Source organism: Pinus tabuliformis, chromosome 1_2, assembly GCF_031772625.1.
Source record: "Pinus tabuliformis cultivar Carrire ecotype Pingquan chromosome 1_2, CPIR1, whole genome shotgun sequence".
Classification (NCBI taxonomy): Eukaryota; Viridiplantae; Streptophyta; class Pinopsida; order Pinales; family Pinaceae; genus Pinus; species Pinus tabuliformis.
In genome coordinates, this window is record NC_142298.1 from 453,168,616 (window position 1) to 453,312,794 (window position 144,179).

The window sequence follows — 144,179 nt, forward strand, 5'->3', positions numbered from 1 at the left end:
TGGGCAGGTGGGCTGACCTAATGAAACGACTGGGAGGTGGGGACATTCCACAGACTGCTTTCAACGATGACTTCTTCTCCTGGTGGGAGCAGCAGATCATTGCAGTGGATGATTACCCTTATGCCAGTTTCGACTTCTGATGAGATCTTGATCTAGCTTTACCACCAGAAGCGGCATGGGGCAATACAGGTAACAAATGTTTTTGATTTTATGATTTTTATGATTTTTCGAAATATAAAAATGAATTTGAAAAAATATTTTTGATAGGATTCAAATGACTAATATGATGATCATGTTCCAGATATTGGTCAGGTATGACCAGATGGGTTCCCACGGCATGGACGTTGTGGCCGAGGTGCCAAAGCGGTGGCTGCGGACACAGAGCGATTCCTACACACAGTTCAACAGCACTTGGTGAGACTAACTCACCGAGTAGCGATGGAGGTTGTAGAGGATCTCCCTATAGACATGCAGTGTCATGTGGTTGGCATGCCACAAGACTGGGTTCACACTCTTAGGTGTGTGGTCAAAGCAGTAGTTGCATACTTAGCCGCTCATCCTGAGCCGGGGCATTAGATGTACTAGACATGATTATGGGCATTTGAGTCCCAATTTTTGTATATTATTTTGGACACACTTATGTACACTTGAGATATTTTATGATATATATATATATATATATATATATATATATATATATATATATATATATATATATATATATATATATACAGTTTTGACTTTTTGATGCTTGATTTTATTGTGATGAATGAATGATATGCCAGTCTCAAGTTTGATTAGCAATAGAATCTGCTAGCCAATTATGAGATCTTGGAATGTGCAAATAACTAATGTAAATAAATGATCTTTGCAACAACCTCACCCTTAAATACTGGCGATATAAACATGGATCTCTTACTCGATAAATTCTATTCAATTGTGACACTATCAGTTGTGAATCAAGATAGACTACCAACGAATCGATTCCATAAGAAATAGCTTTGGATAGTAAATTAATGACGACAATATACTTAGCCATATTATTTGACGTAGGACCAATGCATACTCCCCTTGACACCATCAACTGACCAGTTGGATAGTAGATTACCCAAGCTACGGAAGCGAGGTTCTGAGTGTGCTGACTAGCACCATCGGCGAATCCAAAATAGACAAAGTCTCCATCAACACTTGCCATAGCAGACCAAAAAGTGTTGATACCAAAAACTCCTAATGAGATATGTACAAAAAATACAAAATGTACAAAGCAGTTGTTGCCTAGCTACTACTTAAGAAAAGTACTTCTTGAGGTAGAGCCTGCCAGGGGGCTCCGCTAGCTTGCTCCTAGAGATGTTTATAGGTACAGTCATCGAACCAATCAATATATTACCTTCTGCAGAAAATTGTGTTGGAGCCAAAGGAACCGTACAAACATCGCTAGTAGGCAAATTGGAGGACCTAGATTCGACTTCATGCAAAGGAGGACAGAAATATAGACGATGATGTAAATCTTCTAATGGTTGATCTATAGCCGACATGGCTTCGAATATATCTTCATCAGATGGGAAAAAAATATCCAAGCAATCCAAAGCAGAAGTGGAATCAAGGGTCTGAGATTAAGCCACATCACCATCTAACTCTTTTTATGAAGAAGGAGCGAGATGGTCGTCTGTAGATTTATTAATAAATTCATATCCAAGCTCTGCTACAGACATAGGATATTTCATTCCACCCACCTTCCCTTCATCTGATGTGGTCGTGGAAGAAGGTAAGGTCCCAGGATCCGAAAAATAGTGAGTTTAAACAAACTCTTTTTGTAAAGGCTCCTTAGATGATGAAATTGTATCTATTATAGCTATAGGAGGGGAAAGATCAAAAGTACCCATCAATGAAGAGTACATCCCCACTTCTAGATAAGTAGTAGGCAAACAGGGGTTATCCACTAAGGGAATAGTATAGTCTAAAATTGCTCGAGGATCAACTAGAGAATAGTCCAATTGATCAACCTTAACAATTTTCCCCTCATGAGGAAAGCAAATGACATGAAACAGAGTTGAAACAATGGCATCCATTTTGTATATCTAGTTCCTTCCTAAGAGGAGATTGTAATATAGGTTAGTATTAATGACTTCTACTTCGATATTAATGACCTTTCCTCCAACACATATAGGAAAGGTTGGGATAATCATGTATGGCCTATGAGAATGACCATCAAACATTGTCAAGAGGGTAGGTGAAGGAACAACGGAAGGTGATCCAATGGCCTTTCAACATGACATAGACATGACACACGTGGAAGCTCCCTAATCTATAACCATCCGAAAAATATTAGGTTTCCGGTAAGCAGACTTTATCTGGAAAGCCATATGATGAGGAAGTCTCTTTTTGACATTATACAAATCAAAAGTGAGATATAGAGAATTATTTGGATCCACTGCCCCCATTACCAAAAGCAAGGCACTTCTTTGAGTAAGACACGACTGGAGCACCTCTAAAGTAGACATATCACATGGACTCTGATCGAAATCCTCAACAATGGAGTAATTCTAGGTTGCCCTAACATTAGGGTTGATAGTCATGCGTTTAGCGAAACCTTTCGGTATCGAGGTATAGTATTGACAGAGGGTCGCTCAATATGAAGTGGGTTGGTAGTTTCAGGAACTAATTTATCCTTGGATGTTTCACCTTCACCATAATCATGCAGCCGAGTAGCCACGTTAACGTTAGAACCCATCATGAAAACATTTGATGATTTATCCCCTTCCTGGTTGCCCCCTACATATGTACTAGGATTTGAATTCGCGCCAGCAAGCATCTATTGCCCTTGGGGAAAAGCGTTGGTTAACATAGCTTAAGAGCTAGAAGTCCCTTGCTGCCCTAACAAGTGTTGAGCATCTAGAATTTTTGGGCAGAGATGAGTTAAATGGTCTCCATGGCATAACTTGCATGGAAACTTGACTTTCTTTCTAGACTCATTTCCACCACCACCAGCATTATTGCCAGGTTTATTTGCGTCAGTCTTCCCATCTTGACTCTTTTCTTACCTCGTCCTTTCTTTTTCCCATTGGAATTTTGATTTCCTTTGGGGTTGGAAGATTGGATGGCATTAACAAAAGAGGGTTGAGAAGACGAATGGTTAGACGACGAGACCTAATTGCTAGGAGCAGTTTGTAAAAACAGCTGCTGCAATTGGCTTAACAGGTTCACCGCATTAGTGTCTATGGATCCAATGATACCATCTGCATGGGGACTTGGCTTCGACTTGGCTATATCAACCTTAGTCCCAGGAGCATCAAGCAAGATTTTTTGTAGAATCCCAGACTGAGAGTAAATCAATTCTAATTGTTGGGCCCTAAAAATAGCTTGCTCCTTAGAATAGACTCCGGACATAGAGACATCCTTAGAGATCTCAGGTTGTAAAGATTTCAAAAACCATTCGAGACAGTATTCAGGAGGAATTTCGGCTTTAATGAGCCTCTTCCTCTGTCTCCATTCTTGAATATGATTAGAAATGTGAGTCGTCGTATCCTGAAGAAATTTGGCCAGAAGTTCAGTTTCGGCATCATAACAGATGGACAAATGGAAATGATTTAGCCAAATCAGTGAAAGATGTAAAGCTACCCCCTGGCAACTCTATATACCACTTGGCCGCATTGCCAGTTAAGGTGCGTTGAAAAAGTCGCAACCTAACCGAATCATCGATGAGGGAGTTTGATGAGCACCACAAATGGAATGTGGTTACATGGTCGCCTGCGTCTTCACCACTTTTCTCCTCGAACTTTGGAATGTCCGAAGGGAGTTTGGTTGGGATCGAAGGCCAAGCCCGATTGTATTTGATTGGATCTTTTGTTAATTTCGTGAGATCTGGTAAATTCAACGTTGCCAGAAAAGGAAGTCTAGGAGGATCTTGGGGATTCCACCCAGACTGGGCGGGGTTCCCAAAGTTCTGAAAAGATTGGCCTGGATTTTGAAAGGCACCAGGCTGCCCGAAGTAACCAGTAGAACCAGCTGAACCAAAAGGCAAACCTTGTGATCCAGCAAAACTTGGAGTTTGACCAACTCCGGCCGAAAAACCTCCATAACTAGCGAAGCTCCCTCCTAAAGGATTATAAAGAGTTGATAACCCTTGACAAGGATTCCAAGAAGAAGCTAAGGGAGGAATACATCAAAACGAACTAACTTTGGAGTACGGCCTATTCCCTTGTTGGCCGAAAAACGGATTCCCAGTTCCTATGCCACTGACTGCAGGGTTAGTCCAACCTTGAAAGGGATTTTTGCCCTGTCCTATAGAAGAAAAAGGAATAGATCCTATCGTCGGGTTGGAATGTGGTATATGACCACTTCCAAAAGGAAAACCTGAAATGAAACTAACCCACCCATCATGGATGTGGAGGCGTTAAATGGAACTAATGGAATACCCTGTGAATGGGTACCAAATGGGAAAAATCCAGAACTAGATGTATTGGCTTGGGAATTTCCACTTGTAGAAGGAATGGAGGTAGACCCAACTAAGGATGTGCTAGCAAAAGATCCAAATAGAGATGCAGAGGGGATGGAGATAGTTCCTCCCCCTTGTACTGATGTTGGAGTCTGCATGGTTATAACACTTGTGGTAAAAGCCATGCTTCCAGTGGTGTTCATCAAAGGTAAGAATGTAATATGACTTGGACTTAACAATCTATGTGTCGGAGTCCTAACCTATTGTAATACGTTTGGATGACTAGAAGGTAGAGGAGAATTCGAAGCCGCTAACGACTCTAGGAGTTCTTCTACCTCAATGTTATCTTCCAATTTAAAGAGAACTCGAGAAAGAACTGAGGTGTTTCTCTCTAATTCTGTGGAAGTACCAGGCCTATCCTGCACGTTAATTCTCCCGAGAGGAGGATCAATCCCCAATGCGTCGCCTGCCACGAGTTGAAACCCACAAGAAGTATTACCTCTGCGCCTTCTAGGAGAAGGCTCTAAACTTGGTGGTGAAAGACCATGAAGTCTTCGAGACCGTCTAGGTGATCAATCAGCCACTTTGAATTTTTTATTAAGATCTAATTAAAGAATCAAGAAAAAATGAAATGTAGGCCAACTAATAGCACAGAGAACACACTAAAAAGTCCCTAAAAGATGTCAGCTAGTCAAACAACTTTCAAGTATTTCGCTCCGGGTGATGAGGACCGGACACCAAAATACAAGAAAGTGAAGTAAGGGACCTTCTGAAGACAGTCTGGGATAATGACGGCCCAGCCCTACCAGCGAAGGTAACAGAAGAAGTTACGCTAACCTCCTAACAACAACCTGTGTTGGTGCAAGCCCCCAAGCTTCGCAAGGGTGCCCTCTAGAAGTACAATTAAGAGTGATACAATGTCAACCTCAGGTGCCATGGCATTCCCCTCCGTAGCCACCTATGTAGATCCCTAGGAGAAGCAACTAAGGTTAGAAACTCGTGTCAAAAGCCAGGCAGAAAAATCTTGAGGTAAGATCTGACAAGTAGGATAAGGGGTATCTCTCTTCCTTATCTTCAAAAACCCTCATGCTTAACTCCCATATCTGGAGCTTTCCTAGTCTTCCTAATGCTATTGGATTTGCACTCGCTATTCAGACTTCTATGTTTGACAATTTAAAATGGCCTTGGAGAGTTTTCTCTTCACACACCTAATCCAAGGCCCTAAAATATCCTAAAACTTGTTGGTGTGTCTAAATTGACAATATAAAAAAGTTCTAGTATATTTTAATTAGCGGTTGTTTCTAAATGGGTTGTTCTTAAGTCAAGGGATAAGCGGAAATGAAACTTGTGGTGTTTTCCAATGCAAAAGAAATTAATAAAAACCAAACTATATGCAAATTCACTCATTTTGTTCTTCGATGAAAGAAATTTCTACTAGGTTCTAAGGAACTTCTAAGAAAGCAATAAATTTTGTTTTCTTTTCTTTTACTCAAGCTTCACATTCACAAAAATTAACAAAACTATGGATGCCTTAAAAGATGCACAAGTTTATCCTAATGCAATGAGTATATGTTGATGCAAAACTTAAGACTACTCTAAATCAAAGAATGAAAGTAATTTACTTATCAATTCTAATTAGCCACTTAAGATGTTTAGATAGAATATAAGTTGTTAATGCTCATTTTCATCTAAACACTAAAAGCAAATCACAAGACAAACAAAAATGCACTTTCACTGGCAAAAAACTAAATAAATCAAAACAAGGCCAAAGAAAGCAAAAACCAAGTTTTCAAGAATTTTTCTTCAAAAGAAAAACAAAAATGACTTTTCAAAAGTGCTCCAAATACTATTGAAAACTTTGAGGCCAAAGAATAAGCAACCAAAACACTTTGCAAGTTATCAACTCAAAATGGGCGAAAACTCAACAAAATAGGTGTTTCAAGATGCTCTCAACAACCAAAAAGCAACAAAAAGAGCTTGGTGACAATGATCAAAAGATCAAGAAAGACAACTCTCAAAATCATCACTCAACAACTTTCAAAAAGCAAGAAAAGTAAATGGCCACAAGGTACAGTTTTGACACAAAGCAAGAAGATCACAAAGATAAAGTTTGTCACAAAGATTGAAAACAATCTTTCTGCCCTAGAAGACCAAAACAGCCAATATTCTCAGAGAGAAATCTCGTGTGCTCAAACACAGATGATGACACTTGCAACAAAACAAAACAAGACCAAAAATTTCCACAAATGGAGAGAATTTGAAACCGGAAACTTGCTATAAAAACAGAGATTGAAAACCAAACTTGACTGCTCAAGAAGTACTCAGACTAGTATTCAAATTTACTGAACAAGAAAGATTTACAAAATTTTTGGAAAACTAGGGTATACGTGACTGTGTCAATGCACAGTTGCGTGTATACATGATTCATCCCAAAGAAACCTACGTATACGTGGGCTCATATGGGGAAACTTGCATACATACGCTTTTGTATCCTGAACAAACTGCGTATATAACAGTTCACCAGAAAAAGCAAAAAAATGGGTCTGAAGAAACTGTTAAGACTTAGATTCTAAGTTCCTATAAGAACAAACAACTCAATTACAACATGAAAATCAAAGGCTGAGCCCTGATTGGCTTAAATTAACCCAAACTAGGAACAACAATACTGTTGTCCCCAGCGGAGTTGCAAATTCTGTTGAGGGACAAAGTCCCCTAGGGTCTTGAGTCAATACCCTAGTAGAGCGGGGGTTATCTATAATAAAAAATAAGCATTCCACACAACCATGATACTAATATATGCAAACTACGTGAAGATAGGTATACCTGGGGTTCCTTCATTCGAGTAGATCCAGCCAGGGTCCAAACCCTCTTGGAGTTCCTTTCAATCCTTCAACCTACAAAATAACCAACTCAAAGAAGCATAGCAGTATATGGACCAAGCATCATAAAGAAATCAACTTCATAGCATATTGAAAGGAAGTTAGTTATATAATTGAAACAGTTATTCATATGCAAATCATAACATTAACATCATAAGCATGAAGAAGATTAATCTCAGGAACAAGACAAGTGTTTCTTTATTGTAGATAGCTAAAGTAAAACAAGGAATGATATCACCTGAATCTTCCTCTCGCAGGCTCCAAGTGGAACTATCCTCCGAATTTGTCCAATCCCAAGTCTTCAAAAGGCTCCTTCCATAACTCACACAAGGATATCTCAACTAATGAAAAAACATCCTAACTCAAGGAAACAAGGGTTTCCTGTAATGGGGGAAGTGCTGGAAGCACAAGGATCTTTAGACCAGATCAAAGATAATCTCAACAGAGTGATTTTCCTCTCTATTCTCTCCTACCTTAAGCCTTCCCATTGAAGCCTTTTTATACTTCTCGCAAAGTAGTTTTTTAGCAGGGAATTCGTTGGGAATAGTTGGGCCACGGGCACTAATAGGTAATCAACAGGTAAAACCCGTGATCTCCACCCGAAATTAAGGAGATTTAATTTTTTAAGTGTTTTAAGACATATACGTGGGTTGGGTATATACAGACCCACGTACACACACATTTAGCTCAGGGCAATGTCGCGTATAGGGAGTAAAACACTATTTTTTAAGTATTTAGACCAGGTCTGGAAGAAGGGGTTGCCCTAGGCCATGAGTGTAGCATCACAAACATCAAGAGTGAGATTTGGAGCTATAACAAAGGGATAGTGTTCACAAAGGTCGAGATAAATCCTAGAAGAATAGAAACCCATCACATAGATCTCTAGATGTTGAAAATTGGTTCTGTCATCCCCCAATACTGCTTCAGGTGAGACTGCAGCATGCGCTACGCTGGTTGTTGCCAAAAGGGCCAGAATTTTAGGGTTTTGATGGTTGACACAGCTAACTCTAAACTTTGGTCCAGACCCCCTTAAGCCAACAGTGGACAAGGGAGGAGGGGGTGTTAAACATGTATAAAAGTTATCTTTGGTGGCCGTTCAAGTCGTCCAAATATTTTGACACTACATCTTACTTGGCAAATTACGGTTGTTTCGGACTTCAACCCTTTGGCATACATTTTGTAACATCAATTGTTCGGGGGGCAATAATCTAAGTGGATTGTTATTCTCCAAGAGTTCAACCTAGAATTCATCAAATCAAATTCGAAGGAATCCTTGGTTTTTTCAAGCTAATGTGTAGTCTCCCTTCCCTTGATGCGGCATCTACATCCGAAGATTCCATCTGAGACAGGTCATTGTTCCTGATCTCATCATCTGCCCCATGGTATGGAGATTTTGTCATTTATCTCCTGACCAATACTTTTCATCCTAACACCTCTCACTCAGAGCAATGACATATCATTTCGCGACACCCTTTACTATTGTGGTATTGATATGATCTTATGGAGTTCCTCGCTATTGAGGAGGTCACGAAAGTCTTGAATGAGTGCCACTTAGGGGAATGCGATGGAAATTTATCTAGTTACGCTACCACACAACAAATCTTACATGTCGGTTACTTCTGGCCCACCATTTTCCATGACTCTGTCCTCGCAGTACAAAAATTTCATGCATGCCATATCTATGATTGAAAATTCTAGGCTCCGCCCACTCTTGTGAATATCGTCGTCACCGTTGGTCCTTTTTCGAAATGGGGCATCAATTTTATGACATGTAACCCACACTTAGCCAGGGGGAATGACTACATTATTATCATTGTTGACTACTTTACTAAGTGGGCTGAAGCAATGCCTACATTCAATAATACCGGCAGAACAACTGTGTACTTTTTCTTCAACTACGTGATTGCTAAGTTTGGTGTTCCGCAAGCAATAATAATAGATCACGAGAAGCACTTTCAAAATCATATGTTGACTGAATTAGCTTCCAAATGGGGACTTTCACATGAAAATTGAACTCCCTATTATCCTCAGGCTAATGGACAAGTTGAGGTGATTAACAAAGTTCTTAAGAATATTCTTCAAAGTATGACAGCGGTCCACAAATTGGATTAGCACTTGCTTCTCTTTGCTACCTTGTGGGCATATCGAATCTCAGTTAGGACTGCTACTCGATTCACACCCTTCCAGTTGGTGTATGGTCTTGAAGTGATCCTCCCCATCGAATGCGAAATTTCATCGCTCAAACTAGTTATCGAACTTCTTCCCACTACTCCCATAGAGGAGGAGCTTCTTTTACATCTAACTCGTTTGGATGAAACCCAGTGCGATTTCATGTTAGTCAATGAAGCCCATAAAAGATGCATTAAAGTGCAATATGGAAAAAGTGAGAAGCCTAAAATCTTCTCGAAAGGAGATCTTGTTCTCTTATATCACTAATAGGCTGACACGTTAGGTTGAGGAAAGTTCCAGCATATGTGGTTGGGCCCATACTTTTTCAAGTGAGTCCTTGCAAAAGGGGCTAACGTGTTAGTGGATCTCGATGGAATTCCATTGATGTAGCCTAGAAATGGGTTGTACCTCAAAAAATGTTATGCTTGATCCCATGCATTGTACACTGTGCACATACTATCTATAAGTGTGTTGAGTGTGTTTGCAGTGTGTTTTTTCAAAGTTTCCCATGATTTTTGTTGATTTTTTTACTTTTGGATTGTAGATGTCAACCTCTCTTGATCCGTATATTGGTTATGTCGATGGTGCTAGTTGTAGTACTCAGAACCTATCCTCAACAGCATGGTCTATCTTTTCTCCAAATAGTGAGCTAGTGAGTATGCAAGGGATTTACATTGGTCGCTCTAATAACAACATTTTTGAGTATAGTGTAGTGGTTGAGATACTTTTCAATGCTATTTCACATGGTATCTGCTGTATAGTCATCAGGGTTGACTTGCAATTCGTAGTACTACAAAACTCTATTCAATGAGAAATACCACCATCCTTCGCATGGTTTTGAGAATGTGTATTCTAGAAAGAAGTTTTGATTTCATATGATATGAACATATTTCTAGAAATATGAAGACATTATCAGATGCTCTAGCTAATTTTGTTTTAGATCGACATTTGCAAAGAATGTAAATAACTTTCAATTCACATCACATCATATTGAAAGTATAATAGGAACTAGGAAACACTCAATATATATATATATATATATATATATATATATATATATATTAAGTTTGGTTTTACAAAATGTGTGCCCCGAGACACATATGGCTACATCGTCCATATAAATCTACATGCAAAACATTTAAGTAGACAAACCAGTGGTGCTCATGATAAAATGACATGGCATGAGCTATCTTGCACAGTAATCGACCAATACGATTAGGCACTTTAATTGCGTGTCACTGAAGTCGCAATGGAAGTCGATCGACTATGGTCTCATCAATTCCATGTGTCAGTCCTTCCATGTGGCGCTCTACTTCTGATAGGATCTCTGCTACATCTGGATCTCGTAGCGCATCCTGTCCTACTGCATCATCTTGTATTGGTCCCATTGCCTCAATCTGTGGTTATCTCTTTGTGCAACAGAGATATGTACCACCCACTAGTCGAACAGGTCCAATGTATGCATGAAAACGTCAAATTGTTTAGTCTCAAGAATACCAAAAACACAAAAAAAAAATAGTAAAACTTTCAAAAACTTAATGGTCGAAGTATCTTACCTGAATCATCCCATTTCTTACCCTCAGGCAACTTGAGCTCAGGGTCATCACAAAAATCCATCCCTGCATAAGGATAATAATCAATAATGATGAACTACTTGTGTAGCCATCCAAAGAAGGCTGGTGAAAACTTGATCTTTGATGGGCCTGTATGTCAGCTCATATGGTCTATCCACCTCCTCATCCATGGGGTCCTTGGATCAATGGGTTGAAATGCAATCTACTAAGGCTGCAATATTGGAACCCGCTCTAGAGAAAAAAAAGACTAAGATCATTCCATAACGGAAGCTTTTCAACTTCCTCTCCTTTTCTTCGGTAAGTTGTTCCTTCAAATTGACCAAGAAACCCTCACTCCAGTTTAATATTGTCGGCTTTAGAAATTATTTCCCATACTACATGTAAGATCTACTCACTACATGTAGTGTTGAGCTACCTTCCAATCCTGAAATAATGAATAAGACCATTCTCAGAGGTAATTGGGATATATCCTTTATGTTGATCTTCCCATCTCTAGTATGAAGGGTTTGAGGTATACAATAGGTATCAATATAGTATTTGATCATCTCACCACCAGGTCTTCCACCTAGAAGAGAGATGGGGGAACCTCACTTTGACAATCCAGTCAAAAAGTAAATACCCTCTACCTGTATCTCGAGAAGATTCTTCCCAAACCTGAATGCATGTGCCTGTATATCCCATGAACAGACAAGGTACCTCATCAAGTCCATCTATTGCCTCATATCCAAAACCCAGAAGAATTTCAATAACCCACAGTTTTAGAGTCCTTGAATGGTAGCCGATTCATTTGCTGCATTTTTTTATCAAATTTTGTTCTTCGTGTTCTCTTTCTCACCATATGAATGCCATTTTGTACTAATTGGTGCCTGAAACATCAACAAGGGATCCATTAGGATCTTTCCCATGCAAGAAACTTGACAAAATTTGAGGCAAAACTGAGAAACAACTTAGGAAAATGTGCCCAACACACCCCAACAATGTCTACCATAGCATTGCACCTCTACCTGCAATGTTTCCCTGCCTAGGGAAATGTAGTTTTCGACATGGTGGGGGTGCATTGGTCTCAGGGAATTTTTTATGAACCCCTAGGGAATTAAAACCCTAAAAATTTTGCATGAAATTACACCGTGGAAAGATAAAGAAAGGTTTAAGTTCCTACTTGGAAGCAACGACACTTGAAATGGTTCCCTAGATTCGCTGCAATTAGTTACGGAAGATCGAGGGAAAAAGGGCTCCAAATACTCACTGTTGAAGGTAAAATGTGAAATGGTAAAAATAACAACTCATTTTGAATATTTATGGTCATTTTCTCATTATTTTATTCATTGTTAATGTTTTTACCTAGATGTGCTCGATTTTTACTATGAAACGGGTATGTTTAATCCTTCTTATGGTGTTTTGAGCAAGGCAATAGTTGTTAGCAGGTTTTCATTATGTTTGAACAGGTTACTTTGACCACAAAGTATAATTTTATCTCTTTTTTGGACTCTTTAGACCCACGAAAAAGGAACCCCCCAAGAGTCCTCTTTCAACTCTCTTCAGACTCCCAAAATATGAAAAGATTGTCGAGCACTTGTCTTTTCAAACTCGTAAAAGTAAATGACAAGACATTTATTCAGCATAAGTTTAACCCTTTTCCGAATTGAGATAGACTAGCTATGAAAAAGGAATACCTTAGTCGAACATGGCTAAGAGGTTCTCTTGGGTATTGTTTTCTACCTTTCAGACCTAAGGGACTATCTATGAAAAGGGACATCTAGATTTTTCTTTTTTTCCTCTTTTCCAAACTCTCTAAACATGAAAAATATGTCGAGTTTTACCTTCACTGGACTCGTTAAAACATCAAACAATGATGGACTTGTCAAACATGATGAGGTTGAACCACTCCTCAAGGTTCGTTAAATATACTTGGAGGGATTCATCTAAAGGATGGACTTACAAATCAATCATATGTTATCCTCCTCAAGCTTTTTAGAAAATAAAGAGGTACTGACTAGTATGGTTGGGGAAATTGGGAAAACAAGGGATTCCATTTTGCTAATGGCAGTGAGTCACTCTTGTACATGACACTCTTCAACTTCATCTTTGTGGCTATTGGGTTGGGTAATCTACTTGTTTTTTAGTTATCATACCGTTATCAGAGCCTCCATCTCAGTTTTGGGTCAATGCTGCCAACTCCATTCAGTGTTGTTAGTGTGTGCAAGAGAAGTCATTCAGTTGATCTCTACTACAATGCTCTTAAGCCTTCATTTTATGTTTGACTTTCTTGATCCAGTTCCATATCAACATCATTCTTCTCATTATATCTCAATCATCATACATGTTTATGTCATTGATGGGGGGTACATCAAGGCCCTTCTGATACGAGTCACTTCATGTCGACATCAGCACATCATCCAGGAAGTTGACGTAGAAACACCCCTTGGTACCTTAGTGCTTGCATACATTAATGGCAAGTTTCTTCGCTCTTGGCATCAGGTTTACATCTATGGCCTTGGACTGAAATATTTTGTGTGGTGTTTGACATCAACCCATTTATTCACACCATACAGATTGTACTATGCTACCTTAAGATCCATTAACATCATTGGTGGTTTTTCTCGCGCACATAAATGGATTACATCATTGGACGGTAATCAGATGGTGTCTACCATGTTCCACTCCAGCTCATTGATTCACATGGTTAGACTCATACTTGTATTGGTCATGTCAATGAGATAGAAGACCCCAGATCTAGTTTCATCCATCCATGCTATGATTTTAGGATTATACATAGATCACAATGTATGGTGGTCATGATCATATTGATATTAATCTAATCATGGGTCCACTAGTTTCATCTGTGCATGTGTCATTTGATCATTGTACATGTTAGGCTAGCTTATGAGTTGAGTATGGGTATGCCTCCCTTAGCATACAAATATGTCACGTTGTAAATGTATTGTAACTATAACACCCTCCTCCCATATCTACTAAAGTAACCAGTCAGCCTAGGTAAACATGCTTCGAGAGGCCACTATGATATGATTCGACCTCCTAAGTTACCTTAAGGAAGTGGAACCGATAGAAATAGACCATACAAAAATTCAGCATCAGCTTCAAGACCCTTAGTGACCAATCCAACACTTCAGACAACTTGCCCTTGGGTCCCACTGAACTTTTGGAAAACTTAAGCCTCACTCGCTCTCATGTTATAGGCATCACAACATCCAGAAATCCAGAGTCGCTCTCACAGGCTTGCCTTCCAGCATCCTGGGAGTCATTTAGTCAGTGTTATGCCAGCATCCCTAGGATTTGAGCCACTTTTTCAAGCCCAGAGCCCAAGTCACTACCCAGAATTGAGCCATCTCTTTAGAACAGTAAAATAACATGGAAATGACAGTACTAAAGAAAATACTTATTTAAGACCTTGACTGGACCCCTACTAGCCATGGCAAGCATTTCGTTAATTCGCCATGAAGCATTGATGTCTCAACATATTAGCTTCCACCTCCATACATTAGACCACAGATACATTGTTCATTCATATACAAGTAAAAATATGATGAGACCCATACATAGTTGATGTCATAAAGCACATACATAACCAACATAATAGGGACACAAATAACCATGAAATCATAGCCATATAAACTACATATAATCCAATATAATACTCATAGAAATACAAGGAGAAATAACCTTTCATTAATTATGAAAAATCCAAACCTAGGATGGGACTTCCACGTTCCACCCGACTATAGAATGGCTGAGCCAAATATCTCTTCATCCGTTCACCCTCATGCCATATTCCAAGCATGAATGTGGGAGTCAAACCAAAGGAACCAACCAGGGCATACCAAGGCTAAACCACCTCACCCTCATCAAAATAAACCAGGCTTTATCGTGATCCATCCCAGATCACTAGGCCAACACAATAAACATATCATAACATGCTTTACCATGATCTCCACTCGATCACTAGACTAAACAAGCATCGATGCCACCGTATTTCTCCACCTACAACGTGAGGAATTTTCTCATCTTCTAGTCTCTCAAGCTTTACCTCAATCCAAACTCGAATCACTAGGCTCCAAACCGACACCCCTGTTTCTTAGGCTTTACTGTAATCCACACAGGATCACTAGGCCCTAAACCGAGATCCACTCTCCAGGCTTTACCACATAACCCAATCTGGGATTACTAGGCCCAACAGATAGAGAACCACCTCTTGGATTTACCACGTATCCTACCATTCACCGAGAAGGATTCTCAGGCCCACCAAGGCAACACAATCTTGCCTTAACACAACCCATAGTCTAGCTCAGGGTTCAATAGGCTAGTGGCTTCACCGTGATCCACAGTTTGGTTTAGGGACCACTAGGCCATGTGCTCTATCATTCGAAGATCCACCCCACTTAGCATTAAATCCATCCAGCTCAACCAAAACATGAGAACCCCATCACACCATGGTTATCCAGAAATGGCAAGGCTAAGCTGAAAACATTGTTACACTTGGAAAAACCCATGCCATAATAGCAAAAGAACCACATGAAATACCATGCATGCCAAATCTAGCAAGGAAATCACACATGCAAAGTGATGCCTGCAAAGAACCATGTTGTAGATGTTTGATCTTGCTCTTCCTTTCTTTCTCCTTCCTTCTTTTTTCCTTCTTTCCCTTTCTTGATCCCATGCATAATCATAGAAAAAGCTTGAGCCAAGAGCTTACACTGACTAAGATCTTTCTCATTGATTTTCATAAGCCTTTTTATCAATGAGGCCTCTATTTTCTTCATTTTCCATTATTTTCCTTCAATATCCTCCTCACATGCAACCTGTGACCTTTCACCTTCCTCTTCTCCTAATTTACATTATTTTTATAAATAAATATACCAAAATGCCATTTTGCCTTTGCAAAGCCTTATCCATTTCCTTTAACAATTTCCTTAGCCATAAACAACCAAATGAACACCCCCTGGGATGTCTTGCCTTGCCATTCAACTTGGAATATGTGTCCCATCACCGTGGCCTATATATATATATATATATATATATATATATATATATATATATATATATATATATATATATATATATATACATGGAATTTTCACTAGGAGTGTTACAGCACCCTCCCCCTTGTGGGAACATTGTCCTCTATTTTAAACCACACCAAGACCTCAGAAAATCTGTTGAAAAGCAAACATACTGCCCATGGAGCTTTACAACCTAGCTCGTTGCAGTATTTACAAAGAAAGACCTGCTCAAAAGAAGTACATCATGATAACCTAACCAAATAACAACCATACCGCATACTGGAGATTTATAGCACAACTCATTATGATATTTACAATAATCACATATACATATATACACATTCACTAAACTAGCAAGTAAAAGGATACAATGACCATATCAATCAACAAGGGAATTCAAAGGATCACACCTCCTACCTCAAAATAATACCAAGATTCACCTCCTTCCCAGGAAGTCCAGAATCCACTATCACAGTTAAAGCTGCATCCAAAGTCCAGCGTTATAATCTTGTGCCACTTGTCCCCTTAGTGAACAATTAACTACTCATTTTTCCATGGCGCACTCCCAATGTGTATCTAATTCAGTCTAGCAATGTTAATGACCAAAACCAATATATCCATGATCTTCCCTTCTTTGCTACACAGTCCCTTGGGAAATCTGGTCACCCCCTTTCGTGAAGTCACTCACCTTCCATGTTCCTCAACATCCCCTATCCTGGGCGGTCCATTCCTTCGCAAGGACTCCTCGCATCAGAAGATCAAACAACCAAGGCATATACCTTCCACAATCATCATACCAGTCATAGCATGCTCATGGAAATCAATGGACACTATTGGATACCAGTGCACCACAATGACCCTGCTCCTAAAGTGCTTTACTGACATGCTATTGAATCTTCCAATTCTTTTTGCTATTTTTGCTAATACTTGTAGTCAATTTCAACCACCCAACCAGGAATGTTCATGCACTCTTGTTTGAAGCACATAATTTCTATTAGTTTCAAAATAAATGGAAATAAATTCGCATCATACCTCATTGATAGCTTGTCAATAAGGTACACTTGCAATAATGTTTACCTCCTGTCACAACAAGTCAAAATAACATCTTTGATAAAATCAACAGGTATAAAAATATCACATCAGGTTATCTCAAACACAACCATCATAGATCAAAATCATAAGTCACATGTAATCATCATAAACCAAAATCATAGGTCACATGTAATCATCATAGCCCATAATCCTAAATCACATGCATAATAAAATTGAAATAAAATGTTGATACTTATCATTTCATCAATCCTTAGCTTATACCTTTGTCATTTTTCCATACACACTCTGGATCGGTTGCCACATACATAGTGCCAACTCCTCAACCATGTACACATACACATAGTGTGCTTCACACACATACAACCACACATGACATACAACACCATGCAATACATGCACCTAGTACCACGTGCCTTCAACACAGCATGCATGACATGCGAATGATATCACATGTACATCAGTGCCATATGTACAAGGCCCCATCTGCACAACGTGTGCACAACATCACATGTACACGACACCACCTGCATAATGTGTACATAACACCTCATGTACACTGCACCATTGTACAACGTGTACACAATACCACATGTAAACATTACCACACGCACAACACGTATGCGACACGATATGTACACAGTGCCACATACGTGTACACATCACCACCTACACAAAATTCCACTTGTACAACATGTACACAACACCTCATGCACACAACACCATATGTACATAGTTCCACATGTACAACATGAACATACCACCACCTATAGATAGCACTGCATATCCAACATGTACATAGAATCATTTGTACACAACACTGTATATGTAATATCCACACAACACTACATGCACATAACATCACATATGCAACATGTGCACAACAATAGTACCACACATCCAAAACCACATTGTCTTTACCAAGCAACCTTGCTTATAGTGTCTTATCCATGCTTGTCCCATCATGTCACAGAGCTCACTGCTTTCATTTCGCTATTGTATCCCTCAGTATAACCTGTCCATAACATAGACATAATATAAACTCATAACCATATGATATTGACCTTGTATATTTTTCATGACTGCTCTTCTCACTTGATTCCTCGTAAGACTAGGAACCTCTTCATGTCATTCGCCTGTGTAAGAAATCATTCCTCCACAAGAAAAATTTTTGATGACCCTCTCAGACAATGACATAGCTACATACATACATACATATATAATCATTAGCATAAAATTATCATCATTATGTGAGACAACAACATACATACATACATGTATACATATATAAACATTATCATAACATAATCATAACAAAATTACTAGATAACATAAGGTCTAGGTTAAGAGAACTTCCTTTATTCATGCACAACATTGAGAAAATTGTTCCCAACATAGCCAAGGCATCTAACACCTTAGATCAATTTACTTTACCTTTTCTTGTTACCTTTCACATGTTTGTATTATCACTGTCCATTTACCACTATGGACCAACCATTCCAATCAATTGTCATAGTCCTACCTTCTGTTGCACTTACTCATACACAAAGCTTCATCCATGTCTTATATTGCCTATTGTGTACCACATAGCTCTCCCCGAGCTCCAATAAATTTCCTCTTTTCCCAGCCAATTCTCAAGACTTAAAACATACAATACTAAGAAACAAACAAGAAGTAAAACCATGAAAACCAATAACAACACAACACTGCAACAAAGAGGCATAACTATGCACCAGACACACTCAATATCACACATCAAGCACAACAATCATAAAAAACCAAAAGCACAAGGCTAACAACAAACACCAGGACTCAATCCCCATGGTTCCCAAGGAAAGCTCAACCAGATCCTTCTTCAAGATTTCATGGTAACCTATTTTCCATGCAATCCCCTCCATCATACCACCATAAACACATAATTGTCAGTGCATAAATAAATATAACAATACACTAGATACATTATCTTGTTTTTCCAAGCATGTTTCCTTGTAGCTAAACACGTCCATGCCATCTCTCAAGGAACTCCAATTCCCTTGAAAAATCCACCTGTAACTAGAGACTAGCTAATATACTTGTTAATTATAGGTCCATGAATACAGCACATATCCACATAATTTTAGAGAAATCAATGTTAAGAAGACTTCATGTGTGCAAAGTACTCATTCGTTTGGAATTAGGGTTTCCAAACATAGCCAAAGGAATTATTGCCCAATTCCTTTCGTTTACCCTTTTACCTTGCTACAATTGAGGTTTACTATGTATTGTCATATCACCCAACTGTTAGTTATATAAACACATCAACTATTACCTTGTCACACTAATACCAAGCATGTTCCCTGCAACTGCTCACACCACATGTTCCAAATATCAAGACAATCGTATATATCAATTTGAAATCAACTTTTACAAACAATCATGTCATAACCCATAGTCAACTCATAGTCATTAGACATAATTTTACAACTATCAACTACATTCAAGTACATATCAACTGTCTCAACACATATGTGTTAATACAATCATCTTAAAACAAGATCATTGGAGTGCATACTTATATTATGAAATTCATCAAACATTCAACTAACTTGCAAACATAGCATGTTAAATAAATCAACTAGACACCAAACACTCAAATACCAAATAGATGCCATAATCAAACAGTCAAGCACAAGGTAGATGACATAAACAAGTTCATACCTTAATGTATCTTAGGGGAAGCAATATTTTCTGCATAATCAATCCAGTTAGCATGATATAAATTCACAATATATTAAATCAAACATAAATAATATCACGATACCCAAAATAGTCACTAGATAACATGTTTATAACATAATTCATACACAATTATCATTTATGCATAACAATCACATATGTACAATCGGTCTAGATTAGTGCCACACAACGCAACATGATAAGTCAACTCATACCTGAATGTCATAACCCTAACCATCTGCATAGGTCAATCCAATTTCACATGATACATATAACATAAAGATATAAATGTTATAACCCTAATCACAAAGTTACTAGCATATAACAACAACACTCTATATATCATGCTCATCAACAACATATAACCTAACCATTAAGTTATCTAACATAAAATAATAATAACAATGCATACGAGCACATGTTACTATCATTCTTGACTATTTGACACATGTGCTTATGACTATACTAATCAAATATCATCTATCATGTATGTAACCATAACATCAAAAGACATGTACATAAACCTAATGTATATAACCTAATTCATATAACAATCCTTGACTTGCATACATGGATGCCAAACATACAATACATATATGACAATCTCCTCTTACCCCAAAGTCCAATGTTGCAACCTCATTATGATTATATGCATCTCCTTCTCCATCGCATCCAACATATTAGCATCATAACATGCTTATATCATCATGATAACCTAAATTACATACCATGCCTTCACAAGTCATTTTTGACCTACATTTCATGCATAACTATAACAAAGACCATTCATGTATGACAACTGCATATACACATATAACAAATGAGTACGAAACCATATACACATCATTCTAGCTAGAGTCCAGTCATCAATGCATGACCATATCAACTACACAAACCATGACCTCATGCATGACAACAACCATTACTCCATTGTACACATTGTCATATGCAACCATCAACATGCATAAGAAATGCCTAATCAACTACACATATGCATGAATGCATGTAGTCAAGCATAAGCAATTAATTCATGTAACTAACATACAAGACCGATAGATGTAATCAAACATACAATAATGAAACCTACCATACAAGGATGTAATCAAGAAAAATATAACATGTAAGCAACCCATAACAATATGTAACTAGTCATATACTCATGATGATTCATTCCACCAAAATCAAAATCAAGTTCCTCATGACAACCTCAAGTTTCACATGACGACATCACTTCAAACCTGATCGGCATCATGCAAATGAAACAAACATATGGAATGCAATTGTAAGGGACAGACATGCAACTGACATGCATGCATGGCCAATAAATGTTTTCCATCTAGTCTGGTGGGTGAACCATGCTTTGATACCACTAGGTAACACCCTCCTCCCACATCTACCCAAAAAACCAGCCAATCATGGTAAACATGCGACGAGAGGCCACTATGATATGATTTGACCTCCTAAGTCACATTAAGGAAGTGGAACCAATAGAAACACACCATACAAACATTCAACATTAGGCTCAGGACCCTTAGGAACCAATCCAACACTTCAAACAACTTGCCCTTAAGTCCCACTAAACTTTTGGACAACTTAAGCATCAGTTGCTCTCATGTTATAGGCATGACATCATCTAGAAACCCAAATTCACTCTCAAAGACTTTCCTTCCAACATCCAGGGACTCATTTAGTCAGTTCTATACCAGCGTCCCCAAGATTTGAGCCACTTTTTTAGGCCCAAAGCCCAAGTCGTTACCCAGAATTGAACCATCTCTTCATAACAATAAAATAACATGGAAATGAAAGTACTAAAGAAAATACTTGTTTAATAACTTAATTGGACCCCTACTAGCAATGACGGGCATTTCGTCAAACATATCATGAATATGTAAAGTACATGTATAAATAAAAAATATGAGCATAGAGGTCTCATACTTATCTAAGATTCGCCATGAAGCATTGATGCCTCAACACATTAACTACCATTCCATCCATTAGACCATAAACACATTTTTCATTCATATAAAAGTAAAACGTGATGAGAACCATACATAGCTGTTGTCATAAAACACATACATAACCAACATAATAGGGGTAGAAATAGCCATGGAATCACAGCCATATAAACCACATATAATCTAGTATAATTCTCATAGAAAAACAAAGAGATAAAATTTCATTAATTATGCAAAATCCAAACCCGAGATGGGACTTCCACGTTCCACCTGACCGTAGAATCCTTAGCCAAATCTCTCTTCATCCATTCACCCTCATGCCATATTCCAAGCATGAATGTGGGAATCAAACCAAAAGAAACAACCATGGCATATCGAGGCTACACGACCTCACCCTCATTAATAGAAACCAACCTTTACCATGATCCATCCTGTATCACCAGGATAATACAATAAACATATCATAACAGGCTTTACTATGATCTCCACCTGATCACTAGGCCAAACAAGCATTGATGCCATCGGATTTATCCACCTACAGCGTAAGCGATTTTCTTATATCCTAGTTTCTCAGGATTTACTGCAATCCAAACCAAAATCACGAAGCCCTAAAATGAGACCCCGGTCTCTTAGGATTTTACCAGAATCGACACTGGATCACTAGGCCCTAAACTGAGACCCACTCTCCAGGCTTTACCGTGTATCAGAACCTAGGATTACTAGGCCCAATGGAGAGAAAACCACCTCTTAGCCTTACCGTATATTCTGTCATTCACCAGTAAGGAATCCTAGGCCCACTGAGGCAACACAATCTTGACTTTACTGCAACCCATAGTCTTGCTCAGGGTTCACTAGGCCAGTGGCTTTATTGTGATCCACAGTTCGGTTCAGGGGCCACTAGGCCATGTGCTCTATAATTCAGAGATACATCCCACTCAGCTTTGTCCATCAGGAAATCCAACTCAACCAAAACATGAGAACCCCATCACACCATGGCTATTCGAAAATGGCAAGGCTAGGCTGAAAACACTATTCCATATGACAAAACCCATGCCATAATAGCAAAATAACCACATGAAATACCATGTATGCCAAATGTAGCAAAGAAATAACACATGCAAAGTGATACGTGCAGAGAACCATGTTGTAATAGATTGGTATTGATATTCCTTGCTCCTTCCTTCTTCTTGCCTTCTTTTCATTTCTTGATCCCATGCATAACCATAGTGAAAGCTTAAGCCAAGAGCTTAAACTGACTAAAAGCTTTCCCAGTGGTCCTTAAAAGCCTTTTATTAATGAGGCCTCTGTTTTCTTCATTTTCCATTATTTTCCTTCAATTTCCTCCCTGCATGCAAGTTGTGACCTTTCACCTTCTTTTTCTCCTAATTTCCATTATTTTCATGAATAAATGTGCCAAAATGCCATTTTTCATTTCCAAAGCCTTAGCCATTGCCTTTGCCAATTTCGTTAGCCATACACAACCAAATAAACACCCCCTAGGATGTCTTGCCCCACCATTCAGTGTGGAATACATGTCCCATCACCGTGGCCTTATATATATATACATGGAATTTTCGCCAAGGTTGTTACAGTAATAGATGAAGCTCACTGGTTGTCCTTGATCCCTACTTGTTACAAGGTAAAACACTTCATTCAACAATCATCATCTATGACTTTGCGCTTTAGGGTGAATTTTCTTATAGGTCATTTTTTCACATTTGATCAGTAAGCCTCCTAATGGGATCAATCAACATTTTATTCCCCCTTGTCACCATCTTGCACAAATCCCTAAGCATGTACCTTTCATTTCCTAGAATTTTAGCCCTAAATTGTGTCATCTAAGCGAGTTTGAGGACCAACACTCCCTATAAGCCTACTAGGGTGTGTTCACCAGTAGGTTGCTCCACTATGGCCTGCGTTGGTCACCAATAGGTTGCTCCCCTTTGCACCTGCGTTCATTCTAGAAATCTGGGAGGATGATTGGGATTCCGAAAGCTTCATCTTCTAGGAGTTTCCAGAATTTGTTAGAACTACTTACCTTGGATAAATCATTCGGATCCTATCCATCCCTACATTGGATTTTTCACCACTTATCCGTTGATCCTATCCCTCCATCAAAGGGGGATCTCTTACCCTAGGATGGTAATTGGATAAGAACTCCCAACTTACCATAATTCTCTATATATATCCAGCCTATTATGAGGTTGGGGGTTGGCTTTTGGAGAATAATTTTTCCCTTATGATGCTATAGTGAGTGGCCATCATTCCATGCATTTAGGGTGATTGGAGTGCATATTGTGACAAGGAAAGGACAAGTCAACAACTTGGAGGAGCTCTTCTACAAGATAAACTACTACTTATGGTTGTAATCTCCTTCCATTTACAGTAATGCAATGAATCTATTGTTTTCCATAATGAAATGAATTCATTGTTTTCCTATATGTAATGTTGTTTCATATATTTCAATACCATGTTTATCTATTGAATGAAGTACTTATATGATAATGCATACATCTTGTAGTTTCTTGGCTTGTGTTATCTCACTGTGCAAGTTCTAATTTTGGCAATCGGAGCTGGAATTGGGGCTTCCAAGCTAAAGAATAAGCGAAGCATGCGAAGGATTCGAGGTAAGCCTCACTCCATTATCTATTTATTTTAAGGAAAAGAATTGGGTTCCTTGTCCCTCTTTTGTTCTAACTTAGCCACCGACCTAGGGGAGATGCTTTTGTCGACAATCGTAGATTCTGTATAACAAAAAGTTCTAGAGAAAGTCTATGCACATCTTTAACATGAAGGGTAGTTTCATAATGGATCCATCTCCCAAATGACTATCTAATGGATAGTAATACAAACCTAATGACCCCAACAAGGAAAGAAATGAATTTTGTAGTAGTGTTTGCAATTATTTTATTAATATGGAATGTCACACTTAATTTGATTCTTATTTCATGGGAGTGAGTAAGCACTTCCTGGTAAAGAACATGAATTGTCTTGGTTATTTTTTATTCATTTTTCCATTTTAGGATTTTTTAAGTCTCTTATACTTTTTTGTTACCATTCTCAGAGAACAATTTTTACATACTTGTTCAAGTTTTGTATATTGTTTGGACCATTATGAAGGAGGTTGAATGACAAGGAATAGAAGCAAGTGAATTCACAAAAACAATGAGTTTTAATGTTATCTTTATGGTAGTTGTATCTATCAAAAAGGAGTAATTGTGTCTATTGTTATTCTAATGGATAATTGTTTAAGCCATGGCTTAATTATGAAGTTTTATGACCTTCATGTTGATAATGCATGTTGCAAGGTTTATCTATCCTTTCAATTCTACTGTAATTGGTGACTAATTAAGAATGTGAATATGCTACTAGGTTTGATCCTCCAATGAGTTACCGATTAAACATGGTAAAAGAGCAAATTAAGCATGTGAATAGGAATACTATAGACTAATTCATTTACTATGAATAGATATGTTCATCATGAAGGATGATTGCCAAACAATAAAAGTGAAAAAAATGTTAACATTGTAAGTGCTAATATCAACCTTTATAATAGTTATAATTGGTAAAATGGAATTGTACTTGTGATTTGGTTGGACTAGAAGAAAGTTCATAATAATGTAGGAAGAAAATGTTTGTTTGTAAATCAATTAAATCATTATTTTTTTTTGTCATTAGACCTAAATAATAGATGTTTCTCCTTAATCTAATTGTATTTAACAAGGATTTTGATATTACAACTTCAAATCTACCTAATTATTTTCCTAAAAAAGATGTTTCTCCTTAATCTAATTGTATTTAACAAGGATTTTGATATTACAACTTCAAATCTACCTAATTATTTTCCTAAAAACCTTTATGTTTCAAGGTTTTGAGAAATCTCATTTTCTCAATTTGACCTTAAAATCACGATAAATTTGCTAAGGAATACCTATGAACCAATTGTAAATCGTGTGAACATTTTATAATTTCAAAATAAATAATTCATTATTATGTAAATTCATATAATTTTTGTTATTTGTTTTAAGCATTTGTTTATCATTTTTATATTTATTCCAATTTAAATTGATACATATTAGATCTTAAAAAATCGTGTGCATTTAAAAGTCATGTACTTTTAATCAATCATGTTCTCATACAGAAATGAGATGATATACGCTCCTCGTTAAAGCCAAACGAATATTGTTGTACTTCTCGTAATTCAAATATACTAAATCTATGGATGGTATGCAACACTCCAATAATATATTAAATCAGTAAATTACTACCACTCCAATATATTAGATCCCACTCTAATATATTCTGATTTGAATATATTAGATCCCTATTTTGCATGTCAAATACATAGCTAGCTCTTTCAATCCATTCTAACACAAGAACAGCAAATATGTTTCCATCGGGTTAAATTCCAGACGTACACTTTGAAATCACGTGCTTTTCTATTGAAAATATTCCGGAGGATATACATTTCTATTGAACACTAATATTGTTGCACTTGTTCTAGTTCAACTATATTGAATCCATATATTGCATCAGCCATTCTAACACTAATAATATATTATTCAACACTAATAATATATTAAATCCATAGATTGCATCAGCCATTCTAACATTGTTTTGGGTATTTTGAATATATTAGATCCCTATACTACATATCAAGTACATAGTCCTTTTTTCAATCCATTTAAAAAAAAATAACATATATGTTTCCATTGGATTAATTCCAATGTTACAAAAGTTAGTTTGTACCCCTTCTTGAAAGAATGTTGGTATGCGTTCATAGTACTTATAAAATATAATAATCCCCACCATGTGGGATTAACTAATTTACTAACTTTGAAACATTTATTTTTATCATCTTGGACCAAAAGAGCTTATTGAAATGGTGTTTAATGACATTGGATTGTGAGAGGAAGAGTGAACGTTTGGTAATGTACCACCATCTATTAGTGATATAGGTGAAACACTTGTGTTAGTATTTGAATTTGAATGGTTCACTGTAACACTAGTATTAATGTTTGATGGTAAATGGGTGACATCTATATAAGGGGGTTGAGTAGGTTCTAGAAGATTTTGGTCTTTACTAATGAGGAATGTGACAACTTCAGACATGGAAGGACGAAGTATCGCAGATGTTTGTGTGCAAAGAAGAGCTATGTGAACAACTTGTAGTATCTCCCCTTGGCAGTTTTCTTTGATGTTGGGATCAATTATGCTTGCAATAGTGCCTGATAGATGATAGTTCCAAACCTGCACCATACATACATTATAAATTTGAATATTATTAGAATTTTATTTGAAGAAGCAATGAAAATTGTCTATATGATGATTCAATTACCATTGTTAAGAGAGATGGTATGTCATTTTTGTGCATAGGAGTTTTATTCCTTCTGCCACTAATAATCTCAAGGACTAGCACCCCAAAAGCATAAACATCAACCTTTTCTGTCAAATGGCCATGAACTAGATATTCTGGAGCCATGTAACCTCTGTGAAAACAAAAATAAGAAATTAGACACATTTTCTATTAAAAAAAATTAATAACTATCAAATTCATTCTCACCGAGTTCCAATGATTCTTGTGCTAAGATGACTTTGATCTTCTGAGAAGTATTTAATCAACCCAAAATCTGCAATTTTTGGCTTGAAAAGGTGGTCTAGTAGAATATTGCTAGCTTTTATATCTCGATGGATGATGCGTATATCTGATTCTTGGTGGAGATAAGCTAGCCCACTTGCAGTGCCTAGTATAATGTCAAACCTCCTTTTCCAATCCAGTGCATTTTCCAGGGTCTCATCTGTTGTAAAGTAAAATTCTATATCAAATAACTTAAACATAACTTGAAAAGATAATATTTCTCAACATTTGAAGATTGATCATAAGGAAAATCAATTTATTGAGACAAGAACTATTACCAAATAGAAATCGATCAAGGCTTTTGTTGGGAAGGTATTCATACACCAAAAGTTTTTCTGGGCCATCCACACTACATCCAAGAAGTTTGACAAGGTTTTTGTGTTGAACACAACTTATCAAATTGACTTCATTGAAGAACTCGTTCACACTCTCTTCTCTATTGGAAAATAGTCTCTTCACAGCAATTTGTCTACCATCTAGAAGGCCCTGCAAACATGCCCATTCTATTTTGTTCAATAATGATGTAAATTTATCTATGTATTTTAAAAAATCAAAAGTTTAAAATGAAATTAGAAAATTGAAATCACCTTATACACTGAACCAAAGCCACCTTGACCAATTTTGTTTATGGGATCAAAATTTTTAGTGGCAGTCTGTAGAGTTTCAAATTTGTAATTTAGTTTTGATTTGGATATAGCTATTGAGAGTTCACTTGATGGTTTGTAGTGACCTGCAAAAAAACATGTCAAAGTTTTTAGAAATATAATATAACAACATTATCAATGACCATATGATATTTTACACATTTTATTGTCTGTAGTCTACACATTGTTCTTTGAAGCTTATTGTAGTTTTGATACTTGTGTTTTAATAAATGTGAAAAAACTGCAATGAAAACATACAATACTTTACAACATAATATCGATATAATTTTAATTAATTAAGGTTATAACATCCATTGGAATTGTGATTATTGGAAACTTTTGATATTAGTAGGATTATAACATCTATATTGTTCGTATTTATGCTAACATTATTTCAATAGAGTTACAACTTGGTGGGTGACTGAAACCTTGAAAATGGTTGTGCCTAGGTTCAAAAAATAACTCATTATACAAACTTCATAGCTTTCATAGAGATGGGAGAGCCAGGGTCATCCACTTTCAAGTCCATAATCATGAAGGAATGACTTATAAAGCCTCCCCCTTCACAATCGTAACAAAGGAAACTATAGGAAAAGACAAACAATATTTTCTTAGAAAAACAACAAAGGCCCCATGCTATGAATCCATCTCCATGTGCATTAACAACTATATGATATGCATCAATGTTCATGCAGAGACGGGAAATTTTAGGATTTTTCAATAGAGAAATACCTTACTCACCTCAAGGATAAGAAACAATTGAAACCCACATGAGTTGTATAGCTCAAGCTAGGCTCTAAATAATGCTTTTCCACTAAATTCACTAACATAAGATACCATTTTTGAGTATTTTAGAATGGCCCCTACTTCTCTAATTCAATAATCTTTTTTTCTGCTACTAGGTAGAACAATTCAATGTAGAACAAGAGGATTTCACTTAGTTACTCATATCAATATGCATGTATTTGGTACCATACGAATTTTGTCGTTAAAAAACCATGACAGGAAATCGAAATAAGATTGAATTTTATGTAAAAACATTTAAGGCAACCAAAGCAACAAGATGCACCTCCTATATCAGCATCGATGTCTACATGAATGTCTTTAGTGCCCTTCCTAAATACATTCTCACCAACTATGAAAGCATTGTACGGATCCAAACCCTAGATAAGCACATATTATTTATCTACATAAATTACTACAAATAAATAAATAAATCATTGTTCTAAGAATACCCTACAAATGAGGCCAACATTAAATATAAAGATCTAGAGACAAAATGTACAATGAAAACTGAAAATAATTGAAATCATAGCTTAACTCCACATGTCGATAAACTACAAAGAAAAAATAATGTTGATGCATTGCAATTAGAATCAATCCTTCCTTATAATGAGGGAACCAAAAAGAGGAGGAGCCAACAACCATCACATAATAGAAGGAAAGAATTCCTATAGAGAAAAAGCAAATAAAACCCATCTTATCACCAATAAAGGACCTAGACGTCAAAAGAAGAAAAACCAAAAGAGGTATATCATGTAGTTCCAAGGAAAATAGAAATTAGGGGACAAATATCATGGAGGAATCAGTCTCATCAAGTGTGGCTAAAGAGGTCTCTCATGACTCATATATAAATGGACAATATGATAACACTCTTGTGTAACAACCCCGGGTTGATTTTATATATAAATAAAATAAGACCAAGGTCATGTCACACATATTCCAAGTTGAATGGAGGGAAAAACGTTATAATGGGCATCACTTGTGGTTAATTAATGGCTATGGAAATTGGCGAAGGAAAAGAGGCAATAAATGGAAATATAATAAAAGAAATAAAGGAAAATAGGAGAAAAGGAAGATCAAGGGACACAAATATACATGCAGGGGAAATTAGATAGAAAATGAGGGAAAATGAAGAAAAGAGGAAAAAGGAAAGGAAGAGACTAGACATCAATGATAAAAAGACATCAAAGAAACAGTTCATAGCTTTTGTCAGTTCTAGCTTAGATCACCTTCATAAATAGATCTCTAAGAGAGGAGAGAGGAGGCACTTGGACACAAGCAAGCAAAGGAGAGTAATGGATCACAAGTAAAAGGTTGGAAAAGAAGCTACAATAAGAGGACATTCCATGTAACAGGTTGCATGTGTGATTTCATTGTTGAGATTTGAATGCATGGTGCATTCATTTGGTTGTTTAGTTGTGTTGTTGTGATTGGTGTGGGATTTTCCTAGATTGACAGTGGTTTTCATCATTACCTTGTCATTTCCTAGTTAGCCATGGTGTTGTGGGTTCCTTGTTTTGGTTTAATCTTTGGATGGCCAATAGACTTTGGATCCTGGTGAGGTGGTCTCAGGAAATTCCCAAGGGTCAAGGGTGGAGATGGGATTTCTCTTGGAACTCTTAACGAATGGGAGGAGGCAGGAAAAATCCGTTGAATATCGTGAAGAAATTTGGAGGCATCCAAGCTTGCTTTTTATTAGTGATTTCTGGACCGGTTTAGGTGAAATCATTGTGGTTGAGGGTTGAGGTGTTTTGGCCTCTAGAAGCCCTAGTTTGTTCAGTTTTGATTCATCCCATGAGATCCCACATTCATGCTTGGAATATGGCATGGGGGTGATTTGTTGAAAGAGAGATTTGGTTCATCCCAATCTATGGTCGGGTGGTACGTGAAGTCCTTGACTTGGTTGGTATCTATATATGTTCATTTGAGTTATTTCCTTATTGTGATCAATGAGCACATGTACTAGTTATTTTGTTGATTTTATCATTGATTTGTCATGAATTCATTTTAGTTATATGTTTGGTTATATGCATGGTTAAATGATGTGCTCTTGCCATGGATCTTGTTTATGATTTTTTAAAGTTAATGAATGGTTATATGGATGCATGGGATAACTAGTGTTGTTACAACTAATTTGAGAGGGAATTAAGCATTTTTTATTATTCCTTGATGAAGTTAAGGAGACATGGAACGTATATGAATTCATCACCCGTATTTATTATGTTTAGTATGTGTTTGACGAAATATTTTTGAGGTGTTTAGCAACTTTTGCGTAAGATATCTCCTTGGTACTTAAAGTTCTAGGTTGTTCTAGGCAGTGGCTTGTAAGCTAGCCTAGAAAATATGGCACTGATTTCACACCTACATGCATGGAACTGGGAAATTTCGACTACAACCACATGGAGGGAGGCATGTACATGTGGTTGGCCTATGAGCTCAGTTTAAAAGAAGTTCCAACTCAAGACTTGAGCACTAGGGATTGTGATCTAACACCTAGGTTATCTGATGTCCTTAAGAGGTTTCAATATGTTTCCGATTAGTATACCCCACTTCCATAATTGGAACTTGGATGTTGGGTCATGTCATAGTAACTCTCAGCTCATGTTTAGCTGGAGAGCTTGTAAAAGCAAGTAAATGTGGGATGAGGTTGTTACATCTTACTCCAAGAACAATTTGAGTAGGAATATCTAAATTGCCTCCCCTAAGAGATATCCCACAATGATACAAGGAGGACATGTAGAGAAGGACCAGGGGAGGAGGAATTACTTTCAACCTAAACCACTTCAATGAATTGGGCATGAAATTAATCGCTCTTAAATCAGAAGAAAATAAAAGGAGTAAAGGGTAAACCAAGGGGGAAGACCAATAAACCAAAATTACAAAAAACGGGTTCCCTATAGATCAACTCTAACCAAAACAAGGCTCTCTTAGATAAGTTCCAATCCACTCTCCATCTAGTGAATCATGAAAATATTTTGGAATAAAATAGGCCTCAATGGTAAATGGTAAAGGAAAGAACTACCTCTTGAAAAAAAAAACCTATTAGAGAAATGAGATATCATGCTTCTATAAGAGACCAAACATAACTATGAATCCACGTTGATATAATAAATATAAAATGTAGTGTTATAATGAACTCATCTCCTTGTAAACAACTCTAGTGGCAAGGTGGATGGTAAGGTCATGGTATGGAATGCAACTTGAATCATCATGAGAAGCCTAGTAGTGGTAGTGAATTTCATCTAATGACTTTCCAAGAATTAGGATCTAGGGATAAAAGGATAATCACCAACATCTATGGACCCCGAACAACCCATGTAAACAAAATCCTCCTCTATTCCCAAAAATAATTGGAAGAAATAAAAAGGGAACAAGAACAAATTATTGGTGGAAGATTCAACCATAACATCCCTAGCAGAAAAAATTGGAGGAAATATGAATCGAGAGAAGAAAATCAATGTTTTGAAAAAATAATTGACTCTCCAAGGCTCAAGACATGCCCATGGGTTGTACATTTGCAACAACAAATGGTGGGGGGGCCAAAGTGTAGGTTTTAACCCCGTACAGAAATTACCTGCATATGAATTATAAAACACAGAAAATAAACAATGTGAGAGCATAACACATAAAACACATATACACAGAGATTTTCCCCTGGATCCCAAAACCGAGACTACCAGCTTGATTTTTCATTATATTCCTTTCAACGTTACAATACTTATTTACACATGCCGAAGCATCCAATACCATGGAGCGAAAACCATCGCGTCCAAAACCATGGACCAAAAACCATCGTGTCCAAAACCATGTGCGAAAAACCATGCACAAAACCATAGGTAGGTTCGCCCAACCTAATATAGGGTCCAAAAAAAAAAATCTCGGGTCGCTGCCCCGGACCCCATAGAGGGGGGCTACCCGCCCCCCTCAAACCCCCCCTATGACCTCCCCACTATGCAATTGGCGCAACGAAGGGGGTACTCCGCCCCCCTTCTAACCCCCCAGTTAACTACATAGGGTAGTCATGGAAAGAATATAACACAACCCAACATTATCCCACTTGTTGTTTTCTTTCCACATAAGAGCTTAGTCATTTATCCAGCCCTGAAACGCCCATCATTTCTCTACACCAAGAGAACTTCTCAGAGCTCACAGATTTTTTCAATGCATCTGTAGTATTCTTCAAAGTGTCCACCTTTACCAGCAACACCTTTTTGTCTTCTATCATATCCCTCACAAAGTGATATTGAACATCAATGTGCTTTACCTTTGAATGGTAAGCAGGGTTCTTTGCCAAGAAAATTGCACTTTGGCTATCACAGTCTATCCTTATAGCTCCCATGTACTAACCCCATACTTGAACACAATCTCTACAACCAAACTGCTTCCTTGCTTGCATGAGTGGCTGCCATGTATTCTGCCTCTGTAGTTGATAGTGCCACTACAGATTGTTTCTTACTCATCCAACTAACTGCACCTCCAAATAGGTTAAACACATACCCACTTGTAGATCTTCTCTGATCCAAACCTCCAGCCCAGTCTACATCAACAAAGCCAGGAATATCCAACACTCTGTCCAATCATGGTCTTCCTTGGTAGCACAAACCATAATCACTAGTGCCACGTAAATACCTGAAAACCTGCTTCATTTCTTTCCAGTGCTCCTTCCTTGGTTTTTACATAAACCTACTCAATACTCCAACTACATGTGCAATGACTGGTCTAGTACAAACCATTTCATACATTAGGCTACCAACTGCACTTGCATATGGAACATGGGACATGTCCTCTTCCTCTTCTTGTGTCTTGGGACACTGTTTGGTAGATAACTTTACACCTATAGGAATAGGAACCTTCACCGATTTACTATCCTGCATATTAAACCTCTGCAATATTGTCTTGACATAATTCCTTTGGTTTAACCAGAGCTTCCTCTTTGCTTGATCTCTTTTAATTTCCATGCCCAAAATATAGTTTGCAGCACCAACATCTTTCATATCGAATTTGGAGGACAATTGGGTCTTCAAATCCTGGATAATTTCTTTGTCATTTCCAACCAGCGACATATCATCCACATACAAGACCAGATAAATAACACAGTCACCAATTAATTTAAAATACACACAGTGATCTGCTCTGCTTCTGGTGAAGCCAAGTCCTCGTATAAATGTATCAAATTTCTGATACCACATCCTTGGTGACTATTTTAACCCATACAGAGACTTATTTAACTTGCATACCAGTTCTTTCTTACCCTTCACCGCAAAACCTTTAGGTTGCTTCATGTAAATCTCCTCTTCCAGATCCCCGTGAAGAAATGTTGTCTTCACATCCATCTATTCTACCTCAAAATCAAAAGCAACAACAACAGATAAAAGTAATCTAATAGAAGCTACCTCGGCAACAGGAGAAAAAATATTACCAAAATCAATTCCCGACACCTGGGAATAACCTTTTTCTACCAACCGAGCTTTGTATTTCTCCACCTTTCTTTCTGCATTTGTCTTCTTCTTGAACACCCATTTGTTTCCAATGGGTTTCCTTCCAGCCGGCAACTCCACCAAATCCCATGCCTCATTTTTGTGCAAAGATGTCATTTCATCAACAATGGCCTCTTTCTAGAGTTTTCCATCCTCTTAATCTACTACTTCCTTCACAGTTCTGGGATCATCATCAGTAATAGATAAAGCAAAATTTGAACAGAAAGTAGATGGACTATACCTTTCTGGTTTCCTTCTTTCTCGAACTAATCTTCTCACACCTGGAGTTTGTGGCTCTTCATCTTCTGATTCCTCCTCTGTTGTAGAGTCTAATTCTTCCTCCTTAAGCTCAAACTCTATCTTCTCAGGTTCCTTTGGTTGGACTTCATGTTTAATAACATCTTTCACCTCTCTAAACACCACATCTCAGTTGTACACAACCTTCCTTGTTACTGGGTTCCAAAGCTTATAACCCTTTAAACCATCCTTATACCCAATAAAGATGCACTTTTCAGATTTACTATCCAACTTGGTTCTTTTCTCCTTTGGAACATGTACATATGCATCACATCCAAATACCCTCAGATGTGAAAGAGAGGGTTTCTTACCAGTCCATACCTCTTGTTGAGTCTTATCCTCCAACACTGATGAAGGTGATTTGTTGACCAGGTAACATGTTGTCTCCACCGCCTTTGCCCAGAATTCCTGTCCTAACCCAGCACCACTGAGCTTGCTTCTTGCCCTTTCCATCAACGCCTTGTTCATTCTTTCTGCAACTCCATTTTTCTCAGGTGTGTATGGAGTAGTCTTCTGCCGTGTTATACCACACTTCTTATAGAATTATTCAAATTCCTTGTTGCAAAACTCTCCACCGTTATCTGACCTCAGCACCTTTATCTTCTTCTCTATCTGGTTTTCCACCAGAGCCTTGAATTCTTTAAACCTACTCCAACCTCTGCCATCGCTGTAACCTCTGCATCTGCTTTATCTTCTGCAGTCTCCTCATGGACTGCAATCCCCTTCACTGCTCATCGGCCTCATCGAAGTACCCCAAAAGCTAACAAATTGTCAGTTGCGTGGACAGTGCATGACTAGAGGGGTGAACTGCTTGAAATAACACCTTGTTAGAATCACAGGGCATGAGGTTACAATTTCTACAAATTCAACCCTGAAAATGGAACTGATAGATCTGTGGCTAGATCTACTGCATCTCGATCACGAAGGTCATAATCAACAGAATAAGCCGCTGCTTCAAGTGCTGTTGGTGGTACTTATGCTGAACCAACAGAATAACTTGCTGAATTGACAGAAGTTGCGTAGGATGTTGCTGGTTTAATAAGTAGTGTTGTTGTTAGTGCTGGACCAATTTCATATATTTTCTTTTTAGTGAAATGTACCCTTTACAGATCGTTTCCCTATCATTTCCAGGTGTTGATATCCACTCGATCCAAGAAGAGTCGATCCAGTCGATCCCGGTTTCAATGCACTAGATGCTGGTACTCCATGCCAAGAGGGGATCCACTCAATGTTGGTACTCGATGAAAGAAATGATGGGTTTCAATGCCGACACTAAATCCATGACTCTTTTCCGACAGTACCCGCCTTTTCTCATTGCATAAAGACTTCAAATTTCTTCTTAAGGAAATATATCCATTTATTCCTTGAGAAGTCATCTATAAATGATACATAGTACACAAACTTACCCAGTGATGGAACCTTCACAGGTCCAAACACATCATTGTGCACAAGCTCTAATATCTGTTTCACCCTCTTACCGCTAGAGGGGAAACTCACCCGATTCTGCTTCCCATATACACAGTTTTCACAGAAATCAAAATCCAGAGAGCTATTACTCACACCTTATACCATACCTTTACCATCAAGTATTTGAAGGCCCTTCTCTCCAATATGTCCAAGCCTTTGATGCCACAGCATGGTCTTCTCTCCAGAGACCACAAGATTTTCTACTCCACTTTTTGGAACCACAGAACTGTTGCACCCATCAACAACAGTGCTACCTTGCAGCTTGTACAGAGTTACAATCCGAACTCCCTACAATAATACTAGTGCTCCCTAAACCATCTTGCAGGTATCCTTCTCGAACACTATTTTTACACCTACATCATCCAGTTTGCTTACAGAAATCAATTTCTGGCCAATGCAGTAATATGCAAAACACCCTGAAGTTTTCTAACCCTTCCACCTTGCAACTTCAACTTTACTTTTCCACGACCAACGATTCTAGCCTTCCTATCATCCCTTAAGAAGATATCACCACCATCGTATTTCTCATACTCGCAGAACCACTCTCTATGGGGAGTGAAGTGAAAGGATGCACCTGAGTCAATCAGCCATGCCTCATGATCTACATGTGTACTTCAAGAATCCAAGTACACATCCCCACCTTCATCTGAGGTGGTTTTCACCTCTATAGAAGGACCATCATCAAATCCCTTTCCTTTGTCAAGAGCTTTAGATTTACAGTCCCTTTTGTAGTGCCCTTCCTTTCCGCATTTCCAGCAAACTACCTTTACAGGTTTTCCTGGAGAATTAGATCTCCCTCTAGATTTAGATCTCCCGCTCGATGACTTATTTTTGTTTCTGTTTTTGGATTGTCCTCGTATAGACAAGGCATCACCATTCTGGCTCTCCATATTTTTTCGTCTCGTCTCCTCCGTCAGGAAAGATGAGACTATTTCATCAAACTGCAAGGTAGTTGCATTGCTACCTATTACAATAATCAGACTATCCCACAAATCTGGTAGAGAACACAACAAACTGATGCACTTATTTTCATCTGAAATTTTAATATCAACAGATAATAACTTACTTACCACAATATTAAATGCGTTCAGATGCTCTATCATCAAGTCTCCATCTTTCATCCTTAGGTTATACAGCTTTTTCCATAGGAACAGTGTATTCACCAGAGACTTAGATTTGTACAAAGTCCCTAACTTGTCCCACAAAGCCTTAGATGTTGCTTCCCCTGATACATTCAACAATACTAGATCTGAGACACACAATCGTATTGTGCTCTTTGCCTTCCAATCCAACTTCTTTCATTCTTCATCGGACACTCCCGTTGGTTTAGTACCTGGATCTACCGTGATCCACTGATATTTATCCACTAACAAATCCTCCATCTTGAGTTTCCATAACTCAAAACTCTAACCATTAAATTTCTCGATCTCTATCTTTCCACTGCTCGCCATCTTCTTTCACCACCAGAATCGATCCCGCAGATCTCCCACTAAATAGGGTCTACCACAGGCCCGAGCGAAACCCCTCAGCAACAAAGGCATCCCCTTGAAGCCAAAACAACTCTGATACCAAATGTAGGTTTTAACCCCATACAGAAATTACATGCATACAAATTCTAAAACATAGAAAATAAACAATGCAGGAGCATAACACATAAATCACATATACACAGAGATTTTCCCCTAAATCCCAAAACCGAGACTACTAGCTTGATTTTTCATTATATTCCTTTCAATGTTACAATACATATTTATACATGCCGAATCATTCAAAACCATGGACTGAAAACCATCACGTAAAAAACCATGGATCGAAAACCATCGCATCCAAAACCATGTGCGAAAAAACATGCGCAAAACTATAGGTAAGTTCGCCCAACCTAATATATGGTCCAAAAAAAATTCTCGGGGCACTGCCCTAGACCTCGTAGAGGGGGGCTACCCGCCCCCCTCAAACCCCCCTGTGACCCCCTCGCTGCGCAATTAGCACAACGAAGGGGAGGCTCCGCCCCCTTTCTAACCCCCCGGTTAACTACGTAGGGTAATCGTGGAAAGAATATAACACAACCCAACACAAAGAATAATATTAAAGCTAGATAGACTCTTTCTCTTAAAGGAGTTATGAAAAAGAGAATACAATGGAGGTGCTACCCATCATAGGTTTAGAACATTGACCAACTCATATCCTTAAAATGGGATAATTATAGAAACTCACAAACCACACCATTCAAAATTGAGCAATTCTAGCTCTCTCATCCAAACATCAAGGAAAAAATGGGGGAATGGTAGGAGGAAAACAACATACAAGGAACCAAAATGTACAAACTCCAACAAAACCTAAGCACATGAAATACAAATTCAAACAATGGAGGAAAGAGAAGAATTGAAACGCCTTCCAAGACATATGGTAATTGGAGCAAAAAAATTGTTGTAATACAAAAAACAATAATGGACATGGGAATGACTTAGAACTTAAAGAAACAAAAGAATAGCCCAAGGAAGGAATCATAACCTGCAAATAGCAAGAATAATGTCTATGGAAGAAAAAATCTAGATTCAAAGAGAGTGACAAGAATATGATATTCTTTCACCAAATTTCCATAGAAATGAGAAATTACAATAAAATAACTACCTAAATAATGTCCATGGAATAAAATTGCAATTCCATGATGAAATATCTAGGATCTCATGGACTACTTTGGCAACCTTCTCTTAAAATTGGAGAGGGAAATATTTTAATAATGGAAGACATCATTAGGAAGATATCTAAGCTAGTCATCGATGAGAAAACACCATCCTAATGCAATGAATAACTTATGAGGAGGTAAAAAATGTTGTAAATGACATGGCCTTGGGCATGGACCATGGACTATATGGGTTCACAACAAACTTATTTCATTTTAATAGGAGGTCATTGATCTGAATTGGATCATTATATTGTTTTTCACCCATCTCGATGCTTTCAAAGTGGAAGAAGTGGAGGAATCATCTCACGAGACTATTTTTATCGGTGGGACCTAATTTTGTAAATTGGGGCCTAGAACATTTTGAGAGCATTTTGAGGCATCAAATGACATTTTTTGGGGTTAAAACTTTGTCACTTTGGTATAACACCTTTTTCTCCTATTCTACACACAAATACCTTTCCAACAGTGCAAGATCACCTCAATCAAACTCTGTATGCAAAATATATGCCACTCAAAAGTTGACCTTCCTATTTTCACCACTATAATTCGACAAGAGGCCACGTCAGCCCCCATAGCTCATCGAAAAGGGGCTATCCATGTGATTATGGTGAATAAAACTCTAGAAGAGTCCATATTGTAACTCTGATTAATATTTGACAGAGTTATACCTAACCACTAGTAGGCTATCATAATGTGTTATTAGCAAACCGCTAGGAGGAAAAGGGGTTCCATTCTTTTCGAGTGTATCTTGTTCCATAGAAGAGAAAAGTAGTCAAGAGGGATAGGGAGAGAGAATAAAAAGAGGATTTTTTCATTGTAGCCCATGGGCCATGGGCCATACTTGTTTGTACTCACATCCATTTTCTATTCAGAGAAAGAGAGCAGAGTGATCTCACCTTCTAGCTAGGTTTTCTCCTGAACAGGTTTCCCAAGATATATCTTTGTGGCAATCATGGTTTGTGATTTTTTATTTTGTTTTTCTCTATTTCCTACATAATTATAATTTACATGCAAACACAATACAAAAGAATTTATAGATCCAAAAATATGAAGAGAAATAAATCCTCATTGTTTAGATTTCATATTTTTAAGTATAATTTATCAAAGTTGTTGTGATGAACTCTCTAGTGGAATGTCCACAATGCTTTACAAATCCTATTGGTATGAGAGTCAGGTTTCTTTGGCTATCTTGTGGATATTTGTGGGGAATCTAGATCAGCTAAGACAAAGGTTAGAAAACCCTAGTCACAACCAACAAATCTATTAATAACCCTTGTGATCCTGTAGAGGAGAGGTTTTCGCGATTGGAAGCACATGTTGAAAATATAATTTGTAATGTAAATCTCCTAATGTTTGCTTTGTAAAATGAGATCAAGTTATTCAGAAAAATATGGGGGATTTAACATAGAGGACAGATCAAAGGGTAGATCAAGAGATTGGGAAGAAAAAAATAACGAGCTGAAGAAAGGACCCAAAAGATCAACCCAGTTTCACTGTCGTGAACTATTCACATTCCTTGTTCAAAATGAAAGCAAAGGTTGATATCAAGCCATACCAAGGTGAGATCGATGCTCTAAATCTAAATCATTGATTCCAACAATTAGAATTTTATTTCATTGTTCATCATATAGAGAGGAAGAAAATATTTCATTTGCACGACTAAAATTAGAGGGCCATGCCCTGACTAGGTGGGAAAGCCACACGAAGACCTTGAGGTTGGAGGGAGATCCTCTAGCGACCAAGTGGGGGGATTTTAAAACCCTCATTAAGTCACAATTTGTTGGGCGCGGGATCCCCCAAGGGAATTTTTGGGGCCTAAAGCCCAGATTTTGGTCAAAAGTTGTAACTCCAATGTAAAGACTCCACATTTTGTGGGCGCGGAGCGCATAGCTTGTAAATGAGTCATAGGGTTGTCTGCCCTCAATTTTATTATTGTAATGTCAGCTGTAGAGATATACCCATGTATAAATAGAGCGAGGCTCTAAGTAGTTAAGACATCACGATAAGGATGAAGAGTTGAGTCATATCTGAAGTGTAAAGTCTAGTTTTGGGTCATAGAGTAGGAGAAGGCTCTGCAGCTGAGTGCACAGAGGCCTAGTAGTCTACAGCTGAGTGCGCAGACCCCTGCAGCTGAGTGCGAAGGGTGAGTCGTGTCTGTAACCATTGGAGCATTAATAAAGAGAAGTTTCATATCAATTCTGTGTATTTATTTCCTGTTTACTGCATTGAATATATTGGGTATAAATTGCACTTCTACTATTTATATGTTGTGCGAATATACATGATTGTGTTGATTAAGTGAATGTGAGATAGAATATCTGTTTACACGAAGTTAACTAACATCTTTAAGAAGATAAGTAAAATACGCGGTCTAGTTTGGGGAAAATAGCGCGGGTCGCTGCCATAGCAATGTGAAAGCATCTCAGCCCCTGGTTAGGGCTATGCGAATGTGATTATAACAGATCGTGAAGGTATTGCAAGTCAGAACAGTGTGCAAAGGTAGGCACCGTTGGACTAAATCGACACCTCAAACATCTCAAGGGTGCAGAAACTTGGTTCCAGCATCCCCCCATACTGCTTCGGGTGAGACTTCAGTCTGCGCTTCGCGGGCTGATGCCGAAAGGGCCAGTAGTGTAGGAATTTGTTTGGCTAATTAACTCCGAACTTGGGTCAGGCCCCATCAAGCCAACACAATTTTACCCTACTAGGTATGTAGAGGACCAATGGATCTGGTGACACTACTTCATACAGAAGCAGGGGCAAAGTGTATAAGGGTACACCACTGAGCTTAGAAATATGGCCATAATTTTGGGTATCTCCCCAAAGAACCAGATGTACTCCTCAAGTATATATGGGGATCTACATAGCCATTTGCAGAAGCAAGTGATGTTTTTCAAGCCCAAATCGATGGTTGAGTCTTGTGTATAGGCATAATACCTGGAGAACATTGGATTTAGAAAAGGGAAATCCACTAGATCGAAGCAAAAGGAGCACCAAGATGCTTCTAAGGAAGAGAAGAAGAAGTGAAAGGGGGGAATGATAAAAAGATGACAGCGACAACACATAAGTGCAAAGACCCCAAACACACTAAAATTACTGTAATTTTGATGGTCATACAAAGGAGAAGTGTTGGAAGTTGCATCTAGACTTTAACCTAAATAAATATATATATAGATATATATATATATATATATATATATATATATATATATATATATATATATATATATATATATATATATTAAGAAGAAGAATCGCATGGCCATTGATTCGAGAAACCAACTTGAAATCAACTCGAATGTGGATGAGATGATCATCCATACATTAGTGCAAAAGGAGGTGAATTTCAATAGCCTTCAACACCAAGAAGAGAAATAAATGATCAAACTCTTCCACATAAAGATACAGGTTAAGAAGAGAAAGATTGATGTTATGTTTGACTTAGGATTGCAGGCGAATGTCATTGTTGCATAACTAGTCAATAAATTGTGATTAGAAGTTCGTAATCATCCAAGCCCATATCTATTGGGATGGTAAATAATGATGCATATTTAAAGGTACAAAACTAGTGCAAAATTAGATTTTCTATCCGTGTTGATTTTATTAATGAAGTAGAATTAGATGTAGTTCCCTTTGATGTATATGGAGTGGTGTTTGGAAATCCCTACATGTATATGTAATATGCAATTTTCATGCGAAGAGCCAACCAATACTGACTCATCAAGGATGGAAAATCGTTCACCATCAATGCACATAAAGGAAAATAAAAAATTTCACTAGTAAGTGCCAACTAAGCCAAGAAATTGATTAGTTCTAGCAATAAGTATGCTTTACTATTTTTAAGAGAAAATCAATCTGTAGAAGAGTCAATAAGAGGCAATGCATCCCTAAAGGGGTATACTAAGAAACAAAAGCAATAATTCGAAGATTTTCTATAAGCATACATGGATGTCTTCTGGGAACCTAAAGGGTTACCACCCAAGAGGGGAGTGGAACATGAGATCCAACTATTGTCAGACTCCCCATTGCCAAACATTGGGTTGTACAGGAAGTATGGTATTTAAGAAAGTGATGTAAAGAAACAATTGCAGTAGTTATTGGAACAGGGTGCCTTTCCACTAAGTACATCACCATGTGGGTAGCCCCTCCTCATTGTACCAAAGAAGGTCAGGGCTTAGCAGATGTGTATTGATTATAGGGTATTGAATAAAATTACACTTAAGAATAGGTACCCCCTACCCAAGATAGATGATCTGTTGGATCAGTTACAAAAAGAGAAATACTTACCAAGATGGACTTAAATTCTAGATATCACTAGGATTGAGTCAGAGAAGAAGATACTTGGAAGACCACCTTCAAAACCAGACAAGGTTTGTATGATTGGTTAGTCATACTATTCGGAATATGTAATGCACCAACTACATTTATGAGGTTAATGAATGATATATTGCACCCTTTTATAGATTCATTTGTTATTTCCTATTTAGATGATATAATGGTATATAGTGCTACATGGGATAAACACATCTCACATTTGACACAGGTGATGGAGAAATAAAAGGAGCACCCACTGTTGTGAAATGTCAAGAAGTGTGACTTTGCATTCTTTGGTGTATCTGAGATATGTGATAGGTGGAGGAGCGCTGAAAATAGATCCTGCCAAGATGGAGGCCACCATGAAATGGGTAATGCCTACTAATGTTTTTTAGGTTAGGAGTTTCATTGGAGTGGCACAGTACCTAAGGAAATTCATAGCCACATTTTCAATTGTAACAACACCACTCCACGCAAGAGTTTCCATTGGGGAAAGGGTCAACAAAAGGCCTTTGAGGAACTAAAGAAGAATATCAGTCAAGCACTAGTTCTGGCATTATTGAACTTGCAGGAGCCCTTCTAAGTGGAGACAAATGTGAGTGAGTATGTTATTGGAGTGGTCTTGATTGAGGGAGAAAGCCTTGTATGCTACCTTTCTGAAGTATTTCATGGGATAGTTCTTAACTACCTTACTTATGATAAGGAGTTGTATGCCCTAGTGCAAGCTATGAAGAAGTGCAAGCATTATCTAATGGGAAATGAGACATTAATCTACAATTCACTAGCTATTACAATACTTGTAGGCCTAGAGTAAGCTACAACATACCATGCATTACAAGTGGATGAGGTTTCTACAACAATTTCATTTAGTGATCAAGTATATGAAGGGAAACATAAATAAGTTGGCTGACATGCTTTCATCTCCACCCACATAAAAGATCATAACTTTGGGAACTCTTATGAATATGGAGCCATTCACCCATGATGCATATAGAGAACCATATTTAGGGGATGAGGACTTCAAGGAGGTTTTTTTGTAGTTGTAGAGTCAAACTCATGTGTACGATGGTGACAACACAGTTGACTACCACCTCCAAGACAGGTTACTCTAAAGCTTGGACAAGTTATGTGCTCTTAAAGGTGAGCGATTGCAGCTAATTAGAGAGGCTCACACCTCCAAGGTTGCAATGCACTTTGGTGTAGAGAAGACAATGGGCAACTTGTAGAGGTATGTGTATTGACCCAAGATGCAAGGATAGGTAACTAGGTTCATAAGAGGATGCATGCTTCGTTTTACGAGTAAGCCTAATAACAGAAAATAGGGTATATATAATCCCTTACATATACCCGCTCATCCATGGGAAATCATTTTAATGGACTTTGTGGGAGGTTTACCAACAATCAGGAAGGGACATGACTACCAATTCATGGTCATTGATAAGTTTAGCAAGATTTGTGTTTGGATGCCCTGTAAAAGACCATAAATGGGCAAGAAGCATCAAAATTGTGTCTTTGGACAAGTCTGGGTGCACTTTGGGATACCACGAAGCATCATTCCAAACAAGGACACAATATTTCTCAGTGCATTTTGGACTACATTGTAGGACAAGATGGACACAAAGTTGAAGAGATCTACAACATTTCATCCATAGACAAATGGGATGAGAGAAGTCGTCAACCGACTTTGGTGCAACTTTTGAGGGGCTACAATTAGAATTATTTGAAGACCTGGGCATGGTTTATATGCAACACTCTTATAACAGGGCATACCACACTTCCATTGGTAAGTCCCCATTTGAAACTTGTTTTGGATATTTGCCACCTTGACCTTTAGATATTTCATATGGGTGGCAAGGAGGAGTAAGGGAGGATCTTACAAGGGATGTCTTGAGGGCTTAAAAACTTGTTGAGAAGATCAAGAAGATCCATATACAGTTACAGGAGACACTGCAAATGTCACAAGAAAAATATAGGACCAAGCATGATTAGTACAGAACAAAGAAGTTGTTTAAGGTGGGAGCTATGGTTATAGTTGAAAAAGGAGAGGCTACAAGGTCCCAATAAGAAAATCAAGGCTTTGGGGTATGGTCCCTTTGAGATAGTGGAAAAGGTGGGAGATAACACTTATAGACTCAGTCTACCCCCATACATGCATATTTACTCAGTTGTGAATGTAGAGAATCTGAAAGTCTATGAGCCTTCCATGTTAGATCAGGAAGAGGAATAGGTCCTACCTTCTATAGAGGATTTGGCACCAAATGCTCAGGAAAAGTTGACAGAGGATACAGTTTTTCAAAAGAGGCCCAAAACTATGAGACAAGGACAACATGCCCTTTGGTAGATTGTGTTGAAGGACAAATTCTAAGTAAAGCTAAATGGTACACCTGATAAAAGGTGGAGGAAAAATTTCCTCACCTCATTTAGTAGAAGTTGTTGGGGACCAAAAGACTCCCAAAATGGAGAGGTGTGATCCGGATTGGATCATTATATTGTTTAAATATAATTGATATCTTTTTCAATGAACTTTTGAGTGGAATATCCATACAAGTTTACAAATCAGTTATTGAAAAGGGAGTCTATGGGGTGGTAGAAGATTATAGATGAACAAGAGGAGTTATCAAGGAATCTAATGGCACCTACCCTCCCTCATCCCAAAGGAAGGTGAACTAGACTTAACATACAAATTCTTCCTCATCTCACTTTGTAATGTCATCTACAAAATTATTATTACCTCAACCAATCACACATTTTACTAAAGAATGGAGGATATATCAAATGTAAAAAAATCATAGATAATGTCATAGTATCCCATGAAGCATTCCACGCCCTTAATAGTAGCAAGAAGCTAGGTTTGTTTATTAAACTTGACATGTCAAAAGCCTTTGATGGACTAAATTAGAATTTCTTATAAATTATTTTGACAACCTTTGTCATCCCTTGTATTTGTACCTAAAAGGTACTAAAGCTAGTCTCTATTGTCCTCTTAGTCTCTGATATTGGGGTTCCTTTGACCCCTTTCATCCCCTATAAAGGTGTAAGGAAACATAACCCCCTATACTGTTTACTCTTTCTCCTCATGACAAAACACTAGGATTCTCTCTAAAATTAGCCATAATTGGTAATCTAATCAAAGCCCTCAAATTCTTCAACAAAGGAGAATCCCTCTTGCATATTCAATTGATTGATGAAGACATCCTTCTAAGCTCCACTTTTAAGGAAAGCAAAGCCCTCAATTGATTCATGGAAATATTATTGCTAGCTTTGGGTAGTCAAATTAACAATGTCGAATCTTAAATCATTTTTTTACATTAGACTAGCTATCCAAGATAATATATACACAATTATAAGCTTCCAAAGGGGCATCCTTCCCATCTAAATACCATGGCATCACCCTTTCTCAAACCCTCTCTTAGACATTCGTATTGGAAAGACTTGCTTTGTAAGTTGAAATAGTGTCTTGACAGCTACAGTTTCTAGTGCCATCCTCTAGTAGGTAGTTATCTTGATCAAATATATGCTCCCATCTTTGCCCCTATATCTCTTCTTTTCACTAACTGTCGAACAGAAATCCTCGAATCCTTTCATGTTATACAATTGAAATGAAGATGGTAAAGTTATTACAATCCAACCTTCCATGTGTCTCTAAGACCAATCAATCTTAGACATTTTTAGATCATTAGCCCTTTTTTTTGTAGCTAAGAAAAAACCAACCCAATGTGGAAAGAAAGAACAATCTACCTACCTAGATGTTGTGACTGATCATTAACCTATAAATCATGACCCCAATAGCATTAAACATAATTTCGGAAGTAGAGATGGTAACATTAAAGTTCACGCACTTTTGTGCCCAAATCAAGGCAGACGTCAATGAGTCTAGTCGCAAGGATGCGTGGATGACATAATTCTTTTCCATGAGCAACATTAAAGGGAGAATTTTGGTGTCGAGTGATGGGCAAAGGTAAGGTGTTTTCTTATGAAGCGGAATGCAGGGTTCTCTCAAGCTCTCATTTGGTAGTTATAGAAAATCCAAATGATTTATGTAGGCAGAGCTCAGCAACCTATCATCTCTTTTCTGAAATAGTTGTAATAATCTCATTTAGTTAGCTCATGAACCCATGGAAATGGATTTGTTTGGAGTTTTTTTTTTTCAATACCGAGGAAACCCAGCTTAGTCGTACATAAAACCCTTTTTCAGGAATTTTTCAACATAATCATGTCATGTGACTGGAACCCGGGTGGGGAGGTTATCATTAAACCCTCCCAACCACCCGGGATATACATCAGAGTTACACATCTCAGTGAAATGCGAGCAAGAGAAATTCACTCCAATAGAAAGTCCCCAAATCAAATTGTGTTGTGATTGCTCTAAATTCGAATTTGCCAAGAGGGTGCTCTCTCCATGTCCTATAGAAGAAATGTGCAGTTCTTGGTGAAGCAATGATGGGCTTTAGGAGTTGGTCAAGCCTTCAGACAGAGGGAATGGGCATTTCACAAGCAACATCCATAGGTTGACAAAGAATACCTATAGGTTTCATTAAACGTGTTGTTAAAAAAACTCAAGTAATGGATGTTGCGGCTAAATTTCCCTATTTCAATTTTGGTAGGTTGACAAAGAATACCTATAGGTTTCATTAAAAGTGTTGTTAAAAAAACTCAAGTAATGGATGTTGCGCCTAATTTTCCCTATTTCAATTTTGGTTGGCCAACTCCTAGAGAAAAATAAGTCAAACCAAGTTGAATTTAAAATTGATTAATGGGTTTGTTTTAGTGGAAGAGGTAGAGCCGAAGCAGGTTCAAGAGGAGATGAGGCTCAAGTATTTGGGCATTCTCCAAATCACCGTGTTTAGGGAAACCATTTTCCTTTCTAGTTTATATGAATATGCCAAGGAAGACGCAGGACAAATCTATTCACATATATAGTGCCAAAATTTACTAATTTATGAACTAAAAGTGCTTGGGGTTGTATGTCTTTATGAATAAAAGAGGATTTTAGATCATTCACAACATTGCAACTATGGATTACATGCATTGTTGACTGGACGAATCTTGAAACAGATCATCAAGGTTTTATGTGACCATCTGTGACCATACTTGAAATTTCCCACTGTGCAAACCTATCTTGAAAAACCCATTATTATTCAACAACTGCTAAGGAAACATGCCATATATTTCTGGATTTTGTTAGGGTCTAATGGTTTGATTCTCACTGGAAATATATCTTAAATAACTTCGTTGGACATGGGACACAGTTGGGTACAATCTATGGAGATGTTGTTAGATTCAAAGCGCAGAACAAATATCAAGGATTTGGATTTGAACTTTGGTCCGACTTTGACGACTTCATGATCACAACATATTTCATATTCCAGTTCTTCGACGTTTAACGAGCTTTAATCGAAGATCATTTACTCATCTTGAACATTGTTAAATTATTTCTTACTTGTTCGTAGGATTAAGCATTCATACAACCGAGGGCATTATAACCGAGCTATCCATATCTAGAAGGAGGGATAGCTAGACCATGTCATCTGTGTCCAGGGTAAAAGGTTTGGGTTGGGAGAGCATTGTTAATGTAATTTTTCCAATAGTTAATAACATTGAGTTATAATGTATACAAGTGATAGTATTGGCCTGTCCAAGAGAGTCATGATGATTGATGGAAGTGGTACCATCAATTACTCCCAAGGAAGCAAAGAGATGCTTCCATCAATCAATATAAATAAGAATTGGCCCTGTAATAATCACTGTAAAGTAACAGGTTGAGTTTTATGCTCAAATGATGGCTTGTACTGGGCTGTGATATACCATTGAATTGGATGGTAATTTACTTTAAAATTACAGTAGAGAAGCAGTTCATGTTTGAGAAATTGATTTTGATTCGACTTATATATAATAATAATAGTAAGGGCTCAGCTATGGTGTGGGATGTAACAATAGAAATTTTAAACAAAAAAAAATTGTAGGTAAAAAGCCTACAACGAAATTTTCCATTTTCTGAGTATTCCCCGAGCAAAGCCCACAAAAATATGCAGTTGGATATCAAGAAATATTGTTTTTTGAAGATGAGTCATTGTGCCATGAGGATGCGAATTATCTCCATATATTAGGAATGGATATTGTCCACGAATGGCCATTTACTATTGTCTTGGTCTGCTAAGGTCTTCTTTTCATTCCCATATCACTTCCATGAACAAGTACTTCAAGAATGCTTATGAATTCAAAGATTTATAGATTGAATGTGAAGTTGGTTTTGGTTAAAGGATTCTCTGACTCAAATCTCAAGATATACCTGTAAAGAAGATTTAAAAGTTTATCCTTATGATTTTGCTAGTGATGAATATGCTGAGTCAAAGCTAGAGCTATGTTCCAGTTAGAGAGATTGATATCCAAAGTCCTCATAAAATCAATATAAATGGTGACACGTAGCATGTTCAAAGTGACAGGTGGCATTTGGAAAAACTTATAGTGGTTGGTTAACATTTGTAAGGAAAATATGGCAAGCATAAAATGATGCCCATTTTGAAAAATAAATTAACAAATGCAATAATATAGTTCCAATCAGAGATAAGTCTGAGAATTGGTACTAAATGCTCTTAATTTATTATTAGATTACCATGAATTTAAATGTGTCAAAACACTTAACCACCTTTTACTATTTGGAGAAATACAGTTAAATTCTCTTAATTTATTATTAGTTTACCATCGTTTAAATGTATCAAACCATTTGATGTTTTATCAACCACCTTTTACTATTTGTGGTAAATATAAAGATGAAAAATGAAGAAGATCAAAAGATAAAGATCATGAATGTAGAAGACACAAAGATAAAGATTAAAAAAAAATAGAAGATGAAGACAAAGAGCATAACTGAAAAAGATTGAAGGTGAATGGCATCAAAGAAGAAAATGAACATTCAATCAACTCAAAGGACCTTTAAACATGAGAAGATGATTGTATCAGAATTATTTGTTAAGGGGGAGTATGAAGGATTAACTCATATTTGTGAATCATGATTAATATTTAAATTATATGATGGTTTTGTGATGATGTGTACCAAGCATAGAAGTCTACTTAAGAAACAATCATGAGGAGAAATAAGTGGAAATTAGAGATGGAGATCAGTGAAGAGATTAATGGAGATATTATGGGAGATAGTTATACATTAGGTTGAAACACATATATTATGATCTAGCTATTATAACCACCTAATGTTATAAAAAGGGACCAAATTTTACAACTATAAAATGTAGAGGAATGGTATAATTGAGTAGAATTCCCCCTCAAGGATTTACAAGTGTAAACTCTTTATGTCCCTTGTTTTATAGTTTTTTGTTTGTACTTTCTACTAAGCTTGTAAACCTAACATTAGTGGTACATTTCCAGCTAAGATTGACTGAAATTTAAGCAGTGATCTCTTTTGCAAGTCCTCTAACTCAGGGAATCCCTAGGCTTTTCTTTGCACTCTTTATACTTAATGTCTTGAAATCAGACTAAGTGAACTTTAGAAGAAGAAATGGAGCTACAAAATAGGCTTATGTATTCTACAATATGACTTGTTGAAGAGAAAAATAGATATCTTCATAAATCATCACTATAATGCTCATACAAAACTGTAAAAAAAGGGTTGTTGCTCTTCTGAAAAATAGAAATAGGTTCCAAACACAGGTATTAGATAGATGATCTTATCTTGACTTTGAAAGTTGTTATTAAAGAATAGAGATGACTAAACATATTCTTCTATTATCTTTATCTTTTCACAAAGGTTGTGATGTGTTGACCCCTAGATTGAACTTGAGGGTTAAGGGCCATCTTGCATCATCTCGCAAGGGACTAGTGATGGATTTCAGGCATTGGTATATGAGTCAAGGGTTGTTTGCATTGCCTCAAAATCTAAAAAGCCTTGTGAGGGGAACTCGAAAATAAAAAATCTAGACCAAGTGACAACACTATGACGTGTGGCCACCATAGCCACTACCTCCTACTCTTTAGTGGGCTTTCACCACAAGGGAGGCTTCCCTATATTAGGTCACCAAAAGGATATGTCTATTCCAAGGGGTAAAGGTGACTAAATAGGTCAAGGAGGGATGCTTTTCTTAGGAACAAGGCTTAGCTACCACAATTAGGGCAATGCACATTTTCCAAGAGGCCTAGTTAGGGCATAATGTGACTTAGGATTTGAGAATAAGCAAGGTAAACATGCTTATATAGTGTTGTAAGGCCAAGAAAAAGGCTTAAAAAGTAGGTATCCAATCAACTTATGGCACAACAAGCCTTCAATAAGCCTCAAGTTGAAGCTTAGGTAAAAACTAGGATTTTGCTAGGGCAAACTTTACCTATGGCAAAGGACGCCAACCCTAAAATGGAGAAATTAATCACATGAAAGGGTTGATTTTGAGACAAGTACCTCACAACCAAGTGTTGAATCCATCCATTAGGCAACGTGGTCAACCCTAGTTGAAACAAATGCCCTATCCATAGATAGTAGCTTTCCTTAAGAGGTCGGGTAGAAAAATGAGATTTAATGTCAATTTTTGGTGTGATCAACAATGTGACCAAGGCCAATGCCTTGACCTTGGGTGATGGAATCTGTGAGATTCCTAACTTAGGAGAAAATACTAAATCCTAGCAAGTAGTAAGGGAATATTGAAACCCTAGGTTTCAAACCCTGGCTATCATTTTTGTGAGGGAGCAAAGACAATGAGGAGAGCTAGTTGAAAGATTCACTCATGGGATTGTCATACAAATTGTATAAGGGGGTAATGCATATAATACCATTACAAAGATTCCATAGAATAATTTTCAACAATAATTAGCACATAGAAACCTTAGATAATTAACCATTCCATACAATAGCCACAAAATACATTGTTTTATTAAATACAAGGAAAATTTACAACATAGAATGCATCAATAATTCTTTTTTTGCTCCATAATGACATATTCAATACCAAAGAATAGCTCCATAACCAAAAATCCTCAACATATCACATCTCAACAAGATACAAGGTGAATTTCAGCTAGGTTGAAATCTTTAAGAGGGCCGAAATAAATCACAAGTGATGATACAAATGACATGAGACTAATGTCTATTTATATAAGGTTAAGATCTCCTAATTTAGCCTAATGAAGCCCCTAAGAACATGTTTGATCTTAAACCAAATTAGCCCACATGTGTGAGACATAGCCTCTCTAAATGATGACGTAATGCCTACTGAAGGCTCTAAATGCCATGCCAAGGTGTGTTGAGGTGAAAAAATGTGTGAAAATTCCTAGATGATCCAAAATTTGATGGATGGCCCTCAAGTCCTCCCCTAGGGTCCCAAGGGAAGTCACAACACCATCAAGTGGTCTCCATGGGTCTCCAATTATCAAACAAGGCCTCCTCCTCTCCAGCAATAGGGCTTCCTCTAGTGAAACAAGCCCTTTGTAGTATCTCAATGGGAGACGATCCTCATCTGGGCTCTAAATCAACTCATACTCTTTAGATTGTGTCAAGGCTAGCCTAGGGGCATACTAGGTCCAATTGTGTCATCATGAAGAATCCTCAAAGCGAGGTTAAAGTTAGCCAACGTCATGGGTCTTGGAGGTACTATGGGATATATGTCATATGCTAATGTTGTCAGGAGACTCCAGTCTCTCAACGTTGACTCTGCTTATGCCATGTAGTTCTCTAAAAGGCCTATTACTCGTGGAGTGGATGCCCTCAAGGCCTGGGCTACCAAACCACTTGACAAAAATAGCATGCATTCTAGTGAAAGCAACCATCCATTAAAGACTAAGATCAATATTGCATCCACGTGAACCAAACTTGAATATTAAGAGCAATTTAATAATTCAAATAGAGATCACCTTTCAATATTAGGACCGAGTCCTCACAAAGGTGTTTTCTCTCTTGGTAGGGGTGGCTAATTGTCAACCATATTAGGTTCTCCCAATCGTTAAGGGGAAGTGACATTGCTTGGCTCCACCCCTCAATCAATAGGTATTAGTGCATAATATGATCATAACGAAGGGGAAAAGCCTTCATAGTCAAGTGCCATGGTCAAAGGGACCAGCTAATGGGGTGTCCACATCCTGAACATATAGATGTAAAGAGGAAGAATTTGTGGGCATCTGAGTTACCCTGCTTGGCCTAATTTTTCTACTCCTCTTGTTTGTCTTTTACTTCTTCTCAATTATTCTATGTATTACCTAATATAGCTCAAGCGTTAGAGATTGCTTTTTATGATGTAGTGGTTTTATTTCCCATTTAAGATGAGTTAGTTTATCACTCATAAGGGTTGGGACATGAAAGGGTTCCTTTTGATGTAATGGAGCATCATGTGCTTAGGAACCGGGTGATTGCTAATGAGTGTATAAAATCAAGTAGATTCACAAGCTCATGCAATGTACTAAAGCACAGGACAAGAATCTACTTCTACTTTCAACCAGCGGAAGCCAATAGATCGATGAAAACAATATGAACAAGAAGAAGATAAATCAATGGCACATAACACAAGATGTATCTTGGGAAAGCCATTGCTCAAAACCCTATTATCTGTATTGCATATATCATAAATATGAGCGAAGATACAAATCTTTCTCTCACTAGAACAATTCCGCACAAGTATGCTCAACTCTCTCAGCTCACAATCTAGCTCTTCACCAACACTTAGCCAATTCTGTAGCTCTCCAAGCGCATAATCTCTTATGTAATTCCTAGGATGAATAACCTATATTTAAAGCGAATTCATGCTTCCAAAACTGCGCAATCCAAACATAGGATCAATCTTTGATGCATCTCCAGTAAATAATACAACTGATAGTACATTGTCCCTGCACTCTAGTCTCAATTGGGTCTTTCTCAAAATCGACATGCATGAGTTTATGATGAGGGAATCTTTAGTTAAATAGAGTGACACTTGTGGATGCACTAGTGCACCAATTGACTGTTAACTTTCTATTAGTTCCACAAATAGTTTGGAACTAATTTAACCGAACTTAACTAAGTAAACTGAGTGATCTAATTTCAAACTAAATTTAAACTCATACTGGACCCCGAAAACTTAGGGAAAACATATACATGACTACAGAAAGACTTCCAACTCGAAATTCCTAAGCTAATTAAGTTAATTAAACTCAATTAACTATTTACAAGTTGTCATGAGAATAGAATTCGATTTTAATTCTAAGTTTAATTCATGTAGTCATTATGGCCATAATTAATCTAATAAGTCCATGCTAGGTCACCATTAGGTCATAAGGTTAATTTCCTGAAAATTGGTCATGTCACCATTAAAATCATTTTATAAAGGAGTAGTGAAAGTCAAGTTATCAATAAAGGGTTTAAAGCATGCATTTTATCTCATTTATAATAAATAATTCCATAAAGTTATGAAGTTGCATTTTAAAGATACATCAAAGTCCAGTTATGAAAAATGATGGTGGGTCCACTACCACATGTAAGTAAAAAATCGATTTCCACAAGCTATAAATGATTCCAACTCACTCTCCATTTTCTCATTTCATTTTCCAAGACATTACTCCACCAAAACAAATCGAATTTGTCAGCTAAAGATCAGTGTTTGCATGCCCAAGCCCAGTTTCTCTTCAGCGTTTCGCATATCCTCATGTTGTGTTGCGCATTTCCTTGGACTGTTGTGTTTTTCATCAAAGAGCTGTGAACTTCCTTGCAGTGGTTTCTTTCATCACATTCTGGTTCTGTCACATTCAATCCAGGTTGATGGCCTCTTATTTTCTTAATTAATCTCTTAGTTGTGTTGCTAAGTTTCATTTCCCTCTCTTAGGGTTTTGAAAAAAGTTTTCATGATTTCATGATTTCCATGACTTCCTTGCAGTGGTTTCTTTCATCACATTCTGGTTCTGTCACATTCAATCCAGGTTGATGGCCTCTTATTTTCTCAATTAATCTCTTAGTTGTGTTTCTAAGTTTCATTTCCCTCTCCTAGGGTTTTGAAAAAAAAATCATGATTTCATGATCAAAACTTGTATCCTGATGCTTGTACACCTTCTCCTATCCTAATCACACATTCCCAAACACCCTCTATCAAACCCATCCTTAAATTCCATCATTTTTACATAAACCCTAGCCAGAGTACACTTTCCTAGGCTAGGATTGTGTTTCCCTTCTTTGAAACCCTTCCCCTCACCCAAATTTTGAAATTCCATCTTCCTTAGCTCCCTAACATCCCTCACTATCCTCCCAAATTTTCCCACGAATTTACCAGTTCCCTGTCCCTTTCATTTCCCTTAATTTCCTCAAGCTATCTAAATCCCCTTTTTTCCTACAAGTAAAACCCTAATTTCTCTCCCATAGAGCTAGGTGTTACCATGGAGTCTAAAACATCTGAACAAAAGAGGCATAAAGGAGGGAATGCCATCAGATATGAGCCTACCTCAACTCAAGAAATCATATCATCTCCTTTCATCATAAAATCATTTGAAGATGTAGGTTGTCTTGCCTTTTGCCAGAGAATTGAGCAACTTAAGTTTCATGACCAACTGACCAGTGCTTTTTCCACCAAGTTAAGGAGGGATAAAGTGACTATAGTAGGAGTTGAGTTCACTCTTTCAAGGGAAGTCATCTCCACAGCCACAAGGATTCCAAACACTGGAGAAACTTGGTTTAAGAAAAGAGACATTGACCTTCAAAGTTACAAGATGTACTTGAAAACACCATATAAGACAACTCCAAAACATGTTTTTCCATTCAGACATTTGCTGGACAGATATGCCCCTCTCATGAAATTGATCATGAAATATTTTACATGTGAGGGCAGGTATTCAAGGTTGTATCAATACCACATGAGGCTTTTGATGCATTTCACGGTGTGAAGCAACTCAACTTGCCTTACTATCTTTACAGAAGCCTAACAAAAATGACAGAGAAGGTACAAAAGATGGGAGAAAATCATCATACTAGTCTATTTCATCATGGCTTGGTGAAAATTCTAGTTTGTCATCAATTGGCACAGGTAAATTTGTCTTGGGATGGCTTTGCAAATTTAGCTTTTCCCCCAGCTTCTCTAGCTATATCTAGTGGTGAATCAACACCTCTAAACTCACCAACACAGCAAGAGGTTGCTTCTTCAAGCAGACCTACCAAGAGGACTTTTAGGGCAGAAGTGACTAAGACTTATTCCAGAGGCAAAAGGCTTGTGTTTGCTCCAAAGATTGTTGAAAGGGCCAAGCCTACAGTAGGTGAACAGAGAGCATCCCCACAGCATGAGGAATTCACTCATCCAGGTACCAATGTGACAGATGTGGAGAAAGGTCATGAGGAAAAAGTTGCAAAGCAAATCATAATGGATAAGGAAGATGAGATCAAAAAGTTGGAAGACAAGTTGACAGAGGCAAATGCTTTGATAGCATGCTTACAACAAGAAAACATGCAATTGAAAGTAAACCAAATGATCCAAAACAAACACATAGAAAATTTGAAGAAAGAGGATGTAAAAGGAAAAACAATGGTTTAGTTGGATGATTCAGAAGATAAAGAAGAGAAAAGCACACCAAGGAAACCAAGAACAAGAGGCCTCAAGAGAGCCCTTGAGCTACAAAAAGAAGTTTCTCCACCTAGAGGTCAGATCATTGTTAATGACTTAATTACTAAAGAGATCAATGCAAGACAGAGTATATTGGCTTGACAAGGTCAATGGCCACTTAGAGAAGCTCCTCAAGAAGGAAATAACTTGCAAAGACATATGGCCATGCATTACTACACAAAAAACAGGGTATCCCAAGTCAGAATCAAGCAATTGAAGAAAAAGCTCAAGGAAACCCTAACAAGCCAAAAGGACAAAGACAAGCTTGATCTACTTGCTGAGGCCTTTCTCATGGCATGACATATCATATGATGACTTCACTTGACAATTTTGAAGAAATTTTGAGATTTTTAGCATGTTTTGAAACTCAAAAACAACTATATGCGCAGCACCTAGGCGCTACGCTTTTTACTCAACGCTCCTTTTGCCAAAAAATCACCACCATTGGGTAAATAATGGCCTAATCATCTCAGCTATCCACTTTTTCAAACTTGTCAACAGACAAATTGAGAGAAAATGTCAAGAAAAGGGTCAAAAAGTCACTTTCTGCCACTGTTTTGAAGCAGGCACTGCACATATCATAGTCCTCGAAAATCAATTTTTTCTCCCTGCTGGAGTGTCCAAATCACTTTCTTGAAGAGTCAAATGACAACTAGAGATCCATAGCTTTCCAATGAGCTATCAAGCTCTGAATTTGGAGCACGGGAAGGCCTCCAAAATCCTCTTGCAAGCCAGGCACTATGCATATGTCTGAAGGCACTACGCATATCCCTGATGGTGTTGTGCATATCTCTATCGGAGCTTTTCTTCAGCAGATTTCGACTTAATTATGTAATTTTACTATTTCGATGTCTAGATGATGTAATTATGGGTAAATTATCTTAGTAAGTTGTTTTTATGTTAACTTAGGCCTCATTAATGAGGAAAAACTCAAATCAAAGTCTAAATGAAGAGTTTGTCAACCTTCTCAGTCTCAGTTGTTGGTTGAGATATTTTTGGAAATTGTTCCACCACTCATGGATTCGATCCCTGAGAGTGGGGAAACTATTTATTTTGGTCTATATATATCATTTTCTCAGTCAGAGAGAGGGTTGGACATTAGAGGAGAGAACTCTTGTGGTTTTGTACTTGAACATTTTCAAGAAATCAGAGTAGTTGCAGCTATTATCTAGGAATTCATGTGCAGTGAGTTTGTGATGTTGTATTTTCTCTGTTATAGTTTTATATGAAAGATATTCATCTTCTCTTTCCATTCATCATTTCTTCAGTGGTTTTCCTTAAATTTTATAAGCAGAATTCTTTGCATAAAGCTCTGTTTTGATGGGAATATCATTGTGTGTTATTTTCCTTCTTGCTTAATGAATTCATGATGTACATGATCATTAAGACATCTTTCTTCTTCTAAACACTACACTACACTGACAAACCCTAAGCCATGACAAATCTATTGCTACCTTGCTCCTCTATATCTTTGTTGTTGTAACCCTTTGATCCTTTTAACCTAACTACCCAGTTTTCATCCCTTATCCAACATCAAAATCCTAAAAACTCAAAACCTACCTGAGCCTAGCATATCTAGCCTAAAATCCTTTTACATTCCAGTCAATTCTTTGGCTGTGATCTCATAGAGAGAGCCCTCTCTAGTTTGGTAGGGCTAGCTACCAAACTGAAAGCTTGATTTGTGGTTACCTCCGTCGATTCCTCTCAGCCTGGGACATTGTGGAGGATAACATTTTGGCATCATTTCCAGGGAAATGACTGATATATTATTCCTGGGATTCGTTCTATAAGTGCATTCAAGACTGGTTCTGTGGGTGATAGATTCCAGTATCTAAAGAAGGCTGATTTAAGAAATCACATCAAGTTCAAGGTGTAAAAATTATGGCTCCTAAAAGACATACAAGGTCAAATCCTAACCCAAATCCACCTCCTGTTGTTGATGATCCAGAGAAACTGCTTAGGAAACTCAAATCACCTATTCCTGAAAGTGCAGCTCGAAAATTGGTAAGAACTACTTCTTTGCCTGAACAATTATTCACTGTTGAAAATCTTTCTTTCGATATTCAATTTGAGCTATCTCTTTTCAGATCAAAATCTGAGTCTTTCTTTTCTGAAGTGGTACTTGACCCTATTAAATTTGATTCCCACCTCCCTTCTTCTAAATCCCTCTTTTCTAAAGTCTATCATGAGCTTTGGTTAAACTTTGATAAACTCCAAAGTCTAGCTGACCAACTTCAAATCACCACCAAAAAATCTTATATTCAATATCATCTTGAAAACCTAGCTACTACTTCATCCTCCACTGCACCTCCAAACACATCAGCTACATCATCTGTTATTGTTAATTTACCACCACCTCCATTAGTATCATCATCTCCATCAACACAACCCATTGTAGCACCTGTACAACCCCCTCCAGCAGTCATGGCACGGTTTTCCCCTCTATTATTACCTAGTCAACTCACTACTCTACCTCAAAACTATGGCCAAAGACTCCCTCTTTTTTATGGAAGTTCAGAAATCACAGCCTAGCAACACGTTGAAAAATTGGTGGATTTCATCGATCTTGAAGAGGTTGATGAAGAGGATGCTAAGATGAGAATCATAGCCCAGAGCTTTTCCGGAGATGTTAAGAAATGTTTTCGCAGTTTGGCAGCCAATTCTATCAATAGCTCTCAGTAGTTGATAGAGTTATTCTTAGCCCGGTGGCAAGAAAAGAAGAACCCATTACATATTTTGGCTGAGTATAATTCCATGAAAAGAAACCCGAATGAGACAGTGCTGGAGTTCACAACAAGGTTCAATCGGGTGTATAATTCCATTCCTGATGACATGAAACCTCCCCCTGGTTTAGCACTCCTCCAATATCGTGATGCCTTTGATCCATACATGGCATGTCAGCTTAGGGAGAGAGACCCTGCAACTTTAGAAGAAATGCAGCGAAATGCAGTAAGTGTGGAAGCTAATTTGCTTATCAAGAAGTCAAAAATAAAACCTGAGAAGAAAGTTACCATTAAGGAAGAGTCTTCTTCTTCTTTTGATGTAAAACTTGACACTCTGATAAAAACCATGGAAAGAATGATGAACAGAATGACTATAGTAGATCGACAAGCGGAGCCTTCAATAAGGAATCCAAATTATCGGGGACATCAGCAATCACAGTTCACAAATAAGCAAAAAGAGCAGAAAAATCAAGATCCTCAGGGACAAATCAGAACTCCATTTCAACAAAATTACATTGAAGGCCCCGAAGAAGATGAAGAAATTATTGAAGAAGATCATTTCTTTGAGGGAGATGAACTACCTACTTTTCTGACTAAGGAAGATCAGTTTTCTCAGGAGTCTTTTACACCAAGTGATCAACAGCTTGTCCTTGCAAATGATGGTTCATGGGCAGTGCAGACCGAAGAGTACCAAAGGGCATATCAGAATGCTCTCAGCCATTTACAGAAGTAGTACAATTTGAGGAGCAGGAATGTGCCTGTCACATTGAATCAGAAAAGGCAAAATGCTCAAAAAGATGTACAAGACAAAGAAACAATCCCTGTAGATCAAAACAGAGAAAATGACATTGTCATTCTAAATCGGGATAAAACTAATGAAGCTTCTACCAGCAATGTAAGAAAGGATAAGGAGGCTCAAAGTGAAGGTCACAGAAAGGAGTCTCAAGCCAAAGGACAACTTGAAAAGAAAGACACCACTGCAAAAGAGGTAGACAAGCAATCCAGTCCATTTAGTTTAGAGAATGAAATTTCTAAGTTGAAAGTTTCGATTCCTCTAACTAAACTAGTCAGGAATGATAAGTACAAGTCTCATATTGCTAAGATGTTGAAAGTAGATCAGATGTCAGATATAGTCAATGTTGCCGATGATGAACCTAAAATTTTGTTTGGTCCAGCTCTAGAGGGAAGTCCTGAAGATAGTGAAGTCCCACCTTTCTATCTTAGTATAAAACTCCATGAGTTTATCCTCCATAATGCTATGTTAGATTCCGGTGCCTCACATAACCTTATGCCAGAAGCTATTATGGACAAACTTGGACTAAATATCACCCGACCTTATCATGACCTCTATTCATTTGATTCGGGAAGAGTGAAATGCCTTGGCCTTATCAAAGACTTAGCAGTGTCCCTAGACCAAATTACAACCAACAATGTGTTAATGGATGTAGTGGTCGCTGATATACCTCCACGATTTGGCATGTTGCTCTCACGGTCTTTGGGGGAAAAACTGAAAGCAACCTTGCAACTTGATTTCTCATATTCTACTATACCAGTATTTGGACATCTTAGAAAACTGTACCAGGAGAAAAAGATGAAATGCAGGATTAGTAGCAAAGAGAGACCAAATAATCACCCCATCCACATTGTACATACCAACCTAGAGTCTTTCATTTTGTATAGTGATATGAATCCAATAGATGATGATAGTCAGATTGTTGAAATTTTAGAAGTTTCGGATGTTATAAGTAGTGTACAAGAAGATTTGATTAAAAAGAGTCAGAATGTAGATTGTTTGCAGCCAGAAAATTCACCTGAAAAGATTGTTGAGTTAGTGCAGAAAACAAAGATTGTTGAGACAACAAGTCATCGTCCAAAAAGTCAGACAGATCAGCCCTCCAAATTTCAGTTTCCGGGTGAAGAAGATGGTCTTTGGACCATGGAGTTTGATGGTGCATTGGGAAAAGAAGGAGCTGGGATTGGCATGTGGATTCATGGTCCTTTGCAACAATCAGGTAAAGTCCCTCGAAATGTAAGATTAATTTCTTATAAGTTGGCTTTTGATTGCTTGAATAACGAGGCAGAGTATGAAGCGTTGATTGTTGGCCTTAAAATTCTTAAAAAGCTAGGAGCAAAGAAAATTTCAGTTTATGGCAACTCTGAGTTAGTGATTAAACAGGTAAAAGGGGAGTACCAGGCCAAACATCTGAGGATGTGAGCTTATCGAAATGTTGTCCTTGACATTCTTAAGACTTTTTCAGAATATGCTTTGTCTTTGGTCCCTAGAACTCAAAATTTTATGGCTGATTCCCTTTCTACTGTAGCAAGTATGTTTAAGATCCCCATCCACTCCAATAAGAAGTATTCAATTCATCTTAAACACCGCCCAACTGTCCCTGACGATCTGAGATATTGGCAGGTGTTTTGGGATGACAAACAGATTAATAATTTTCTACAGATGGAGGATGAATTTCTGAATTCCCATATTGATGATGCATGTGATGAGAATGATTAGGAAATTGAAGCAACTGAGGTTGAAGTGTTTTAGGTTAAAAATAATAACATTCCACGAGGTCTCGTACCTTTGGAAGAGTTATTTGATCGTGATGATGTCGCTAAAAAGCCCACCATGGTCCCCACAGAAAAAGGTGTTGAACATGTAAACATTGGTACATCAGACAAGCCCAAGATGGTCAAAGTATTTATCTCCTGAGATGAAAAGTAAGTACATTTCTTTAATGAAAAATTTTCTGATGTATTTGCTTGGGACTATTCAGATTTAAAGGTGTATGATAAGAACATCATTCAGCATACTATACCGGTTAAGCCTGATCAGCAGCCATTCCACCAGAAGCTGAGGAGGATTAATCCTAAATTGCTGCCATCCATTGAGAAATAGGTAAATAGACTCTACAAATCTGGTATTATAGTTCCTATTCCTTTCTCTGAATGGATGTCAAATCTTGTGCCTGTGAGAAAGAAGACGGGGAGATTCATCTTCGTATCGATTTCAGAAATTTGAACAAAGTGTCATTGAAAGACAATTATCCCCTTCTGAAGATGGACCATATTCTGTAGAGGGTAGTTGGGTCTTCCAGGATGTCATTGCTTGATAGATACTTGGGCTACAACCAAATTTTGGTGCACAAAGATGCTCAGTTGAAAACAACCTTTACAACACCATGGGGTACATTCATGTACGCCAAGATGCCATTTGGATTGAAGAATGTTGGGGCGACATTTCAGCGGGAAATAGACATTGCTTTCGCCAGTGAAAAAGGTGTATTTCTGGTTATTTATTTAGATGATCTCATAGTTTTTTCTAACTCTGATGAAGACCACTTACATCATCTAAGAATTGTCTTTCAGAGATGCAGAAAATTCGGTATATCACTAAATCCAAAAAGGAGCTTATTTTCCATGGAGGAAGGTACGCTACAGGGGCATATTATTTCCAAGGATGGCATTCGCATTGACCCTGCAAGAGTTGAAGCAATTCACCAGTTAGATTTCCCAAGAAACAAAAAAGAGATTCAATCATTTAATGGGAAAATTAACTTTTTGAGGAGATTCATCCCAAACCTCGTTGAACACTTGAGAGAGATCACTGACATGCCGAAAAAGGATAGTAGGGTAAGATGGTCTGAAGATGCCAAGAAGTCATTCAATGCAGTTAAATTTTCATTATCTACTACTCCTACTTTGATCAGTTCCGATTAGACCTCAGATTTTATTATATTTTCATTCGCCTCCAAGCATACTTTAGCAGTTGTCCTAATGCAAAAGAGGGATCAGAAAAATGAACAACCCATAACTTTTTTCAATCGAACAATAAGAGATCCAGCGCTGAAGTACAACATTATTGAGAAGCAGGCTTTGGCCTTGGTGAAAGCGCTAAAAGACTTTCGGGTATACATTCTGCATTCCCACATTTTAGCTTATGTTCCAACAACAACAGTAAAAGAAGTTCTTATGCAGACAGATCTAGAAGGTAGGTGGGGAAAATGGATTGCAGCAATGTTAGAATATGATTTGGAGATAAAACCAACTAAATTGATCAAAGGACAAGGTTTGGCAAAGCTCATGGCCGAATCAAATTTGCATGCATTAGATATCAATCTGATAGCTGCCCTCTCAGAAGAAGACGCAAAAGATTCACAGATATAGGTATCATACATGTTCTCTTCATCTCCATGGTATTCATACACAATTTATGTATTGCAGCATTTAAATCCTCTGTTGGAAGTACCCAAAGGTAAAAGTAGATCAATAAAGTTGAAAGCTTCAAAGTATTGTATTCTTGATGGTGTTTTGTTTTGGAAAGATCCGAGTGGTGGTGTTGTTGAACTGTCTAGTCGAAAATGAAGCAAAGGATGTGATGAGTGATTTCCACAAAGGAGATTGTGGTGGCCACCTATTCTGGAAAACTACAGCCAACAAAATTTTGAGGGTTGGTTTTTATTGGCCTACTCTTTTTTATGATGTGTATAAAACAGTGATGAGCTACCATGAATGTTAGATTTTTCAAGGAAAAATAAAACTTTTCCCATTTCCATTGCGGCCCATTTCAGTCTTGGCTCCATTCCAGCAGTGGGGTCTTGCTTTTGTTGGGGATATCCATCCTTCATCATCTGCACAACACAAATGGATCCTAACAGCCATAGATTACTTTACAAAGTGGATTAAAGCAATCCCAACCAAGCAAGCTATTGATTTTTTTGTCATTCAGTTTATTGAATCTAATATCCTGTCTAGATTTGGCTGCCCGCAGAAGATAATCACCGATAATGTTGTTGCGTTTAAGTCCTAGAAGATGGTGGAGTTTTGTGAGAAGTATCATATTGCATTGGGACATTCTACTGCTTATTACCCGCAAGGGAATGGGCTGACTGAATCTTCCAATAAATATTTGATCAACATAATCAAGAAAGTTTTGGAGGTCAATAAGAAGAAATGGAATAAAAAGCTCATTAATGCTTTATGGGCAGATAGAGTTAGTAACAAGGAATCTATAGGCATGTCTCCTTTTTAGTTGGTGTACGGGGTTGATACTGTCTTTCCTTCATCTATTATTGTCCCAGTCATGAAAATTTTGCAGGAAATGGGCAGCGAACCAAATGATATGCAGCAAAGAATAACTTAGATGACCCATGTACAACAAACTAGGGAAGAAGTATTTCAGAATACTTCTAAACTTCAGGAAAGGATAAAAATGATTTATGACCATAAGACTAAAGAAGATAACTTCAACATGGGTGATGTGGTTCTTCGTTGGGATGCACAGAATGAAGAAAAGGGTAAGAACACCAAGTTCGAAAATCTATGGAAAGGACCGTACAGAATCTCATCTTTCAGAGGAAAGAATGCTCATCTGTTGAAAGAGATGAATGCACAAGATTTTTTGGGAGGAGCGATCAATGGTAGGCTTCTCAAACACTACCTTACTTGAAGAAATTTCTTGAAATTTTCATTATCATTGTATATACCAGTCTACTTTTCATGTCAGAGTGTGAAGTAGCTATCATAGAAGTTTGAAGCCCAAGGAGAAGGCCATAAGGCTTCTTTGATCAGCTAATGGTTTAAAAAAAAATCAATTTTTTTTGTTTATTGTTTGTCAAAGTCAGTTATTCAATCTATTTTCAGTTTGAGTTTGGTATTTTTCATTTTGATTCCATGCCTAATGAATAAGGCTACCTATTCTACGGTGTTCTTGACACCTCCAAGGAGCTACCATCCCCAGCTGGAGCCAATGTTAGTGCTTGTAGGTCATGTTAGTCACCGATGATCAAATGTGCTCTTACAAGTTTTTTCCAATGAGCTATCAAGATCTAAATTTGGAGCACAGGAAGGCCTCCAAAATCCTCCTGCAAGCGAGGCACTAGGCATATGTCTAAAGGCGCTACATATATCCCTGATCGCGCTGCGCATATCTCTGTCAGAGCTTTTCTTCAACATTTCTTCAGCAAATTTCGACTTAATGATGTAATTTTACTATTTTGATATCTAGATGATGTAATTATCTATAAATTATCTTAGTAAGTTGTTTTTATGTTTAACTTAGGCCTTATTAATTAGAAAAATCTCAAATCAAAGTCTAAATGAAGAGTTTGTATTCAACCTTCTCAGTCTCAGTTGTTGGTTGAGATATTCTTGGGAACTGTTCCACCACTCATGGATTCGACCCCTGAGAGTGGGAAAACTATTTATTTTGGTCTATATATATCATTTTCTCAGTCAGAGAGAGGGTTGGACATCAGAGGAGAGAACTCTTGTAGTTTTGTACTTGAACATTTTCAGGAAATCAAAGGAGCAGTTGCAGTGATTATCTAGGAATTCATGTGCAAGTAGTTTGTGATGTTGTATTTTCTTTGCTATAGTTTTATATGAAGGATATTCATCTTCTCTTTCCATTCATCATTTCTTCAGTGATTTTCCTTAAAGTTTATAAGCATAATTCTTTGCATAAAGCTCTGTTTTGATGGGAATATCATTGTGTGTTATTTTCCTTCTTGCTTAATGAATTCATGATGTACATTCTCATTAAGACATATTTCTTCTTCTAAACACTACACTACACTGACAAACCCTAAGCGATCACAAAACTATTGCTACCTTTCTCCTCTATATCTTTGTTGTTGTAACCCTTTGATCCTTTTAACCTAACTACCTGGTTTTCATTCCTTATCCAGCATCAAAATCCTAAAAACTCAAAACCTACCTGAGCCTAGCATATCTAGCCTAAAATCCTTTTACATTCCAGTCAATTCTTTGGCTGTGACCTCATAGAGAGAGCCCTCTCTGGTTTGGTAGGGCTAGCTACCAAACTGAAAGCTTGGTCTGTGGTTACCTCCGTCGATTCCTCTCAGCCTAGGACATTGTGGAGGATAACAAAAAAATTGAAAGAGTGGAAATGGTTTCATGATACCTCAAAAAGAAGTAGGCTTGATGAAAGAGATGTGAAGATAAGAAGGAACCATGTAGCTATGAAAAACTAGTTATAAATGATACTATGATGAAGACAAGCTAGAAGGCTTGTGATGTTGGATTCCATTATTGGAAGGAAGGAATCTCCTCTGTTTTTGAGAGGGAGGAAATGAGTCTCTTTGGATAAGGAGCAAGGGCCTATTCTCAAAGAGTAAGTTAGAATAGGGATGTCCTCTCTGGTTGAGAGATAGTGATGCTGGACATCACATGTGTATTCTCCACTTCAGGTGATGAAGAGAGAATGGTGGAGGATTGGATAAGAATTTGTGGTTTCCTTGAATAAGGAAAGGGACTGATACTCCTTGAGGATTTTGAATCCAAGATAGGCAGTAGCCTCGAGGATCGACACTCTTTAAGGATGGGATAGGAATCCAAGAGAAGAGTGGTCGAAGAGGACCAATATTCTTTGAGGACTCAGGTATGGAGATCCAAGATAAGAATAGTCCTATAAAGACATACCTTGTGGACATCTGGATGGGGTATGTACCTTATATAGGTAGTGTGGTATCACACGTAAATCCTCCCAGCATAATGCTCTTGATTAAAGTAGAGCTTGTCTAGTTATGCCTTAGGGACAATTTTGGTCATAATGATGATGCTTACAATATGGATTATCAATCCAACTCTTCTTGAGAACTCTTCAGTTTTAAATATGATGTTGTACAGGTTGTACAATTATGAATACTTCCCTAATTAAGAGGGAGTGTTGGAAATGTAAGTAGTCTCAGTCTTCATAATTGTTGTACTCATTTCAATATGTATCTTATGTAAAAAATGAGAAAAGAAGAAAGAAAAATTGTTATTATTAAAGCATCAGTTTCATGCTCATTATTGATGGTCTTCTAGGTAAAAGCATGTTCTTCGTGCTTCTAGGGTTTGTTAGGTCTTAGGATTTATTGTCATGAGTCAAAGGAGTCAACATCATGTGTATAAGACCCTTCTTGGCAAGTTGCAATTGTAAAAATAATTAATTTCGAGTCTAGAAAGTCCTAGAATCTACAAGAGTACAAGTCAGCCCTAGGATCCGCAAGTTGGCCTAAAGAAGGGAATTCGATGCCTTGAGAAGGCTATATAAACAGAAGTTCGACTTCAATTGGAGACACACACTCACAAATTCGATCCATCAAGGAAAGAGTTTGATTTGTGGTTAGGACACTGGGAAAAGAGAGCAAAAGTCTAAGAGAAGCTGGGAGGAGGAAAATTGTGGTTTCTGGGCTCTATCTCTCTCACACGTGTGAAATGCTAGAGTTGCTCGCATTAGAGAAATTTTGAGGTAAAAAATGGGCCTAAAAAAATGTATAAACAAAATAAACTTTATAAGAATTGATAGGATTCAAGATGATGATGTCAACCATGGGGGATGATTCACCATTTTTGGACTTAAAAAGTTAAAAGATTAAAAAGTTAAAAAAATAAAAAGACTACTTTATCACCTCGTACTTTCAAATTCTATCCCTGTGGTTTTACTCAAATTTCAAGTGGTAGCACTCGTTGGATGCAATATTAATTGCTCATCTATGGAGTAACCATGTTGCATACTTTCTATGGACATTGGTACATGAAAAAACATGATTAGAATCATGTTTTTCATGTATTTAACATTTTTCATGTAGCAAGGTCCATCGAAAGTATGTAGCATGGGTACTCCTTAGATGAGGAATTGAAGGGACAACTTGGTACTGGGAGAAGGACTTGGTCTGAGGATTAGGCCTTTGTATCTCATTCGAAGCAGATTCTAAGAAGAGAAAAGTTTTCAGGTTTTCCCCTTGGAGGGGTTTTGCCCTCGCTGAGAGCCTATATCTATGTCCTATTTTGTTGTTGCAGTTTCTTGATATTGTTTGATGAATAGATCTAACTAAAAGAACAAAAGAAGATAACTAAGATTCACAAGAAACTATCAAGGTTAAAGAAAATAAGTATAACAATTTTCCACTTTGTCGATTTTCTAACACTTCTCACCACCTCAATCATGATAACTTATTCTTAACTAGGTCAACCACACATATCCTTTGAGTTTGATCTCCACTCATTTATGGAAACTACCTCTCTCTCTCTCCCCCATTCATTCCACTCCACTCCTAGCTTTCTTTTAAAACTTGCACAATGGAAAATTGATCTTTCCTAAAACGAAGAATAAGGCAATGATAAAAGGGAGGAAAGGATTCATCCAAAGGGGTGATTTTCCTAACAAAGCAACAACACGCCAAAACATTATCTCTCTCATTTTTCTAATAGATTTTCTCAGCCAGCAAGGATATACCAATAGATTTATTTTGTAGCTCGATCATTGATTAATATAAAATAAAGATATTTTATGCTTGATGTTCAAATTTTCTATCTTGTTAGTCTTTGATGTTCAATTGCATATCTGAAAACGTTTTTCTCTACCTTGTGTTTTGATTCCTTAACCACTTGTGAGAATCTATTTCTTTCTGTCCACTCACATTTTATCAATTATTATTTTCAAGGAAAATTCTACACAAAGTTTCATTTAATTCCAATCTATTTTCTAGACATTTTGTTGGTTAACAAAACATGTTTATGATGTTGTCTGTTGTGTACAGAATCTATAGATTTTGAAGACCAATGCACAAGCAGTCCATAGACACCCCCCTACAATTGTCATGCACCAATCCAAAGGAGAGGAAAATTTTATCCAAGCTATCTAAGGAATGAGACTAAACAATGACAATAGAATAAAGGAAATATCAAAAATAAAATACATCACAAGTGTATAGAAAATAAGGTAGAGGAAATAATAATATGAAAAGAGCTTATTTCTTTCTATTAAATGGTAAAAATGTCATAAGACTACATCATGAGAAAATCCATGGCTTTTACAATGGTGAAGGTTCATATTTATATTATTTATGGATGTCTTTTCACCCGGAGTCATGCACTTTCATTATATTTCAAATACCATGGGATACAAAAAAACCACGGGTGAGTACCATAAATCACTATGGTAAAAATTAACAAATGGTTGTAAATGGTGAAAACTAATTGTATAATTAGATTTTTATTTTGTTTCTTCCACATTTCAAATACCATGGGTGGATACCATGGTTTACTAAGACCATGGGCTTGTAAACCACCAACAGTAGAAAGAAATTATTGATCGTGGTGATTTACCAACATCCACTTGGATCAATCTCCCCCCTTAGAAAGAAATAGTATCCATTGTGTCAAGTTCCATTATTAAATGGGGAAAATTTTGTTGAATTTGGCTCCTAATCAGCCACTTTCCTTGATGAAAAATTTGTATTTCTTTGACAATCTGGTAGAGTTGTATGCTCTACTAGTGTTGAGAAACCAAGTACAAGGTGTACAAGAACTAGTTTTCAACTACTTATAATTATTTTTGAATTATTAGGGATTTTTTTAATCTTTATTCTTCATCAAATAATTACACTTCATAAATTCAACTAATAGCAATGATAAGAAAGTAGAAATCACAGTGCACAGTAGACAAGCGACACCATAAATAGGCAAGTGGCTGGGGCAAAACTAACAAGGGGAAAACCCAACAATCTTCTTTCCTTAGAGAATCAATCCAACAAGATATATCAAACACAAGATATGGTCAAACTAACCAACTCCACCAAGTGTACAAGTCAACCCTCTTTATAACAACTTTGTACTAGGTTCATATCTTTGTCTCGTTAAAGAATACCATTAATAGCCCCTCTCTTCATCACATTCGAAACCTCTTGCATTATTCTTGATTCCATAACCCATTTGGATAGGCTCTTTTTCTACCAATAATTTGAAAAGAAAAACAAAAACAAAAACAAGAAAACAAAAACAAAATATTTTTTTTAGTGTTTTCTTCCTTGTGCCAGACAAGAATGTTACCACACAAACTTTATATTAAGATTCAAGCCCAAATATCAATGACAACTCTTGGATAACTCAAAAGGATGGTGATTTTCGCCACACCAACCTCTTCTCAATTTACACTAGCTCTTCTCTAGGATGATCTAGGTTAAGATTACTAGAACAAGCAATGAAGCACAAGGTGAAGTGAAGAGGGAGCTCTAGTCAAATGGGTTTTTTGAGGTTACAGAGAATAAGAGGGATGAGAGGGTTGGAGGCCAGTGGCTTATCAAATTGGGAAAATTGGTCAATAATATCTCTCATGGGGGGTTTCAAATAATGTTTAGCAACGACTAGGGATTTCCAAACCCTAATCATTTCCCAATGACATGCAAGCTTCAAAAGTCTACAAGAGGAGAAAAACCACCTAGAAATATTGGTTTTAAGTCTAATATTTTCCAAGCTAACTAATTAGAAGAGCACATACAAACCAACCTAGAAATCGTGCATCACCTAAGATTAACCATAACATCCATCAAGAAATAATAGTAATATGCTTACTTATGCTAAAGACCCACATTGTCGACATCATCAACTCAATAAGTCATGAAGCACATAAACCCTTGCAATAGAGTAGTATACCAACCTTCCATACCATAAGACCAAAAGATATTCAATTAAGAGGCTCAAGAGGTAGTTCTCTCACAATCCAAAAATACAAATGAAGTGAGGGGATGCAACTTTTTATATAGAGTTATCCTCTATAAGAAAAGACTAAGAAAGTCCAGCTCAAACCTTAAATCTAGGAGGGACTAACTAACTCCTCCAACAAACAATAAAGTACATGGTCAAAACCTAATACAACATGTCACCAATCACCACAGGTTTGGATCAAAAGTCACCAAATACTTATGTATAGCAGTCACCACAAGTTCGAATCACAACACAAGTTTGGACCTCTGTTTCTCAAGTGTCACCACAGGATCACAAAATTTGGATCTTTGTTCACAATGTATTACCACATTTTCGGCCTTCTAACATAGAATTCAGACCGTGTACAAGATACAAATCACTTCAAGAGACTTCAGAGATACTTTTTAGTCAATATACCTTTTCGACCTACTTCTATATATTGTTTTTATGCCTAGAATGATGTATATATGATCAGACGAAATTGTGCCTTTGAGGAGGACGAAGTGCCTTTATTTATAGCCATTCATGAGATTGAATGTGTGTGTATGAGCTTAGCCGAATTTTAGAATATGGAGGGCTGACTTGCACATTTGTGGGCCAAAACCAGATTTTCAAACATTTAAATTTTTTATAGATACAAAATTTTGATTTTCTTATGAACAAGTACATCAAATATGAAGACTGACCATAGCTACAAATTCAACACTCCCTCTTAGTTAGGGAGGTATTCATAGTGACTATCAATATGATCTCAAGTTTATAAGTTCTCTAAGGAAAGATCAAGTTATCATCATTAATAACATAATCACTAGCATCAACATAATCACATTTCACCATCAAACAACTATAAATATAGTTTATATGAAACACCAACAAGCTCACTCTAGAAAGAGATTTGAGCATGATGCTGGGAGGCTATAGCCTCTAGGACCATTCTCCTTAATTCAGGTCAAAGTGACACATGGATAACCTTCATAATCAAGGCACTATACAATGACACAAAGATAATCATTGTCCTCTACCAGACCATTTTCCTATACAGGTCAAAGTGACACAAGGACTATAGCCCTAATCAGGTCACTATTCAACGACACATGAAAATGTCTATCCATCAGACCATTCTTCCTAATTCAGGTCAAAGTGACACAAGGACTACAACCCTAATCAAGTCACTATACAATGGCACAGCAAGAATGTTAGTCCACCAGACTATTCTTCCTAACCAGGCCTATGTACTAGACATAGGGATAACCTCCCTAATTAGGTCAAAGTACATGACACAAGAAGAATTGCAGTCCATGATGCTATCTAATCTTTCAAACCATTCTCCCTAATTTCGTTGAATGTACTTGACTGAGCGATAACCTCCCTAACTCTTGTCAAAGTACATGACACAAGGAGAAACTATATCTATGATGCAATCAGCACTTGCTCTCAATCAAAGAGGCATCTCAATTTTTTCTTTAGAAAGGGGCTTCATCAACATATCGACTATCTACTCATTAGTGGAAATATATGCGATCTTTATTACTCCCTTCTATTCCATGTTTTTCATCATCGTTGTCACCTACATTTGATCAAAACTTGTAAGTAACCTCTGACATATTTCTTCATGTTTATCTAAGAAATCAAATAGTCCATTATCTAATAATCTGAGGTCGACTTTCTATGAGGTCATAACAAGGCTTTCTGACTTCTCCCTCTGGAGGAAATAGAAACTCCTTTTGACACATGAGTCCTTCAACTTTTGAGGCAAGCCTTACAACTGAGGCAAATATCTTGACATGATGTTCTCCCTCTTTCTGGGAGAACCTTCTCAAATATTTCTTCCATGCTGCCATATGCTGCAAACTTCAAACTTGTTGATATCTTGGCTCCCTCTGAGCACAGATTTCTATTCAACTTATGATTCAAGGAAAGTCCTCTTGACACACATTCTTTTTGTTCTTCCACTTCTTCCATCCACAACTTTCACTATGTACCTGCAATCCTCATTAGGATGCCATGGAAGAACAATTATGACTAAGCACGAAATATAAACAAGAGACTATCTACTAGTAAAATAGCAATAATAGAAATAATCAAACAAGAGAGATAAAACACTTATCTTTTGAGAAGATGTCAACTCTCTCTTAATCTTAATCTTCTTGCATCCATCAACAGCTTCATTGACTTTATCTACATCATCATCATCATGTCATTTATTTCTTGTGAAGGTTATGGTTTCTTTTCTTCAACGGAAAGGTTGAACTAAGTCTAAATTCCAGGGTTTTATCCACAGACCTTGGAACATTCTTATTCAGAATTCCAATTTTCTAGGCACTATTAAATAATTTTAAGAAGGGTTCTAAACAAATTCTAATTTAATGTGACGAACCCCTTCAGCTCCCTCTTGCTCCCAGACTACTTGCAGTAATCCTAATAATACAAGTCTTTAATATCATATGCTAAACCCTTTGAAGAATCATTCATGAATTTCTTCTTCTCAAGAGGATGCTCATCATCATCATTTCCGTTCCTCTTCTTATCGTTTCATGCTTCAAGATAATTATTTTTATAATATCCAAATTTGTGACATCCATAACATTAAATTTTGGACAAGTCTTTCTTTCCTTGGGGATTGGATCTTCTATCTGCATTCTTATTTTGAGAACCAAACTTCATCTTACCATCATTCCTTCTAGATCTTGTAGCAAAATCTTGAGATTCTCCTTCATCATGTCTTTGGATCTTCCCTTTAGCAATAAGTCTAGATTTCTCTTGGGTGCAATTGGTCCATAATTCTTCAAAGCTTGGAGAATCCTTTCTATCACACATGCCAGCTGCAAATGAATCCCATAAATCTGGTAGGCCATTGAGAGCAGTAGTGATTAATTCAGATTCAGAAATAATTTCACCCATACTTTGTAGTTTATCTCTTATGTGAGCAATTCTCATGAAGTAGTAGGCCACAAGTTCATCTATTGAAATTTTTGCATCACGAAGTTGATTTCTCAAAGACATCATTTGACCAATGTTGTTCATTGAAAATAATTTAACAAGAGTATCATACACTTCCTTTGATGAAGCTAATTCTGAAACAAATTGAATCAAATGATCCTTAATAGATTCAAATAAGATTTTTTGAGCCTTGACTTCACCCTTTCTATACCTTGCTTTCACATCGTGATCATCATCATCATCTGGTTTAGGAACTTTTCCTTGGACATATGGAAATACTTCATATTCTTATAGGACAAGGTCAATTCTCTTTTTCCATGCTTTGAAGTTAGAGGCTCCATCAAGTTTGTTTCCCTCCTTGCATATAAGTGCCATTAGATCAGAAGTTCTGGACATAGAGATAAGATATCCAAGATTGATTCAACAAGATGTGATCTTCAACTTTCTTCCTTCACCAAACCTCTAATACCATGTTGAGAAACCAAGTACAAGGTGTACAAGTACTATTTCTGAATTATTGATAATTATTTGTGAATTATTAGGGCTTATTTTAATCTTTCTTCTTCATCAAATAATTACACTTTAGAAATTCAACTAATAGCAACGACAAGAAAGTAGAAATCATCGCACAATAAACAAGAGACACTAGAAATAGCTCAGTGATCGGGGAAAAACCCACAAGGGGAAAACCCAACAATCTTCTTTCCTTAGAGAACCAATCCAACAAGAGATATCAAAGTCAAGATATGGTCAAACTAACTAGCTCCACCAAGTGTACAAGTCAGCCCTCTCTGTAACAACTTTGTACTAGGTTCGGATCTCTGTCTCACCAATCATCACAGGTTCATATCACAAGTCACCACCAACCTTTGTATAGAAATCACCACATGTTTGGATCACAAGTTACCACAAACCTCTATATAGCAGTAACCACAGGTTCAAATCAACAGTCACCACAGTCCTCTGTATAGCAGTCACCACAGGTCTAGACCTATGTTTCTCAAGTGTCAGCACTGGCTCATAGAATTTGGATTTCCATTCACAATGTATTACCATAGTTTCGACCTTCTAGCATAGAATTCTGGTTGTGTACAAGATACAAATCACTTCAAGGGACTTCAGAGATACCTTTTATTCAAGATACCTTTTCGACCTACTTCTATATATGATCTTATGTCCATAATGATGTATATATGCTCAGACGAAATTATGCCTTTGAGGAGGATGAAGTACCTTTATTTATACCCATTCATGAGATTGAATGGGTGTGTGTATTAGCTGATACGACTTGTAGAATATGGAGGGCCAACTTGCACACTTGGGGGCCAAAACCAAATATTCGACAATTTAAATTTTTTATATGTACAAAATTTTGATTTTCTTATAAGCAAGTACATCAAATATGAAGACTAGCCATAACTACAAATTCAATAGCTAGCAAATATCCTTCATCTTGGTGTCCATGATTCAATCCACTATAGCCTGAAACTTGTGGGAACTCGATGTTGGTATTGCTATTGTTTGTACATGGAATTGGCCTTTTGCAGGACATCATGAACTGTTGTTGGAAGTGTTAGATCCTCTCAAAAATTTTGGTTGCTTCATCTGCTTCGACTTGAGCATGGGAGGACTTTGTTGGTGAAGATGTAGTCAAAAGAGTGATATCAATGGGATTTGTTGGCTAGAACCCTAAACGCATTAGAAAAAATCTATGGCCAATACAGTTATGAAGAGAAATGTTGTAGCCATGTTGAGCATATGGAAGACTATCATCCCATATATGTGGATGTTTGACCTGGATGTGTAGAGGCACCCTTCTAGGTTAGGTGAATATATATCTAAACCATTCTACAATCTTGTCCACCTATTTATGTTCTATAGAGAGGGATTATGCTGAAGTTGTGGTGGTTGTAGTGCCATTTTATTCTCCTTCTAGCCAAACTATGAAGAAGACAAACTTGGAAGTGTGAGAAACCACTTTTTGGCATTGTTTTTCCAAGAATATTGAATTTCCCTTAGTTGGAACTACCTCTGGTATCCTGTAGAGTTGTTCCCTCAGAGTAACAATGATATTATGGGGTCAAGACTCATAAACAAAATAATATCTTCACATAAGATTGTCCTAAAATAACATCACAAACTTTGCGTGGGTAACATCACATGGTACCTTATCTTTGAAGGGCTTGATGTCGTGGGACATGCAACTTTGCTGGCTAACACAAATGTCATGTCCATAGCTCAACCAACCAATAGTGTAATATTGGGGTTATGGCACTGTCGACAACTTCTATCTATTGATGACCTTTGTTGAGTTTAGGTTCTTCTGGATCCCACAGTCAATAATGGAATGTAGTGGGGTATGTTACCACTCAAACTAGTAGGGGACCTAAAGGGGATCCCTAAAGGGCAAATGCTAGACCAAGGGAAACAAATGGAGACTTATCCCACTGTCATCTTAGCTAAGGCTCCCTACTATTTACGGAATTTCACCAATGGGAGGAGACTTTATATATTATGGAGTCACCAATGAAGGATAAATCAATGAGTGGATGTGGAGTGACCCAAATGTTCCCTTTCCAGAAGAGGTTCAAGGATAGAGCTTGCTTGCTTTCTAAGCAAAGGTACAATGTCTTCGAGGGAGGGATGGGAGGATTTGAGGGTTAGGTTTAGGGAATACGACTTGTGAAATAGTTTACCAATCCCTAAAATCCTTATTGAAATTTCTCTCCTAGATGGTTCTTGAAGAATTGACTTTTCATAGGAACGAGACAACACAGGACCAAGTAGACCCAAACTAGGTTAGGAGGTAAGAGTTTAGCAACCAATGATGTTCTTAACCCAGAAAGGATGGGGAAAGGGTCAAAGAAAGAATATTCACTTGAAGGTGTTGAATTGATCCTATGAGGCACTAGCCTTGGGGACACTAGGGAAAAGTTTGATCTCGGAGCTAGGGCTTGGATTTTCTCACAAATCCACAGTTGGAATGGCTTAAAAATTAGAGGAGTCCTTGGGGAGACACCAGCGCAAGAGAGGCTAGGAGATCAAAATTTTTGGAGGGCTATCTTGTCAGGGAAATGATGCCCTAGGTGACCCAACTTGGCTAGACCTAGGAAAAGGTGAAAAAGAGTTGATTTTAGGTAACCACCTCCTAGTAGATTAGTGCCTTAGTCTTGGGAGAATGGAGTCTATGATAAATATGAAGTAGGACCTTTGGTTCTTAGTCAAGGAGGCCTCAAGACTACTTCGCTAGCCTTCTAGGTCAAAGAGAAGCAATCTGGCAGCTTTTATACTTCGATGTGCAAAAGGTGATGGATTATCAAGATGAATTCGCTGATAGAATTATCCCTAGGAAATTTTATTCAAATTACATGGCCCATACATTGAGAGATGTTATATAGAGACTAAATTCCACAATTTACACAGTAAATGCATGCAACAATTGGCCCTAAAAATAGCAAAAATCTCAATCCAATGTATATGACGAAGTAAAACAAGAATAGCATTAAAATAATGTACTTACATGTAATAGAACATATCCAACCATCCATAATTTGACAATAGATAAGGTGCAAGATAAGATAAACTAAATCCACACATCAAAATTCATCCATAAAGGTCCAATTCATCCTCCAAGAAAAAGTGCGCAAATTCTCAAGAGAGAAAAGAGATCCAATCCAAAGTGGTCATGAGAAAATGAACTAATATCACTTGTATTTATACACTAATGAGGAGTTTGAATTAGTCTCCTTGGCATAAATAATCCCCAAAAATAAAATAATGTGCTAATATTCTAACTTTTGGTGACAAGCCCATCAAACTAGCTCACAAATGAAAGAATACGCCTCTTAAGAGCTCAAATGATGAACAATACATGTTGTAGAGCCCTCTAATAGGCTTGATGAGGTCCATGGGTGCCATAATTAAGAGTCGGACCCTCAAAAGTGATGGGAAAGGGGCTGGCCCCTTGTTCTCCAAACAATAAACCTGTGGAGCTCCCAATGGGTGTGGGGGCACAATAATAACCTCATGGGTCTCCAAATGAGTCAAAGATGCTTGTAAATCATTTGCAAGGGCTCTGATGATGGTGTAGGGGATACCACATCCTCCTACAAGTCCTGGGCCAACTTCCAAGTGCATGGTACATCTGCAGGGTTGGCTAGGCAAAGGTGAACCAGGGGCATCTTCCTCGTCCAATGGGAGTATCTCAAGCATCTCTGGCCATCTTTTGGGATCCATGGAGTGCTTTATACTGGTGTGGAGGCTCATGGCTTTCAACACACACCCTACATGTGCCAATGTAGCCCTCTGGAGGGTTAGGACCCCATATAGGGAGACCAAACCCAAGGTGGAGACCACCTACATTCCTGCATAAGATCTAATGCATCCCCTAGCCTTCCAGTACAACAAGTAATCAAAGAAATCAAGTAAAAGAGATTAGAAACCATGGACCACAGGTGGGGACTTCATGATGATCTACCCTTCCATAATGGTCTTTGACATGTGCTAATGTTTCCAAACTCCAAATGGGGTTAACCAAGTATCTTATTAGGTGGCTTCTACTTCTAAAGGGGATAATATGTCTAGGGTAGATCCTTTAAAAGGTGGTGGTATGTGATAAAGAGGTGAATGGAGTAGGGGATTAGAAGGGGTAGCCCTGGGCCACATGTTGGGGTACAAGGGTAGCTAATAAAAGGGAAGCCCACACTTGGGTATATAATTTATAGGAGAGAGCAATCGTGGTACATGAGGTGCCCCAACCTTGAATTTTCCACCCTTCTTTATATTCCTTTTGCCTTTTCATGATTTTTTTCTTTAATTAACTACTCGAGGCTCAAGGGGTAAGAGCATGATGTGTGAGATGTAGCAGTGGATACCCTCTTTTAAGGTAGGGTGATTCATTTCCCACCAAGGGTTGGGACAATTGTGGGTTCCTATATGATGAAGGAGGCTCATAGAACCTGTAGGAACCAGGGTGATGGCCATGATGATGGGGTAGAGATCATGTATTGGATTTTTCCCACGTGCTAAATGTGTTTGTCCTCACCATATTTTGCATTTTGTGGTACATTTTCCTGTTGAATGTGGCCAATTATGATTTTACTTTTCTTTTTAGTTGCATCAACCTCTAAGGCATCATTCCAGGCCTGACCTAAGGTGTGGGCAAGGGGAAGGGGAGAACTAGCCCTATGTGGACCCAGGGGCAGAAATGATGAATGGGGTAATAATCAGTGGAAAGGGGGTAATATATGCAGATGAAGGAGTGGGACCACGCAACCAAAATCAAGGTTTCCCATGAAATACCATCCCTAAAGCCAAATTGTCAGTAAAAGAGATACCACTAGACCAGAATCCAAGGTTAATATCCAAAAGCGGTCTAGGGGACAAGAGCATAGACTTAACCCAGTCTTTCCAATGAATCCTCCCATTAATCCATGCCCAAAAGTGTCCATGATAAGCAAACTACAATACTCAATTACCAAATGACAAGGCACACCTTTAGGTTCAGGAGGCCCACCTTCAAACATACGATCATGACAGATGGGTGAGGGACCACATGACTGGCTCAGATGGCATAGAAATGGCACAATGGGCTAGTTGGTGGTTGCAAGGGGTTGTTGGATGCCGACCGAGGACCATCTTGGAGAAAAACTATTCTCCTAGGGATATCACCCATAAAACAATGGGTAACAGGGTCCCCTTCACCCACTTCTGTGAATGAAAGAGGCACTCCCCCTCCACCGGCGCCTCTGACTCTTCCTATTGGATATTTGTAGTTGCAGTGGTAGCATTGAGTTATGCATTGATGATCAACTTTCCTTATCCTATTCCAAGTTAGAATCCAGGGTCGCTTGCACAGAACTGCCTGAAAAGGGTTGGAGTCACAGTTTTAAGACTTCGACTTGGATTTGGAACCGACGGAGGTTCTACTCTGACTCTGACTCCGACTCGGTATCGACTCGGCCTAGTTGATTTCCATGACTCGGTCGTTGTAAAAAATACATTAAATATTTTTTTTTATGAAAATCCATATTTTTAAAGATCTTCATTCATGTTTCCCAACTCAAAGCATTAGAATATAGAGAGAAGACAACATATGATCAAAGTATGCCCATGAATATATATATATATATATATATATATATATATATATATATATATATATATATATATATATAGATATATATATATATTATATCAAAATGGTACCTAGTGCACTGTCCAATACATGTAATATATAGAGATCAGAACAAAAACACATAACAAAGGAGGCTCTGAATGGCGTCTACAACAAAACATCACTAGTCACTATTGCTAAAAAAGACAAGATCATCTGGCTTAGACTCTGAATTAGAGTCAGACAGGGAAACCCATGGCTTCTCCTCACTACTGCTGCAAAAACCAACTCCAACTCTTCACAAAGTCATCACAAATGCTCACACAAATGCAATGAGATAGTTGTGAGTAAATCTGAGGGGTTGGGTAACTTTTATAGGTTTGGGAGAGGGGTAGAGGCATTAAGAAAAAAAACCAAAAAATATTTGAGTTTGAAGTCCGCGTTGCCGCCTTTTTTCCCCGCGGACTAGCTCGGCCGGTTTAATATGTGCTTGACCGAAACGGGTGGTCCATTACCGAACTAGCTGAATGAGTCTCCAACTCGGCCGGTTTGGTAATGGACCCGCTGTCGGACCGGTTTTTCTACCTAGCCGACCCGGGCAGGGGTCTGGCTCAGTCTACGAGGTCAAATCTGATTTGGACTGACCTAGTTTTAAAACATTGGCTGCAGTCGCATGGATGCCTTGTTGTGCATGCGACCAGAGGGTTTCAGTCACATGGAGGGCTTGTCATCAGTGCGACTGGGGCTCTAGATTAGTCAAACAACAAGTTGTCTCAGGGATTGAGCACCTAGAAGGGTTGGTTGGCTCCTTGAGGTCCTGTAGCATTTGAGGAAGGTTAGATTGGTCTGGTCTCATTAGTTCCACTTCCTTAACTATACTTGGGAAGTTGAATCATATCATAGTAACTCTTCGTCACATGTTTACCTTGGTAGGCCAGTAACTTGGGGTAGATGTGGGAGGAGGGCGTTACACTTCAATGGTTTTGTTCTTCCTTTTTGCAACTTCATTTTGCCCAGGGTTGTAGGGAATAATGAGCTCCCTCTTAATACCTGCCTCTTTATAATATGTAATCAGCTCTTTTGAAGTGTATTTCCCTCCATTTTTGGATCTCAAATTCTTTATCTTTGTTTTGGTTAAGGTTTCCACTTCAGATCTAAATTCCTTAAACTTTTCAAATACTTCATTCTTTGTCTTGAGAAAATAGAACCATCTCTTTCTGGAGTGATCATCAATGAAGGTCACATAGTAAAGATGGCCTCCAAGAGATCTATTAGACATTGGCCCACACATATCGGAATGAATGAGGTCTAATATCTCTTTTGACCTTGTATCATCGCTTGTAAAAGGTTTCCTATTATTATTTCCCAAAGTACATCCCTTGTATGATCTTCCTTGATGTTGGGGATGCCCTTTACCATTTGACTAAGAGAGGGTATTAGCTTGTAATGAATATGCCCATATTTCCTATGCCAAAATTTGATAGTATTGGTCTCTATCTGAACTAGGGCTTGAGGAAATGGTGTTATAACTCTATATAGTCTTCCTTTACGAACTCCAATAACTTTGTCCTTTTCAATACTTAAATCTTTTTCCCAAACCAAAAGTTTTCAATCAATAAATGCAACCGTATATACTTTATCTTCTAAACAAGAAATGGAAAGAAAAATCTTTTTCAAACCTGGAACATAGAGTATGTTGTTTTTGCTCCACTTTCCAGCTTCAAAGATGTAGATCCAAGGCCCTTGACTGCATAATTGTTGTTGTCTCCTAGCTCCATTGTATGAGATGATGGTTTCCTTGATAGAGTATGAAGTTTTCCACTTTCTCCCATCATATATCTTGATACTCCACTATCAATGATCCATGTGTTTTTATCATCAATACTACCTATAAGTGCAGCCAAGAATCCTTCACTCTTGACTCTCCTAGATAGATTGTAGATGATCCTTCTAGTCCAACTTCCTGCAATTCCCACAATATTGAATCCCATCTTCAAGTAACTTTCCATAGAGGGACTAACTTGTTTTTCCTTTCTTCAAGTAATTGCCAACAAAGTGATCTTCAACCTTCTTTTACCTTAGCAATGATACCATGTTGAGAAATCAATGCTTGTAGGAATTAGGGTTTGATTCCTCTTTCTTGATAATTACTTGTGAATTATAGCTTACTTTACTTCTTAATTAATTTATCTTTAATCAAGCAATTACCAAATTATATGTATATGAAGACAAAAATAATAAGAGACACAAGATGTAGGCGCTCGATTAGAGCAAAACCCCTAAAAGGGGAAACCCTAGTCACAAACTCTTCCTTCAGTAAATTCAAATGAAGATGAGACACTCCCATTTTTCTTAGACCTAGACAAATACCTCCTCCAACCACCAAGTTAGCCCTTCCATTTAATAGATAATCCCTGACAAAATCTCTAACTGACAACTCCCTAACAACATCTTCAATCCATAATTTCAGCCCCCCATTAGCAGAACTTTGACCCCCATCAACCGAATTTCGGACCTATAATAGACACAGAATTTAAGCCCGAGCGACTACCCAGAAAATTCGAATGTGTGAGAGATAAATAGCTCGAAAACTGGAATTAGGTCTTCCTAACAAATTTTTTCCTTCTCCAGTTACTTCGCTCTCTTTTTTGCCTCTCTTCCTTGAATATCGAACTTGTTGAGTGAATGCTCCAAACAGGTTGAATTTCCTCTCTTTATATAGCCTTTCTATTGGGTCGAATTGCCCTAATGTAGACCGACTTCATGGGCAAAAGGACGACTTAGTGTGGAGGTGACAAATAGCCTTTCTAACTCAAAAATAATTATCTTTACATGATACAAAAGCCCAAGAAGGGTCTAATAAAAATGACAATGACTCTATTGACTCAAGAGAAAACCTAGAAGTCTTCAATGGAGGCTTTGACCTAGAAAACATTGACCCAAGCGTGAAACCTATGCTTTAATAAATCATTTTCTTTAATAATAAAATTTCTTTTGACAAGTAAAATTATTAAGACCGATACTTGTTACAATTTTCAACAAATATTTCTATGGAAGCTTCTATAATGGAAGTTATTGCTATAGAAGTTTCTACCGTAGAAGACATTGCTACAAAACCTTTTAGAGGCTATTGCTATAGAAGATACTACTGTGAAAATTTAGTGAATGGGCAGCAAATTCAAGGTTTTTACTAGAAGGTCACACAAAAGAATGGAATTTGCAACCATCAAAAGAAGAAGAAGATAGATATCCTTGCATAGGGCAAGGAATAGAGCCTAGTGTTCTTTCTACATACATTTTTTTTTGTACAAGGTTGAGAGAAAGATCAAGCACATACTTCCACAAAGGATTCATGTTGGTGAGATAGACATTAGGGGAATTTTGAGGTCTGAAATGGGCCTCCTAAGGAAATTATAAAATAATAGTGCAAATAATAAAATAAGATTAGATTACATCATCAAATTTTAGAGGGAAAAAAAGAAAAAACTACTTTTTCAACTCGTATTTTCAATTATCTCCCTATGGATTTACTCAAATTTCGAGTAGAAACACTTGTTGGATGCAGAATTTGATTCCTCATCCAAGGAGTACCCATGTTGCATACTTTTGATTCACCCTATTACACGAAAATGAGAAATACATGGAAAATGTGATTACAATCACGTTTTTTCATGTATTTCTCATTTTTCATGTAGCAGGGTCCATCAAAAGTATTCAACATGTTTGTTCCTTGGATGAGGAATTAAATTTTTCATCCAACGAGTATCCTCGCTCGAAATTTGAGTAAAATCTTAGGGAGATATGTTGAAAATACGAGTTGAAAAAGTAGTTTTATTATTTTATTATTTTTTAATCCTTTTAATTTTTTACTCCAAAAATGGCGAATCATCCCCCATGGTTAACATCATCATCTTGAATCTTATTTGTTCTTATAAAGTTTATTTTGGTTGTACATTTTTCTTATGAGACCCATTTTAGACGTCGAAATTCCCCTAATGTAGGGCATAGGCTAATGGTTTACAACTCATGACTCCGCTCTTTCCTTCCTCCTTATAGTGTCATGAATCCATTCACACACTATATTTTAATGATTCTACTAGGTATTTCCCATAAACCCTTCCCTCTCTTGGCTGAAGTTTGTTTCCTCTATCCTTTTTCCTCCCTTCTTCCTTGGACTATGGAGTGTTCTTCTACTTCTTGTAGTGTTGTTTTCCCTAATTTTATGAGTATTGGAGCCAACCAATTCTACCTTGAAATATGTGTTATCTATCTTATATTACTCAAGTTGTGATGTCCCACACTAGATTTCACTATAATCTTCACTATTACTATCGAGGTATTTTTAACCAATGCTTTGCAAAAATAGCATTGCCAATGATTTTCTATTAATTATAATGTAAGGACATTTTTTCAAACATATCACATTTAATTTAACATGAAACCCTCGTTTCATAGTAAGAAAAAGCAACAAACTCAACCTTATTATATTAAATATGAATCTGAATATACTTGAGAACCTATTTAGACACCCAACAAACTGGCACAAATGGTTGACGATATAAATGGATAACAATGAACTTTGCAATGAATTCATTGATGCCCAATGAGAAACCTGGATGGCTCCTCCTTCAAGACTAGCTAGGGTGGAGTCTTTCACCACTGAAGACTAGTTATTTTAATCAACTAGGGTGGGTAATTGATCCACTAAAGAAGATGCTCGGGGTTTTAAACCCTCAAGCAAGTTTCAAGAGCCAAAATAGACAATTCATCAGATATTTAGACATGTCTAAAGAATGATCTTAATCTCCCTTTTATAATCTTCGGCCATCCCAATACAATGGGTAAGTATTCCATGGGTGTCAATACCATGGGTACCAATACCATGGGCTAGTAATTTATGGGCACCAATACCATGGGAAAGTAAATACATAATAATATGACTTTATAACGTTACCCCTTGTTCTCTTGACCACATTGTTAAATCAATGATTTCCCCTACAGAGATCACTCAGAAAAGGGTCATGACAAAGGATAGTATTATGAATATACTTGTTGGTAGCTCTATCTAAGTAGTACTCATAAAATAACTCTAACCCATTGAACCTTATAACATGGGGGAGATCCTCCTCCTTATTACTATATAAACCAAGTTAACCATGGAGGATATCCACCACTTCTCCTAGTAAGACACCTAGTCCTCCTCCTCCTATCCAAGTTAATCATACAACCTTTCCCCTCTATTCCAACAAAGTTAATATACAACCCACTACCCCATGTAAGATATGTCACAAATTCATGCACTAGATGTGGAAAATTAAGGAGAGAATCCTTAGAGAATTTGTGGAACTTAAAGACTCTTAAGAAGCCCTTCCCTCCTTAATGGGGTTTCTAAAGTTGAACCTATAACCTCTTCTTTTATTCATACCTACATATCTCCATCCTAAAAGTACAAGGAACATGAAGCTCCACTTCCTTAGACAACCACTCATACAACTATTTATAAAGACCCTTGTCCTATTTTAGACAAGTGATGTAAGATTCAAAAGCACAATGATAACACTATAGCTAAATGTCATGTCCTTCAATTATAGAATCCTCATTCTTCTTTTGAGGCTAATGATACATGACCCCAATCCAAGTTTATACCTACATGGATCTTCCCCAATCCAAGATATCTCATCTCAACAAGGCACTTATATGAAACAATGCCCCTTTTCAGCTTGACACTTTTACTCCTCGAGCCAAGTTTGAGTCTATATCTAAGACAAGTGGGGATGTACCTCTTTTTCACACTGAGATATCATTCTTTTTCATAGATTATATTAACATGATCTTGCAAAACATCGATACTAGGTCCTCTCTAGGACACATTGACTACAATTTACGCTAACCATTTGACTGCACATATTGCATTGATGCCTCCTTTTCCTTATCTGGTCCTTCAATGACCAAGTGACCCTCTTCCTTGGAACTTTTTCCTTCAAAAATTATCCTTCATCATCCCTTGTAAGAGACATAAATATATAAATATGAACAATAATAGCCATAATTGATGAAAAGACACTTTAAATGAAAGGACATATCTCTTCATGAAAAGGCACCTATGCATAGGTATATATATATATGGTGCCCTCATTTGTAATCATTCACAATGTCATATCTCATATTTTTTATTCAATATATGATTTTGTTCCAAATATTTTGAATTTTTATGATCTAAACTAGGTCAATTCATTACATTTAGTATCCAAGCTAGTTTGTTGATCATAGCCATAATTTGGTCTTGCACTCATGTGCCACGGGTCAATTCCGGTCACTACCACTATAACATCCACAGATACCCACGCTGCCCTACACACGGCACACAAAACTAGTCGAGATTTGAACCAATAACATCGCAAGAAGTGCCTTAACAATGTACCCTATTTCCAACGTATCTACACTGGCCTTTAACCACTAGACCTTCAATCAAAATTTCTAATATCAATCATTTGCCATTTAAATTTTCATAATTTTTTTAATCTATCCATTCTTGACCCCAAAAAAATAGAAAAGCACAGGCACTTGGCCATTTTCTTAGAAAATCTACTTGGAAAATTTACTCTACTATAAGACAATTTGAGAAGGAAAAACCAAAAATAAAGAAAAATACAAACGACGCACTCTTAGTCGTACCTCTGTACATGATCTGCATACTATCAACATATCAACTGCCATCCTTTTATCATACAATATGCCATATATTTCCGTACAGTTTCAATTACCATTCTAAATTTTTATTGGGTCGTCTGAATTTGCTGGTGTACAACGATTGCAATAAAATTCTAATATGTACAATTAATTATCAATTTGTATTTTCATAATTAATTAAGATCTATAAACCATCGTACAATATCGTACACGACCATTAGGAAATGCCATACACAAAATTCCTTACATAACACTATGCCTTGATCACTCCAAATAATCACTTTTATAAAGAAAAAAATCATGTGAAGAATAATTTGTTGAAGGACTATTGTAAATATTAGTTTTAGGAATGTCGTGTCAGTACACTTTGCAGAGGAATTTTAGTTAATTTGGATGTTAGCTATTTTTTTTTAACCAACAAGATTGGCACCTAGTTCAGATTCATATTAGTTTCGAAAATGTCTTGTGAGGATATCTGGTAGAGGAATTTTAGTTAATTTGGATGTTAGTCATTTTTTTTGGGTGATTAACAGAATTAACAATTAGGTTGGTCTTGTACTTATGTGACATGGATCAATTCTGATCACTACCATTATAACATCCATGAATACTTATGTTACCCCACACAGGTACACAAAGCTAGTCGAAATTTAAACCAATAACATCACAAAAAATACCTTACCAAAACACCCTATTTCCAACGTATCTATACTAGAGAAGAGAAACTTGAATACTAACCATATTATTATCAAAAATAACAACCAAGTTAAAAATCAAGGTTACATATAAAAATTATATTGGCTACACATAAATATCATATTGGCTAAAATAAGATGAAGGTTGTAGCATATTAGGTAATATGAACTAACATTAATATATACATAAGATCTTATAAAGTTTCAAAGGGAAGAAATAAGTTAAATGTTAAATGAGAAGTATTAAAACGGTTTAAAAAAAAAAAAAAAAAGGTTAAGTGAATATAAAGATATATTTTAAATGAATATAAAAGTATATTTTAAAATAAATAAATAAAATATAATTTTGGTAGTATAATAAAGATTTATTAAAGTTTTGGTAGTATTTAATTGTTTGAGGATTTAAAATCAATTTTAATAAAATGGAGGAAAATGAAAGATTTTTGAAAATCAAAATAAAATGTGTTTCTATGTTAATGAGACTCAAAGGGACATTTGTATGAAAGGATATTGCTATTCTTATTACTCTTATTATGGATAGTAATTATACTAGTACCAATTTGTTAACTAGTTAGCGATTCCTAAGTCAAATATAATTGAAAAGATAGGCTTATGAGACGAAGAACAATATGACAAGCAATTTACAATTGAACATTGAAGAGTATACTTTTGTATTGCAGTTCATTGTTAGATCCTTATTTTGTGATGCCAGTGACATAATGTAGGCTCACCCTGGGTGGAAGTACTAGGGACCTAATCTTAAATACAAAGAAAACTATTTTGACATTCTCCTACAAAAAGAAAAAATTATAGTATGAAATGTCACATTCGAATCTCTGCTCACCTTGGGTGGAAGTACTAGGGACCTAATCTTAAATACAAAGAAAATTATTTTGACATTCTCCTACAAAAAGAAAAAGTTATATTATGAAATGTTACATTTGAATTAGATTTGGTTACATCAAACAATTTAATGATATCTCAAAAGTAACCTTCAATATAATCAAAATTCAATGCAAAAGATGCAAAAATAATTTTACGAAGTCACCACAAATAAAAACAATGAAATTTCTAACCTCAATAATCGTAGTCAAAACTTGATCACAGAAATTAAGAAGTTAAATGTGAAATGAAATTACTAGAAGGTAGGTTAGAACAACTTATCAAGAAGGAAGCATGAAAGTCTTTAGCTGAAAAATTCTACGTTAAGGAGAAGGGAACAAATATGGATCCAATTAATATCACAAGTCAAGGAGATGTGAACCTAGTTGAAGTAAAGACACTCAGATGTTGGAGTACAAATGATAGAATTTTCCATTGTAATTATTAAGAGAAGTTTAATGATTCACAATGCAATATTAGTGCAATAAGAAAATAAAACCTTAAATAAATCAAGAATACACTACAAGTACAATAAGAGAAAGTCAAGGTACAAAGACATTTTATTGACATCTACTCACAAAAGAAGATATATTAACTAGTCAATGTATCAACATCTCTCAAAATGAAAATAATTAACTTATCTTCTAAAGAATATTAATAGAAGTATCACTACGACCCAGAACAACAATTAATCATAGAATCTTGTAAGTGAAATGTTTCATAAAAGATCAAATTAAGATGGTCAAATTATTTTATAGTTCAACAATTACGCTTAGCAATTAAAAGTTCATATTGTCTCGTAACATCAACTATGATAGTTTAAATAATAAAGAGTCATACGAATACATTACAAGTTGTGTTGGGTTTTGTTATATTCTTTCCATGACTAGTGGGGGGGTCACAGGGGGGCGGAAACCCCCCTGTTAGGAGGTATGCAGGGGTCATGGATTTCGCCCTATGGATTTGTGCATGGATTTCGCACATGGTTTTGGGCACGATGGTTTCCGTTTCATGGTATTATGTAGATCTGGTCAAGGGAACTACGATTATGTTCTAATCCAGGGTTAATGGATTAGGGTTTATGGATGTTTCGGCATGTATATATATGTATTGTAACATTGAAAGGAACATAATGAAAAAACAATATGGTAGTCCTAGTTTTGGGATCCAGGGGAAAATCTCTGTGTATATTTGTTTTATGTGTTATGCTCTCGCCTTTGTTTATTTTCTGTTTTTGAATTCACATGCAGGTAATTTCTGTACGGGGTTAAAACTTACAAGCTGGAGTAAAAGACAAATCTTTTATATAAATATGTTTTTGAGGACAAATAATTTCTTAAGGGGAAAGAAATGTACTAGACATAAATATATAATTATAAATAATAACAACAATAATTAATGATGATACACTTTAAAAGAAAGGAAATTTGTATTAATGGAAAATCACCCTATGTAAGTATATATATGGGACCTCATTTGTAATCATTTATACTACTATACTTGCTATTTTTTATTTAATACATTGTTTTAACCACATGAATTTCATGACATTGTTCCAAATAATTTTGATGTTTGTGATCTAAAGTAGCTTTGTTTATCACATCTCTCTCTTTCTCTTTCATTGAAGATATCTACCCATTCTTCCTCTTCTTCTTCTTCCTTTAAGTTGGGATTCCTATTATCTTCATCAAGATAACTTCAACCTTCTAGATAATTTATTAGTTCTCTCTAAATTGGCATATCCTCTTTCTTTTTCATTATCACATTAAATATAAAGATTATACATAAAATACAATAACATAATCATTTACCACTGTTGGACACCTAATCCTCTAAGGGTTGGTGTAGAAGCTTAATAGTTTAAGGAAGTCCAAGAGACCTTGGAATACGAAACCAAAGGTCATATGAATGTACTATAAATGTATATCATTTGTTAATAATAGAGACACACTCATGTTTATCATTTACACTTTGTGTTTGCCATGTATGTGTCTTAACATGGTATCAAAGATGCCATTAGGCCTGGGCATTTTCAGATATTGTCAACGCTGCATTCTTTTCAGAATTTGACTGCCATTTCCCTATTTATAGAAATATACTAATGTTGCTCTGTTGCACATAGGTGCTCTAGCAGACCGTTTCATTTTGTGAATGTATATGCATTGAATCTATTTTTGTTATGTGTGCTAGTTCATATGCTGAATGTATATGCATTATATTCATGTTTGTATTCAAGGTTGTTTCTCTATCTATTGGTTGCTCCTGCCCTGTCAAAATTCTTCTATCAAAATCCGCATTCTACAAACCATATATCTATGTAAAATGATTTTGTCTTAAATGTGTGTGATCCCTGAAACAGGTCATAAAACCAAACACCATTGTTGTAATCCATTAATCGAAAGAAATACAACCCGTACCTCACATGCACAAAGAATGGCTGGGTAAAGCAATTGGTGGAGCAATATGTAAGACTCTCATCCTGGATATATCCCTCCTCCCTTGCTTCTCCCATACCAGTTATCCCAGTTATGTCAAAATAACCAGTGCCATTTCCGCAATGATAGTTAATTGCAAAAAGGCCACCTGTAGCCCTGCCTGATGCGCATATATGCGAAATAGGTCTGCAATTTGTATATACCGACTTCCATTGCCCATCGAAAACTTTCACGGCAACCACGTCTCGCTCTGTTCAAGGCAATGAGAAGGGGACGGGTGTGCCATGGCAGGCAAGGGAATATGTCCTCCTGAACGATATCATTAGGAATACTAGGGATCAGCGTATCGGCCATGGCAACGGAATGGAAGTGTTCTATGGATTGTGGAGATGCAGCAGCATGTATTCGTCTCTGTTCCTTATTTTCGATGGACATAGAAAATATGTTAAGAAAGTCACTCGACCCTTCGTAGTGACAACATCAGAAGTATTGCGAAGGCACAAACCCATGACCATCTATCGATGAGGAATTTTATCATCCTGTGTTAGAAGCATCTACGTTTTATTTCTCTAGTTCCAAATCGAGTCTTCACCTTCATATTTTGTGCTCATGTTCATCGCCAAATGTCACGGAGAGTTGTAGGGTGTAGAGAGATTTATCTTGTTGATGCCTTAGATCTTCAGATTCAAACGTTTCTTTATAAACAACATCATTGTCACTCAACTCCCATTTTTGAGTTTTTTGTCTCTGTTTCACCCTAAAGGTCCAAGAAATCAAAGTTAAGCACCAACTTGAAGAAGGAACTAGTCTTCTTTGATGCGCATGTATATTGATATCACCACAACCCCAACTTGATTCATCAATGACAAGCTCTTATTCTATCTCTTGTTTAGCCTTGTGAATCTCATCAGAGGAGCTGAAACGGGATGTCCTCCATGCGGGCGGAAACCCTGAGATCCATCTGTGGCAAAGGAAACAACAGTAGTGGCAGAGGTGGTGTCAGTGCCAACAAGTGCGGAGTCAAGACGAGGCCCAAAGGAATGACCTTTAACTCCTCCTCTTGGCCTTAAATTGATTGGCTGATCTGCCTGCATAACACTCTTCTTCTTCACCGACTTCGAGCCAAATAGATGTACCCCTCGCCCCACAACAAAACCACCCGTAGTCAGCCTTCGATTCAGAAAGCGGAGCGTTACAGAGGCAGAGCTCTCCTCAACCTTCCTGGATGAAAGAACGCGCTCTGAATGGAAGAAAATATTTATATGTATGTGTATATATATTTATATATAAATGTTGTCTAAATATATTTATTTATAAATAGATTGGATTCAATCTAGGAGGAGAAGAATCCACAGAGCGAAGAAGAAGGGCTCCAGAAGCAACCACAGAAAGAAACAAGGAGACGAAGAAGAAGGGATGATGGGAAACGAGGCTACTGGTATCTAAAAGCTTCCTATGTTTTTGTGCATGTGGAAAGCTTGCTCCATTAATTAATGGTCGGCCAGAGTCATTGAATTTAGAACTATTTAAATTGTTGAATTTGGTCTTATAGATTGCAACCTAAGATATTAATTGTAAGTTGCAATGAGCTTGGCTTGGTTTTGATGCACTGAATACATTTGACTGTATCGAGAATTGTGGCAAGTTTTAGAGTGATCATTGGTTATATTGCCAAATTTTAGTGTATTTTGGCCATTATGCAAAATTATCTTTGTGTATTTTGTCCAACAGGGTATCTTTGTTTATTGTTGCAACCATTTTGGCCATATAATTCAAGAGATTGGCCTGATTTGTTCAGTGAAAATGACCAAAATTAATGCAATATTGGAGTTCTTGAAAATTCTGATACTATCTACTTTTGATGATACATTCCAAATCAGCAAAGGCTCTCTCTCAGAAATTCAGACTTGTCTACAACATGCACAAGAAAAAATTGATTTTTTACAGCTTGAATCTCAACTACAGCAGTGGAGTCATCATTCTAAACCTGTTTCTGTTCAAAAGATTGAAATGGACTCCCATAAATAGCAAGACAATAATGTTACAGTTCATTCAGATTTAGTACCCAATGAAGCAGCAGTTGTACATGCAGATGCAAAAGTTCAGTTTGCACTTCCCAAGCCCATCATCAGACCTTGGGAAGAGCTTGTCCACAACAAGCACAAAACTGGTCTTGGATATGACAAGGACGTGTCCTTTCATATTCCAGATTACCCAATGCTCATCCAGTTTTAGAGTGTTGGATTCCTTTAGGACAGTTCACCTTTATCTGTTCCAAATTCTGCTCCTCTTCCACAGCAACAACAACAGATTGTGAAATGCCAACACTATGACCGAGTTGGCCACATGAAAGATCGTTGTTTTGGTCTTCATCCATGTAAGCATTGTCATAAAACCAGTGATTCTTCAAACAAATGCTTCAGAAACAAACATCCTGCAAGAACAAAGATTCATCTTGGATGGATTGCTTCTTGGCAATGGGCTTCAATAGCCAAGAAGATATTTCGCTCATACATCAGGATTTGTTCTCAAATATTGAAAAGTCTTGCAGTTGAGATCTCTTCATCTTCTCACCTTGTATCTAACAAGGGGCGAAATGATGGTCATCTACAAGCTTCAAAGCCACATCAAGCTGGAGACAAATATGCCCCTAAGAATGCCTTCAATCGGTGATACCTCTTCAAAGAATTGGGGACACTTCCTCTAGCAGAAGCCTTCAACTTCTTGCCAGTTTTGGAAGAGTTACAGGAATTGCATTAAGCATTCCAAAGTTGTTGGTCATCCTTAAACCATCACAGGTTGAGACCTCCCTTTTCAGGTTGAGGTTCTCCCTTTTATGCGGGGTGAGACCTCCCTTTCATGGTTGAAGGTTTCCCTCTTCAAAACATTAGGAGCACTTCCTCTAGCTTTAGACCTGAGCTTCATGCTAGACTTGGAAGAGTTCTGGGAACTGCACTAAGCATTCTAGTGTTGGTGATCATCCTTAAACCACCTCCCTTATACCAACATTTTAGAGAGCACATTCAACCTAGTGCCGCCATGCATTTTTGCACGTTTTGTATTACAACTCTCTTCTTAGACTCATACATAACCCTTCGGATTAAGGGGGGGAATGTTGGACACCTAATCCTCTAAGGGTTGGTGTGGAAGCTGAATAGTCTAAGGAAGTCCAAGAGACCTTGGAATACGAAACCAAAGGTCATATGAATGTACTATAAATGTATATCATTTATTAATAATAGAGACACACTCATGTTTATCATTTACACTTTGTGTTTGCCATGTATATGTCTTAACAACCACTTATAAAAAGAATTAGGTATGACCATCAATAAGTTCTTACGAAAAGAACCACTCCATAATCTATGCTTATTACCATATAATGTTCAACACAAATCGATACAATAATACTCATATTGATATATACAATTTCCCCTCATACTAATGTTACATAAAAATGAGAAAATTAAATTAAATACAACTCAAAATAAAAATCTATAAAACAATAACTACCTTATTTTACTTTATTATCTATATTTTGAAAATAAACCACTTATTCACACTATTTAACTCCTATTAAATAGAGCTAATAAACATTAATGCATCTAAAAAAAATCCTAATAAAAATCCATGATATCATTTTTCTTCCCTAATATTCTCATAACAATGTCAAATAATCATTTATAATCTCTTAAACTAAATTTTAAAACAATCACTATAAATGCATCTTTTAAAATTTCAATCATTCACATCATATCTAACCCATTAACTTTTAATCCTTATAATTAGGAAACTATTTTGCTAATTCTTTCTTTGAATAATTGCGTATTTTTTTCTATATATAATAATGTTGGAAGAATGCACGTTACCATGTTAGCCAAAATGATAATATAGAACTTTTAATCATTATAACTAGGAAACGTAATTTTTTTTTTATATATAATAATGTTTACCGTGTTAACCAAATGATAATATAAAAAGAAAGTAACTCCTTTTTTTTTTAAATTAAGGCTTTGTATTATTTATAAAAATAAAGATATATAATTTTTCTAAATTACTTTCGAAGGATATTGTTTTTCAGAAAAAAGTTTCGACTGGAGAAACTTAGACTAAAAGATTTCCAAACCAGCGTATACACAGTTGAGCACCTAAGCCGAGGGTGAATCCATTAACCCACAATACATTACATAACCAACAGAGATATCAATAAAGAAAAGAGCCACATATACGTCATAGCCGACTACATCATAACAAAAACACATTGTAATATGTCGAGACAGGCAAGCGAACAAACAGAAATTGAGACCCTCATAAAAAAATATACCCTGCTAACCGGACCGAAGATAGACACATAAGCCACCGAACTGCAAAGCCATCCTAGTAGGTCATTGATCGTTATCCGAAGAGGAGATTGCTGCAGGAACCCTTGCACTAAATCCCGGAGGGTTTGTTAGATCACCACTATCCAATTAACAAGCAATATGACTTTCCACATGTGCCAGGCAGGACTCAATCTTGTCCAGGCAGAAGCGTTGCTTTCTAAGCATCCTTTTAATGTATTCCAGTGAGATGAAGACATTATGCCTCTCAACTTGCTTATCTTTCAAGACTAGGCCCAACAAGGTCTTCTTCTACCAATGTAGAGCCACAAAACTCAAATATCGCTTCTTCCTGCCCCTGGTGTGCCCAAGTTCAGGAACCCACGATGACATGCCTTCCAAGATTTCAAAGTCAGAATGAGATTATCTTTCAATACCCACTTGAGTCTCAAGCTTGCGAATTTCTTTTCTTTTCTTTCGCGGAACAATTGATGTAGGTGGAAGTAGAGTCATGAGCCTAGAGTCACACTACTCTCTAACCCATTGGAGCATTACCACCTCTCCCTTGTCTACACCGCATTCTCTGCCTCGACAGCATGGTTAAGACCCGAGGGGCACACCAAGAGAAAATGATGTGAGTTCCTTTTCTTGCAAAGCACAAGCGAATAAACCAAATCCACCTACTAGGGACCAAGACACCAACCTATAATATCATCCCCAAAACTCAATGCATAAACCTCAGAATCGACATAGGCCCCATCATGGACAACAAAGGACATGGCTGCCTCTAGAAAGGACTCACACTCCGACACCATTAAACAAAGGATTAGACACAGATGTAACAGAGAGCCTCAAATGCCTACACGACGCAAGCAACCCCAATGCTCAACTCACCAAGGTTTTATCAGCTTTTCTATAGGCTTCGCTCAATGATGCCCTAAATCATTAACTCATATAACACTAGCCTGCCCAAACTTTGACCAATTCAAGGGCCCCCAACACAGGATACACAAACAAATTGACCAACCAACCCAAACTTTATCCTCGACTCGAGACTGGTACTTTGGATACACACGCATAAAACCTAAGACCTTAGACCCAAAAACGACACTCCAATTAAATGAAATAACTAGATGTAGAAAGAACACGACTTGACTTTCCGTGATGGGAGAAGCAATTGACAACCTAACCAACCCACCAGAATTTCAAATTCTCAGCGACAATGCACGGACCAGGACATCCAGGAATCTTATTTTCTTCCTCCACCACCCTCACGAGCCAACGTCTTCACCTCTCGCCGCCACAGTTTCAGACTTAAGTCCTAATGTCATGCTCTTCACTAATACCAACAAAATAGGATACAAGTAGCAGGAGGTTGAGGACCAGCCCTCGCCTCCACTTGAACCACAACAAAAAAAGTCAAAACACGTCATGCGACCTAATTTAGTAACAATTTCCAACTAGATTGCTACATGCAGATGCATCTGATGGCAGGTCGCGTCCCCCTCACTTAAATGCCCATTACATCTAGGGGGTGGGCACTACCTCCAAAGCTCCCGCTTCAGCATCATTAACACTCCCATCAGGGGAAAATTAAAGTAACTCTTATTGTAATTACCAAGTTATAATACAAGGATGTTTTGAATAGATTTTTCTTATTCATAATTAAGAGATTATCTTGAACAACATAATTATAATTTAAACTTTTTCATTATTTTACTATAAAATAAATTTTAAATATTATTTTACAATTATATATATATATATATATATATATTATTGCCTCATAATATCATCAAAACAGATTACAACATCCAATCAGTCATTAGTTTCCATGGACTATGTACGTGGTTTCCCATGGATATTGTAAATTAATATTTTTGTTACCTCATAATATCATCAAAACATATTACAACATCCAATGAGTCATTAGTTTCACATGGACTATGTAGGTGGTTTCAATCTACTACGAGGGAACTAAATATTTTTAACCACCTACATATTAAAAAGAGTCCAAAAAGATATCATTTTTAGTACAACTTGCCTAACTAAATCATAGTTGTAATATAAAAATTGTCACCAAGCATTCCAACTAATTACGAGTCTGAAGAAGTAACAGGCGTCGGGGCTTTGGCATTGGTTCAAGGAGGGGAAGGAGGGTTTGATTCTCAGTATAGGTGGCCTTCCAAATAAGCCATCCTTGCATCCAATCTATCCAGGAAAAAGCATTGATTTCTTAGAGCTCTTTTGATGTCTTCGATGCAGGGAAAAACATTATATCTCTTCCCTTGTTTTTCCTTTAACACCCTGCCAAGCAAAGTCTTCATTTTCCAATGCAAAGCTATGGAATTGAAATACCATTTCCTTCTTCCCTAGGGTCAAAAACCCAGTGTGAAAACTCTTTCAATATCTCTGAATCTGAAAAGGCTTGACGATCTACATCAACCAAGGACTCAAGATTGCAGATCTCATGTCGAGTCTTGGGAGGAACAACAGAGTAGAAAGTATTAGAGCTTCCTGGGCTTGTTGTTGAGTTCAATTTCTACATTGTGGGCCTCAACCACCTCCTCCATTGTGGCTTTGCATTAGTTGCCTTTGCATAATGCATAGAGGAGGCACTCTCTTAGAATTATAACAAAGATATGCAAAAGCAGGGATATGCAAAATAGAACCGACTAAGCCAAACTTTCTGACATAAAATTGTAAGCACTTCCGAGGGCACTGAAACATACCCAACTAATACACAAGCTGAGGGATAACACTCTCACTATAGATTTCGGGAGTTGTCATATTACAAACTATAAACCCCTTACCAAGAAGTCAACACCACCCCCAACCAAAGGTTTTGGACAACTAAGATCAAATGACCCACCAATACACGAATTTCCCAGGAAAAAAAGAAATAACAGAAGATCCCTTCATAGGGAGTCTGAGAAAACACCAAAGCTCATGAACAAATCAATTAGTAGAATCTTCAACCAAACTCCAGAATGAGAGACCACAACATTATAAACTAGACAGACAAGGCCAACACTCTTAGTGCCATGTCAATTGACAAAACAAGAAAGGAGAAACAAAATTACCCTTTTCTAGGTGGTTGTAAGCGCACTATGGTTGGGGAACAACATAGTTGGTGAATTTTGCAACTGGCCTCTTATGCAAAAACCCCTACCTTACCAACAACCTTCACCTGCAACTCCACCGCTTCAATCAATTTCACTCTATCACTGCTTCTCCCCTGAATTTCTTTGCCACCCAACCAAAATTGCACTCACATCACTTGGTAGAACCCTACCACCATAGGTCAACTCGTGCACACTACCACTAACTAACACTCAAGTGAATTGCTGCTGTCCCGAATCAATCTCAGCGCTTATGGGAAAATCTCTACACATTCCTTCATGTAGCAAGGGCTTTGACTTTTCCCCTTGCTCAAGCACTAGTGCTCAGCCTTCATGTGAATACCCTCCCCCACCATCTTAAATCCTCAAACCATTTACTCTTGTGCCATGTAATCACATGCTTGTGAATGCATGGGGCAGGCCACACCACCCCTCTATTAATGTCCATCTCGTCAACAAGGTGGTAGATTTGTGCCCTAAACATCCTCTTTGCCCCACTATCCACCCCATTAGAAAGAAAGAAATATATATATATATATATATATAATTATAAATTCAAAATTTAATTAATTATAACAATATATTCGTAAATCATTTTCTCTTTTTACCAACCATTACACTTACTAATCTTACATATTTAGCACTTACTATATGACGCAGGGTTAACCCTGCTTTCACCCACAATATGCATGTCTTACGCATATATCTGATTTGTCCCAGGAATTTTAACTCACTAAGGAGTCAAATCTTCAATTCCTAAAGTTTAAGGCCCCTTTCTTAAACTCTGTGGAATGATCTATAGACTCACAAATTCTACCATTAATCCGCCCTTTCCTTTATATCAAAACTCATTCTCTATCTATCGGGACTTAATCACCCCTCTAAACCTTCGTTAACCTTTTGTTAACCCAAATATATATATATATCTGCACATTAAACTAAATCCCACTCATTCCTTTGGACTTACACAAGAAATCCTTCATATCGCGCTATATTCTATTATAATGTTTATATAATAGAAATCACCATAAACATGCATAAACCATACCTTTTCGCCTTTTTACAGCCCTTGCACGTTTTCCGATGCATGCCTTTATCGCAATCTGGTATCGGCTCTCCGCGGTCACACTACACATGAACCTTCTGCTTCTGATATGCGATTACACTGCTGGATTTCAAATACTACAAACTGTGCCATATAATTCTATCGGGTCTGACATCTCAATGCCTTTGTCACGACCCTTCTCCACCATCGATCTTATCCTTCATCCGACAGCTATACTCCTTCCCGATCAACAGACTTGCCCAACACTTTACAACCATTGATCAAGATCCGCTTGATCCGATGCTCTACAGCGATTTCAGGTGAACAAGTTACGCGAGGGTTAACGCCTTTTCGGATCCAATGGAATTATAAACTCCCAACTTATAAAATTTTGGGTCTGCCCCTTATGGTTAACGCTCGATCAACTTACGGCCTGATATCCGTTGGATGACGTGGTTTTTAGATCCTATAGTCCAGATCGATACCCGTCTTCTCTCTCCACCAGTACTTAGATTGAATCTCCACCGTTTTTCTTCTTCCTGATTCGACGGTCCACGCTTGATATCGCTTGATCACAATCGGGGATTTCTTAAGGCCCTCGTTCACTACTCCCTTTGCTTTCCTCCGATGTGATATATCAGAGCGATCATACTTCACAACACTTCAAGGCTAGTTCATTTCTCTTACGATCTAATCCTGTCCGTTGATCCTAAAGATCCAATGGATCCTATGCACTGATACTTTATTCTTTCGCCCATTAAGATCCTTTATCTATTCTCTTCCTTTGTATATTCGCCTCGACTCTGCCTGCACACATAATTATACTAAATTCCAATTCAATCATCACTCATCATTTAACACTCGAACACACATTCAAACTCAGAATTGAGTTGATTATTTTAAAAATATAAACAATGATTACAGAATGAGATCTCTGTCTCTTTGGCCTGATGTTCTAATATCAGTGGCCTCTATTTACACTCTACCCGTAGGCTTAAAACCACATTCTAGCTATCTATCTAGCTTTTCTAATTTCTTACTTTCTAACCCCTGTCTTTGCCTTTTAGGCTTACATTTATACAAAGGGATTCTAAAACCAATTCTGGTTTAGATCCATAAATTCCTTAACAAAATTCCTAAATCTCGTCCTTATTCCTAAAACTCCTCTCTAATCCATAAATTCATGAATTGACTCCTAATCTAAGTTTTACAATTATTTTTCAAATCCCTCTATCTCTCATGTTCTCCTATGTTCGAGAACATTTACAAATATGTCTCACTATATTCAATTAAATTATATTCTCTTTAAAATCACTCAAAAGCCTAAATAATTACATTAATTCACACTTAGGAGACCAACTCCCTTGAAAACACAATACCCCTATGTCTACTAAAATACAATGACATTATTGGGCTAAATGCTCCTGCATCAGATTCCTAAAGTAGAAAATTTTCATGATCTCCTGATCATGTGTGTTCATAAGTTGAGAAAGCCTCCAAGGTCCCAAACTTTAGTTTGTAGCTGCCCAAATGCCTTGCACCTTTGTTGCTACTATATTTCTGTTGTATTATGCTCATCTTCCTCTCCTTATCAATCAGGTTCAAGTTCTAATTGATCATCCTTCCTGTTGCTATCAATTTCCTCCACATGGACTGTTTCATCATCCACTACCATAATTCTCCAATCTCTATTTCTAGTTCATCCTTGGACTGGTCCATATTCTGTCACTTATTTCTATTTCTTTCTCTCTATTTCAGGTTGTTGTTGTTGTCCACTAATTCTTCAAACTGTTGTTGGTTACTTTCACTTTGTAGTTGTTGGTTTACTTTTTCTTCACTTATTCTGATTACCTCCCTTTCATTCTTACCCTCTGTCAAGATTATCTCTTTCTGCACTGAATCTTGACTTTCTAGCGTTCTCTCTAGCAATTGAACATCTCCATTCCATGGATTAAATTCTTCCATAGAATCTTCTTCTTCCATTTTTATTTGGTTTCTCATCTGTGCCAAATTCCCTCCAGCATCTACAACTAAACCTACACTCATAAAACAATTATTAAAATAAAAAACATAAGAATTTTGCGTTCCTCCTTTGGCAACAATTCAGCTTGCTGCTCTATTTTCTCCTCCTCTATCAGCATATCAGTATGCTGATTTGAACTCTCAAAAGAATTCTTGAGACTTTCAACTAGTCTCTCCTCCACACCATATGTTCTAATGATGTCTTTCTATCCCTGTCCACTGTAGTGAACTTCTTCATTCTCGTTCAATTCCGATTTTACAACTTGAACATTTACTTTTTGGTCTTCTATCCTTTTCTCCAAAAGACTTATCTCTTGCCACAAATTTGCCATCTCACTTGGAATTTCTCCCAAAAGTTCTGTACAATCCTCACTATCTTTTTCTTTGTCACAAGCATAACTTATTGACACTATTTATTCATTCTCGATTAGAATAAAATTCTGATCCTCCATCTCTTTGATAGTTTTAGATGTTTGTTCATCGCTCTCCCTTTGATCATTTAAGAAAATCAATTCCTCGTTATTCTCTTCAATAGCAAATTTCTTATCATAGGACATAACTTCTCATCCCCACTGAAGATATTTCCTCCATTAAACATGGAATTTATGAACCCCTTTTGCTGTAATAACTCAACTTGTTCTTCATTTGAAAAGCAGTCATCATCATACTTTACTTGGCAATTTTCAGCTTCATTCAAGGCATTTCCATAAAATGGTTTATCTTCTACAATACCTGCATTCATACACAACCTGTCAGTTGTAAAATCACGGGACCTCATCATCTCATTTGGTGATTCAATCACCAATTCCTCTTGTTGTTCCAAGTCCTTTACATGACCTAGAAATATTTCGATTGTCTTCTCTTCAATCTCATCAAGTCCTTTACTTGATTGCTTGATATCCTTCTCTACTTCCTCTTTTAAAATAGAATTTAGATTCTTCTCGTCTTCTTCCCTCTTTATGACAATATCAACAAATTGTCCTTCTTTACATGTTTCACCTGTAAACATACACAAATTATCAGATTTAAAATCATCAGACCTCTTGGTCTCACTTGAAGTTTCAGTCTTCAAGTCTTCATCTTCACCTAGAACTTCACCCACTCTGGTTCACAAATGGACACTTCCATTTCCCACTCAGCGTCTCTGAGTTTTTCCATTAGCCACCTTACTTCCCTCTATTGTAGCCTTCTCTGCAACTTATGCCACTTCACTGGCTTCTTCTTTAATACCTAACCTTGTCTTTGACTTTCCTCTAGCAGCATTATCAATACATCGAGTTGTTCTTTCATCTCAGCAATCTCTCTGTCAATTTCCTCTTGACTCATCCTTTTGACATTTACCTTGGCATTTTCTTTCTTAATCTTTCTCTTGTTGTAGTCTTCCTCAGAACCTCTGCTATGACTATCAATAGCCATCTTCTTCTCCATCTTCATGAGTTCCTCACTCATTCACTATGAGTTGCACTAAAGCCTATGCAACAGCAAGTCATCCCTGCTGCCACTTACCTCACCAAGCTTTCCTCAGTACTTGGTCTTTTGGCAAGCAATTGGTTCTCTATCTCTGGAACCTCCTTTGAGCACTCTTCTCTGCTCCTTCTAGGCTTCAACTCATCTGCACCTTCTCAAGAACACAAGTTTCCTCTTATATTTCAATCACCATGAAATACATGGTTCTAACCACTTCTTCTTTCGCTTAGAAAGTCTTACCAGCTTCCTTCATTACTTAGCAATTCTACACACATCCTCTGTGGAATTACCTTTATGATCTGCAACAATACCTCTTCAGTAACAAGTCTCCTCCTTGCTACATATGCCTCACTAAGCTTCTCTCCTTTGAGCTCAGTCTTTTAGCATCTCTCTGGTTTTTTCCTTTGGAACCAATTTAGCACTCCTTGCTCTAGGCTTGCTGCAATCTTCTCACCTCTTTATGATGTCACCTGTGAAACCATATAAAAACCACATATTCTCCAGTATTCAAATCAAAACAAAACATGTCATCTCACCTTCAAGATCTCTGCATGATCTTGTTCCACCATTCCACCTGTACTTTGAGTGGATTGTCCTCTGTTTCTTGCATCTGCTACACATCACCTCTGTGTACCTTCTATTTGTCAGATTAGAATATGATCCCCTCTTGCTTGCATATACATCTTAAAACACATAACTCTGTTCTAAGTCCTTTTCTACAGAATTCCCTTATTCTGTTCTACTATCAATTGTTCCAATAACAATTATGCTCTGATACCAAATGACGTAGGGTTACCCTTGCTTTCACCCACAGTATGCATGTCTTATGCATATATCTGATTTGTCCCAGGAATTTTAACTCACTAAGGAGTCAAATCTTCAATTCTTAAGGTTTAAGGCCCCTTTCTTAAACTCTGCGGAATGATCTATAGAATAACAAAGTCTACCATTAATCCTCCCTTTCCTTTATATCGAAACTCATTCTCCATCTATCAGGACTTAATCACCCCTCTAAACCTTCGTTAACCTTTTGTTAACCCAAATATATATATATATATATATATATATATATATATATATATATATATCTATATATATATATATATATATATATATATATATATATATATATATATATATATATATATATATATCTGCACATTAAACTAAATCCCACTCATTCCTTTGGACTTACACAAGAAATCCTTCATATCGCGCTATATTCTATTATAATGTTTATATAATAGAAATCACCATAAACATGCATAAACCATACCTTTTTGCCTTTTTACAGCCCTTGCACATTTTCCGATGCATGCCTTTATCGTAATCGAGTATCAGCTCTTCCCAATCACACTACACATGAACCTTCCACTTCCAATATGCAATTACACTGCCGGATTTCAAATACTACAAACTGCGCCATATAATTCTATCAGGTCTACCATCTCAATGCCTTTGTCGCAACCCTTATCCACCATCAATCTTATCCTCAATCCGACGGCTGTACTCCTTCTCGATCAACAGACTTGCCCGACGCTTTACAATCGTTGATCAAGATCTGCTTGATCCGGCACTCTACAGCAATTTCGAGTCAACAAGTTACGCAAGGGTTAATGCCTTTTCAGATCCGATGGCATTATAAACTCCCAACTTATAAAAGTTCCGGTCCGCCCCTTACGGTTAACGCTCGATCAACTTATGGCCTGATATCCATTGGATGACGAGGTCTTTAGATCCTACAGTCCAGATCGATACCCGTCTTCTCTCTCTGCCAGTACTTAGATTGAATCTTCGTCGTTGTTCTTCTTCCTGATCCGATGGTCCACGCTTGATATCACTTGATCGCAATTGGGGATTGCTTAAGGCCCTCGTCCACTGCTCCTGTTGCTTTCCTCCGATGTGATATATCGAAGCGATCGCACTTCACAACACTTCAAGGCAAGTTAATTTCTCTTGCAATCTGATCCTGTCTGTTGATCCTAAAGATCCAATGGATCCTGTGCACCAATACTTTATTCTTTCGCCCATTAAGATCCTCTGTCTCTTCTCTTCCTCTGTGTATTCGCCTCGACTCTGCCTGCACACATAATTATATTGAATTCCAATTCAATCATCACTCATCATTTAACACTCGAACACACATTCGAACTCAAAATTGAGTTGATTATATTAATAAATATAAACAATGATTACAGAATGAGATCTTTGTCTCTCTAGCCTGATGTTCTAATATCAGTGGCCTCTGTTTACACTCTGCCCGTAGGCTTAAAACCACACTCTAGCTATCTATCTAGCCTGTCTAATTTCTTACTTTCTAACCCCTGTCTTTGCCTTTTAGGCTTACATTTATACAAAGGGATTCTAAAACCAATTCTGGTTTAGATCCATAAATTCCTTAACAAAATTCCTAAATATCTTCCTTATTCCTAAAACTCCTCTCTAATCCATAAATTCATGAACTGACTCCTAATCTGAGTTTTACAATTAATTCTCAAATCCCTCTATCTCTCAACTATCCTAAATCTCTCATGTTATCCTACATTCGAGAACATTTACAAATATGTTTCACTAGATTCAATTAAATCCTATTCTCTTTAAAATCACTCAAAAGCCTAAATAATTACATTAATTCACACTTAGGAAACCAACTCCCTTGAAAACACAATACCCCTCTGTCTACTAAAATATTATTGGGCTAAATGCTCCTGCATCACTATACCAACCGTTATACTTAATAATCTTATATCTTTAACAATTATTATATTTCTGTATCTAAAACTCTCCTTTATATAATTCTCCCTCATTGTACATTCATAATTATGCGTATTATTGCTTTATCTGCAATGTTATTATTTTTCAATAATGTAAATTATTTAACAACAATACATATTGTTAAAATATAATTTTGTTGGTTTATTAAAGTAATTGGATAGTTAATTGTTAGTCAGAATTATTTGTAGAGAGATAATTTTAGACATTATTATCTTAAATATTTTTAGAAAATTGTTGAAATTTATGAAAGTTATTAGTGCAACAGAATTCTCAAAAAGTCGTAATTTATCGTATAATCTATTTAAATGTTAAGAGGGCATGCAATGCCCCCATATATTTCTAATTAATTTCAGTTTTTAATGGTGAAAAAACATGCAATGCCTCATATGTTTCCAATTAGTTTCATTTATATCAATCTCTGTCTATCTATTTAACATGGCATTAGAACAGATTTAAAACTCTTTGCAGAATGAAGAGCACACAACAAATCAGGTTAGAGATTTGATAAAAGAGAGCAGACAACCAAAAGAGCCAAACATACCAAATCAAGGTTAGAGATTAGAGTTGGTCTTCCATGCAAGAAGAGCCAAACATACCATGAGCAGACCACCAAAAGAGCCAAAAGGAGATTGAGCAAGAGGAAAGATGGAGCATAAAGGAGGATTTGTAAGGAGAGAGAAGGAAGAGAGAATCTAAGAATCAAAACAGTTCACCATCCCACAAAATAAAAACCTTGAATAATATGACATATAAACTGATGCAACCAATGAAAGTTCGCTTTTTGAGAATAACTATGAACTATGCAAACAACCCCCTTGACTAACAAAATATCCTCACAATTTTTTACTAGTGGGAGAAACTAATCAAATCAGAGACCATACATGCCAATAACACCACTAAGAAAATGGGACACGTGTACCTATGTTGGCATGTTAGTCGACGGAATGAGAGTAGTGCATAGTGCTCTTGGACCAACTTCCAAGCCCAACATCTGCCTCGAACTTCAAAATACCACTCATTCATAAGGAAGAGACTGAAGGTGATAAGAACTAAGTGTACCCAGGGCTGAATGAAACACAAAAATCCCAAGATGGGCCAAAGAAAAAGTGAGGTGGGGGTGGCCAAGTTAGGAGGACCATGGCCAGCCCCCTCAATAAAGATAGAAACAATTGTGCAAGAATGGAATTTCCCACAAAGACTATCGAAAATACCAAATGAGAGAAGTCTTTTGCAGATTGCCTTTGCCTAAATAAGATTATGGAATAACCAAGCCATATTGATTGACATGTGAGCCTCAAGAAGAATCGATGAGTGAGACAGTTCCAACATGCTTCATTATTCAGAATCATGTGAGGTGAGAGTAGATACAATGAAAGAACCTATGAAGAATGAGACAACCATGCCTCCCACCTAGCTTGAGTGAGTTGACGATGGTGTCTCCATCCCTTCTCACTCCCATCTCTCATTTAAAACCCTTATGTGTGTATTTGAATAAACTTGAAATATCACTACGATAAGAGAATATATTTAACATTTATTACTATATACTTGAAATTGAAATTTTATTTATAAATTTAACCTAATATATAAAAAAAAATAAATAAATAAATAAATAAAATAAAAAATAAAACATAAAAATTTATATATTACTTTTAGATACCCAATTTATTTTTATATATCATGTATTGAAAACTCTCCACTTAATACTTACTTTTATAAACCCAATTTATTTTTATATATCATGTATTTTATCTCATTGCTTGCAACTTAGTTTGAAAACTTTCATATATATATATAAAAAAGGTTTCCAATCTCCCACTTAATACTTAGTTTCGTAACCATAACTAATAAAATCAAGAGCATCTTTCAATTATAATCGTACGAAAATTTATTTTTATTTCCATGCTTCTTACAAATAAAAGGCTTACAGTACGTTGATTCTCAACCGTGTTAAAAACAGAGGCCGACCATGCAGGCTCGCTGCCAGTGGCGTATATTGTATACAGATACAACCATATTCAGCAATATATATGGACAACATATCTTGACCTTCGCTTTGGGGTTTGTCACCCATTTGATTCAGTAGTTCATGTTTTCCAAACATCATTCCCTTTTTGTCTTAATTCTCCCTGCAACTTTCTCGCCTAAAGAGAAGGAAAGATAGATAAGGATATTGATCAAAAGCTATAGTCCTTAGCCTAAGCCATCAAAGAATATAGATGGAGAGCTATAGTCTTTAGCCTTGACCATCCCTAAAGAGGGGAGAAGGAGAATAAGGATACTGATCGAGAATTACGGTCTTTAGCATAGACCATCGCCAGAGAAGGGATACAATCCCTTCTGCCCAATCAACGCCTTTGAAATCCTCGAAGTGAGTCATAAAAAAATGGGTTTATTGTGAGAATCATCCATGGTTAAATTTAATTTAATCAGTATTTATTAGTATATTTTATTAGTATTTAAGTGTAATTTAATTAGTATTTTTCTTAATTATAAGTTAAAATTTTACATTTTAGTCTAATTAATTTTTAAAATTATCAATTTAATAAATAGATTAAAAATTTATCTATATCTAAATTTAATATTAAAAAATTATTTGAGAAAAATTAAATATATATATTTAAAACTATAATATCTTAAATATAAGCCAATCTGAATTAGAATAGAGAAAATAAAAACACTATCAATTCTAAGAATTGAAATTCTAAAATAGAGCATAAATTTAATGGTGTCCATAATGCTAAGACTCCAACATCAGCACTAACGGTGTTCATAGTATGGCATTCTTATCATACTTCTATCCACCATGTAGGTTGAAGACTAAAGTCTAAATGTTCAGTTTCACTGGGCACAGTTACACTCATGGGACATTTATATGCTATATAAAACGGTAATTTATGGGGATAGAGTAATCATATTTAGGGCATGTTCAATAGAAATAATAATAATTATTATTATTTAATTTTAAGGTCACGCCAAGCCGGACACCAAATTGGTGTATGAGACCCCTTATTTGTGGGACAAGTGACCCACCTCCATGCAGCAATTTATTATTATTATTATCCAAGGGACCCACCCCAATTTTAAAGTCACTGCCAAGCCAGACACCAAATTGGTGTATGAGACCCCCTTATTTGTGGGGCAAGCGGATACATACTCTACCCCCTTCTGGTTTTGAACATGTGAACCTCTTAGGAGGAAACACATACTCTTAACCATTAGGCCCACTCAAGCTGTATAAGTGAGATAACAAATTTATTTTATTTTATTTTCTGATTTTTATGTCATGATTGGAAATGGGAATCTCAAATGAATGGTTACCATGGCTCCTATAAGTTCCATTAATTCTTAGTTGAGTCTAAATGTCTTTAAATTTGAGCTCTTAAGACTATAGAATGCTAGTGGAAAAATTCTGTCTTCTTTACTTATTGAACAATAAAAAAAATTCAAAACTTATGCCCTCAATATTATTAGTACTTGTTCCATATATTATTATTGCTCTGAACATTAAAATCCTCCTAAATTCATAATTAAAAATACACTGAAACTTATTTTACTATTTATAAAATCTTCATAAAATTTTTCTTTCAATTCAAGTGAGAATAATTCAATATGGTTTGCAGAAGTTGTGAAAACCTGAGAAAGTATAAAGACTCTAGATAATTACACTAAATTATTAAATAATTTGAGAGTAAAAATACAATTAAATATATTTATTTTTTTAATTTCATTTTATTTTATGATCCAATGAAATAAAAAACTAATAAAAGAAAAAAACTAAATTTTTATTAAAAAAAAAATCTATCATATAATAATATAATAATAAATGTATTCTAAAAATTATTATGATATAATAATATAATAATAAGTGTATTCTAATTTATAGAGGAAATAGTTTTTTCACCAGAATTTACCAAAAATAGAAAATACAATTTCCAGATTTTGTATTGTTTAAAATACATTTTTGAATGCATAAACAACCATATTCAGCAACATATATGGACAACATATCTTGACCATATATTGACCTTCGCTTTGGGGTTTGTCACCCATTTGATTCAATAGTTCATGTTTTCCAAACATCATTCCCTTTTTGTCTTAATTCTGCCTGCAACTTTCTCGCCTAAAGAGAAGGGAAAGATAAAGATAGATAAGGATATTGATCAAAAGCTATTGTCTTTAGCCTAAGCCATCAAAGAATATAGATGGACAGCGATAGTCTTTAGCCTGGACCATCCCTAAAGAGGGGAGAAGGAGAATAAGGATACTGATCGAGAATTACGGTCTTTAGCATAGAGCATCGCCAGAGAAGGGATACAATCTCTTCCGCCCAATGAACGCCTTTGAAATCCTCGAAGTGAGTTATAAAAAAATGGGTTTATTTTGAGAATCATCCATGGTTAAATTTAATTTAATCAGTATTTATTAGTATTTTTTTTAGTATTTAAGTGTAATTTAATTAGTATTTTTCTTAATTATAAGTTAAAATTTTACATTTAATTTTTAAAATCATCAATTTAATAAATCCATTAAAATTTATCTATATCTAAATTTAGAATTAAAAAATTATCTGAGAGAAATTAAATATATATTTAAAACCATAATATCTTAGATATAAGCCAATTTGAATTAGAATAGAGAAAATAAAAACACCATCAATTCTCAGAATTGAAATTCTAAAATAGAGCATAAATTTAATGGTGCCTATAATGCTAAGACTCCAACATCAGCACTAACCGTCTTCATAGTATGGCATTCTTATCATACTTCTATGCACCATGCAGGTTGAAGACTAAAGTCTAAATGTTCAGTTTTACTAGGCGCAGTTACACTCATGGGACATTTATATGCTATATAAAACAGTGACCTATGGGGATAGAGTAATCATATTTAGGGCATGCTCAACAGAAATAATAATTATTATTATTATTTAATTTTAAGGACACGCCAAGCCGGACACCAAATTGGTGTATGAGACCCCATTATTTGTGGGACAAGTGACCCACCCCCAGGTAGCAATTTATTAGTATTATTATCCAAGGGACCCACCTGCATGCCGAGTATACTAAGTTCCAATGATTTTAGCAAGAGCAGACGTTCCTATGATTTTAGGAAGAGCAGACTCACGTGCCGCAGACTCACGTGCCGCCAAGACGGGATTGGGGAATCCGCCCCTTTAGCTTCCACCACAGGAGGTCAATGTACTCAATGAGATTTGGACTTTGGTCTGGTGGGCTTCGCCCAAGTGACTTACCGTCAAACCACACAACACTGTACTCCGGGCAGGGATTTTTTATTATTATTATCCAATTTTAAGGTCACTGCCAAGCCAGACACCAAATTGGTGTATGAGACCCCCTTATTTGTGGGTCAAGGGGATACATACTCTACCCCCTTCTGGTTTTGAACATGTGAACTCTTAGGAGGAAACACATACTCTTAACCATTAGGCCCACTCACGCTGTATAAGTGATATAACAATTTTATTTTATTTTATTTTCTGACTTTGTATGTTGTTTTTTAGATATAGAATGAGTTTATGTCATGATTGGAAATGGAAATCTCAAGTGAATGGTTACCATGGCTCCTATAAGTTCCATTAATTCTTAGTTGAATCTAAATGTCTTTAAATTTGAGCTCTTAAGACTATAGAATGCTAGTGGAAAAAATCTGTCTTCTTTACTTGTTGAACAGTGAAAAAATTCAAAACTTATGCCCTCAATATTATTAGTACTTGATGCATATATTATTATTGCTCTGAACATTAAAATCTTCCTAAATTCATATTTAAAAATGGACTGAAACTTATTTTACTATTTGTAAAATCTTCATAAAATTTTCTTTCAATTCAATTGAGAATAATTCAATATGGTTTGCAAAAGCTGTGAAAACCTGAGAAAGTATAAAAACTCTAGATAATTACACTAAATTATTAAATAATTTGAGAGTAAAAATACAATTAAATATATTTATGTTTTTAATTTCATTTTATTTTATGATCCAATGAAATAAAAAACTAATTAAAAAAAATACTAAATTCTTATTAAAAAAATTACTATCATAAAATAATATAATAATAAGTGTATTCTAAAAATTACTATGATATAATAATATAATAATAAGTTTATTCTAATTTATGGAGGAAATAGTTTTTTTCACCAGAATTTACCACAAACAGGAATATAATTTCCAGATTTTGTATTGTTTAAAATACATTTTTGAATGTATAAATAGATTCAACACTCTGAAAATCCCCCGCTTGAATTAAACCGATGAAATAATTTAAATTCAAATTTTTAAAAATCTCTATAAAATTTAGATTAAAATTAACTAGAAAAATTATCATGGAAAAGATCATTTCGTCAATTAAATAATAAACCTAAATACATATAAAAAAATCATAAAAAAGACCCTGTATAAAAGATTTACATATCCTAGTCATCAACCCATCAAATTTATATTCTGATTATACCCATCCGTTTTCAGGAAAGTATCCCATCATACTCTGAATACCCGCGTACGTATTTCCCGAACTCTGTTAGTGTGCCTAACTTTTCCCGTTAATTAATCTATTTCCTCTCATCCACAAAGAAAACGCCGAGACTCGGGATTGGTGGATCAGATTGACCAGTGATTTATTTTTGCTTCTTTTGAAGATATGATTTAAAACTTTCGTTATAAAAGAGTCCAGGAAAGTAAATCATCTCACCCGGAAGCCCTATGCTATTCCCGAACTTCATAACTTTTCGCTTCCAAAATACAGCCACAACCACTCCCACCAATAAAAACACAACAACCGCACCACCAATGCTCCATTCCAACATTTTAGGATGACGTTTTCCTGCAGCTAATAAGAATCAGATTAGTAAATGCCTTCATGACTAAATTTAATTAGCAGATACTTTTTCAGATATTATCAGTGATCTAAATATGGATGACAAGAGTACCTTCTGGTGCTCTTGACGGCGGTATAGCAGGACCACTTCCACCTGCAGTTGAGGCAGTGAGCAAAGGGACACCATCACCGTAAAACTTGTATCTCGCGAAACGAATTACACAGTAGTCATGGAAGGCGCCTCCTTGGCTAGTTCTTACTGGACAGGAGCCCAAAGTGTCGTACAGAATTTGGAAGCACTGTTTACATTGATTCATAGTAAGGGCTCTCCAACATTGAGCCAGAGAATAAACTCTATTCTCATTTCCTGTAGCGAAACCCACATTACTGGACCCAGCATTCTCCATAACCCTGGTCAATAGAGAGGCAATATTCCAATCCTTGGAACCCCCTACGTTTCCATCTGCGCCCTTCCTTGAAGTGTTATCGCAAACTACAACGGCGTCCAATGATGCATGCTGCAAATTTGTTGGATATAAGTTGTGAGTGGCATATCTCAAAAAGCATCCGCTCAGATGAAGGCTTCCGGAAATACAATCGGTAAAATAATAAGAGAAAGACTTGGTAATGTTTGAAACGCATGCCCGGCAAGCAGAGGCATTGAGGTCTCCCCTGCACTGAGCAAGTCCGTACACCTTATCTCCATTCTCTCCATGAGATGAAATACTGTAGCCCGTCTTATTAACATTCTCCACCAACGAATTCAGAACCACCATCAAATTCCTTTCCAAAGAACTTCCAGCCGTGATATTACCAGGACGACAAGATTGTACTTCTAGTGCACGAGTAGGATTATCTGACTGAGGTAATGGTTGTATGAAGTGATGACTGGAAGAATCATAGTGAGCTAATGCTAATGTTAGTAGAAAGAGAATGAAGGTGAGAGATAATTTGGATTTGGAAGTGAAGCGAGTGATATTCCTTGTGCAATTACAGACCTTGTTGGAAGGGGCCATTCTGTAATTGAAATCAATCTGCGGAAAACCTGAAAAAGTGTCAGCGCTGCCTTTCTTTTATCAAGAACAACCCGGTTGAAAGGTAAGGCAAGGTTGCAGTGCCATTTTGAAGCGGATGAGAAAGCAAATACGAGATTTAATAGAAACGGTCAGCGCAATCTCTGAGCTTCATATTTCAATTCAACATCTACCTTGCGCTTCACATTTCCATTCACATCTATGTTATTTTGCGTCTATATTTTTATTATTTTGATTTTAAAAAACATTAACTCCCGGAGTAAGTTCTGAGGGTTAGTGATGAACAAAGGTGTCTGTTAATGGGTATACTTTATAATCTGATCATATGTTTTATTGATTTTTTTTGGAATATCAATTAAGATTAAGATGATAAGGTTATATATATATAATGGATTTAAAAGTAGTTAAGTATTTTGAAGATTCTAGGCAGGCGGCGGTATACGAATTGTTTTATCCGGTACATCCATGAGTCCAGCTCCTTGTCGACTTGATATCCAATATCGCGATTGACGTGGTGTTTGAAGTCATCGGCTGAGTACCTGGTTTCATGTGAGGGAAGGCAGTATTTTCACCCTTAAATGACCCGATGGGTCATTAATTCTCTCATCTATACATTTGGGATTCTGTAAATTTCAAGCACCGTGTCGTAAGTTGATAATTGCTTTATTGATTTTACATCTTATTCATTGGATTATTGTTTAATAATTTTTTTAGATTTGAAAAAGGCACTACCATGGGTTTTTAATTGAGTCGGTTTATTGTTTTTTTATTTTATTTATTTATCCGATACTCAAAAAATTATCAATTTTTTTAATATGCAATTTTTGTTTTATTATAAAATTGGAGGAAAGGTTTGCACTTTTAAAAATTTCATTTCTCTAGAGTCTTAGTAAATATGGAATTAACATGGATTTACCGTGGTTTCTAGAAACACACTAATAAAATGTCTTAACTAGAAATAATTTTCAAGACATTTTTCTAGTTAATTTTAACCAAAATCCACAAAAAAAAAAAATGAAGTTGTTTAATCTATAAAATTCCCACGGGATTTTTTAGGTTGTTGAATCCATTTATGTATTCAAAAATATATTTCAAACAACAAAAAATCACTATTTTGCTTGAAATTAGACTATGTCTATATATACACACAAGAAATACAGAAAACTGGTTTGGAATATATATATATATATATATATTCCAATCAAATTTTCCTGAAATTTGTGTGTATATATACAACTTGAGTGGGCCTAATGGTTAAGAGTATGTGATCACAAGTTCAAAACCAAAGTGAAAGTATAAGAAAACTTTTAATTTAAATTACTTTATTTTTCTCTATATAAAGTTGATATATAATTATGTTATTTAATATGGGCATTGAAATATTTTATTGATGGTTGAGTGAGCACCAAACCAACACCACCACCACAACTACCTGGACCCCACATAGTGGAGCAAAAATCACATATACCAGCCTTGAGAGTCTCTCTGCCTGAGGTATACTAACATTGTCATATGCAGATTCAATGGTTTTTGGCCTAAATCAGATGCATTACATCAATGGATTTACTCCACTTGGTCAACAAATTGTGATATCCATCTATGTTCCAAGGGGTTTTTTATTGTCAAATTCGACACAGTCAAGGATAAGGAATATGCCCTCAATGAGGGACCATGGTTCTGGGGCAATCCAAGACTTTTCATGATCCCTTGGTTCCCAGGTTTTGATGCCACTACTATGGTGGTTTCTAAAATGCCTATTTGGGTCAGGATACAGAACCTCCCACTACATTTTTGGCATCACAAAGTATTAGAAGGAATGAGGAATTTTATAGGAAATTTTCTCAAGATGAAGATAGAGTCTTAAGAGGCATATTCACCTTCGCCAAAATATGTGTTGAGGTAGATCTTAGTCAAGGATTACCTGATAGCAATAATCTGATCCATAACAATATACAGTGGACTCAACCACTAGGTTATGAAAATACGACATTCCGCTGCCGTGGATGTCAACAAACAGGTCACCTTCTCAGTACCTGCCCACCTTCTCAGTACTTTCCCACAAGCTAAAAAAAACACTAGAAGAAATAAGAAACAATCACAAAAACCAAAAGGTTGGCAATGCACAAAGCCTCTAGTTGAAACAACAGAAGAAGATGAGACAACAAAGAGCACTGCAGACAACAACGAGTAGATTGTACAGATCAATCCACTCAAGGACATCATAGGACACAACTTTGCATTAATATAGTGACCCAACAACCCTTCGCAGTAGTTTGAGCAGCACACAACAAGGAAAGAAGTTAGTGGCAGTAAACGAATCCATGGATCAGAGGGATCGGATTCGGAGAAAGAATATCTAACTAATACCAATGAGAATCAAATGTCTATTGTAACTTCCACTCCCAATACTGGTGGTTGGCGAAAAGTGGAAAAGAACAAAGGTAGGAAAGAATAGATTAGTCTCTTATGGATTCTGAGAAATCAGACCTGCTATTACTGCATATGCTCATTAGCATCTACAACATGTAATTTTTCTCTTTTTGAATAAAATTATGATTTTTCCAAGGGAATTTTTTTTTTATTGATGGTTGACACTAAAATATGTTTTCTTTATTAATATATCTATTCTAAAATGAATTACATATCGTTGAGCCAAGAGGCTCATCCTACAACCCAGAGGCTCATCCTACAACCCAGTATGATGTGTAAGGATATCTGTATGTCATCAAAGTTGAAATTTTGCTCATTTCGGCCAAAATAAAAAATCTAAAAATTCTAAAAATTAAAAAAATTAAATAACTATACAAAATATTTAAATAATGTCGGCTCATAAAAAATTTTACACTTGAATAAATTGGATCCATTTAAGATGGATCTATACTCAATAATATTATTTTTACATGCCACATATCTGCTCCATATTAAATAGTGAATAAATTAATACATAACTCTATAATAAAAAAAAAATGTTTTTTTACTTTCAATTACTTTATCTCTTTATATAAAATAGAACTAAAATTAAGATTGAAATTTAAAAAAATATATATAACAAACATTGATTTTTTTTGTGATTACTTTTTAAAATTTGTTAATGTAAGTATTTTTTTTAAAATGTAAAGTTGTGTGACAACATTTCTCTCATACTAAACTCTACATTTCCCTTATACTAAATTATAGAATTTCTTTCTACGCAATAAAAACAATAAAATAATTCTTTAATTCTTTTAAAATCAAAACAAATATATACCTTGGAATTAAAACTTAAAAAATTGAATTACCAAATTATTAACCCATTCATGTAGAGTATATATCATATATTACATGGAATACAGAAACTAACTCTTTGGAACTTTAGATTTTATAACAGAACTTTTGGTTTATATTTAAAAATATAAAATAACGTTTCCTTTGAAATTTATAAAGATGTATTAAAGTGTATTAATATAGTAAATAAAATTAAATAGATATATTAAAGTATATTAATATAGTAAAAAAATTATAAAAACATATTTATATTTTTTTGTAAGTTGGGGTCGTTTTCATTAAGTCAAAATGTTACATAGCACTTTATAGTTTTCCAAAATTTTGCTAGCCTTACTTATATTGGATTTATTGGTCAGTAGTTGATTCAACAAAAATTTTACATTAGCCAGAAAAGACTAAGAGATCCAGAACAAAAGAGAACCCATAAACTAGTAAACAACCAAGATTTTCACACATCCTGTAATCAGCAAGTGGCATAAGAAGTTATCGGCACTAGATTCACTGGGCTAGAACCTGGGGGTGGAGGCTAAGAAAATTTACACTAGACATGCCACCCATTATGATCCAGGAAAGCATCTAGAAATTTTATCCTGCATATGCCACTAATTTCTCTAAAGTTCAATGAAGAAGGAAAATATTTCATTATGATACTCATGTTTTTCCTTGAGGACTTATCCCAGCAAAGCCTTGAGCTGCTAGTGTAAAGTGATTGAGTGAATTTATTGAGATTTCCTCCCCCTAGAGTGATCAGGGTCCGGTAACCACTGAGAGACTTCACCAATGAGCTTTGCATCAGAGAGAGATTATATTTCCATGTTCATTGTTCATTCCAATATCTGAATACCAGCTTGGGTGTTAGGGGAGGTTGTAGTCTACAAAGCAATAGTCACCTCCTGAGCTTGAACCTCATCCCTAGATAAGTTGGGTTGGTCGCGACGAGACTACCCATGTTCCCCCCCTTCCTTGTTTATGTAACATACCCCCTATTATTCCCCACCCAAATTAAGGTTAGCAAGAGGCAGCTACTATGATGACCTAACTCCCATAGTCACATTACAGAAATGGGGTCTAAGTTTTTTCTTTCTTCTATCCTTTCAAAACTAAAAAAACGATGTCATCGCATTCATCTCACCGAGATGATTCCAATGATATAAAATTTGTCCTAATCTGACTCCCATATCGACATATATGGCCAATTGAATTCATGTCTAATTAAATAATGCCATGACATCAGGCATGCCACATGGCACCCACGCGACTGACATAAGCCACTTGCCAACGATCGAATTTTTCATACTCCAGGTCATTAGTAGACCCATGTTGTCGGCTCATAAAGCCCAATGGAGGACCTCTCTCTCTCTCTCTCACACGCACACACACACACATAAATATATTCACTTAACAAGCACAGGCATAGGCCACCCTTGCCACCTTACCACGGGACTTCAATCCCGGGCATTACTTTTATGCTCTTCATCCCAACCCACTAGGATGACGATGACCAGGACGACGTGGGCTTGCAGAGGGACGTGTCAACCTTAACAAAAATGCCTAGGTGACATGCGTAAATGTAGGTCAACAGATTATTACATGATAGAGACAGGAACTTTCTCGTTTCCCCAGATTCTGTCTCGCAAGAGGAACAAAGGCACGCTCCAAAGAACAACCCGGCTGACAAGGCTTCAGGATTATGTGGAGGCGAAATATGCATATTGATTAGAATCCTTGTAGAGAGTGGTCGTATGACGATTGAGTTGTCTTAGCGCTTGAAGGAGTAGCTAGGTATATGAAATCCTTTCCCTACTCTTATAAGTAAGCCTTCCCTGTCCCACGGTCATGATTTGCTACAAGCATGAACAAATTCAATCATGCCTTTGGTTGAAGGAAGCACTTGAGTGTACCACGGACGAAGGTGCCATAAAAGGGAGCTTTGTTAATGGAAAGGGTGATAATATAATACATAAGCTTGTGAATAATTACCAAGTATATGAAATCATTTCCCCTTGCTCTTATAAGTGATCCTTCCCTATCCCAGAGTCATGATTTATTACAAGAATGAGCGGATTCAATCCTGCCTTTGGTTGAAGGAAGTGTCTGAGTGTGTATATATTTATATGCACACACACACCCATTTGTATATGAAAATACATGTATGAATCCATATGCCCATAGCACTATCCTTCCTAAGATTGAAACTAAAGTAACAAGGCCTAGTAGCCTATTGTATAAGTGGTACAATAAATAAGACAGGGTTTACCCATTCATAACCACTAAGGCCCATTAGACAAATTGCAATTCCATCACAACTCAAAGGTCTAGAAACCTCTTAGGATGATATTAATAGACAGGAATTAAGTCCATCTTATCTTAGAGATTCATTGGTCTCTTGGGCTATTAATAAACATACAACAAACTCATGAAAGCGAACAGGAAACATATAATGCCTAAATTCCTATAGGAAATCACATTCCACAAGTGGATAGGAAATCTCAGTACCCTCTCAATTCGCAAGAAGGAATCACACATTTGAGCATTGAATTTAACATCAATGTAGGTCTATGGCCAATACAACATTTGATATAATTGAAAATGTAAGAACCTACACTCCTTAATTATTAGCATGGCATTATCTTGTTTGCAAGTAACAGAAGCAATATGGTAATCACAAGCACAAGCATAAGGTAATACTTATCTTATGCAAGGTCTGGTAACTGAGAGTGGCATTCTAACTCTCAACCCAACCATAGACAAATTGTAGCCAAGTATTTATTGCAGTTGTCACCCCCGAGCCAGATTCTAGTGCTTGAGGTGGAGTGCTTCTAAGGAATAACTAAATCTCTAGATAAAACATGGTGTCCTAAGGGTACACTGCCTTCACCCACCAGTTATTTGAATGGTCAATGAACTAGTGAACCTTCACTTATACACAACCAATACTAATGGTATGTTTTAACCAATATCACTACTGAAACATGGTGTCCCCATGAAAGCTACATCGCCTTCGCCCACCAACTATATAAGAAAATTAAAACATCACAACATCATAATAAAGATCCTAACACAAGGAGTACGACTTGACTTCAGAAGAAGAGTTCCCACTTAAACAAAAGGTTCACTAGTTAGCTAATATACCAAGGAGTATAGGGGCTTCCTACTATTGGTGGTTAACAAGTGGAGCAAGCACTAGTACCATTCAACGCTCAAGGCAACACATGGTGGTTCACCAGCCCCACCAGCACTAAAATGCCCTCTGCTCCCATCAAGTAGATTCATTAATCCAACAAGATTCCTAGTGGGTTCTTCAAACCTTAGGCAAGCCTATGATATATTTCACCCAACAATACTTTTTTCTGAGGATTCTTTAGCTAGCATTTCTTTTTTCTCTGTTCTCTTCCACTATGCATGCATGCTCAAATGAGAGAATGAGAGAGTGTGAGAATGCCCCACTGTAATCTCCTCCTTGCCAACTTGTTTTCGTGCCCATAACAGACCAACCATCTTTCCTTTTCCTAAGTTTCCACGTAGTCCCTACCTTGGACAGTGCATCCCATTCCCATCTTGAATGCTTTGTCCTTTCTTGCTTGTTATTGGAGGCTAAGGACACCCGGACCTATCCCCTTTCTTGTTGGTTACACTTATTGCATAGTCAACCTATTAAATTCATTTCAACCAACTAGGGTTTAACATTTAAAACATCATTTCCATTAAGTAATCTCCTTCCTCAAGCAATCGAATCTATGTTCCTCTCTCAACCATTTAAATAATTACAGGTATTTATAATGAGAGAATTATTGACCAGGGGGTATCATAGTCCCCTTCCCCAATGAGAGAATTATTAACCAAGGGATATCATAGTCCCCTCCCCAATGAGAGAATTATTAACCATGGGATGTCACAGTCCCCTCCTCCTTGGGGGAACACCATCCTCAATGTTCAATGCGCATATTCATTATAAAAAATAAATGCTTAAAGTACACAACACAACTAATATGGAGCTTTATATATGCAATGTATCGTTTCAATTTTTACAACACATTTTCTATCCATAGTGGCTCACCCAACCACTCGATAACAATTCTTGATTAATTCAGCCATCTCCCAGTGGCCCTTTTGAAATATTTTGGTGCTTTTATTGCACACTCTGATATCTTCAAGATGTTGTAGTCCTCTTTTCAGTCAGCTTCATTCACCACGACCGGGAAATTCCCATGCCTTCCTATAACATGGCATATAATCTCTCATGAGATTCATCATAAGAATTTGCAAAAAATTAAATTATACCTCTTTCCTTGTCCTTTGAATGGTTGCTCAACCATTCACACACATCTTTAACAAAGCCCATTTATCAGGTGTTCTCAACAACTTCTTGTTGTTACACCATAGTGGCTACAAATTAGTCATTAACAAACCCATTTATCAGGTGTTCTCAACAACTCCTCATTGTTACACCACAATGGTTACATGTTCAGTCATTAACAAGCCCATTTATTAGGTGTCCTCAACAATTACTCATTGTTACACCACATAGGCTACAAATCAATGCAGGAGTTCATGCAAAGCACAATGAGCCTGAATTAAGCCATGGAGAGAGAGATATATAGTTAATAATGAGGAGGTTTTATCAATTGCATTACTCCTGAAGGAATGAAAGTGCACTCTCCAACACTTTTTAGCCCCCTTGAGATGGTCTAGAAGGTCATCAATCAGTGAGATTGGATACCTACTCTAGACATTGATCTTATTTAGTGCCCAATAGTTAATACAGAGCCTCCAGGTTCCATCCTTCTTCTATACCAACACGATCAGGCTCCCACAGGGTGATGAACTTGGCCTGATGTGCCCTTTCTGTAACAACTCCTGAATCTACCTCTTGATTTCATCATTCTCCAGAATAGAGAATTAGTAGATTGTTCCATTGGGTAGCAATGCGTCGGGGGTTAAATCGATGGAGTGCTTGACCTCACAGTGTAGGGGTACCCTTGTGGGTGAGGTGAAGATGTCCTTGTACTCCTCCATGATGTTGTCCATCTGTTGTTGTCGTGCGGAGGAGCCTTGTCTAGAGGTCGTGGATGTGGCCACAATCTGCTTATTTCCCTCAGGGTGAAACATAAGGAAGACAAATTTCTCAATCTAGGAAGTGATCTTACTACATTGCTTTGTAGAGATCAAAGAGATGGTGGTAGGTGGTGCTACCTCCGGTATCCTGTATAACTTATTTCCCATAGTAATAATCATAGTGTGAGGCCTAGACTCATACATAGGATGATGCTTCCACAAGTATGGTTGGCCCAATAATACATCACAAAATTCAAGAGGAGAAACATCACACAGTGCCTCATCTGTGAAGGGCTTGATGTTGTAAGGAAGGCGACACTGTCAGATGACATAGAGATCTCGTCCTAAAATGAGGTTCTTTTGGCTCCCATTGTCGACAATGAACTACAGTGGGAAACCCTTCACCCACATCTGTGAGTGGAAGAGATGCTCCCCCTCCTCCATATCTTTAGGCTCAATCTGCTCAACTTTGGTGGTGGCAACAGTGGCACTGGGATCTGCATCAATAATTTTCTTCCATTTGTCATTCCCCTTGTTAGGTTCTGAGTTAGAGTCAAAACATGCATCTGACTCTGAAGCATTCAGCTCGACCAACAATGAATTCTTGGTTCAACACTCACTTGTGTTATGAGTGGGAATCTTATGGAACTCACACCATTTTCCTGTGTCCTTCTTTGTCTTTGTGGTGTTGTTCTTTTCTTGCGGCTTCAATGGGTTTTCCTGGGTCACCTTGCCTTGGCTTTGTCCTTTGTTCTACAGTTTGGGGGCACCTTTCCCTTGCTTCAGATTCACAGATCCAAAGTCTCACTTCTTCTGTTTAAATTTCTACTCAATCTTGACAGCGTATTGATAGGTGACGTCAAGCGAGTAGATGTCCAGGAACTCCATCTCATCCTGGATGTACTTGTGTAGACTATTGTCATACTTGAGTACTAGATGCCGCTCAGATTCCTTGATACCCAACTTCGTGCGAAGGGTATGAAAATTATTTGTGAACTCTGGCACATCTTGGTCCCTTCCTTGTTGTAGCGTGGTCCTCTTTATGTATTTATCTCAATAGCTCCCGACAGGGTAATACTGCTCCTTGATGGCATCTCAGAAATAATTCCAAGTGGGTGTAGCTAAAAATAGTGAGGGTTCCCCCTCATCCTTCTTCTCACTGTAGGTTTCCCACCAGTCCTTGACGTGGGGGGAAATTTTGAGGAGTGAAAAAGTAATATTTTCCCTATTGGAAAAGTAATGAACCGAAAAATATCCTTCTAACAAATTTAACCATTTATCTACAACATTTTCATCTATCTGGACTTCAAATATGGGGATGTCAAAGTTGAATTGTACCTTAAAGGAAGTTGTGCCTCCAGAGTGGCTTCTGGGTGAATATGTGTCACCTATGGGTAGCTGCTGAAGGGTCTGAGAAAAGTTTTCCATCATCGCGTTCCATTGTCGCTCAAGGGATTCTTCGAGCAATATTTTGAAAGTATATCCTACTCCCTCGTCTTTATTTTCTTCTGCCATAGGAGGCCATCGTGGTTTGCGAGGTTGGTCTTATAAAGGTTCAACCAGTTCGAGCCCAAACTCATTATACCTTGACCTTGTTTGGGACATGCAAAGAAAAACAGAGAAAGAGCAGACTGCTCTGATACCAAAGATCTGAACTTATTCAGGAATGCAACAAAATACAAATATAAACATAAACACATAGATGCAACATAAATAAATCCTCATTTCATTAATATCAAAGAATTGAAATATGCTTACATATAGAATGGAAATAAACTAGCTTGGACAATGTTATTTTATCTCTGAGAAGAGATGTGGTGGCTACATGCCTTTGAAATATGTTACAATGAGACTCAAATGCCTATTTATTATTGAGAAACAATGGAAAACCCTAAAAATCCAAAATCCTAACCCTAGGAGATGAAGCGCCAAAATTGTGGGCCTCGTTGGGGTAAATTGGTACATCAACTTCCCGGTGTTGTAGCTTTCACATACAATCTATGTTTGACGCGCATGATACCTCGTTATAAATATCTATCCGTGGACTACAAATTTCAATTGCAAATGTTAGAGTATGAATTTTTTTCCCATTTACCAAAAAAAAACATCATTTAGGGCCTGAAAAACATCTCTGAAAGTTTAGGACCCGAAAAACTGCCAAAAATAGTAAATTGTGCTACAATTAAGGAAACTAGAAAACTGAAAGAAACAATGGTGGGGGTCCAAGTGGAATAGGTGGGTGGCCACAAGTATCCATCGGGATCATCAAGGTAAAGAATGCAATAGACGAAAGAAAAGAGAAGTATAAGGCCAGATTTATGGCCAAAGGATTCTCTCAAGTTGAGGGAATTGACTATGAAGAGACCTTTGCTCCTATAGCAAGGTACTCATCCATTAGATCAATTCTTGCATTTGCTATGCAGATGGGGTGGAAGATCCACTAGATGGATGTAAAAAAAGCATTCATCAATGAATTTATTGAGGAGGAGGTGTACATCGAGCAACCAAAATGTTTTGAGACCCTTGATCGAGAGTCGCATGTGTGCAGACTCAAACGAGCATTGTACAGTCTCAAGCAAGCACCTTGTGCATGGTATAATAGGATCGAGAACTATATCACTAGATTGGGCTTCACAAAAAGTGAAGCAGATTCAAACCTTTATCATATCTTGGTAGAAGGTAAATTGTTGATTATTGTTTTATATGTTGATGATTTGATTTTAACAAGTGATGATAAGTTCATCAGATCTTGCAAGGAGGACCTTGCAAGAGAATTTGAAATGAAGGACATGGGACTCATGCACTACTTCCTCGGATTGGAAGTATGGAAAGGAGATGGGGAATTGTTTGTCTCTCAAGGCAAGTATGCAAATGAGATATTGAAGAAGTTTTGCATGGAGAGTAGCAAACCCATGGAGACTCCTCTAGAAACTAGCTGGAGGAAAGAGGATGCCACTTCAGGTGAGGAAGTGGAGGCTACCATTTATCGGCAGCTTGTGGGTTCACTAATGTATCTTGTGAACACATGACCAGATATGTGCTATGCAGTCAACCAGCTGAGCCAAGTTGTGGTTAGGCTAACCAAATTATTTTTAAAGGAAACTAAGCATGTTCTATGTGTAGAAATTCCTTGTAGATTCAAACTACTTATGTAATTTGCTAAAACAAAAGACTTGAATCTACTCTACTCATCAGCGAAAACAATTAAATGATCGAGAAATCACAACATAAACATGAGACAAGATTAAATCACATATGTTGAAATATTTATCTAAGGGGAAAGCAATTGCTCAAAACCCCTTCCTATCTGTATTGCATTAGTCAAAAAATAGAGAAGAAATATAATGTTTGCTCAAGCCCAAGCAATCTATGCACTAGTATCATCTATCTCACTGCTTCCTACACAAGCTCTTGCCAATACTTAACCAAATCCAAGCCTTCCCAAGTCCATATTTCCTTGCGTTGTTCCTCAAGGAATTAGCCCCCTATTAATTAGTTAAATTCCCAATTAGAATTGTGAAATCCCTATAGGCCCCTTCTCTGATTGCATGCACCACATGTACAATTTGGAATTATCCACAACTGATAGTACAATGCAATTTAACTCCAATATCAACTGGTTAACTCGAATTTCATACATGCATGAGTTAATTAAGGCTTATGGATCAGTTAATTGGTTGAACACTGAAGCTACACCCCATTGCTAGACCTCCTACTAGTTCCTCCAATAGTTGGAACTAGTTTAACTGACCTTAACTCAATTTAACTGAATTAAATTGTTACAACTAAAATTAACTCAACCTAGGCTCCTAAAATTTAGGAATTAATGTACACAACTGAAGTTAAGCTCTCACCTCGAATTAACTAAGGTAATTGAGTAATAACAACTTAGTTAACTCATTCAAGTTGTCTTGTGATGTGGAATTTCGATTTTCTCCTAATTTAATTCAAGGGAAAATTAAATTAGGAATTTCTTGTTGTATTTTTTCATCACTCCCTCTCAACAAGAAAGGGATTATCTTCTACCCTGATCCTGCCTCTATGGAACTCGAATTTGCATCTTGAGAATGCCTTTGTCAAAATATCTGCATCCTGTTCCTCTATAGGAATGTGCTCCAACAACATGATTCTACTCAACACACAATCTTGCAGATGGTGATACTGAATGTCGATATGCTTGGACCGATCATGAAAAACTAGATTCTCAAAGAGTTTGATACAACTCTGGTTGTCACAGTAAATCACTATAGGATCCATCATCTGACCAAATAACCCAACACAGATCTTTCTCATCCAGATAGGCTCACATGCTTCCTGGATAATAGCCATGTACTCTGACTCTGCTAAGATGAGTGGAATAGATCATTGTTTCCCGTTGTACCAAGAAACCAATGTTGAATTAACACTAACAATTCCTCCTGATGTGCTCTTCCTATCTGATGGACTACCCACCCAATCTGCATCTGTGAAGTCTTGCAGCTTCATTCCCTCTGTCATCATGTACCAAAGAACAAACTAAGTGGTGCCTCTGAGGTATCTCAACACATGCTTTGCTTCCTTCCAATAGATTTTGGTTGGCTTAACCATAGCTTGACTAAGTTGGTTAACTACATAACACATGTCCGATCATGTGTTCAGAAAATGCATAAGTGAACCCACAAGATGCCTGTAGATGGTAGCCTCCACTACATCACCTGAAGTAGCATCTTCCTTCCTCCAATTCCCTGTTAGAGGATGTTGGAAATAATACTGAGAGGGGGGTGAATCAGTATTATCAAATCAATAACTTTTTCATTTCATACTCAGATTTATATATGCTACTTCAATGAAGGTAACTCATGTGTACATGCAACTGTCTTTAAAGAAACGAGCGTATATCTAGAAAACTTATGATTTAGTTAATTTAATCATTGCATCAGTACTTCATTAACCATATAAACAGTAACCATGTGCAGTAATAACATAATAAACCATCACACATAAGCAACACACATGAACACCAAGATTTAGGGTGGAAACCCAATGCAGGACAAAAACCACCTACTGTTGTCTTCTTTTAATATAAGAAAAAATTGTTTACAATATTGTATTGGTGCAGACTCATACCAGTACGCAAACACCCACCTACAGAAGGCTACAACCTTCTCTCATTCTCCAGCTACTATTGGAAGGGAGCTACAACCCCCTAGCTCTTGTACTAGCCGATCCGTTTACTAGTACGTAGGCGCCAGCCTATAGAAGGTTCCAACCTTCACTCGTTTTCTAGCTGCTACTGGAAGGGAGCTCCAACCCCCTGGCTCTTGTACTGGCCGATATGTTTACCAGTACATAGGTGCCAGCCTACAAAAGGCTACAACCTTCTCTCTTCCTCCAGGGACCACGTTTCATAAATTTTCAGACTGGATACTCCTGGAACACAACACCACAATCTGAAGGCCATGTTTCATCAAATTTTCATACTGGACCCATCAGCAACATTGAAGCTCAAAATCAATCACCACTGCAATACAACCAATCACTAAAAACCCATCATCACTAAAGCAAAGAATAATCAATAAATCTGAAGATTCAGAAAACTATCACCAAAACACAGTCACCAGAACACAGAGCAGAACCCAGAACTCTACATCAACAACCAGAACCAACTGCAACTTCAAACATCATATTTCATAATGTATACACTACTTCTATGTGCCAAACCAGCATGTATACACACTTTTACCAAAGCGAACCAGCGTACAGATCTGCAAATACTAACTTAAAACATCAAAACTATTCTAGACTTCAGTCATACCTAGATCAGAACATTTACAATGTAAATCATGTGTTAGTATTCAGATCTAGACTATCCATGATCAGACCACATAATGATAATTCATTTCAGGTCTTATGATCCTAATCCATCATCCATCAACCACTTAGGTGCATCCTTAGTTCATATCAAGCAAAGCATCAGAAACTCATAACATGCACATTTGCTTTGATCTAAATTTTCATAAGATATTCATTACTTGCCCACAATCCCTTTGATTTTCTCATCCTTATATAGTTTTATGCCTTTCTCAATACCTCAGACCAAAACCAGTTAGGACCAATACCTCAGACCAAAACCACTTAGGACCAATACCTCGGGCCAAAACCGCTTAGGACCAATACTTCAAACCAAATACCTTGGACCAAATACCTCAGACTAATACCTTGGACCAAATACCTCGGACTAAATACCTCGGACCAATACCTCAGACCAAAACCTTGATTTTCCAACCTGTACGCACTTTTCCTCTTGTGAGAGTGTGTGTATACATATACTCTATTTTTGTTCTATGGACTTACATGTATATGCCACTTTGACAAAGTGAACCAATGTATACTTCTTAAACCACTCTCTTTCTTCAATCTGTGGAGTCTGATCTGTAATCCTTTGTTGTTAACCTGTTGCACTGTGAGCTGTCGTCTATGTGAGTTTCCATCAAGGAAAACATCTGTATCATAATGCCAAAAATCTCCCCCTTTGGACTTGATGGCAACCACAACACCAAGATACTCTCCCCCTTTGACATCAAGGGCAAAGGGTGGACCAAGATATTCTCCCTCTTTGATATTCATTATGATGTCCATGCTCCCCCTGAGTACATGTAGAGTCTGCAAAGATATTTTTCAAAAGAATAACATGACTCTATAACTCAACTAAGTGAGTATGACTTCCCTAAGACCAATGACTCATACATCCATCAATCACCCAACCAAGTGGGGATACACCAAATTTGACTCATCCACCCAACCAAGTGGGGATATACCAAATGTTTATACATGACTGAAATAACAATTATTACATCATCCTTCCCATGCATAGTGGGGTTACAAATTAGGTATTTTCATGACCTTTACATCAAATGATATACATGACATTTATAACAAGGACCAACAATCTAAACAAGACCATGATATTCATCAGCAACTATCATACACCATAAATCATCTGCACCATCAACATCTATTAGCGGCATCAAGATCAACAACCTGTATATGTCCATCATCAAAACGAGTCAACTGAGTCAAACAACTATGTGGATCAAGCAATATAAGTATCGTCATGTACCAAGGTATTCTAATATAATTCCAACAATGCATTATTAGAAACATATGCTTCCCCTGAACCTGTGCCATCTGTTCACTGTCAGATCTGATCATTGCATTTGTCAGTAAGAATAATCAAGGCATCATCATAAAATAGTTATTCATCAAATTATCAACAACTTATGAGGGTAAAAAACACTTCCACATATCATCAGCAGACTACAATCATCATCAAACATAATAGATAATTGACTGAACCATATCAGACCCCTTTTCTTGAGTTTGTCCCACTGTGTTTTCCTCAAAACACCATATACACGATTGTGTAGCGTCTAACTCGCATATATATGTGACTTGTCTTCATGTGAACTGCATATGAGAATTGGAATTCTAAAGTTTCACACTTGTAGCTCCCCTTGAGTCTGTTATGTCTGTATACTATGCTATGCCACATCTTTCTGACTGTACTTCCTTCTTCTTCCATATCTTCAAGTGTGATGATGTTTTCTCCTTTTGGTATGGTGGTGTAAATTTTCTCCTGCATTCCTTTGCTATATTTCCAAACTTGTTACATGCATAACATCTTACATGTTTCATATTCCTTCTATAGCAATCAATGGCTTTGTGACCAAACATATTGCAAGAAAAAAATATCCCTTAAAGTACTTGGAAGCTGATGATCTTTCTATGTGACAGTTATTAGCTTGAACCATTCTACTTCTGCATCTAGCTGCAACATGTCCAAAATTATGACATACAAAACATTCAACATTATTCATCAGAGGAAATAACCGACTATCACTTCCATAGATAGGAGTAAATGATTTTCTTTGAAGACTTTCTTTCCTTGGTTGTTGATGGGGTTGACCTCTTGTCTCCTTGTTGATCATTTCAGAATTTGCATTAGAGTTCCTTGCCTCATCTTGTGAGCTAGATTCACCTTCAATAGTTTCATGAAAACCAAGACCAGTTTTAATGGTAGGAGACCTTTGACTACTAAGAATATTATCCAAAATCTTAGTACAGCCTTGAAATTGTAACAGTTTATCCTTTTCTTCTAATTTACCTTTTAAGATATTTACCTCAACCTGATATTTCTCTTCCTTTTCCAAATATTTCTTCTTCATGATTTCTTCAGCCTTTCTTCCTTCTTCCACTTGTTGCCTTAATTTGAGAATCTCATTTTCTTGTTCTTCATCTACTTGAGGTAGTTCTTCATTCTTCTTATTTTAATTTTAAAGATCTTCTTTTAGAGAGAGGATCTTAGCTTCAAGACTTTCATAGTAACTGGATCTATCTTTAAGTCTCTTGATTGTTGTACTCTTTTCATTTACTTCATTTCTTAATGATGTCACTTCATCCTACAACTTTTGACATTGATCTTCTTTTTCCTTGTATTGCTTCCTTACCTTGTTTCCTTCCTGTTGGGAATGGGATCCCCCAAGGACAGTTTTGGGGCTAAAAGCCCATGTTTTGGGTCAAATTTTGTAATAAAGTTGTAAAGTCTCTACATTTTGTGGTCGCAGAGTGCGAAGGTGTCATGAGTCATAAAGGGTTGTTTGCCCTTATTTTGTAAAGTCAGCTGTAAAAGATCTACCCATGGTCCGCGGACCATGGGATTGTATAAAAAGAGCTAAGTAAGTAAGCTCTAAGTAGTTCGGAGGAGTCATAAGTTGTAGAAGAAGTCTTGAGCGATAAGGAGAGAAGTCTAAGTTTTAGTGTAGGTAGAGGCTCTATAGTTGAGTGCACAGAGACCTAGGGTAGAAGTCCGCAGCTGAGTGCACGGACCCCTGCAACTATGTGTGTAGGGTGGATAGAGTCTGTAATCATCTGAAGATATCAATAAAGAGAAGTATTCTACAAATTTTGTGTCTTTGTGTCCTGTTAATGCATCTTGTCATATTGTGTATGGATTTCATTTACAATGCTTATGTGATGCGTGAATATATGTAATTATGTTGGTTAATTGAACGCAAGTAAGAATATATGTTTATGCGGTGCTAACTGTGATTGTTGAGTAAGATAACTAAACACTTAAGGATAACTTGGAAACCTATTCTATACACTGCTTTAGGAGCGCGAAAGTACCTGAACTGTAGGTTAGGGCTGCGCAAAGGCCGATCATACCCCTTCGTGGAGGTACCAAAGGGCAGAGTAAAGGGTTAGACAGACAGATCCCTAGAACTTAACGACCTGCTCTAAAGCAGGAATAAGAAGAATAAACTGACATCATGACCATCTCAGGGTGCAGAAACTTGGTTCCAACATCCCCCCATACTGCTTCGAGTGAGACTTTGGTTCGCACTCCGCGGGCTGATGCCGAAAGGGCTAGTATAGTAGGGATTTGTTTGGCTAACTAACGTTGAACCTGGGTCAAGCCCCACCAAGCCAACAAATGTTTCCATTTCCGTGACCGGAATCTTCATAAGAGATGTGTGATGTCGTATCATTGGAATGCAACTATGAAAGAGATCAGAGACTGGTTGGATAGGAAAATCCACGAATTTGCGGCACAATAGAACATAAACCCACGACTGACAAAGGAATAGTGGCTCGACAGGTACCTATATACAGAAATACACGAGATCTTTTTCTGCTCCTTTCCAGTTGAGCTATATGAGTGGATCACGAAGCTAGCATATAGCCAAGGAAGGTGGAGACTTGAAGGTCCTATTGTCTAGACCCTAGAGATAGTACATAGATTGGAAGCCTCTGAGGATAAGATCACTCGCGCTATCGATCATTGGCTCGATCACATAATAAGAGGATTTGTGACTGAATTTGCGGTCGATACCTCGGTCAACTACATCGAGGTGGAGTGACACTTCTTCAAGGGTCCACGAGGTAAGTACTTGAAATCTTTGAATACCTGGATTAAAATGTTATTGTGTGAAAAATGGGTTATGCAGCTACCTTGATGTTTGGAGCTACGCGAAGTGGAAAAACTTACAAGAACGAAGGAAGAAAGGGTCTTGAATATAGTCCATTGATTTCACCTCCATTGGGTGACAAAGAGGGAGTAGCGCAGGATTCTCCATGAAGTGTTATCTAGTTAATAAGACAAGGATTCCCACAACTACCACCTCCACCCACACCACCTCCAACTTCACCACCATCACCTACGACTTCACCTGTACCACCTCCACCTCCACCGCAGTTCAGCATGGCAAATTTAGTGAAGCTGCCTTTGTTCAAAGGCTTGGGAAATGAGGATTCAGACTATTTCTGGTTCGTCATGAAAGTTGTATGGGAAGCTCAGGGCGTTACAGATGATCACATGAAGAAGGCAACACTGGTTAGTGCTCTACAGAATCATGTGCTAACCTAGTACATTAAATACTCTAATGTTAACACAAACGCTGGAGTGGTGGACATCCAGACTGTGCTGAATAAAGAATTTAGTAGGCCTAAATCTAAAGCACAGTTGATTGTGGGGTTAAAAGAAATCGCGATGAAACTAGGCGAGACACCTTGGGAATTAGATCAAAGATTGAAGTGTAAAATCTGCGAAGCTAATATGAACTTAACAAATGGATAGCACCGCGAATGGTTCGTGGCTTCGCTCCTGCCACACCTAAGGGTTGCGCTGTCTCAACAGAAGATAACAACTCAGGCAGAGGCCTTGGAGATTGCAATGAGACTGCATGAAACACCGATGCAAGATCCAAATTTGGGGGTTCAACAGATCCATGCGCAATTGCAAAATCTTTTCCTTGAGATGCAAAGTTTGAAGTAGGACAGAACAATTCGACCAGTGGTGTGCGAAGAAGTATGGTGCCTAAAATGCAAGGTTCAGGGGCATGACAAAGACCATTGCCCAGTCTTTGCAAACTATATTTTAGGAGGAGAACCACTACCTTTGAGGCTGGAAGCTCAAGCAGGACTAAGTACGAGGCTTGCGTTGTGGTGTGCTTTATGTCAGGCAGCAAGAAAACATGCCACAAATAACTGTCATTTTCTACAGAAGTTTGTACAGGCACCACAACAACTGTTCTGCAACTTTTGTAGGTCGGTAGGGCATGATGAGTGAAACTGTAAAAGTTATGAATTGATTATGGATAGAACACCTGCCTATAGGGTTCAGGAAGAAACGTGGCACCCTGACCAGAGCGCAGGGATGGTGCAAATAGGCTTTCAAGGGCGTGGATGAGGGCGAGGCGGAGGAGGACCTGACAGAGGCAAGGGACAACTAATCTGTTACAATTGCGCAGGACCAAGACACTATGCCCACGATTGCACTAACTCCATGCGTCCTTCGTGCAAATATTGCACTTTGTTTGATCATGAAATGGAGGATTGTCCTATGTTGATAGTGAGGATATGCGACAAAGGGGCGCTACCACCTCAGCCGACTCATAACTTGCAGATGATGAGGTCCGAGCCTCGCGAAGAGGATCCGAATGTGAATATAGTGCTCTGAAGTGGAATCATAATAGAAGATCATAAGGGGAAACAACTCGAAGACAACGCATGGGTTCGCAAAGCTCCGGCGAAAGAGGCTGAATTCGATTTGGAGCGCGTCCGCGAAATGTTCATGGAAGCAAAGAAGAGCTTCGTTGAGGCCTCCACCTTAGAGATAAAGGATAAGTTTGATAAGGAAATGGACCCTTCTATGCTTAAAACCTTCCTAGAGACCTGCATGAAGTTTCTACACGATAGCAAGGCTGTGAAGGGATTACATGAGCTTATAAATAGATGCGCCGGAAACACTCCGGGTGAACCGCATGTGGTACGAAAGATTGGTAAGCATAAAACAAGGACAGGACAAGAGATGAGGCTGACCACACAGATAGGAGAATACGAAATGGATCAGGTTATTTTGGATCTGGGGTCAGATGCGAACGTCATACCGAAGCAGACTTGGGAATGGATGGGAAGACCCACGTTGTAGTGGTCTCCGATTCAGTTAAGGATGGAAAATCAACAGAAGATCATCTACATGGGGTGACTGCAAGGGGTAACTGTAGATATTGAAGGTGCGAGCGCGCTGATAGACTTTGAAGTAATAGAAATTGTAGATGACAACAACCCCTACCTTGCGCTCCTTGGCATTGATTGGGTTACTAATATGAATGGGGTAATCAACCTAAAGAAGCAGAATATGATATTTGAGAAGAAATCGCTTCACGTAATAGTACCACTATATCCTACTGAAGGAGCGCGCTATATTGAACCAGTGTGCGATTATGAGAGCAATGATGACTTGGATTGTATATATAAGATAACAATGCAAGACCAAGATTGGGTGAATCCAACAACGGATGGACGAATTACATGGGATCACGAGAGTTCCTGCAATTTGGACTCTAATGAAGAATTAGAGCGCTAACAGAATCGGTTACATGAAGTAACCACACTGAGTTGTAAGATTATGACCCAGTCACTGCGCTGTGTGTCATCAGAGGTAGGAAATCTGCCCACTTATGATGGCCTGAATGATGTAGATATATTTTTGTACGCATTTGAGAGGGAGGTACCAGAGAAGCAGCACTTCCAAGATTTGAACTGGGCACCGCACACTATGCCCACAAGATGGTGGGGTATGCACAAGGGTAGCTTTGATGATTGGCGCGAGTGTAGAAGGATGATGAGAACACGCTTTGGGAAGTCGAAGGTATGAATGATAGACAAGTATGATGGGAAGGATGATCCCCTCGCGCACTTGGCCAAATGGCTTAGTCTTATGGAGCAAAGCCCCAACCTGAATGGGTGCACTTGTTTTGTCACACCCTGGATGTCATCCCGATGAATTGGTACTTAGAAACAGAGCTCTGCCATGGTACAGGTGAATGGGATATTCTGCACGAAGGATTCATAATGACATTCAGCTTTGAAGATGGGTTTGACTGTATTGACGAGGTGCTACAAGAAGTGAAAGCAGTGATCTTTAGGATAGTGCAGGATCCTTTGGACTTGATTCAACCCGATTGGACCACTCAGATGAGTCACGCGCTGGAATGATATAATGTGACTGCTGAGGAAGAAGACGAGGATCCACAAAAGATTAACATCCCTGAAATAGAAGGTCACTACGAGGTTGAAGGACTGCAGATTGAGAATCTGGATATAATTGTGCCACTGAAAACAAAATAGGTAAACATTAATACGGAGGCAGAGAACAAATTCGCAAAGATTGGAGATTACTGGGATGATGCGACAGCGGATAAAGTTACTGAATTGCTCCATGAATACCAAGATTTGTTTCCTACCAAGTTTATGGATCTAAAAGGGATAATCAAAGACTTGTGTGTTATGAAGATCACATTGAAGCCCGACGCGAAGCTAGTTAAGCAAAGACCTTACCATCTCAATCCAAAGTATAAGGAAAAGGTCCGCTTAGAGCTAGACAAGATGCTCGCGGTAGGCATCATTGAGCCATTAGAAGAATCTGATTGGGTAAACCCAATGGTGGTACAGGAAAAGAAGTAGAAGGATGAAATAAGGATATGCGTGGATCTCAGGAAGTTGAATGACGCTTGTGTACATGATCCTTTCCCAACTCCGTTCATTGATGAGGTGTTGGAAAATGTTGGTGGCCAGGAAGCATATTCCTTCACTGAAGGGTTCTCTAGTTACCATCAGATCAAAATCGCGTCGGAAGATCGGAGCAAGACGACCTTCGTAATTGAGTGGGGGTGTTTTTAGTACACTGTAATGCCTTTCAGATTGAAGAATGCACGTACGATTTTTTCGCGCGTAGTCATTGCGGTGTTCAAGGAATTTATTCATAAGTTCCTGGAAGTGTACTTTGATGACTGGACTATGTTTGGGTTGGTGAAACGCCATGTGGCAAGTTTGCGCCTGATGCTAGATACCTGTCGAAGATACCAGATTGCGCTCAATCTGAATAAATGCCTGTTTTGTGTTCCTTTTGGGACCCTACTCGGTCATGTGGTTTGTAGACAGGGATTGATGGTAGATCCCGTGAAGATCGTAGTGATACTTAACTTAGAAGCACTGAGGAGTGTGAAACAGCTGCGCGCTACCCTAGGACATATTGGATATTACAGGAAGTTTATCAAAGGCTATGCCCAGATCACCGCGCCTATGGAGAAGTTGTTGAAAAAGGATGTCACATTCTGCTGGAACGAGGACTGTAAGAAAATATTGGATGTATTGAAGGAAAAGATGGTCACCATGCTGATCCTAGTCTTCCCGAATTGGAAGAAGGAGTTTCATGTACATGTTGACGTGTCATGTATAGCGTTGGGAGCAGTACTGACATAGGCTGGTGGAGGAGACTTGGACCATCCTATAGCATTCACAAGCAGAAGGTTATCCAAGGCAGAGAAGAACTATTCCACCACCGAGCGTGAAGGGTTAGCCATGGTATACGCGCTCCAGAAGTTTAGACACTACTTATTGGGTGGTCATTTTAAGATGTATACAGATCATTCCATGATGAAATACTTGGTTAATAAGCTTGTGTTGGGGGGTAGAATATACAGGTGGTTGTTATTGTTCCAGGAGTATGATTTTGAAGTTATTGTGAAGCCTGGATAACTGAAAGCGGGAGCAAACCATCTGTCGCACATCGAAACAGGGGAAGAGCCCACTAATTTAGAAGAAGGATTGCCTGACGTGCAGCTATTTGAAGTGCACGTCACGGATGGTCATTTCGAAGATATCATACACTTCATAACGACAGGAACTACCCCAAAAGGATACACCGTCTAGCAGAAGAAGGAGTTAGTGGTGCACACGACAGATTTTTCTGTCATTTCTGGGCATCTGTACAAAATGGGGTTTGATGAAATATTGCGATGATATGTACTGAAGTTTGAAAGGAGAAGTATCCTCACGGACGCTCATGGGGGTGTCGCGGGAGGACATTATGCAGGGAGAGTGACCGTGCAGAAGATTCTACACGCAGGGTTGTGGTGGTCAACCCTCCATTAGGATTGAAAATCTTACTACAAAGCGTGTGATGTGTGTCAAAGGAGTGGTAGGCCATCGCGGAGGGATGAGCTACCTCTTAATCCATAGATGACGTTATAGCCCTTTGAGAAATGGGCGATAGACTTTGTGGGACCCATTCAGCCCCGAGGGAAGAAGACAAAAGCGAGGTACATTATCACCGTGATAGAGTATTTGACTCGATAGGCAGAGGCACAGTCAATGAAGGATTGTACAAGCATGACTACTGCAAAGTTCCTATTTGAGTATGTACTAACGTGATTCAGGTGTCCAAAGATTTTGATGAGTGATCGCGGTATGCACTTTCTAAATGAGACGATTAGCGTGCTAACAGAGGAATTTCATGTATATCACCAGAAGAGCATGCCTTATCACCCACAGGCTAACAGGATGGTGGAAGCATTCAATAAAGTGATGGAGAACACGTTGACCAAGGTTTTCAATGCTCACCGAAGTTATTGGGACCTACGCATACCCATAGTACTATGGGCCTATTGGACGACATGCAAGTTGACTGGACAAACACCCTTTAGGCTTGTATATGGCATTGAAGCGATGATGACCATGGAATACATTGTACCTAGTTTGCGCATAACGGAACTCACGGGTATGACAGATCACAGAGCCCTGGAAGAGAGGCTCGCATGGCTGGCTGAGCTTGACAAAGAGAGATTTCTAGTTGGATTTCACCAACAGGTCCAAAAGTAGCGCGAAAAAGCATGGCATGATGGACACATTAAGCTGTGCACATTTAAGGTAAATGACTTGGTTTTGTTATATGACAGCAAGTTTGATAAATTTCCAGGGAAATTCAGAATGCACTGGTTAAGGTCCTATGTCATTAAGGAGATTACCGACGGAGGAGCGGTTTAGTTGGTTAAATTGAATGGAGACCCCTTTCCAAGAAAGGTGAATGGCAGTCGCTTGATGCCATACACCAGTGGTCTGACCATGTGACTATATGAAGGTAGCACAATCTTAGCACTCCAGGTAGCTGAAAGGAGGCACGAGACTATAAACTACATTGCCCAGGTTGGGGAGCTGTGCAATTGGAGGATTGTGCGAAGCAAGGAAGTGTCACAGGGTTTGCGGCAGTGCGAAGGGAGCTGCACTACCCTGGGAGAAATCATGCAGGTTGGCCGGAAAGTGACCGTTAAAGTCATTTTTCATGATTTGATGGTAGAAATGCGGCCAAATGGATCGGGCGGCCGGCATTTGAGATGAAATTTATGGGTCAGATCCTTGAAAATTTGACACCAATCTGGCATTAATGAACCAAATTTGGGGGCAACAGTCGGAGTTGAATTCAAAATGCCCTATAAATTATAGGTGGCTATCCAACGAAAAACACTTGGCATTTCGAGAATTGAGTTTTTGAGCTCTCAGGCGCACATGAATCACGAGCACTTCGAAGTTTTGATAGCCAATTCAGTATTTGAGACATTGCCAAAGGAGACACAGGAGTTCTTGCATAACATCATGTTGGTGCCCACAGAATCTATAGATACCAAAGCAGAGGAGTTGGTGCTAGAAATTGAGATGGAGGCCGAAGAAGCTGCTCCTGAGGTTGTCGAAGTATTAGCCGAAGTCCCCAAATCACCAAGGACATTGAGACCAAAGCCGACCCCAACCAAGGAGAGCGTAAAGGATAAAAAGGGCAAGCAGCTTGTACTACTAGTGCGCGCATCGCCAAGAAGAAACCCATGGATGCCTACCGCACAGGAGAAGGGCAAAGACATCAATCTAGAGATGGAGGAGGAAGAAATTGAAGACATCTCGATGGATGATGAGGATGTGGGAGTAGATGTGGATGATGTTGAAGCCCAGGGTGCTGACCCTATCACTCAGTTGCCTGAGTATGTCCCTCCACGCAAGGGCAAGACCAAGGTGCCAAAAGATATCGATGAGAGCAAGGTCCCCTTGCAAACCCCTCTACTGCCGGATGAAATTGTTTTTGAAGGACTGCGCTTGGGGTGGGTTCCTCTATTAAAACTTGAAGACTGGGACTTGGTTGACCATGAGAAGTTCCCACACCTAGCGACCGAGCAGTTGATGCGTCACATTATCGATACAACCACCGAAATGACCGCATTGGAGCCACGGAGGTGGCTCAAAGGAGTAGACAAGGCAGGTTTTCTCAATCTACTATGGGTGCCACACTACAACCGCACCCCGGTTATAGTATTGGTCATCAAGCAGCTGCTATGCTTGGTGCATGATGGGTATCTGTGGCTGGAGGAGCCAATACCCATCACTGATAGGTTGATTCACAGGATCACACGGTTGCCTTACACAGGAGAAAATTCAGCCATGATATTTGGTAGAAAAGGTGGTGAGCAGGCACTCGCGGAGGCCATGAAAGAGAAGCTTAAGCTGGTGAAGAATCCGCATGGGTATGCCATATCTAGCATCGGCGACCCTACTATAAAGGTGGCTACATAGATTCTAGTAGGGAAGGTGATGAGGACGTGTGGCCCCGATGAGGTGCCAACACCTATCGTCTCGCTAGCAGCCTAGTGCGCCAAAGGAGTTCAGTTCAATTGGGCAAACTATCTCCATGGTGAGTTCCTTGTGAATTTCCGTGAGGCACAGGAGCTTAGCAAGATGTTATACTATGCATGGCTCTTGCTGTCTATTGCACTGGTAGCATGGGAGCTACGAGAGGACAGCCAATTTCCTTATGTCACGCCAGACCTACCAGAAGAAGTGAAGTACGCTTCACTGTGGGCGACGAAGGATGCACAATGCATCAAGGATAGTAAGATCTTCTGGATCTTGATGGAGATGAACATCCGCATGGCAATCAATCACAAACCGTGGTTTTTTCCTACGGTGTTTTGCAACTTGTAGGGCTACGCATAGTTTAAAGCATATTTTCACCATGTGGCCATCAGGGTGTGGAAGGAACTTGCACATAAATGGTATGACTTGACTTACTTGGCAACAGATGTCATAATTGATGCAGTACTTGATCAATGGTCGGTAGAATGGTGCACTACAACAGACTTGGCGATGGGAGGGAGCAAGTCCGTCGCACAGAGAGAGAAGGAGGAGGCCAAGCTCAAGATGACGTAGCTGGCCGAAAAGAGAAAGAAGGAGGTCGCTGATAAGGCCCAGGCGGAACGCGATGCCACTCAACAAACGAAGAAGCAAACAGGAGGAACTAAGCGAGGCTTTGACGAAGGTGCGCGGTCGCCTTCACCCGAGATAGAAGAAGGGACGAATGAGTAGACAAAGCAGCACGACATAGACCCACAGGCAACATTCGCCCGCATCAAGCGCCTAAGGGAGTAGGAGAAAGGAGGGTCCAGGAAGAAATCCAAGGCCACTAAAACATCACTGGACCCAATCACCCTCACAGAGGGTGATTTGCATGACATCGGTGACACGGTGCGGGATGTCACCATAGAGGCCCTACAATAGTTTGAGCAGCAACAACAACTAGTATTGGGGGCTATCAGCACTTCAGAAGCTGCCGAGATGCTATGCGCGAAGGCCTCCAGTGCGATAGTGCTGCCTGATGGAGCATTGACTACGAAAAACGAAGCTGACAGGCCCACTGTTAGCACCCTAAAGGGAGTAGGGTTGAATCTGGCAGCGCTCCATGGTGAAGAACTCCACCTCTTGCGGGATGGAGTGATTGCGAAGCTGAGGGCCTGTGAGCACTGCACCCTCCAGGTGAATAATTAACAACAGATTAACAATGAGCAGATGGCACTACAGCGAGACTCTGCCATCGCCGCTATGATTGAGGCGACCAATCAGAACAAGCGTATAATGCAGGTCGTCAAGGAGGCATGCCGAATGGTCCTAGAGTTGGCCATTCCTTAGGAAGAACCAGTTGAGGTGCACGTCCGCAAGCTAGTTATAGGGGTGTGCGATGCTTGTACAAAAATGGCAAGGGTTCAGTTAGAGTTGAACCTGCAGATCACAAAGTTACAATTGAAGGCCCAGCCTTCAACCCCGCCAAAAGTAAAGGAGCAGTGGGCGACCGCTGTCACAGAAGCAATAGCGGCAGTTGACAGTGCAGTAGCAGACTGCACACAACTCTTTGAACAATCATTCGAGGTCCTGACGAGCTTGTAGGAGGATCCTAATGTACAACAACTAGAGACAGAAGCGTGTGAGCTATAGCAGTGCTATGATGAAGTCAAAGGCACAGCGTGAACCATCACACTCACACAGAGACTGGCAAAGCTGTAGGAGGCCAAGCAGCTGAAAGAACAAGTGGATGCAGCGCTGCACAAGGAAGTAGTGCTGAAGGCACGACTGAAGCCCTGGTTGGATGAGGCTTACACGATGACAGCCTCTATTGAAGGAAAGCTTATGACTCTGCAAGCCACTCAACAAAAGCTTTAGGTTGATAGTTCAAGAGAAGTGATTGAGAAAATGGTGGAAGACGCAAAGCAGGCAGCCACATAGTGCACTACCAAGGTTGTGGTCATAAGGGTCAAGCTGGGAGGTCTTCACGCTAAGATCTCCGCGCCTGCCGAATGACTCGAGGGTGAGTCACGATGTTTGTGTTGGGGGATTGTTGGGAATGGGATCCCCAAGGACAATTTTGGGGCTAAAAGCCCATGTTTTGTGTCAAATTTTGTAATAAAGTTGCAAAGTCTTCGCATTTTGTGGTCGTGGAGTGCGAAGGTGTCATGAGTCATAAAGGGTTGTCCACCCTTATTTTGTAAAGTAAAGTCGGCTATAAAAGATCTACCCATGGTCCGCAGACCATGGGATTGTATAAAAAGAGCTAAGTAAGCTCTAAGTAATTCAGAGGAGTCATAAGTTGTAGAAGAAGTCTTTAACAATAAGGAGAGAAGTCTAAGTTTCGGGTCTTAGTGTAGGTAGAGTCTTTGCAGCTGAGTGTACAGGCATAGGATAGAAGTCCGCAGCTGAGTGTGCGGACCCCTGCAATTGTGTGTGCAGGGTAGATAGAGTCTTTAATCATCTGAAGATATCAATAAAGAGATGTATTCTACAAATTCTGTGAATTTGTGTCCTATTAATGCATCTTGTCATATTATGTATGGATTTCATTTACAATGCTTATGTGATGCGCGAATATATGTAATTACGTTGCTTAATCAATGCAAGTAAGAATATATGTTTATGCGGTGCTAACTGTGATTGTTGAGTAAGATAATTAAACAATTAAGGATAACTTGGAAACCTATTCTATACACTGCTTTAGCAGCGTGAAAGTACCTGAATTGTAGGTTAGGGCTATGTGAAGGCCGATCGTACCACTTCACGGAGGTACCGAAGGGTGGAGTAAAGGGTTAGATATGAAGAGCCTTAGAACTTAACGACCTATGAAAGAGGGAATAAGAGGAATAAACCGACATCACGATCATTTCAGGGTAAGGAAAATTGGTTCCAGCATCCCCCCATATTGCTTTGGGTGAGACTTCGGTCCGCGCTCCGCGCTCTGATGCCGAAAGGGCCAGTAGTGTAGGGATTTGTTTGGCTAACTAACGTTGAACCTAGGTTAGGCCCCACCAAGCCAACACTTCCTCCAGCTGAGCTTTTAACCTGGTAGCTTCTTCTTTGAAGGCACACTCCCTTTTGTTAAAAATATCTTGTTGATCTCTGATTTTATCTGTGAGTCTTTTAACTTTTGCCTCTATATTTCTTTCACTATCACTTTCAATATCTTCAACATTGCATGAACAAAGAAAAGTATCACCAGAAGACCAAAAATTTGTACCTGATACTTATTTTGCTTGTTCATCTTCAATCTGAGGTGATTCTGAATCTGAACACTTGCTTCCACCTGATGGCCAATTGTCTCTCCTGTTGTCACTGTTCCTTTGAGATGTCTTCTTCTTCTGAGGCGCTTTCTTCTTTAACTTCTTTCCCATTGTTTCTACGGATCTCCTTCAAGAGATCAAGATTTTGCCAAAGGACCTGGTCTGATACCAATTGTTGGACATAAAACTGAGAGGGGGGTGAATTAGTATTATCAAATCAATAACTTTTTCATTTAATACTCAGATTTATATACACTACTTCAATGAAGGTAACTCGCGTGTACATGCAACTGTCTTTAAAACAACTAGCATATATCCAACAAACTTATGATTCAATTAATTTAATCAGTGCATCAGTACTTCATTAACCATATAAACAATAACCATGTGCAGTAATAATAGAATAAACCATCACACATAAGCAATACACATGAACACCAAGATTTAAGGTGGAAACCCAATGCGGGACAAAAGCCATATGTTGTTGTCTTCTTTTAATATAAGAAAAACCTGCTTACAATCTTGTACTGGTGCAGACTCATACCAGTACGTAGGCACCCACTTGCAGAAGGCTACAACTTTCTCTTGTTCTCTAGCTTCTACTGGAAGAGAACTACAACCCCCTAGCTCTTGTACTATCTGATCCATTTACTAGTACATAGGTGCCAACCTACAGAAGGCTCCAACCTTCACTCGTTTTCCAGTTACTACTGGAAGGGAGCTCGAACCCCCTGGCTCTTGTACCAGCCGATATGTTTACCAGTACGTAGGTGCTGACCTACAGAAGGCTACGACCTTCTCTCTTCCTCCAGGGACCACGTTTCATAAATTTTCAGACTGGATACTCCTGGAACACAACACCACAATCTGAAGGCCATGTTTCATCAAATTTTTATATTAGACCCATCAACAACATTGAAGCTCAAAATCATTCACCACTGCAATACAACCAATCATTGAAAACCCATCATCACTGAAGCAAATCATAATCAATCAATCTAAAGATTCAGAACACTGTCACCAAAACGTAGTCACCAGAACACAGAGCAGAACCTAGAACTCTGCATCAACAACTAGAACCAATTGTGACTTCAAACATCATATTTCATAATGTATACGCTACTTCAATGTGCCGAACCAGCGTGTATACGCTCTTTTACCAAAGCGAACCAGCGTACAGATCTGCAAATCATGCGTTAGTATTCAGAACATTTACAGTGTGAATCATGCGTTAGTATTCAGATCTAGAGTATCCATGATCAGACCACATAATGATAATTCATTTAAGGTCTTATGATCCTGATCCATCATCCATCAACCACTTAGGTGCATCCTTAGTTCATATCAAGCAAAGCATCAGAAACCCATAACATGCACATTTTCTTTGATCTAACTTTTCATAAGATATTCATTACTTGCCCACTATCCCTTTGATCCTCTCCTCCTTATATAGTTTTAGGCCTTTCTCAATACCTCAGACCAAAACCACTTAGGACCAATACCTCAGACCAAAACCACTTAGGACCAATACCTCGGACCAAATACCTTGGACCAAATACCTCGGACCAATACCTCGGACAAAATACCTTACACTAAATATCTCGGACCAAAACGTTGATTTTCCAACCTGTACGCGCTTTTCCTCTTGTGAGAGTGCGTGTATATGTATACACTCTTTTTTCTCTATGGACCCGCGTGTATACGCCGCTTTGACAAAGTGAACCAGCGTATACTTCTTAAACCACTCTCTTTCTTCAATCTCTGGAGTTTGATCTGTAATCCTTTGTTGTTAATCTGTTGCACTGTGAGATGTCTTCTATGTGAGTTGCCATCAAGGACAACATTTGTATCATAATGCCAACAGAGGAGTCTCCATGGTTTTGCT

The 144,179-nt window shown here is 37.7% G+C and overlaps 2 protein-coding genes across 3 annotated transcripts; both read right to left on the bottom strand.

Annotated features, from left to right (window-relative positions):
• Positions 1–26,622: 26,622 nt before the first annotated feature.
• LOC149206320 (cysteine-rich receptor-like protein kinase 2) lies at positions 26,623–112,205 on the bottom strand. 2 transcript variants are annotated; one of them, XM_089393673.1, is made up of 6 exons: positions 112,075–112,205; positions 28,021–28,163; positions 27,712–27,919; positions 27,359–27,593; positions 27,236–27,284; positions 26,623–27,045 (listed from the first exon to the last, which is right to left on the bottom strand). In XM_089393673.1, the coding sequence occupies exons 1-6, from the start codon at positions 112,187–112,189 to the stop codon at positions 26,650–26,652; spliced, it is 1,146 nt and encodes a 381-aa protein (XP_089249799.1). In that variant the 5' UTR covers positions 112,190–112,205; the 3' UTR covers positions 26,623–26,649. The 2 variants fall into 2 exon arrangements, with proteins under 2 accessions (XP_089249799.1, XP_089249798.1); XM_089393672.1 differs by having other exon boundaries at positions 26,625–27,045; positions 27,134–27,284.
• Positions 112,206–112,289: 84 nt separating this feature from the next.
• LOC149206321 (cysteine-rich repeat secretory protein 38-like) lies at positions 112,290–113,216 on the bottom strand. Its single transcript, XM_089397657.1, has one exon. It carries the CDS (start codon positions 113,214–113,216, stop codon positions 112,290–112,292), a length of 927 nt encoding a protein of 308 aa, XP_089253783.1.
• Positions 113,217–144,179: the final 30,963 nt, after the last annotated feature.

What these genes read in the sequence shown, in the direction of transcription:
- LOC149206320 (XM_089393672.1), bottom strand. Translation starts at nt 112,189, where the DNA reads ATGTTGGAATGGAGCATTGGTGGTGCGGTTGTTGTGTTTTTATTGGTG. An exon ending in ACAAGAATCATTGGAACTCG is followed by an intron (nt 27,285 to 27,358) that starts GTGAGAATGAAT and finishes TTGTTTTCACAG; the next exon opens with AGGTTACATGGCTCCAGAAT. An exon ending in TACCATCTCTCTTAACAATG is followed by an intron (nt 27,046 to 27,133) that starts GTAATTGAATCA and finishes TGTATGGTGCAG; the next exon opens with GTTTGGAACTATCATCTATC.
- LOC149206321 (XM_089397657.1), bottom strand. Translation starts at nt 113,216, where the DNA reads ATGGCCCCTTCCAACAAGGTCTGTAATTGCACAAGGAATATCACTCGC.